Below are 111,669 nucleotides of genomic sequence, written 5' to 3'. Positions count from 1 at the left end.
CAAGGGATGGGCAGTGTAGGCTGCTCTCCAGACCTGCACTATCATTTGCCAAGATTGCTATCAATTGCGAATATTGCATATGTACTGGTTCACGCATGCGTCCTTCAGTTTGCTGCACAATCTGCGCAGATGGCCACGAACATTTTTACTGATCGCTCTTAAAGGCCTACAGAAGTGCAAAACTAATCGTGTCGAGCAGTGTACCAGATACAGGGTTCCCAACTCTAAACAAAGAACCACCTCCAGTTCTAAAAAAAATAAAATAAAAATACAACAAAAAACAAAAAAACCACACACACAATAAAAAAAAAAACAAAAAAAGCCTATGGATATCACAATGCACACAAATCAAAATGAAAGAAAAAAAAACAACAAAAAAACAAGCCGATGGATATCACAATGCACACAAATCAAAATGAAAGAAAAAAAACAAACAACAACAACAACAACAACAACAACAACAAAACAAACAAACATGAATACAAAAATTGAACTGGAAACTCAGCGGGAAATTGGAGGCCAAAGACTTTATTTGTGGACATTCTTGACTTCAGGGTTTGCATGCCAATTATTTTGTGAAAAACATGTTCTGCCTACCAGCAGGCCTTTAAACAGCTACGAAAATAGTTTTCTATCCTGACTTTCCCAGATTCCGGACATGAGCTAATGGCTAACGAGATTGAGATGGATATGGTTCTCGGAAACCGCTCCACACCATCAGATCGTCAGGACTCCTCCATGTTTCCACCCTGCTTCTGACTGGACATGGAAAAAAAGGTGATAAAACACGATATCTGTCAGTCAGTGTTCCTTCATATGCAAATCACTTTCCACTCCCTCACAAAGTCCTGCAGAACCTACTAATACTCAAAAGTCCTTTTTGACAAGGGAGGCAGGTTTTGTCCGCCAGTTTCACGCTGCACCACTCCCAGATGGAGCTCCCCGAACAGCAAATACAAGTCAACACTCTTCAGAGCACGAAGCCAGAAAATTGAGGCGGAAGTGACGTAAGATTAAGCAGCCGAGTCCAGACAGGATACGTGTGCTGTGAATGGAGATTCCTGACTGAAACTGTCTTGATTACAGATTCGGGTGACCCAGTGGTGTTTCTTGAACTTTTGTTATATAATGTTACAGCAGAAGTCTTAATTAGTTTTTTGTTATTAAAAATGTCAACTAATAGTGTATTTCTTTAGTGTGTGTGTTGATGAATACATAATGATGTATTGCAGGCAGGGGTAGGCTGAGCTCTGGCTTTATTTAAAATGGACAAACGTCAGTTCAAAACAAGCTCTTAAAGACCTACCCGACTAGTCCGAGTTATAAACAGATTCTGGTAAGTATATAATATGAATATATTCTGTAAATCTCAACGCCGGAAGCACAGCAGTTTATTTGCTATCTAATTTCAAATTTGACGATTTGCACCTATGGTCAGCAAGTCAACCTTCATTTATCGTGCTCTAGTTCTCAATTCTGTAGACTTGATGGTTTTAAACCTGACATCTTTGAAGGAGGAATTTGAGTGTTCGGAATCCCAGACGCAACATGCTCAAGGAGCAGACAATAGTAAACATCACACTACCACAAGGTAAGCATCGTTTTATGGTCGCCACATTTTGCAGGCTGCAGGAGACCATTACAATTTATGTTTATCCGTTTACTTACAAACTCTCGAAAAAGCCTCAAGTGTGAACATTTACCACTGGGACTGATGTCCACTGTTATATCGGCACAGTTGCTGGTAGGTTGTTGGCGTAGATAACAGTAAGATAAAGGGAAACTTTCACCCGCACACATTTTAAAAAAGGGGAAAGCAGAGATATGGGGATGAGGATGTTACAGATATCATTACTTATGCAAGTTACTAACAATATACTGTGTCTCCGGTCACAGCGATAACACTGTGGCATGAATAATTAAAATGTGAAGTACATTTATCGAGATAACTTCAGGTGTGCGTGCAACTGCTCCATGTTGTTGGATAAGAAAAAACTTCTGTACTCAACAATAAATCCCCTGTGACGATTCCCTGGCGTTCTACAGTTCATTCTGATGCTTCTGATAAGGACAACTTAACCTCAAAAAGGTTAACACGAGTACTCCTTTCAATATACATCTCCCCACGCCCACCCGTAATGGCTGTATTCTACAACACTTATCTTTTTTCTGTTAACATTATTTTCTACTTTTTTGGCCGTAAGCTAATTAACCGCAAGAAAAAAAAAAGAATAAAATGCTGACACTTCGATTCTGTCCAAGCTTCAATTACTGACGACAATCTCGCACTTTGGCGCGTCCGCGAGACTTCTTCTCCGGCAACAGATAATTCAATATACTTATCGCTTAAGTCCTTCCCTATGGTCTTCTCGGCCTTTTGTAGCTCCTCCGAGCTTTCAGCCGGAATCTGGTTGTCCTGGGAGCTTCTGGAGCCATCATCCACGACAAGGTTCCGCCATTAAATTGTGACGTTTCCCCGGGTTACAGCTAAGCAGTTGCTTTCAAGCCATTCACCAACAAAAGACGGTTAGATCGACAGATATTTTCCTTCTTACTATCGATTTGAAAAAAAAAAAAAAAAAAAAAAACGTTAAAAGAGGGAGTAAAGGGGTAGCTGGAAAATTGCCCGTGTGGTTATCTCTCCTTTTTTTTGAATTTTTTTTTCTAGCCCAGGGGAGGACAAATCATGCATGGCGCAAACCATCGAAGACAGCGTTTGTCTATGAAATCTTGTTACAGTCTTGCTGGGAATCCGCAGAGGTGTGTGGAGAGGACATGTTGGTGGAGGAGCAGGCACTTGGCACCTATCATCCGGCAGTCGTCTGCTGAGGATCCCTCGTGTGCCTCGCGCTGTGCGGGATGCCGGGATAGATGGTCAGTGGAGCGTGAATAACTGGCATTCACGTGCCATCGCGTTTCCTTTATGTTTGTGGTGGAATAGCTGTAATTCCTGGCGACACCGAGTCGACATATGAAATTTCGCGCCATGAGATTTCAGAGGTATTTAGAGACAGCTTTTTTTTATTTATTTATTTTTTTTGAAAAAGATCCCCTCCCCACTTTAAAAAAAGGAACGAACTTGGCTCCAATGTCGATCGCGTAAAATCGATGTAATGCAGAAATCAATTTTACAAAACTCAAATGTGGAGGGAAAAGAAGGATCGAGGCAAATGAAAACGAAAACGATCAGGAAGATGAATATAAAGATTTAATAGAGTCAGACACTCTTTTAAGGTAAAAAGGGTGAGGTAAGTAAGGTGTCCCAGATATTAACTGCTGCCAGGGCAGTTAAGTGTGAGTGGTCCACTGTTTCAAGAGAGCTTGCTAGGGCTGAGGATACTGATGAGAGGTAAAACAAACCTAACGATACAGACGCGCCTCTACTTCACAATCACTGTCCCCAAGCTACTGTCTCTACCCCGGTGTTAATGTATTGATAAGAGTTCGAATCCCCAAAAATGTAGAGATAAGCTGGACACGTAAAATACACTTTGATATTTCTGAGAAAGGTGAAAACGAAAATAGAAACAAGCAAATCATGGAATTAAAGGTCTGGAGTAACAATTCTTTATTCTTGATTATTTTGAGAGTTTCTTTAACGAGGGTTTAAAAAAAACTAACCCCACCCCCTTCTCCGAAAAAAAAAAAAAAAAAAAAGCAAACCCAAGAGCCTTAAAATTAAACCGAGATCTCGACACTGTGACCGAGGATTTCCAAACAAACGCTCCTAACTTCAGCATCACGGCTGTCGTCTGGGAGTGCTGGGGGATGTCACGTGACCGCTGGTCCAGCCAGCAAACCCTGTGCTGCTGCCCGAGGCTGTTCTCGACGACGTCTGCAGCTGTTTGGAATGGCGTTTGCAGGTTGTGTTCTAACGGCCGGCCACTGCCGAGACGAACGACGAGCTGCCGGCGTCGTGCTCACCAGGTCTGTGTGGCATAAGACGCCGGCGGCCATGTTGGTAGCCCGCCATGCTCCTGCTGCTGGTCCTGGTCGATGATCCCCACACGAGGAGGGAGGAGAGGGTAGAGGGGTGGAGGGTGGAAGGGTAGGTACGTGACCTACTCCTGGCGAGCTGTGGTTACCCGTAACACGTGATGCCAGCAGACGTCGAGAGATTTAAGACCTGCGGGCGGTTCCAGACCATTCCATACAACACACACCTTTGCATGAATCATGTTTTACGCTGGAAAACATATCTCAGAGGGACACCGACATGGTCATGCAGGTGTCAGTCACAACAAAGCCATCAGCTGAGTTGTATTCACCTCCATCGTAAAAGACTCCACGGGTATCTGTTGTGCTAACGTAATTATCCACGCATAAACGTAAACACGATCGCTAACGGATTATCACCGAGCGGAAGAACAGAAAAGAGGGAGGAAAAGAGCAGCAAAATAAAAACTTGTTTCCTTCCTGGAAGGACAGAACGTGAGACAACAGCACTTTACACTCGGGGATTCAATCCCTGCTGGTGCTAGAAGAGTTCCAACGGTCGATTTATGAACAGATTCACACCGAGCGTCGATTACCTTTACGACGTAGCATCTCATTAAGCAGACGACCAAGCAGCTCGGTGCTGGAGGCTGGCGGTCCAGGCCCTCGCCAGCTTATTGATCCGCACGCTGATGCGTTGGGTTGTGTGGCCGCAAACAAGAAGAAAGGAAGACAGATGGAGAGATGAAAGAAAGGAAGGAATACAGTATGAGATGATTGGTGGGTGGGAGGATTTCCCTTGCTGGCTGGCAGCTGGAAATGGTCACAGAACTGACAACCTGAGAAGAAAGAACAATTAAGGAACAAATCAGCGAAAGACGATCCATTATGGCTTGCTAGCTATTTCTTCTTCATTATCTTCTTCATCTTCATATCCGTCGGAGTCCTCTCTCCCCCCAAGCTCCTGGGAGCCCAATCGAGTTGTCGCGGTAACTCAGCAGTGATGTAATGAGCCAGACCTTCTGATTGGTCAGACATCCCAGACGACCGCTTGCAGAAGTTGTTCAGGATTTTGCTGGTCAGTGGAGGCGGACAGGCGGGTCTCCTCCTCTCTCAGACTGCAATTTGTGTTTGGATGTGATGCCACTCCTTACTGTCACCACACGATGCACAGGGGTGTCCTTAACCGTGTTTAAATAATTTCTTTATATATTTCTGTACTTTCTCGGTTTATGTCTGTTTTATACTTTCCCCACATCTCTCTGGATGATTGGATGCCTTCCTAGCAGAAAACTTTAACATTGACCTTTCATATACTTTTGTCTACAATTTGAACTAACACCCAAAACAGTTTCCAGAATTTCGAGAAGAATAACCTTTGAGCTATGAGCTAGGCAAACTTCAGCTCGTGCCAACCGCTCAGCCATCGAATAACTCATTTCCTTTTCTTCTTGGTGGTATTTTATTTATATTTTTTCTCTAGTTATTAAGTTAAATCTAAATATACCCCAAAAGGTGTGGGAAGCATCGGTGACCACACCCCTGCACAGTGGATCGAAGCTTTTCTTATGCACACGACGAATTGATCCCACCCTTGGTTGCCTGCTGTTGTGTAACTCGATACACAGCCACTAACACCCGACCAACCTTCCAAACTGTTTGCCCAGAGAATCTGCTTACACGACAGACTTGTCCTCACACGACGACTGTCCTCACAAGACGAAGACAAGAGTGCGCGCTCTGTCCTATCGACAGCAGACCCCGGATGGCGCAACCGATTCATGAAAGAAAAGAAGAAGAAGAAAAAAGAAATGCTGACTGCATGGTTTCCACGCAAGCTACTACCAAAACACGGATTGTTTACATTTGGCTCCGGAGGCCAACAAAACCAGGAGAAGGAATCGTTACAGTGACTTCAGTTCGTTCCCGTTCTCTCCTTCTCGTGGCTTGTTTTGGGTGGAGGGGTGGGACAGGTTGGACTTTGAAAAAAAAGTGGTTTCATCTCGTGTTGATTTTGGAGAATGGAGGTAACAAGGAGAGAAACATGGTGTACCGACTAACCCTTACTGTGCTTGGAGATTTCATTGATGGTGCTTTGATTGTGATTTATTTTTGCCAAGCGTCTTCTTTCTCAGTGAGCCTGGCTTTTGTACGGCGCACCACCACCACCACCACCACCGGTGACTTTGTACTCCAGGGGAGAGCGAATTATAAGACATTATATATCCCAAAAGGTAATTTGGGGCATCTCGATATGAAAGGACAAAATAATACCATAATCTATCCATATCCGTCAAACAGACTCACACACTCATTGTTCAGACAAATGCATTCATTCGCACACAGTAACGGTTAGAGACGAGCGGCCGAAACAACGAAGGACAGCATCTTGGTCCTGCATCCAGATACAGAATCTGGGACCCAATGGAAAAAGTCTTCCGACAAGACATGTCTGTCATCTCTAAGGATTTCAGAGACTACAAAACTCCATGACTGTATTGTACTGGGTTCCATAACGAGGTCTCGGTACCAATGGAATGACTGAAAAATGTTGATTCCAAATAAAATAATGAGTAAGAAGGATTGGGTTTAGGTGAGGTTTCCTTGGAAAAACAAATTATGATTTCTGTTTAACATTTGAAGCCGATGTGTCGTACATTGTAATACAACGAATCACATCGTGTTGTCTTAGAGACTTTGACAGTCTGAATTAGTTGTAAATAATTCCGATTGGTCAAAATTTATTGGGACACAAATAAGCAACAAGATGCCTAAAAAATATTGACAAAATAATGCAAAGCTCTGCTGGGTGGCTAGTCCTGCCACACCCCTTACAGAACACATTACAATTATTAACTTCAATAAATTGCACTTGTCATTTCTTGTCTCCAGCCGCATTCTCATCAGGAATTCATAAAAATTCTTCTGGTCGATCCATCACAAAGAAGCTATTAAGGTCCAGGAAACAGGAGCCACGACAAAAGCTAAACATTCCAGTCACAATGCAGGCCCGTCAAACATTTTTATAGAATATTTCTTTCAGAGATTGTCTGCGGATTACACCGATATGTAATCAGCGGATGCAGACGACATCCACGTACCTTCTAGGTCTGAACTCAGTCCGAGCTGGTTACCCCTGCAAAGAATAAAAGAATAAATCATGTTCGCAATAATACACATACAAATAAAACAGCAGGAAGGCAACTTTCAATGTTCCCTTGACTACATTGAATGTTAATAAGAATAAAAAGAAAGATTAAAATTAAGAGGAATAAAGCCATTTCAACAGGGAGTTTCTGGGTAAATGAGATAAGTTCACTCAGTGAGAGTAAGTGGTTCATCGTGAAGAGACACATGACATGCGGAGCCAAACCGTGTCCTTCCGCTAGATTCACCTGTTCTGGTGTCCATATAAATTAATCCCAAAAAGGGCATTTATTTGAAAATAACCAATTATTACCGATCAGCATGTAAACAAATTATCAAATAATGTTTCCATTTGAAGATAAGTAATATTTAAAAAAAATGTGATCATTAAAGACCTGGAAAAATTGAGTGTCATATACCTTGGCTGCTGTCGGACCTTGTCAGGTTTTACAAAAGTGTGAATAAATATAGGTTCTGTAGCCTAAAGAAATCCTTATTTTTTATTGCGTGTTTCTTTGAGAATCTGAAGTTGGAAATTAATTAGAAAGAGAAGCAAAAAAAAAAAAACAACAAAAAACCATACAAACCAAAACAACAAAAACAACAAAACACAAAAGAAAAAAAGAAGAAAAAAACATACAACAAAAACAAAACAAAAAAAGCTAAAAAAAGCAAAAACAGACAAAGAAAAAGAAATACATGCAAACAAACAAAGGAAAATAGAAAAGGAGATGAAATGATTGAAGGAGAGAAAAAGAGAGAAACACTATGAGCTGACTTTGGGAGAAATTTACAACAACAACAAAATTGATTGCTGCAGCAAGGTGTTGGTCAAGTGACTACGCTACCCGATGATGATGAGAAATGAGTCCACTTAGCTGGAGAAGTCTGGCAGACACCCGCCACCCCGTTGTGCAATAACGGGGTGAGTCGAGAAGCGAGCATCTTGAGCAGGCCACGACTCCTCCATCGTCTGAGCTCTCACGTGTGGTCTTGACAATATGGTCCACTCTACTCTGTTACCATTGTCTAATTAACCCTGGGTGTATGAAAATTTATAGTCCATAGCCCTGACACACCCAGAACAGTCCAATGGCGTGCAGGAGCAGGAGCAGGAGCGACAACTGCTCCAGAAGGTAACAGTGACGTCCTCTTGCTTCCGCTGGACGTGGGTTCGGAGTGTACTCATGAGTCCACTCAGCTGAGGGCGCTATAAATAAATAAATAAATAAATAAATAAATAAATAAATAAATAAATAAGTTAATTAATTAATTAATTTCAAAGTGTCTGCTCAAGTCAAAATTTGAAATACGGTCCAGAAGAAAGATGTTGGTACCAACCAAACAAGCATCATAGATGTTAGAGAAAGTATTTGCCTTGTTTCTAAGCAGACATTGACTTCGGGATATTTTGATCAGGTACTTGCTTTCTGTGCGAATGTAGAATATTTTGTAAATATTATGTAGAATGTATGATGTAGGAGTTTTAAGCCTAATCACCTGGTAATGAGTAAATCAATCGGCGTCCAAGACAGAGGTAGGGTGACGAGGTTCTGTTGATTCGTTGTCACGGACACATTGCCAACCTCTGCGTGGCAGACTGATGTCGATCAATCGTAAAACAATCTCAGTTTCGAATTACATTTAAGTACTTTTTAAAAGGGAAATTTTAAAGTAATTAGCAACTGGTTTGTGTGAAAGGAGGAAGAGCAGTATACAGACTCTTCAAGGCAGAGTTTTACACAGAACAAACGAAAACAAATTCTCGATTTCCTTTTGCAAGGTTTGTACCTTTGAAGTTTGGACATTTCGATTGTTTGATATAGGGAGGTAGGTGATCCGCTCTTTGCTGAACCGAATTATATGTAATAAGAAGTCCAATAAGCTATCTGCATTAAAGGATGTGTTTCCGGTTCGTAGAGAGCTAATAATCATTCTCCGACGCTTTTTCTGCTTACTGAAATTGCTCAACCAGTAGTAAAATAATCCACAGCAACACAATGTCGTTGTTGTGTATGAAAGGGGAAAGTGCTTCCACCTTCAGGCGATTTCGCACTGTATGGGACTGCTGGACTGTGTGTTGGAGGGTGGTCCTGATGACCGGAGGTGGCTAGCTCTCGGCATTCGTGGTTTTCTACGATGACCTGTCGGGAGTGTCCTGTCTATTATTTGACCCACACTTCTTTGTCATTGCTGTGAACTTGTCTGTGGCCTTTTGGTGTTCATCTACATCCTTCTATTGTCCCATCGACTGCCTGCCTTCTCTCGCTCCTGCCATTTTCTTTGTGCAATTCGTGGGTGAGATCGCCCAGTCGATGTGTTATCTGTCCTCTCTATTTCGTCATCATGTAAATCCTAACAATCTACGGATGATTTGATAAGTGGACAAAACTGTCTTGTCTCTTGAAATTTTATCACAGATATGAGGTGCAAAACTGTAGTGTAAGTCTTCAACATCTTAACTGTGAAAAAGTGCGATACTACTGCAGTTGCCATTTTGGACCATTGTGATCAGATACATTGATTAGACAGACACTCTTGCAAGAAAAAAATAGAAAATTGTCTTTCGTGATATTATTTTCTGCAGAGCATGACAGAAGTGCTTCGATGATTGACAAAGCACCAGACCAAAACGATGTACGTAAGCAAATGGATCTGCACCCTATGAAGGTGGAGACAAGTTGAGTTTGTGTCGAAATTCTTTATCTGTGGCTTTGTATTGCTTCCCGGCTTATGGTTTGGTGAACTCATTATTTTTTAAGAGGCCTTCCCCAGACTACTTTTGAGCAGTAAACAATACTTTGCATCTATGTGATTTCTTCTGTGACTGTAATAGTGGTGTGACTAGGAGCATTTTCAGCCTTCATTACATTATTATTAGTAGTAGTAGTAGCAGTAGCAGCAGCAGCAGTAGTAGTAGTAGTTCTACTTCCTCCATTTCCCACTATCCTCCTCTGTTTTCGTTTTCTAGTCCCATCTTTTTCTTCCTCCCCCTCTCTCTGTTTTTTCTAGACCCTTCAAACATTGCAGCATTTTCCACAAAAAAAAAAAAAGGAGGACATACAATTCTCAGCTGGTACGAAAACGAAATGTCAGATGAGTTATTGTGACTTGCTTTTTCTTATTTCCGTCTGCAGATAGACAACGTACAAAAAACCCACAGCCAACCTAATACAAAACAAACAAAACTGTTCATAATAATGTCTGTCTTTGGCGGTTAAAATAACAAGAAGGAATTGACAATCCATAAAACAAGCTTGTTCCTTTCTCTTGCAAATTCTAATTATTTCTTTCTTAATTTAATTATTTAATTTAAATGTTTTAGAGACATTAAATAAGCTCTTCTCTCTTTCTCTCTTTAAGAAATACATAGTTTCGAAGTAGAATCTCGAAATGTGAGCAGTGAAAAGGAAGATGTATTGGAGGCAGAGGCTTCTCTGAATAGCATGAATGTAGTCGAAGTGTTGCAGACGAGTGTTTAGCGACTGGCAGTCATCATCGCCTGTCTGTAGTCAGTGTGGTGCCAGTGACGACAGCGCGCGGCAAGGCGAGATTACGACGAGAGGTCAGCGAGAGAGGCGCGCACATGACGATCAATAGTACAGTAGTACAACTGTGCTATAAATAGCCGGGACTAGCAGGGTGTGGAGTTGGCAGTACTGTAGATGGTGGCACAAATAGTCGTGTAATGGTGTGTCAGCAAGTTGGAGTCTGTGTACGATGCGGCAGACGAGTAGGCACACCATCGATTTCTTTACCGTTTCGATCTGTTGGTCTCTTTCTTCTCTCTCTCTCTTACTTTTTTCGGTCCTTAACTTTTTCTTTTTCATTTCGATATGTCACATTTCTTTTCTTTCTTTCCTTTTCAGGTCGCCTGTCCACTACAAAGCGCAATCGGCATGAAAATTCTACGTTTAATTAACAGACGGTCATATCTCTTCCACTGGCATCATTATCGATGCACACATGTCTTGTCGATGTACAAATGTACACGAACATTCTGTATTCCGTGTATTAGGAGGCTTGTATTTCCAGAACTGACGGTTCATCTTCCACCTTTTTTATTTAGGAAACCTCCTCTCCCATACTGTTTTTTTTTTTTCTCAACTATCAGGGATTGCAGTTGATTGTATTGGGCAACAGCAATTGTCGAGAGCTCAAGGGTCATCCCTTTAAAACCCTTCTTAACCTTCTCAGAAAAGGAAATCTTACAAAATTCTCGCCATTTTAAAACGAAGCCCACAAGATTCAAGGTAAAACTTCGCACAGCTGCGGGTCAGGAACGACATTGAATTTTCGATCTCTCTGGTCTGTCATAGACTCCGCTCTATTTATAGACCCACGTTTGGGAAACTGAGGAATAAGGTTAGAAAACATTTATAATTTTATATCATCCTTATCTCAGATCAGTGGAACTAGAAATTTATGTGAAAAGTCTTGAAATACTAATGTTGCGTGCATGGAGGAGGAAGTAGACATTGTAATATATATTGCCCAACTCTTCGCTTTTGGGATTTATTGAATGTTTGTCGCCATGACAGCATCTGACTGACGTCAAGCTTACGTCATCAGCACGGGGAATCCTTCCAAAGTCGTTAGAAAGCCCTAGAAATCTTTAACATCTCCGCTAACAAATAATGAACATAACTGGAATACACGCAGGCTGCACTCACACACAAACCTTTCATTGGCAAGGTTTTTTTTTAATGCGAAAGTTGTCAGGTGCCTCTGCCCCTTCCCCAGATATGCACACACATACCATTTGCGAGAACAGCAGGCTTTGCTAATAACCGTTCTCACCCCCGCTGGTAACGCTGCTCTTCCATTGACTGGTAGCAGGTGACGGAGGGTTATGCCTGTCCGCCGGTGCTGGTCGTAGGGGGTAGATGGGGGACAAGCTACCTACCACGTGCACCTGTCCTGTGAGGAGGACAACTTCATTCCTTCACGTCTGTGGAACAAAATAGTTTGACTGCTTTACAGTCCAGTAACTAAACAGCCAATGACCGTTGGTTGTTCTGGGGTCAAGGGTAGAGGGCTTAGGTCATCAGACGAGGAGCGGAGTAGTCTGGGTGGGATGTAAGGACAGAGAAGTTCAGAGAAATACTCAGGGCATGAGTCTACAACGAAATTACAACACAGCACAGACTGATGATATGAATGAGATCCTGCGGGTGGTGTAGATGTTTTTATATCACAATGCAACAGCTGGCGATCTGTTCAGTCGAGACCTGAAGCCAGCTTGTGCTTTTGTTAGCAGTTCTTAGGGATGTTGATGGGATTTGGATTATATTTCATCATCGCTTTGCTTGTGTAGCTGATTTGTGTCCATGCAAAATTTTTGCGTTCCAGATTCTTTGAAAAAATCTTTGTTGTTTTTTCTCCAACATGCTTGAGCAGCTCAGATGAGACATTGCCTTCCTTCAGACTGAGTATAGTTCTATTCATCTCTTCTCGTGGAACTGGAAGGTCTGCTGGTTGTAGTCTAGCTGCTTGAGAGGATAACTTCAGTTGCTGACAAAACTCCAATTAACTGCTTGAGAGGATGCTGGCATCTGTTCTCAGTTGTCCATGTCATTGCAATATCCAGTCTATTAGTTTAGTGCTTCAGGTCTCCTTAGTTGATATCTCAGTTCACTGCTCTGTACATGAAAGCTTCTTCGGGGATGCTTGTCCTTCTCTTAACACCGGATCTCAAAAAGAGAACTTGTTCACCTTCTTCTCTTCCTCCCACCGTGGTGACCGATATTTCTGTTTGTGGGTCAAGGCTGTTGTGTTAGTGCAGTTCTGTGGACAAAGTGAAACTCCTCCCACCCCTCCACTAACCAGTTCTCGCAAGGTGGATGTGAGGTGGGGTAAGATGTTTGCTGATGGTGGGGGACTAACAAGGCGCTGGCTGCGGTTGACTGGTGGGCGTACAAACACACCGACCTCAGCAAGAAGACAGGATCGAACATCCTGATATTTTGATCGCCTCCTTTTGGAGGTCATGGTCGAGATAAGCTTTACCAACACGGTGATAGTGTGGGCGGGCTGTTTACCCAACTTGTATTTCAATGGCTTAGTGATGTACCTGGACGACAGAACTGTAATCGATCTTCTTTGAAGGTCTGTACGGATGCGCGCGCATTGTGTATATATATATAGATCGTTCGCGAAACTGCGAGAAAGTGTGTATATCTGTGTTTAAATTTGTATGTGCGGGTGTTTGAGGCAGGAAGACCGGGAATCGATACCTCATTGATAGGACTCGGTGCTCCAGTCTTTGAGCATGGATGTGTACAGGTGGACTGCTGTCTGTCTGCCGAGACCAACGCTTAGCCTCTTGCCGCTGTTAGTCTCGGCGAGCATAAACAAAGAATGTGACTAAACCGGAAGCTTTGTACACAACTGCCTCGTCTTAGTAGTTAACTGGAAAAAATCGTCTGCCAGCAGTCCAGTAATACAAGTTCGTGGTTTGAGAGACAAAGAATATGTGTGAAAGAGAGAGAAGAACACATTCGAAAAGTGCTGATCCATTACGTACGGTTGAGACAGTCTGGTGACTGACCGAACTGCATGCCGGAACCAGTCCTTGGAGAAAGCAGTGGTGTGTGTATCGTGCCTTGTCGCAACCACACAACCACACACACGAAAGTCTCACAGGTGTGAAAAGCCAGCATAGCACAGGTGCTTACACAGAAGACGAGCAAATGAAGCAAAGCTCGAGCAGAGACAAGGGACGAGACTTCACGACACTTCACGAGAGCACGTCAGCGATTGAAACTTCACGTCGGCTCGAGTTGTTCTGTGAAGCTGTGTATTTCTGTTTATCCGATGATGCCCTGCTCTTATTTACACGTTGACACCTGTTGAAGTCTGTCCAACACATTTATTTCATTCTCTCTTCCTATTTTTTTGTTCAGTTCCGTGTTCGGTCTGCTGCTTCCCAGCCTGCAGCTGTCCCAGCGTGGCAGCCAACCGCTTATGGCAGCACAGTTATGTTTATCTCTTCCTGCGCAGTTGCCGTGAAATCTTGTGGATTTCCTCTCACGAGGGTTTTGAGACCAGAAAAAAGTATTCTTCAGGGTATACAGAAGGATGTCGGCAGTAGGACGTGACCTTTCCCCCGGATCCTGTGTGGTACCTGCCGGTTATACTGCAGCTGTTAGTCCGGTGCCTCAGGGGCCTACAGGCGCAGGTTTATCCACTGAGGAGTGCTTTGATGCCTGAGTCTTTCTACGAGTGTGCAAGCTGGAATCCAAGATGCTTCAGGTCGTATCTTGGGATGAATAGTGTACTGAGTAAATTTCGATAAGCATCCTGGCGGTTCGCGTTCCTGAAAGAAAGGGGATTAAAAAAGCTGCAAAGGGAGTACAGAATGAGTTCAAGATCTGTAAAGGTGAACAGTTTATTCCTTGTCACTCCTCGAGGAGCATATGTATGGCCGCAATAACACCTCGCCAGCGGACAAGGTTTTCAGCAGCCCTCCCTTCAGTTGGGCCCAGGTGGTTCCGCCGGCTTTTGCTTCGGTCTCCCAACTCTCCTCTTCCCCTGAGGGTTCCAGTCAAGTGCCTGCCTGGCAATGGTGTCAGCTGGTTTGTGCAGGGTGTGTCATTTCCAGCCCTATTTGTGCTTTGTGATGTCTTTGCTACTGGCATTCTGGTTGGTTCTTTTCCACAGGCTGCTGTTGGAGAACTTTTCAGGTCCTCTTATTCCCAGAATATGGCGTAGGCATCAGTTGGTAAAGGTCTGGACCTTGTTGTTGATGGTGTTTGTCACTCTCCAGGTTTCAGAACCATACAGCAGGGCTGACCACATTGGAGTTGAAGATGTGGGTCTTACTGCGGAAGGATAATGCTCGGGACTTCCAGATGGTCCGTAGGCTGTTGAAGGCGTGCCTGGCATTGTTGATGCAGCTTTTGATGTCATTTGTGCCGATGAGATGGGAGACTAATGCTATCTGCAAAGTCCAGGTCGTCTAGCTGTTTGTTGAAGGTCCAATTTGCACATAATCCAGTCTACTACCATGAGGAAGATTGTTGGTGACAATATGCAGCCCTGTCTTAGGCCAGTCTTCGTTACGAAAGGTTTAGTGAGTTTGCTGTTTGTGGATAACTTGGCAGGACGAGTCTTCATACAACCCCTAAAAAATGTGTAAAGGTGAATATCCATAGGATTTCTCTAGCAACATGATACCCCGTCATATCCCGTCGTCCATCAACGTATTACGTCATCGTGACCCCGCCACCGTTAATGACTACGTCGAGGGAGCTAGGCTTGCCAACATATAATGAAGACTGAGGTACAGAAATACCAGGCACAGACGAGGATGAGAGAGTTGGGGGTTGGGGGTAACTAGGGGCGAGGAAGAGAGACTAATTGTGTCGAGATCATCGTCATACAGTAACGCTTGGACCGGTGGACTTGTGAGGGTTGTCTCCCTTGACTCGGGGCCTGTACACGAAGGTGGGTGCAGTCAGGGGAGTTGTTTGCCCACAAAGGTGTCCCCAAATAAAATGTTTCCTCTGAGTTGTGGCATTCCTTTCTTGTTTTCCCTGACGTATCAGTGTAACAGCATCCCCTCCCTCTCAATCATCAGAATGTAACATCCCCAGCCCTCCCCAACCCCTTAGCCCTGGAAAGCCGTTCACAAGGATTAGCACCGAGCTGGACAGCGCCATGAGTCTTTAAACACAATTACAGTAAACAACGCGAGAACACGCGCGAACGACTTTCACGTTCTCAACACACCATCTTGCCATCAAAGTGAACTGTGAAAACGGCCAACTCCTCCGCCAACCACCACCACCACCACCACCACCACCTTGAAAAAAAAATGAAGGCGTCATTGTCGCGGGTATCGATCCCACGACCAACGTTGCTGCTTTGCCTTTTCTCCCTCATCCCCTCATCCCCTCATCCCCTCATCCCAACACACGGACAACATCAAAGCAGTCATCACTCCTTACCTCTGCGTTGTCGTCTGCACAGCCGTCTCATTCACCCCCATTGAACGCACTGAAGCCCTACATGCCTCGCAGACACGGACCAGGGGTCAGGGGCTGTGCAAACAACCTGGGCAAGCAGCAGGAATTACAGCCAAGTGCCAGCAAGATCGAAGAAGACAGGTATAATAGGGCTTCGGGTGGGCGAGAGAGAGAGAATAGAGAGGAAGATATCGCAGTGAGCTGTACACCATTAAGTGACAAACAAACACGGGGAGATAATTAAGCGACGCTTGCATCATGGGAGACTACCGTTGTAGAAATGATAAAAGACTAGTGGACAGTGGGGTAGAAAGGCAGGAACCGCCTGTTGAAACCAAAATACATTTTGCTTTCAGTATATTGACTGGTACGGGTCCTTGTATGCGAAATGACAATGGAATTTCCTGTAGCTTCTAAATCCAGCTTCAGTGTGATGGCGAAATGGCCTCCGGCAATATGGATCCTTGGCCAACCAGGGGAAAAAAAAAGAAAATGGAGCCAAGTTGGATTCTTGGAAAGTGAACATAGGGCTACACATGTCTTTTTGCTGACTTCGTCATCCCCATTGTAGTCTACTTTCCGACCATGGATAGTTTCTTGGCTGAACGACATTGTTATGATTAGTGTTCAAGAACATTCTTGCATCCATGTTCAGATTTAGGGATTTCCAACCCAGACCCTAGAGGTATGATCACATCAAGAGGTTGGCTTGTTGTCTCCTACATCTGCTAGGTGGTCAGCTCTGAGGTGTGGGTTGCCTAAAACTGTGGTCTATATTCACACCTGTGATTGTTGACTGTCATCGATGTTGTCGACACCAGCTCGACGCTGACTTGAGAGCTTTCCCACTTCCTCTGCCCGAAGAAAAGTGTCCTCGGGCCCCGTTTACCTTCTAAAACTTTCGGAAACATTTTATATGGAAAGAAGCTGCAGAGGGCAGTATAACCCATCCATGCGATTTCCTCCGATTTCCCCTCACCTCCATCCAGGCGGCATTAAATCACCGGAGTTGCCGTCATGAATTTTTCAACAGGGTGCATGCTGCAGAGCAGGTTCAAGAAGCCGAGAGTTGTCTGACACTGATGGACTTGATTTGCAAGAAGGGAATCACCAACAATGGATATTGTCGTCGGACAGAGGATAAGAGCTTCTGCAAGCGTGAAACCGTCTGACAGAGGAGGACAAGACAACCTGGTGCTGATGGACAGGTTCTAGAGACCAGAGCTGTGTGACAGACGACAGGTCACAGAAGCCAAATGATACTGGACAGCTTTTGGAAGCAGGGAGCCATCTGTCGTAGTATCAGTAGGTGATGGCGACCAGCAGAGAGACGATTCATCACCAGCCCGTGGGCAATACACGTGTGAATGCATGTCTGGTTGCGTTTGTGATCTTTCTGGTTTCTTCGGGAAATCTAGAAACTGTCCCCGCTTGTCTTCTTCTTTTTCATTGCTTTCTCTCCCACCTTGTCACGAGGTCAGATGGCAAAGTTGCCCTGTCGTCAACAAGCTCTTGGCTGTCATGCCTGGTCCACTGTCTCTTTTCTTCTGTGCCACTGTCAGTCTCTCTGTCTGCTTGTGTCAGATACCAGTCTGTTTGCCCGTGAAAGCACGTGACCAGATGTGTTTTAAAAAACGCAAAGTAAGCCAAAATGATATTTTACAAACTATCGCCGTAAAAAATGTACAAGTAAACCTACTGTCAATCACTGGCCACTATTCCATCCCCAAAGTCCTGAACGAGGGGAAATTACCATCTGAACAGTCTGCGTCCAAAGTCCCCTTCCTCCTGAACTCCCCCGTCAGTCTTGATTTCTTCGCACGGCACACTGATCACCTGCTGGCAATTTTTACACACAAAGAAAAGAAAGAAAGAAAGAAAGAAAGCAAGCAAAGCAACCAACCAACCAACCAAACAAACAAACAACAAACAAACAAACAAACAAACAAACAAACAAACAAACAAACAAATAAACACTATAAAAGCAACAAAACAAATTTGAAATTCTCGCAAAGTCGCCGACTCTGAGAACCTGTCCGGTGAACTCGCCTCACTTCCATCATCCTCTTCGCTTCAATGCCCTCGTGCAGTGCGGGTCAAGGTCATTGACGGCAACGTTGGTGGGGTACCCGCCCATTATTGACCGTTGATCCACCCTGACAGTGTCTGCCTGGCTGCTCCATAGATGCACGCGCTCCGCAAAACCACAAGAAGCTATTTTCATGCCATTTGTGGCCTCATTAGGCGCCGAGACCCGCTTCTCCGAGCCCGAGTTTCTCCGAGAGCAGGTTGACCATCTCCTGTGTACCACACTGATGACGTGGGAGGAGGAGGGGGAGCTCGTTCCTGGCCAGACGGGAGGATGGGAGGTCGAGAGGTGGGTAGGGATGAGGATGGCGGATTTTCGCAGCCGGACCCCTCTCTCCCTCTCTAAGCTCGACGTGAGAAGAAGAAGGACCGAGGGGTGGGGTTGCGGCCGTTGCTGATGGTGACGGATCTGGCCAGAAATAGCGTCTGGCTCGCCTCTTTGTCCCCTGCGAGGTTTGTGATCCGTCTTGCGAATCCAGCAGCATGATCGTGACAGTTGACAAACTTGTCTTTAAATACCTACAGGAGTGGGTGTGGGGAGAGAGAGAGCGAGCGAGAGAAAGAGAGAGAAAAGAGCGAACAAGAGACAGGACAGCCTAGAACAGATTAAATGTCAAAACAAAAGCAAACTTAAAACTATAAAAAAAACCCAACAACAACAACAAAATCCAAACCAAAACAAAAAAGTTTTGGAGAAGAAAAGGTCGGAAACAAGAGCCGTGTACCAGACATTTTTTCTCTCTTTGTATCATCACAGCGATAGCATTAAAGGGCAACAGGAGTGCAACTTTTTTGTTTGTTTATGATTAGGTTAAGTGCATTTTAATTCCCAAAATATTAGTGTATAATCATGCTTAATTTTCAGGATATAATCCTTTGGACATCAGCAATCTCACCTGCTAGTAGAAAGCAGAAAAATTTACTCTCCTACACTGAGGTTCTTTACTCGCCAGTAGTCGTTGTAACAGTGAGTGTCGCTCACTTCAGCAAAGCTCTGCTTGTCTTTGAACAGAGAATAAACATCGTTCAAGGTGTTCAAGAAGCGACTTTTTGCCAAGATAATGAAACAGCTGATTTTGGAATATACTCCTGAAGGTTTGAATTTTATTTAGAAGCTTCGACTGATATTTCCAGCATTGCATTCTTATTTTATGGTTACAGCTGACTGATGATAATGACTTGCTTCGTGAGTGCAGTGTGGGAACGAAGTTGCATGTCACGGTTGAATAAGCAGAGATTTGTATAAACAGATATTTGAACAATGTTAATCCATTGTCAAGGAAATGACAGTGAGTACAAACTTACTCCATCTGAGTGTTGAAGAGAACACCAGCAACATGACATTGTCTCCTGGTCTGTTTTTGTTTACTGAGGATGGACATCCTTTCTTTTCCAATTCAGCTCAAGCAGACGACGCTATTTCTAGAAATACTACCCTTTTGCCACTTCCTGTTTCTCGACAAATCCAGGTGTGGCTAAGAGAAAAACATTGATGTAATATTTCTCGTGCCTCTTCGTCATAAAATACCACCGGATACTCTAAACTCTATTTCTAGGGTGAGTGCTCGTGTTGCCCTTTAAACCCTCGCCAGGCGTTCATCAGTTCTCAAATATTCCCAACGCTGCTTGCATCGATGAGGATAGATAAACGCCAAGCCCTTTGATGGGATGCTTGGAATCTCAGCCGACATTTTCCCTTGGACTTAGAGTGTTTATTCTGTCCGTTGATGTCAAAGCCATGATTAGAGAGCGGGTGGATGGAAGTCTGTGAACCGTTACAATGAAAAATGCTGATGGTATCGTCGTTATGTGCTGTCGTTACACTCTAATTGCATTGCAAGACTGTAACCGGCCTTTGTTTGTGAAGGTTGGTCAGCCGGTGCGCTGGTTTGTCAGTTGTCATGGAAACACCTTACCACCAGAATATCCCGGGAATTGGAATGTAGAGCCGATAATTTGCGTTTAGATTGTTGGGTACAGACGGAGTATATTGTGTGTAGTAGGCAAGGACCCAGCCTCATTACACGAGTAAAGATTATATCAGACTTTGCTATAAAACATTTTTCTGACAATTTTCTCTATTTATTTTGTTTTGAATTTGTAGCGACTGCGGGAGTCGCGAGTAAACTGTCATCATTCACAGTGAGCTATCGCGGCCCACGAACATCATGGTCATCATCTTTCCAGCTTTCAAGAGACTGCAACTTTAAATTCCACAGGATTTTGCAAACGGTGATATTATTTCAGAACTCACTGCGATTCAAATGAAGATATTTTTTAATGAGTTAGAATGCACGGACCTCTTTCTTGAACCTGTTTTTGTTTTCACAAGTCCCATTCTGCGTCACGTGACTCTGTGTCGTCTGTCATCGACTGCGTGTAGCAAACAGACGACAAATGACCATTACGATGTCTAGACAGCCTGTATGTGGCTCCCGACTGTTAACAGAAAAGTTGTGGTGGGCTGGAAAATACATTTTTCTAAATTTGCTTTAATTACAAACCTTCCTGAAATAATGACGGTCACATTGAAAGGCTTAATTGTTAGGCAGCCACATTAAAAGGTTTTTAGCAAAATAATAGTGGAAATTCAAAGAGCAGTCGAAAGGAAAGCAGCATTTAGACTTGCAGTGTATTAACAATTTTCAGCTCTAATTACAACGAAAGCAGAAGAAACATGTTACATCATAGAAAAACAACTTTGTACACAAAAAGCGAATGTTATTGAAGAACAGATTACTTTTGTTTTGTATACACTCGATCCTGCATTGTTTACATGTTCTAGTTAAGTTTTAAAACATTGATAAGTACAACTTTATTATTCCTTCACGATTGTTGTCAAACTTCTCAGACAGACAAACACACGGTATGAAGAGTCACATTCTTGTAGGTAATTAAATGATGAAAGTCTATGTCAGACGGCGGTTGCTTTGTGTAATTTACATCTTACTTTATGACAATAGTTTAACCTTTATATTCCAACATTACATTTTAACCTTTATATTTGAATATTTTCTCTTGAAACTACAGCATCCAAAGGACAGTCACCTGCAACAAAAGCAGGAATCTGGTAATCTGCAAACAAATGGATTCATTGGATGCCAGACTCAGTTGCCGTTGGCCCGTTGCTGCTTCATGATGAAGAATTTTGCTTGCTTATACTTCTTTTATTTTACCCTCCCTCGACCAGAGGGGTTTATTGTGCTTTTATTTTCACGGCAAATTCCTTCCTTCTTGTTTAAGATCTCAAGAGTTCTGCTGGTCGTATCTGATTCTGTTATTGTGTCGAAGATTTTCTTCTTCTTCTACTTCTTCTTTTTTTGATTCATGGTCGTTCTATATTTTTTAATTGAGTCACAGAGTTAGAATAACGGTTTGGCTGCTGCTTGTTGCCGGTCGTTTGGTCCTGTTTACTGCGTCAGAAGAGTTCTTTGCCCTTTCCGCGGCGGTTGTTTCCCCTGTCTTGCTAGGGTCCATTTAGCCAGGCGGCAGGAATCGACAATTAGGGGGAAGAGAACATTAAGCGGGGAGATCTAAAAGGAGAGAAACAGCAATAAAAGCACAATAAGGGGCAAGAGATTCGCACGACATGCAGACGCCATGTTAGTCAGAACTGGTCGATGGATGTACGCGACCAGCCATCCGGCCATGCATCCAATACGCAACCACCCGACTGAACAGGTGCACTTACCCCATCCCTCCCCTCTCTCTCTCTCACAGGGGAAAAAGAACGCAAAGTTAATTAGGCTTTCCTCTATCAAAAAAAAAATGTTAAGATCCAGGATACACAGTAATACTTAATATTATTAATATGTACCACCTACATATACTATTAATTTTTATTACCTGTTATTCAAATTTTCCTTCCTAAGAAGACTTGCTATTAAGTGGACAGTTGGGGGAAAAAAAACCCTCCCTGTTTGCCGGTCGATGGAAGCTCGGCATTGAGGGGAATTAACCCCTCGAGGGAGACAACTGTGCGTGAGGCTGGGACACGGCAGACATGGCGTGCAAGGGGGGATAAACGAGTGGCAGCCAAACAACCTGCACATCAACGGCTTAACTTCTCTTGCTAAGGGCGGGGCCGTCCGTGTGTCCTCCATGTCCAAGTGAGCTCCGCCACATCTCAGATGCTCCACTGCCATGTTGACATTTCGCACGAGCTGCTCCATCGTGGTTAGTGGGCTGGGCAGGGTTACCTGTTCATGTACTTACGCGATTATCTTCCCTTGTCAGTTCACACGTTGTGTGCACACAGACCAGGACGAGGCTAGTTTTCTCAGGGGAAGGTCAAACAAAAGGACAATTCCTGACGGGTTAGGGTGGAGGGCAGTCTGCTGTTGCCCTCGTAATCGGTTGAATGGAATCCAATACCGGAAATCACGAGTTTTGTTTGCTGAGCATGAGAGCATCCTGGAAATAAAACAGAATCTGTGTATGTGTGACTGAGTGTGCGCACGCTGATTTGTGTGGGTATTTGTTTGAAGTTTATACAAAATTAAAGTTTGTCTGATTTTTCCCCGTTAGAAGATGTTACAGCGGCACCAAGAGAAAGAAAATCTAATGAACAAATTGTTGGTGTACCTTTGCTACGCAAGTTTTGACAAGGATCTCATTTTTGAGGGATCTCTAAACCAGAAAAGACGGAGAGAGGTGTGGACTGGGGATGAAGGGACGGGAGGGGAAGAGCAAGTAAGCGAGGGAGAGTTGCAATAGTTATCTTCCCCTTGAGGCGAAACGTCATCGTGGGGCAGCTGCGGAGAATGAGCTGTCAGAAGTCAGAGAAGGGACACCAAGAGTACAACTGCTTTACTCTTTTGGAACACTGACGTCACGCATGTCAATTACTGATTGGAAAGCACGTGACTCAATGAAGTTTGGGATCGAAAATCGATAGTCACTCCCATCATTCGCCAAGGCTCTTATTTCAGTTCCGACCTCGCCCACTGCAATTCCCTTTAGTAAGTTCGAAGCACTGTGTTCTCGCTTGACAGAGCAACAAATGTCGTTTCCACCTTCAGTCATCTATCATGTCGACCTGCTATCGAACACATTTTCTGATTTCTTCCGAACCGCAGTATCGGAGTGTCGTTCATGAAAGTATATCTGGTTGTAAACAAACTCTCTTCCAGTACCACCTCCTCACTGAGTTCACTCTCCACGTAGTGACACGAAGTTCACTCTACACAGTGACACTGAGTTCACTCTCCATAATGACACAGTTCACTTACTTGCTGGATCCTGTTCCCATTCCCTTGTTTGTCGAGTGTATTGACCCACTTTCACCTACTGTCATCAATAATAATCATCTGATATCTGATCCTTAATAACAATCATCAACCTTACTTTCACCACCATTCAAGCTTGCAGTAGTAATCCACTCCTTCAGAAAATGATTCTAGAGCAAAACAACCTAACAATTATCTACCTTTGCGCTCTCCAAAATCTTCAAACAGTTGTTTGTTTACTTGTTTACTTGTCAGTCCTCTCAACAGTCAACATACCGTCCCTCACACAGCATACAAACTGCGCTGCCAACAAGTGACATCTGGTTTGCTCTTGGTTGTGGAGCTCATAATTAATGTACTTAGTGCTCATTCTAATGCAGATTTATTTCCCAATTAGTGAATATTACTTGAGGAGGGAGGGGAGGGGAGATAATAAAGACACTGTGAAGCGCGTGCTGCAGTTTAAAATAATTTTTAAAATTGTTTATTGGGTTGCGTCCGTCACACATCATGATGATGACCTGAACTTAAAATAATGGTGGCCACGATCATTATTCCGCGCTAAACAATTACAAGGCCGCCTTCAGTCCTCCCAACCATCTGCACTGATCCTGCCAGACAGCCTTTGTGAGTTTTCGCCCTCTCACGCCAAATGGCTTCAAAATACAGCTCCCCACCATCCAATCATTTGTTCCATTGCTGAATTCTTGATGGCTTTTGTGCAAGTTTGTACTTGTATCGTTTCATGACTGTCATGGGACATTTTCATTACCAGAGTGTGAGTGTCCGCACTCGTGTGTGTGTGTGTGCCTGCGCCTTGCATCATTGTGATTGTTGCAATGTATGGATATATATATATACACACATATACTCGATAAACAGACGTTGAACAGTTTAAATGCTAAACCCAATGGGTAAATTATTTTCAAACGAAATGTAAACAAAGCTTTATGCTTCACTCACGAAATACAAAAACATATTGCAGCAAAGTTTGAAAAGGGCTAAACTGTGACATCACACATGTTCGTTTACCGATTCGGGCAACGTCTCACCAGAATGCTTTAGAAAGTCTGGTCACTGGATGCCAGAGGTAAGAGGAAGGGTTCGTCTTTAAATGACAATGACCTGAGAGATACACAACCAGACTGGACAATGCTAAGTGGGGAAGAGGGGGAGGAGACAGCAGACAGCATCCCAAACTGTTGTAATGACCCTTATTTTAGGGATTTTCCTTTTCATGAGCGGGTTCCTTCTATCTGAAACACTCTTCTTATGTACTTTACAAAGAAAGGGACGAAACCACTACTTCAAATCCCGCATTTACAGGAAGCTGTGTTTGTGTAAATACGAAATGAGGACCTAAATAATCGGATACAAAATGCTGGGCCTGCCAGCGGACAGACCAGACGACGCAGATTGCAGCTGATTGCTGTGTTAACAAGCGATTTTGTGGAAGGATGGAATCTGGGTGGAGACGAAGTGGTGAGTGTGCAGACATTACATGCGTCTCCCCATCCAGGGCTTGGTGACCTGGAGTGTACTACAGCAGTGTGGCTCTGAGACAAGGTAACTACCTCCAGGGTGTGGGAGCAAATGTCCAGATGGACCGTCAGAAATAAAATATCTCAGTCCAATAGTTGTCCTCCCTTGAATCCACGTTCAAAAAAAAAAATAATGACAAAGCAACTAATAACACGTGTCCTACTGGATGCACATTTAACTTGAAGTAATCCTTGTTCGGACAAAAACAATTGTCCTTTACACCTGAGTATATAAATATATAAAACACTAGTTGTTGCGTTCATGCACATATAACGTATAGTGATTTGACAGATATACGACAGACTTTGTTAATATACTTATTTTCCTATATTTTTGTCTTCCAGTCTACTAGCATGGAGGAGTTTCAGTCCGCATAGTGTGAGCTTACCGAGACACCGCGAGGTCAGCTGATCAAACATGGCGTCTGGTCACGTAACGACCTTTTAAACTACGTGCTGCTGACACCAACTCTTACAGCTGGCAACAATATGAAAGCACCCCGAGTACATCCGAAGACTAATCTCACAGGGTGGACCTCCTCAGAGTCACGCTCTGGCCACCAGACGTCGCCATTCGTGATTTTCGCCTCTGCAATCAGGGCAGGGCGAGCTGTCAAAAAGCAAACTCGCCCTTTATTACAGCATCGCGATAATAGTTCGTGCGCCTAGCAACAGCAGCCGATCACGTGCAATTAATGTGACAGGCACGAGGGCGAGCGCGTTCACCGGATGAGGGTGTGAAGTTTGACGAAAATGCATCAGTGACACAAGTGTGTGTGTGTGCGTGGGTTCGTGCACCGAATAAAATAGGATGACGGATGAGAGATGGAGGGAAGGGACGTAGAGGAAGAGGGAGAGAAGGTGTGATTTTTCATGAGCTCGTGTGAAAGGGAAATAATATGTTTAAAAAAAATTGGGAAATGGCTTTGTGGAGGTAGTGGTGTGTGCAATATTGACAGAGTGACTTTGTTTTCTTTTGTGGCAGGAGTGGTGGTAGAATATTGACTGGATTAAATTTTCGTTGCAGCAGGTAGCGAGGTGGAATATTGACTCAATTTTCCAGCTCGTGGGCTTCGTTTGGCCTTGTTGGCAACTGAACGAGAACACCAACGCACTTTCAGCTCGAGCTGAATGCAAGAGAGTTTGTTTGTATGTTGAAATCTTCCTGCCTTTCTTCCTGTTGTTTTTCTTTTTTTTTTCTTGCTGTTTTGTTAGTCTTTTTGTTGTTGCCGTTAATGTCCCTGTTGTTTATCCTGTTGACTTTGTTCTTTGTTGTTGTTTACGTTGCTGTCCCTCATTGTGTATTATTAATGATTTTATTCATTGTTGTTGCTTTACTTTCTCTTTCTATTCCTGTTGTTTGTTATTGTTGACTTATAAAAATTGGATGATTTAGTTGCTGTTCCTGTTGTTTATTTTGCTGACGTTATTGGTTTTTTTTTTTCTTTTTGAAAAATAAAGCGTTCCTGCCTGAAGCGAGTATTTCCTGTCTAAATGCATTTAAAGTTAATTGATGCTCCGCGTTTCATGGCAGCAAAAATAGCTTCTAGAACATTTCTGTACCACCAGCGCCAGCTGCAGACCAAGAAGCAGATATTTTGTTGTCTGGGCGACCTTCTCGTAGCTTTAGTGTCAAAGAACATGACAATAATCATCACTCAGCTTGAACATTGTACACCACCAAAGCTATTAACAAAGAAAGCCACATCAACAGCACAAACACTCATCTACTCAAACCAACCACTAATCCCACAATAATGATCAGACACAAACAGCAGCAAAACTACTAATGATGATGCTGATGCTGATAATGATGATGATGATATGCAAAGAAAACGAAGCAAGTCAGAAATAATACAGCGGAAATCATAACAGGGAGTAATACAGATACGTCACTAAGGAAGATAAATCTGCTGTGAGCTTGTTCTACTGTACCCCCCTCACCTCCACCCCTCATGAGGAGGGTTAAACAAGCCCTAACCCTTCTTTCTCCCCTCCCCCGCACCTTCTGTTGTACCGTTATCCTGGTGGTGTCAGGTGTGGCGCCATCTGCTGGTTTTATTATCTTCTCACATCGCTATTACCCCCCCCCCCAAAAAAAAAACAACAAAAAACAAAAACAACAAAAAAAAAACAAAAAAAACAACAAACAAAAACAAAAAAAAACCGAAACAAACAAACAAAAAACAAAATCGAATCTTGAGCCTTTTTGTGACGTATATGCTAGTTGTAACGTCTTTTAAGGGCTGATATCAGTTGTAACGTCTCTGTAACGTATATGTTAGTTGTAGAGTGTGTGTGACTAAGTGCCACTTGTAGCGGTTATGTGAAGTCTCCATACCCCTCTTCAGGAGGGTGAGCAAGATGACAGGAGTTAAGGTATTTGTATGCAAAGCTGCTGGATGACAAAAGATCCGGCACAACGCGACAGAAGAGACTTGTGTCGAAAATTTCGCCATTTATTTAACTTTAGTTTTTAGTCTTGGTCTGTTGTCCCTACGAGGCACTGCGTGGAATGTCACTGTGGGTCATACAGTGTGTAAAAAAGAAAAAAAGTCTAGAAAGGAAGCGAAACCCGACACCGAGTTAATTGTTGTTATCCCTTGATTATCATGGCTTCCAGCTCACCCGCGATATGAAGATCGAACTCGATGCACAGCTAACGACCATCAGTTTTTTTGCCTGGGGTGGTGTTCATGAAGCCAGGGTAAATCTTTACCCGAGAGCGAAATGGAGAAATCAAGGAGAAATGCCTTCGTGTCATGAATACGGCTCCGGTACTTGAGTCTGTTACCGTGTGCTGTCTACGTCTCAATTACGTGCGATTCACGTTGTCAGAATGGGCCACGTCCAAGGTACAAGTTACAACGTTGCTCTTTTTGCAAACACACGCTTCGTATGATTTAAGGATGATGATGATGACGATGATGTATAGAATGTCTTTCTTCGCCAGTACATGTTGTTGTTGTTGTTGTTGTTGTTGTTGTTGTTGTCATTGTTGTGATGGTGGTGGTGAGGTTTGTTGACGTAGTAACTGCAAAGGCTGTTTACTGTGACGTCATGGCCGCATGGGTTTTTCTGTTTGTCGTTGAGAAGCTGTAAAGATCAGACCCACGTGTGGAGGAACGAAAGCAGACCTGGCTTTTCTGTCCAATATGCCATGCTGACATTATCCTTTTAGTGATCCTTTTAGCCTCATTCTGCACAAGATGCTCAACTTAATGAGTGTTGATAATAAAACAGGGAATGAAGGAATGAGACATGTTGACAAAACACCTGGCTTCTCTCCCTTTCTTTACTCTTTCGTGTGCGTGTGCGTGTTGGGGGTTGTGTTTATGCGTGTACTCATCAGTCCATGCCCACAATAATGCCAATAATAAATCATTGCAACTGACACTGCTTAACCAGTTACCAAAATTTTCAACCTCAGTGAGCTATCTCTTATTTCCTTAATATAGCAGCCTCAGAAACACCTCTATCATAAAAATGAAATAAAATACCATCGTCCAGCGAATTTTATCATCCAGAACTTTAGGAAGATTTCCTGTTGATGCTAGTTTGATTGTCAACATAAATGTCAGTTAATTTTACCATTCTTCTTCTTGTCTCTTTTCCATCTTCTCTCTCCTTCCTCCACACACACTGTGTGTGTATGTGTCTTTCTCTCCTTCAACATAAGCTTCAACCTGGATGACTGTAAATATATCATAAAACATACAATATGTTGTTATATATCCATAACTAAGACAAGATTATGTGGTCTCTTCTGTTGTTTTCTATTATTTAATTATGGTTACGATCATATTTGGAAGAGCCAAGGCACTGGAGACCATGTTACTGCTTTTGATAAGATGGTTCCAGATTGTTGTCAACAAGAATGTCGATCAGAAATTATGTCCAAAGAATGCTATGAACCCTTTTAAAATCATTTTTCTCTGTCAATGTACATACACAGCCTACCAAATGCTGGTGATCGAATTGGCCTGACTAGGTTTTGATCAGGTGCCTGGCCCATAAACCAAAAGCCTAAAATGTGTAATTAATCCCCTTGCTATGAATCGTAATTACCTACTCCGTCCTGATACGGAAGAATTTGAACTGCATTTTATTATTATGTTTGTCTTTTTATGTTCGGCATACACTAGTATTTGAGAGAAATTCATGCCCATTAAGTTTTCTAGTTGGCCATCTGGTTTTAAGTTAGCTATGCCATTTAGTGCAAAAGCTAAAATCCTCTCTAACCTCCCTGACTGGATTTTAAGGCATTTTAAATTCATATGGATGTTTCTTGAATGGGAGTATTGCTTAATGGATTGTAACATATAGCTATAATTGTTGCCAGCTTGTATATGTATTGTCATTTTGGCTATTTAGGAGTTAAGAGCTTATCTCTTTACATACTCATAACATTACCACTCCTTAAAATGAGCCAATAATAAAAGTTCGTTCTTGTCCATTACAATTCTCTCTCTCTCTTTTTCTAAAGCTTTCCTATTGCAGTAGCTTTATAAAAAAGAACTGGAATAGCAAATAATTGCTGTAAACACATAATTGTAATTCTTATCTCAACAATTGGAATATCTGGCAATCATAAAAATCAACCATCTGCAATCCCAGTTTTCTTTTTTAATATCTCATCATACAACCGATAAGTTCGATGCCAGGCAGGTGTTGATTTTGCTTGAGCTTGCCTTATCTTGAGGTCGTGATATGCACAGTTCTTTTCTTCCCATAGTGCCCGACAAATGTTTAGAGTGCATGTTGCTTCTAAACAACCAGGAGAAATGAATCCCTTGAAGATCAATGGCTCGCCGGTGGATGTACCTCCCCCGGGCGCTGGGTGTTGGTGAATGGTGGTGAAGGTGTCAAGGGTGTAGGGTGCAAGAGAGTCATATATATATATACACACACACACTCGGGTGTAAACGATATCTTCTTGTCCACAGGTCTATCACTCTGCTCACATGCTAACGAGTGTGAACAGTTGGTATCAACACACTGTCCAGAAAATGAAGCAGGATTGTAGACAAGAGATCAGAGGATCAAGTCCACGCTCTTGTAGGTGATGTACATCCAGAATTCAAAGAAGCAGGAAAAATGTCGCGAACAAATTAATTGGACCGTTAGTAGAGCAGAAAAAGTTGAAACATCTCCAGTGAAGGGAGATAATCCCTCAAACAAAAACTAGGAGTCGGGTTGACGCAGATACGGCTTTTGAGACCGTTAGACGACGAAGACAACAATGGGGCACAGACTCAGGAAAACAGTTCAGAACAACAAATGCGACGAAAATTCAAAGGGCACTACAAAAAGAAAAAACACAAACAAAAACAAAAAGAACAAGGAGAACTAACTCTTTCAAGCTGTCAAGCCAAAGGACATCATTCCAGCAGATTTATAATCGGAGAGGAAGAAAATCTTTCCAGAGGTAACACACAATACGTGTGTGTGTGTGCGTGTGTGTGAGGGAGAGAGAGAGAATGTGTGTGAGAGAGAGAGAGAGCGTGTGCAAGAAGAAGAGAGAGAAAGTCAAAGTGAGTTTGAGAAGGGCTGAGAGAAAGAGAGGGATGAAGAGAAGAAGACAGATGGGCGGAAGCTGAGGGACAACGCACTTTAGTTGGCGCATGCGCACGGACGCTCGTGCAGCCGTCTGCTCAAACAACACGCCTCGCAGTCATTTACTCTTCTCAGGAGTCAGGCGAATGTCGGCAAACAACAATCCGCTGCCAATATATTGAGAGTAAGACATGATTAACAATCAGCCACATGCACATGAAGGGGTTAATGGGGGAGGGGAATGGGAGCAAGGAAGGGAAGTAATGCTCGTTTACCTTTTTGAAAGCAACGGACACATGAGACAACCTCCACCCATCCTTGCTGGGACCTGAGAGCGTAATACCGACGCTGCAGTGCGCCACAACTCGTGCTGCCACCTCGTGTCATGAGGTAATAGGATTACTCCTTCGTGCCACCAAAGCTCCTGGGAGGCAACCATCCACCCAGCACCCGGCCCAAACAAATCGCGAGCCTAACTGCAGGCTTCCGAGGGGCGAGTCACTCTCGTCAGGCTAGGCTGCCGCTGCGTCATGTGACGTCGTGACGTCATGCTTTGAGCGCCCTCTATGAGAAGGTTGTGTCCATGACGTCAGCAAGTGTGAGAACTTGAGCTTACACGGCAGCGCCTCTGCTGTCTTCTGGTTAGGCAAAGGGACATCACTTGACTATTGGAGAGGAGGCAACCTTTCTAGAGTCACACGCAGTGTGTGTGTAAGTAAACAAGTCCGTGTTTTGACCAGATGTTGACAAATAAAGCATACCGCTAAGATTGCTTAGATCTCCGTTGCTAGTCCAGATGCTTATTGTAAGGGTCTTTGAGAACAAAGAGTTTTAAATCCTGAGAATCAGACTGGAAAATAAAAAGAATCGAGAATGACACCATGGCCCAGTTGAAGCTGGAGACATTTTTCGACGAAAGTGTCTCAGTTTCGCTCACCGAGGGCAGATAATATTCTAGACAAAGGACCAAGTCTCGCTCTGTAAAGGAGACTATTTATTTTCTTGCTGACGGTGGTCAAGACTTTCAGAGTGTTCACACATTCCCGAAGTCGTGGTGAGCTCGACCATAGGCTCGACGTTCGACTACGAGACTAACCTTGTTTACACCTCCAGGACCGAGATTTCTTCTCGGGAACTTTGCTGTCTGCAGGTCTTCATATTGGAGTCCGCAGCTGTCCTTGCATCAAGACAATTTCTATGCACTGTATCAAATTTCTGTACATCTTTCAATTTCTCTTATATGTAACATTTACAGGTGAAAAATAAATAAGTTGACCAAATAGGCTAATTAGCTGAGACGAATAACTTAAAACCTGTATCTTTGATTATATTTTCCTGTTTACTGTTCCTAGAAGCAGATGGATGGTAGACACACACATACACTTACATAGACAATGCAGGCAGAGTATTACAATGGAGGGCTCCCCCTCCTGCTGAATGACGATTATCGCAGCTTTTAAGAAACTATTTGCTTCCAATAAAACTCACATGAAAATAGTCCAACTGAAATTGATTTTGTTTTTACCGTCTGTCTCACAATACAGGACATAGTGAGCTCAAATTGCACGAGCACTACATCCATAAATAATTTCTTCAAATGGACTCTGCAAGGACGCCATCCTTTCACAAGAGAATGGCTGAGCACTTGGTCAAGGCCGTGTAGACAGCGGAGATCGCCCAGGTTTGTGCCAGGGAAGTAATGCATAATTCATTGTTCCCATTAGCGGTGAAGTTAATATTCCCTTTTATTCGCCGCCAGCCAAGCGAGCATGCTGGCGACCGCCTCACCTGTTGGGAGGAGGCTGTAGTACACTCCCCTCCTCCTGGCCCCCAGCTCCAGGTTCGTCCCCTTACGTTCTGCATCAGTTGATTAAAACACCAAAAACCTGCTGCAGCAATTTGAATCTGATTTTGCGCAAACGCTCATATAGACCTTTGAAAGAAAATCTTTTGATCGGTGAATATCGGTGTGATTTTATTAATGGGGTGTTCAAGGAACAGGGCAAACCACCATCAACAACCACCATCATGCACAGACACCGGGTAGCGAAAGTAAGTCGGGAAAAATCAGGAACGCAACTAAAAGCATCTTATTTTCATTGTTACAGTGCGATGTCCAGATCTCGCGGATATTGCTTCATGTTTCTTTACCCCCAGGAATCTTTGATGCCCCTTTATGACGACGGCTCCAGGGGAGAAACATTTGCGGGGTCTGGACATCTCTTTATTACTTCTAAAACAAGATGATTGTCTTTGAACTCCACACACCGGCCTATGGTAACGACTTACCCTTGCCTCATAACCTCGGCCCCAGTTTTGTACCCAGATACAATGAACAGGAGAGCAGCCTACCCTAGTTAGCGTATCTGTGGACAATGGTGAGATCACGAGTTTGAACCGCTTCTATGTGTAAGCGGTTATACCGCGATAACAGGTGGGAGTGATCGAGGTGGGGGGGGGGGATTCACCCCGATTTGGGGAGATGATACTTGCACTGAGCCTTACCTATTCATTCCCCACTGCAATGTGCATCCTGTTTATTTCTGGGAGGTCAAGGAGAGCATGATATATTATAATGTATAAAACCTTCTTAGGTGACAAGGCGTCTAACACCAACAGCACTCATCGTCCACCAGGGTAGAAACCTAGTCGTATAGGAACTTCTCGCTTCAAACATGAATGAGTTGAATTGTATCGAGTGACGCAGCTTTTTCTTAAAGATAAAGACAAGGACCTGTGCTGACCTTCAACCTTTCCATGGCAAACTGGGGAGGGCGACCTCACTTTTGTAACGGCGCTGTGACATGCCGTGCAAACTGACTTGTGATGTTTCAAAAGCATTTTCTAGGTAACTGGCACACTGCAGTTCTTATCGGCATCCACCTTATGGCCAAGCAAACTTAGTAAAGTTAGAAGCTCGAGGACATAAAAGGGTAAAAACTATGGACCTTCATTTACGTCCATGGTAAAAGCCACGTGACAGGTGAGAGACGGGCCAGGTGAGTCTGCTTTTAGAGGCTTGCAGAGTTGACAGATTTTGTCAACCCCTATATTCAGGGGTAGCTCCGAGAGATTCATAACATCATCGAAGCTTCGGTCTGCATTATCCTGCTCGTTTTTTTAGTTTTTGTTTTTAAGATACAAGGGTAAGCTGTTTGAAACTCTCTATAAGCTGTTTACTAAAGGATTTGTCTTTGCTTATAGTATCAAGTCTCTTAAGTTGCTTCCATTACTTTCGTTTGCTCCCGGTATTCAGAAACGAGGCGCACAATTAACTCAGGGATTTAAGTTAAACATTTTTGTTTCTGTTAGCTAACTTCTGTGCAGCACGTACACTCGTTGATGTGTCTCCCTTGCATGCTAAACAATCTACACAATAATCAATCTCTCCAAAATTTGACTCAAGCAGTCACCCCAGTTGTCGGCCAGGGGTACTTGACGCCAGCAAGAGCGAGAGAAGTTCAACACCATACACACACAAATAAGGTTCAAACACTTCATCTCCCAAAGGCCTAAAAAAGAAGTTAGGAAACGACGTTCACCTCTTACATGATTGCTCATTATCCATAATGTCCATACTGTGAAGGGCAGAGTACTTTCTACCTCCTTTTTCTCCCCCGATAAATCTAGTACCTGTTTGTTATCGAGTGGCCAGACCGGTATGGGGAGCAGGACAAAACAGGCACTATACAGCATGCTGTATTATATTTTGTTTATATATATGAAACATACCTTTATCAGAACGTTAGTAATGACAATTTAGGTGCAGGGTATATAGACTCATACCCAACAAAATCAGTGCACTGCACTGAGAAAGGAAAGCTTGTAATTTCAAGACGCCCTAACCTGTCCAGGATTATAGCCATTCGTAGCTTCGTAGCAAAAAGATAAAAATATGGGAAAAGATTTATTAAAAGTCATCTGATAAACGTGAATTATAAGTGGAAGAGCTGGGAATTTTGAGTTAGTTTCTTCAAAACAAAAACAAAAAACATCGAGGAAACGCCTGTCTCATCAATCTTAAACGTCTGGAGAAAACGTCAAAGCTGCGGTAACGGAGGGCTTTCTAAAGTGATCTTACAGCATCAGCTCTCTCTTACTTTTGTAAAGGATGTCGGTTGCTGTCGATTTAACTCCAGCTCGATTAGCCTGACCAACAAAAAAATGCGTCTTAGTTTTACCTAATTCAACATCAATGACAAAGCTGCCGACCACGTGCAGGTCCATCGGTATAGTTCGTGACATACTTAGCGTGGTTCCTGTTTTCTTGCTACAGGACCAGATTTTATGTTGTAGGAAAACATGCCTGTCTTCATTGGAAATTTTCATGTAATAGAAAAAAAGACACAAAAAATGAAAGGCTATCAGAGCTGACAAGATGTTCAGATTTTTGTAGGGATTGCCATAATTTTTCAAATTCGAAAGAAGGGTTTTTGATGGATCTTTTGCAGGAGTGACAGCTTCATTTTTCACCCGGCCTTTTTTCAATTTCTTCTTCCATCAAATATTTCAGAGATAAGAATGTTAGCGTTCATAGAAACTCTATAAACAGGATATTTGCAACTCTGATTTTTATCGTGAGCTGATTATATTAGCCATTGAAGTAATGCATATGCAAGTGTTCCTTTCCTTTATTTTTTTCTCACTTCGTTTTGAACTCACTGCCTCCATGTACTTCCTTTTTGCCTATTATGGGAAATCTGGCATCAAAATCATATCTCTTTAAAAATATCTTGCACAATCGTACTGTTCCGCCTATTTCTCAATTCTTTATCCGTTCCCCCGCCCCCTATCCCCCGTGGTGTCATCTGTTTGCAGACGCTTAAGTTTCTTGTTTGGTTAGCTGTCGGTTCATAGTCTTTTGTGTGCAGAGGATTGAGTTAATATCCACAGAGGTAAATGGGCTTTACAAATTCATTTATCAAGCTCAATAAAACGGGAGTCTACTTGGAAACAAACCCCACCGCAGATGCTTTTTTTTCAGTTCACAGTATGCAGTCATTATAATAAACCGTGGCACCTCGACTGTATCAATATCCTGACACAGCTGTGTCGTAACAGTTTGTGCTGCGTCCTGCATATCACTACAGGTGTTGTGTGGTCAAAGTATTTCGCAAAAGAACATCGCAACAAAACGCACGAGTTGTATCGTCAAACCGGACATACAGTAGTACAGACATTGTTTCAAAACATACAACGCATACTGTTGGAATTCCACAATGTTCTCTCTGTTCTATCCCAACCAATTCGAACGGGTAGGATAGTAACCTCAGTCTCAGTGGTTCGTCACCACAACTGACCTAGGCCAGTGATCACTACCTCCTGTAGGTACAAAAGAACAGTGAATCCACCCTCAGCTTTCCACCCGTAGCAAACATGGCTGCCATCGACAGTCGAAGGGAAGCTACTCCTAAATGAAATACCAAGTAAAGGGGAGTAATTCCCGTCAGTCGAAAGGTAGGTCCGTGCGAATGTACCCAGCACCCGCTTGGTTGATTAGTGATCGTTTTCTTTTGTGTCGGTCATTCATTTTCAGAGCTTTAGAAAGGAAAACAAACTTTCATGATTAATAATGTCAATGTTATTAAGGCAGGTTTGGGGTGGCGGGTGGAAAGTTTTAAACTTAAGATCGCAGGCGAAGTACATATGATTAATATAAACTGTTACTGTATTATATGTAATAATAGTTGTAGCGGGTGGTTGACTTCGGAATAAAATGTTGGGTACAAAGTTAAGATCGTTCGGATTAAGTGTTGTTGTTATTGTTGGGTGGCGACAAAGTTCTTAACAACCAAAGAACACCTTAAGTACGCATTTATAAAGTGATAAAGGTGAAAATTATATTGCATCAGAAGTTCGAACAGTATCACTACTTAATGAACCTATGATAAAGCATTATGTTAAAGAGACAGGTATCAACGTGAAGAGCTTAAAGTCTTAAGACATTTCTTTTAAATAGAGTATGACGCAGTCGAGATATGAGGTTAAAAAAAATAGTACGCGACACGTGGAAACGACACATCAATTAATATACATGGACTTGCACAAAATAGTTAATTTTTATTAAGATATCAGCAAAATAATTTTATTTCTTAATATGAATACTGTTACCTAGCTGCTATAGCTGACAACTGAGATTTTATCATTTTGAAAAAGGTCTTAATATACATTTTCTACATTTTTTAGTACTTCACCACATCATATCAATCAGATATATATATATAGGGATTACTAGAGGTGACCAGGTGAAGCAGACAACTTGGCACCACATGATTTTCTTGAAGAAGAAAAATTTGTGTTAAAATGAAGTTTATATGTGTAGACTGTTAACTGTTTTTGCATTTAACAATTTTGCAGTGTGATACCAATGCCATGAGGAGTGATGTTTAAGATTTTGTGGTAAATGTAAACATGACATCATCCAACAACACACCTGCCATAAATGGAGAAAAGAGTCACAGTGAAGAGACAGAAAAAGCACAAGAGCCACAAAATTGCTGTCGAAAATGTTTAGATGTATTCAGCTTTGTTCCAAAAAATGCCACACCTCCCAACTGGGGTATTCTATGGCTTGTGTTTATATCTCTGGTGAGCTGTCAATTTTTTTTATAATAGAATGTTTGAATATGAAAATATCATGATGTACTTTGAGGAAGATGGAGCAGTTTCATTTTCATAGTCACTATCTTTATAATTTAAAAATTTAATTGTGTGGCTTAGGTCAAGAGCTCTCTCTCTGTATTTTTTTATGTGCATGTGAAAGTAAGCAACATGTTTCACAAAGATTTAAAGGAAGTAACTGTTAATAAAAGTCTGTAGGCAGTGCTTCATGAAAAGTCATGTTTGTCATGAGTTATCTAATTAAGAAAATCAGATAGTTTATAATAATTATAGTACATCACCACTTTGAAAATATACATAGTGTCTCTTATTTCAAGAGTAACATGTCAAAGTTAATGGTTGACATGTGGCATCTATTTAGGTAACAATACTTGTTAGTACTTCTAATTTCATTATGACTCTCCAGATTCTCACCTGATGTTAATTTTAAAGTAGATTATATAATTGTATCAGATATTTTTTTTACATAATATTAACCAACTGTGTAGTTGTGCCTTTTTTCTCCACAGTTTTCAAGTTCATTCACATTGACATTTTTATTTCCATTTCTACCAGAAATGGTGAAGGTAAGACTTTTCTTTAAATATCTTTTTATTTTCTGTGTGATTTTGTGAATGTGCATGCATGTATGTATATATACATGCATCTGCATGTGAATATATTAAAGAGTTATTATCAAAGAGGAAGAGGATAACTCAACAGTGTCCAAACCACAAGGTATGGACACTAGCACAAGCTCAATACTTGCATGAGACATTCTACTTTCCCCAGTTGACCAGCTGTGGAATGGGCACATAACTCTTTCAAAGGTTGAGGAAAATCAGGCAGTGAGACAGAAAGGTCACCTCACAAAAAGCTCTGAGTTGTGAGGTCTCTAAAGGCTCACTTTCCCAATGACTGAAAGGTCACACCATTATGCTTACTTTTTAAAGATAAATGACGGGTTGAAGAATATGCTGCTACCTGAATGAGTCACACAAACAGTCCTATCGAGAAGCATATATTTCCTACAAATAGTTTGCAAATTACAGAGCTATGTTTATGATCTTGGCAGGTCTGTTGGAAGGTCAATGGACAAAGCTATGTCCTAAACATTTAACTTGCAGCCCCTAGCAAATTCATAAGGCTTGTGACCAACCACACCACACCCGAACTGTACAAGTACACCTTTAGTTCCACTAGAGAGAAATGTTCCTTGCTTGTGTGGACTACATCACACAGCACGTGCTTCTGCTGTGGAGGAACCTTTGTGTTCATGATGCAGACAGCTGTGAGGCAGTCACAGAATTTGTAAGAGACAAGAAACTGTACTTATGCCTAGATACCAGCATGAGTTTACTTATTTGCATTGACGAAAGAGCAGACAAAGCAATCTAACTTCATGCTTTAAAGTTTAAAAATGAGAGCTCTTATTATCTGAGCAGGAGTCAACGAAAAGGGACACAGTTCATATAGTGTAATACAGCAATTGTAGGTTTTTCTATATAGTTTTCATATGCAAATTAATGATAGAAATCAAGATGAAGAAATACTCTTTCTGTTGCAGAGTTTTGGTTATAGTGAAGAAGAAAAGGGCACATATGTTGGTCTGATAGCTTCCTCTGTTTTCGCTGGTCGAGCAGCAGGAAGGTGAGAACTGATGATTTTATATTACTTAAATGAAGCAGCTTGTCATTTATAATGGAAGTAACTTAATTATTGCTTTTTAAAACATTAATGCTTTTTGTGTTGCTTTTTGTGTACTTTTTTGTAGTACATAAAGAGCATGATTGTATGATTCTTATTAAATATTAGTTTTTAATTTATGAGTAAATTAAAAAAGGTAGCTTAACATGCTTTTTTTTTTTTTTTTTTTAACATTTCAGCTTCTTCTGGGGATGGTTGTCAGATCTGAAAGGACGAAGACTGGTCTTACTAATAACAATTGTTGGAAATGGACTTTTCTCATTTTTATTTGGGTTCGTACATTCACTGCCACTGGCTATGGCATTGCGATTCCTTGCAGGATTGGCAAATGGTAATATTGTGTGTTAAAATTGGACAAGCTGGCACACAGAAATTGTATCAATATTCATACTGAACTCCATATAGTAGTTTAACTAGAATACAGAAACCATTTTAAAAGAATTTAACATGTTCCTTGTAATTGTGTGCATTTTAATATATTTTAATCATCCAAAATGTTATTGACTCTTTATAGTTCATCTGTATAGCCTTTTTTATGAAAAAGCATTCAATACTTGTAATATGAATTATAATTTGTTATTTTTTTTAGTACTTCCCTTAGTTTTATCTCCATTGTAAATGATTTGTCACAGAAGGGGATATGGCTCTTATGAAGATGTATCATTTTATTTTATTAACAATAATTTTATCCAATAGTAACAACCTCACAAATATTTACAAAATAATATAAATCTTTGCTTTTATGACAGGAACAGTGGGTGTAACCAAAGCAATCTTGTATGATGTGTCTGACAACACAAACCAGGCATTCAGCATGTCTGTTATTTCCATTTCCTGGGGGGCTGGGCTCATTCTTGGACCTGCAGTTGGAGGTAGATGGGTCTTTCATATTGAAAATTATCTTAAAGTTGACTTTGGGGAAGCACCTTTCCTTTTGAGATTAGGTGTACAGAGTTTGGACCTAGGATCACGCAAGTAATTTTAGTACTGAAGCAAGTTTAGGAACTTAAATAGCATCTTAAAAATAGAAAAAATAAAACGTGATAAATAATTTGGTTAGAGGAAAACCTGTCTTTAATTGTTAGATGACTAAATGTGTACTGTATGTTACTAGGTTCATTAGTGCTTTCAGTGTGTTTACTGAGAGTCTATTTGCAGGCCAAATATTAGTCTAAACCTAGTTTTGGGGTTATGTGGTCTTCGGTTGTATACATGACTGCAACAGCAGGAAAGAAAAACATACACATCAGAAACTAAAGCAATGTGTAGGGTAAAATTGTTGTTACAACATGGCATTACAAATGTGATTTTCAACAGTTTAAAACTATATATAGATATACACACACACATATCTGTGATATAGCCTTAGTTTCTGGCTTGGTGTATTGATAAGTAATGTATTAGGAAAAAAGGATGGACTATATGATTGGAGGTACAATGTAAAACAGAAAGGAATTTTATGAGGTGATGGATTAAATTTTGTTATTATCTGTTCTCTTGTTCATCTAGAGTTAAAATCTAGTTATAAAAATAATATGAGATCAATAGAGTTAAAACTTTTTAAATCTTTGTAAAAGCTGGTGCCATTGGGGCTCCAACTTAGAGATGTTTAGCTGTCTTATTATTATTATTATTGCAACTTTTTGTATGTTAACAGGATATCTTGCCTTGCCAGCAGACAAGTATCCGAGTGTGTTTTCACGTGAAGGATTTTTTGCAAGTTTTCCATTTATTCTACCTAGTTTCTGCTGCCTTGTGGTGTGCTTGGTAGCTTTTATTGCTGTTTTTCTTAAGTTCAAGGATCCTACAGTTCTCAAGTGAGTTCATGTAATAATATAAAATGCCTGATTTCTTTTAATTCATATTTTTATTGTAAAAAAAATGCTGGAATTGGCTCATCCAGTGGGAACATGAACAATAAACTTTAAGTGGTTTACTTGTCTAGGGCATGACATTTGGAAGCAGTTACTCTCCTGCTGGTGTCTTTTAGCTTCTCTGATAAATCAAGTAGCCACATGCTAGTTGGACAGGGAAAGCTGGTCAGAAGTCAACTGCTCTATACTCTTAATGGATGGGTAATAAATGGTATTATAGGAAGTTCTGACTAATTCTTTAAATTATCATCTTTGAAATTGTAGGGTTTTTAGAATATTTTTTCACTAAGTAAACCTGTGTTTGCTTAATCAACAGAAATGAAAAAGAAGTGGAAGTGTTGGCAGTAGAGCTAACAGACGGTGAGAAGGATGAAGCACTGAATGTAATCCGGCCTTTACTGACTCACAAAATATCCTTGTCGACAAGTTCTTTACATTCATCTTCAATCAAAACTGCAATGTCTGTGGAAAATCTGCATTGTGAATCAGATGCTGCATATTTTAATGCTAAACAGGAGAGTGAGAAACTGAGCCCAGAAAGGTGTGTAGTTAATGGAACTTTTCTAGATTGTGAGAGGACTCCTGATAATCAAGAAATGGCTGGCATGGGTGGTTCCTTGCCAAAGAACCAGGTTGCAAAAACTGCCACTGAATCAGAAGCGTCATATGAAAAAAAAGAGGATTTGATTATTGTAGAAATGCTTGAAAGCCGTTCATTATCATCTGAGAAGACTGGAAAGAAATGCACCTATTCACCATCCTCGTGTTGGAAAGCGCTTCGCCACAGTAGCTTAATACAGCTCTTAAGGTGAGCTGTTACTGCTTTTCTTTTGGTATTCTTTTGGTTGACTACTTTTTGATCTTAAAATTGTGGTGCCTCTTAAAGTATTACATCAAGATAAAAATATTCTCTTTAAAGTTATATTAGTTGATTATAAAAACAGGAAAATATAGAGTTATAGTGTGCCTATATTTATCATTGATTTATTGTAGCTTTTTTCTTTTTCTTTTTTTTTTTTTTTTTTTTGTATAGAGGGGATGAATCAGTAAAATAATTTGTGGATATGTGTGAGAGTAAGAGAATGAGAGATGGACTGACATGTTTGTATGCACTGTAATGATGGTGATGTAATATCTATTTACAGATAAAGTTCTAATAAGTTCCTGAGAATAATAATAATGAGGATTTATATATTGCTTTTCCAATGATTTGCTCATAGCGCTTTACATAAATAATATACAGACTGAATCATCAACAACCATGCACTCATGTTCGCATATATCAGACATGCTCACTCATACAAAACACACCCACTCGTACACAAAGTAAATTACAGGCACGCGTTATGCACTCATTCCCAACTCACTTGTTTGAGCTGATATTATCATTTCCAGAGAATAGGATTGAGGTCTCATTCTTACCATGTGAACAGCATGCTATAGAGTTCATCATTATGTATTTCAAAAATAATTTATTATAAATTATTTAGTTTATAAAGAGGACATATATGTCATATCCCTATTTTCTGAACAGCATAAGGGATGTTCGAGACGCTATAGCCCTATATGCTGTCTTCTCATTTTCTGTCATTGGTTATGATGATGTCTTCACTATATTTGCATCAACCTCAACTGATTATGGTAATAACATTTTCTTGATCTTTTCCAAATTAAAGCACTTGACATTTATTAATACTGAATTACTGATGAATGTACATGAAAGGGGCATGTTTGTTAATCAGCCTTAGACTTGTTAGGAAATGTGCCAGTCTCTGGGCAAAACTCACACTCACAGGAGTCTCTTGGCTCAAAGAAAATGTGTAGCTTCTGGATAGTTTTAACAACTCTTATTTCCTTGGCAAAAACATACTTTTTCTTTGACTGCTGCTTATCCACAACAGATCTTCTCTAAATTTGTGCTGGAACAGATGACAATTGTAGTAATTATAGCTGAATCACTGCTCATGCTGTTTTTTTTTCCAGTTATTTTTCATTTAATTCATTATTTTGTGTGTGTGCGTGTGGGCTTGCAGATGGCCTTGGCTTTAGCACTGATGAGATTGGAACAGCACTGGGGGCTGTTTCTATACCTCTGTTGTTTATCCAACTCAAAATCTACCCACAACTGGTGGCTAAGTTTGGAATTAGAAAAGTGAGTCAAACAAAAGCTGCTTTACATGCATGTAAGATCAGTTTTATGCAAAACACTAGAATATGAAGATTCTGAAACGGATAGCTGCATTATTTGATTACCTTCTTGCTGACTTTTAGAGCTGAGAGAGTGTGTATATACCTGTTTGAGCTTGTTAAAATGATAGGAGCACATACATTTTCATGACATTTATGTCAAATGACAAGTGGCAGGGGGAATAGAGGAAGCGGGAATGATCCTAAAAGAGATGGGAAAGGCATATGACTACAGTCATATCAAGGTGATTGTAAATGATGTTATTTCAGAATATTGTTTACAAAAATTGCTTTCAGGACAGAAATCTATCTAATAATTTCCATGCTGGTTGAATATAATTAAAATATTTGTACAAAATTTTCTCAAATGTAAACCTGTCTTTGTGTTTCAGTCTTATCTGATCTGCATGTTTTTCATCTTCATCCCAGTCCAGGTTCTACCTATGCTGCATCTTTTAGCTAACAGGTGGGTGATCAGATTTCACTGACCTTACTTCTATGAAAACTTGATTCATGAGACAAAGAATCTAACACGGCTTCCCTGTTTTATTTTTGTTTGCACTGGCAATGATTTATTCAGCCAACACCCTCCCCTCCTCCCTCCCCGCCAAAAAAAAAAAACCCAAACAAACAACCCAAACAAAAAATAAGCAAAAAAATCACCCTTCAATATGTGGGAAAGGGGACAAGAACTGTTTAATAATAACATCGGTGTTGATTATGAATAGTAAAACTACGACTGTTATTAAAGAATTTTTGAAAGATTCAACAAGTTTTTCAGAACAAAATATGGAGCGCTCATAATTTAAAAACAAAGTAATTATGATTATTGTAGACCTTCTGCCATTTACATTTTTTGTGTTTTAACAGTAAAGTTTGGCTATGGGTTGGACTGGTAGCACTGACACTGCCTATGCGAGTAGCCATGAATTCATGCTTTGCTGGTTCCTCTCTCTTCATCAACAACTCAGTCAAAACGGACATGGCTGGCAAAGCCAATGGCCTTGGTATGACTGCCACTGCCATTGCCAGGTGTGTAATCAGCTTATTGCTGTTTGCTTGGAGTATTTACAATGATCAAAGGTTTATTACACCTTGTTCTAGCTTTATTGTTATTATTATTAGGAAAGAAGCATTAAGCAAGCATAGTGCTCATGAGCAGGGCCGTGTTTAGGGGCAGGCGAATGAGGCATCTGCCTAGGGCCCCGCACTTCAAGGGGCCCCGCGCTTTTGATTGTAACCTATTGACGAACATTACAAATAAATTAATCGTAGGCTTATAATGTGTATGCAGCGTGCTGTCAATGATAAAAGACGAGATATCCCTGAGGAAAAAAGTGACTTTAGATCCCAACTAAAACCGTGTGATCGTGGCGTGAGGGCCCCGCACATGCCCTTTGCCTCGGGCCCCGCGGGGGCTAAGAACGGGCCTGCTCATGAGTAACTAATTTTGGATCATATCTAATGCAGTTGTGGTTTCCATGTTTTTCAAATATAATGTTAATGATGAGGACTCTTAGGGACAGAATTTTGCATGTATTTCAGAACTTTGGCACCAACCATAGGAGGAGCCATGTTTTCTTGGTCACTCACATTGTCTAACAAAGTTGGGCCGCCGCTGGATGTGAACATCACCTTTGTCTTCTTTGGCTTCATCTTATTTATTAACACGTTACAGTGCCTGTTTCTGTCAAATCGTCTTGACCACCAAAAGAAGTGATGCAGTTTCCATACAAAGTATAACTGACTTAACAATTACTTTAAAAATAAGACATATTTTTGCATGTACTATACGTGTAGCAAGATATATTTGTATATGCATATACAGAGAAAGGGGGGGAAAGAGAGTAACAAAAACATCTATACACTTTGATTACTTATTTCTTGAATACAAGTACAGATTAAAATGTAGCTCTTGCAATTTTGAAAGTCACAGATGCTGACAATGTGCACTACCAGCAGTTACATATTTTCTAGAAGTGTTAAACTTCTGCAACCATCCTCAGCACATCTCTTATTTTACCTTTCACTCTGTTCATTATTTCGCTTTACAATCCATTGACATTGTTCCAAGGTGAATTCCATAAATGGGTATAGTTATTTTTGTAAAAGAGCAAATTTATATGCTTATCACTTTAGGTGTGTCACCTGTCTTTATACACATAAAAGAGTGCATTTTAACTTAAAAGCAAATGTGAGAGACAAGGGAATGAAGTGCTTGTAGTTTATGTTTTTATTTGGTTTGTTTTTCTTATGGGGATAACTATGTCAAGGAGACGGGGAAAGACACTTTGAATACATAAAGTCTGGAGTGTAGTTACAAATTTACAAAGTTTTCAGAATTTTAGAAGTCATTAGTCTTAGTTATTTTTAAAACATATATACTATTCCTATGAGCTTGATGTGTGAATGTGTAATAATACAAAGTTATTATTTCGAGGCACATAGTACAAAACTTTTGTTGTTGTTGCTGTTGTGTGTTCAAGAGAAAGATAATGGTTACAAATTTTTTTTCCTTTCCCTCATGACATTATGCAGTTTATTGCAAGGGGTAATTTATTGATATCCTGACATTTGTATACCTTCTGAATTTTGTTCACAGAAAATGTATGACGAATGTCTGATGTGCACCAGTAATGATGACCAGTAACATGACAACTGACTACTGATTATGGCTTTTGCCTTTAGAACTGTTTACCTAGATCATAATAAAACATTTTATTGTACTTATAGATCATAAGACATTTTATATTGTACTTATTATAATTCATTAAAGCTCTTGTTGGGTGAAACAATGTGATAAAATGGAGTCAAACATGTATATTGCATATGCCTGGATTTTTTCAGTTTCTTGTTTAGTCGATGTGATAAAATGATGAAAGATTTGTTTGATGTATTGATCTGACAAAGATCAAGGAGATGGCAATTATTGTGTTCCATTATTAATTCCATTATAATCTTGTAGTTTCGTGAATGTAGATGTAAAGTACTCAAAGACTTTGTTTCATTTTCATTTCTAACCATCTACAGTATCAGGTTTCACACTAGAGGTGTAAATTAAGTGGTGAGGTTCAAGAATTCCATCACCTCTTTGTGACAACTTTTATGACAGCAATCATGATAATTTCTTCCCCCACGTCTAAAGAAGTATTATTTTATTTTGGTTACAATGTCAATTGTCCTTTCATTTAAAAATGTGCTGAAAGCTAACAGCTGAAATGTTGTTTTAGTTATGGAGTGATTGGACACTAATTCTACTGAGTTTAATGTAGTATGCAGATTCTTATATCATCTGCATGTGTAAACATGCATGCACTCATATGTGGTGTACACATGTGTGTGTGATTTACCAAAGAAATCAAACAAGTCACAGAAACATGCCTCATTTCTACTAATGACAAAAACATGAAACTATTTTCCTTGTTTTCTTGTTAAAGTAGGATCTTTAGAAAATGTGCTTTTGCAAAATAAACTAACCTTTCTGTAACTTTCACTTACAAACATGCTGTGGGTGAAAAGTAACACATTACTTTAGCATTAATGAATTATTTCACTCAGGAAGCTTTATTGTTATTGATATAGTATGGGTAATATACTTTTTTGTATAAATTGTGTTCAAAGTCACATAGCAGTAAAATATCCTTCTTTGCATCTTATGGTAATCTTACTGATGGTCGTAAATAAGTTTATGACAATTGACAAGTGACAGCCATGGCCAGTTGAAGAATGCAGCAGAATCTTTAATTAGTCTTATTTTATTTTTAGCAAATGTTTGTCTCATTCCTTTCAGTATTGGCATGTACGTCTGCTGTCACATCTGACAAAAACATGTCACAAAATTTTCATTGTTTTATGTGGGGTGTGTTCAGACATATCCCAAAATTTTATTAAATATAATTTTAATATTGTTCATCTTGGTTATGCAAGGTAGTTTGTGTCTAATGTTTGTTTGCATTGATTTTGGAAAAAAGAACCAAGAACTGCAAAACCAGGAAACGGGTTCAAAAGAAGTTTGATTTATGATGAGTCCAACAAATAAAAAAGTTTCAACTGTAAAAGATTATGTTTTAAAAAAGAAAATTGTTTCAAGTTTTGTTATCTTATTTGTAATAATTGTATTCCAGTGGCTTATTTTGCTTTGTTTCCTGTATCTTTTGTTAGCATGACAAACCAAATATCACAGTTTTAGTTTGCTTTGCTGTGTGTTGATGGATCTTTTTATCTAATATCAGATTTTTGTAATCACATAACAAGTCAGCTTTTGAGTCTATATGGCAGTTTGAAAATCTGAATTGCCACATGTAAGCTGCCATGGTAACACAATATATTCCATGAAAAGTTAACAAGTCTATAGATGTTTTATTTTACTGCATTTCTAGATGGTTAAAACGTACAGAGCAGACAGCAACTTTAAACTATGGCATTTGAGTTTTTGAGAAACTTTTGCAGACCAAGTAACATTTGTTTCAATAAACATGCTTGTCTGAAGACTATTGGAATATACAGTGATAGGGTTTTAAACGATTTTTTTGTGAATGGCATCAGGAATTACAAAGATTTCAAGCATGTTTGTTTTTATGGCTTCTTTTCTGGAAATTAAATAATCTTAAAATTTTTATCAATCCTTGCCTTAGTTATCCTTTTTCTGGGTTGTGCAAGTTAAAGAACTTATGCCCTGTCATTTATTTGTCTGCCTTCTCTTGTTTTATTTCTAATGGTGTCTGGCTTTTTTTCTTTTTCACTTCCTGTAGAAGTTAATGGGGGATTTTTTTTTTTTCTTGGTGTGGATTTGACTTCATAGACTCTCTATTTCAACATGGCAACATCTGTCAATGCCAATTACAGAATTTTTCTTTCTTGCTGATCATCTGTTGTGTCACTATTGTCACAACAAACAATAAATGTGTTTATAAATGCTTTCTAATCTTCCATCACTATAACTCGATCAGAATTCATATATCCTAATTGCTTATTTACAACTTTTTTTGTTAACTAGAATGATGTCCTATTATAATGATCTTGTTGTTTCTTAGTGTTTTATAAATGGTTTTAAAGAAGGATAATATTTTAAAAATTAAATAGCATGATTTAAAGTAAACATAAAAACTCTAAATTAATACAAGTTTAAAGAACTTCTAGCTACAAATACACAGAATTGTTAGCAAAACGATTAAGCTAACACCCTCATCCTCTTTCTCTGCTCTTCAAAATGTTAGAACTGTAACGCTTAGTAACTGCTCCATCCAAGTCTTTAAATCCTATCTCACAACAGAACTCAGAGAGTCGCAGTTAAAGATCAAATGTCAGGTCCCACTGAAGTGAAATTTGTCGTCCCACAAGCCTGAGTCTTAGGTCCTCTTCTATTTTCTTCATCGATGATCTTCCCATTCGTATCTCCGAATCATGGAAAATGTTTGCCGACGACAATGATACATGTCACAAACAAACTGAACCACTAACGGCTCTTCTAAACCAGTTCTGATGAGCTTGAGTCCTGGACTGAAGTAAACCACAAGACACTCAACCCTCACAAAACACAAGTTATTCTTCAACGCATATATTTGTTTTATATACATCCGTGATATTATATATAGATTACATTGATATATACAAAGTAAAGATTGTATATAGCTACGGTGTATGTATATAATACAATACACGCAGTTAATGATCAGACAGAATGGGATCAAGGGTGCAAATGTCCTGCAGGATATACAACCTTGAACAATACAAACAAATATTTTTCCTGCCTTTCCGAGGCACGCGATCGAATCCGGACACAGTTTTTTTTTTTTTTTTTAATCAAGCAAATCATTTACAAACCTATTACAATATCACCACACAGAAGATAACATAGTACATGTTGTCCTGGACTTGTGTACTGAGTGTACCACACTATTTGTTCAACGGGCCTTTCTAATAGTGGGGAATTCCAGGCTTTATTTTTCACTTCTGATTTAGGGCTTCCCTTATTCCCAAAGGGAATAGTTCCGGTATCTTCAAGGGCCATTCAGTTGTGTACTTAGTTGATCTTTACCTCAAAGTGATTAGTGTGTTTGTGTGTGTGTGACTATTTATTCTCTACATCTTTGTTGGTATTCAGCTCCATGTTCGAGCAGTTTCCTCAGTCACGTGGTCTCCAATGCCTGAATTATTTTCATTATCAGCAAGCACAGTCCATGGCTCGCATCCGTACAACAGGATGAGAAATATGGCGAACTTGTACTGTCAGCTCTTGTGCAGCACCTGCTGCTGGTGATGCTGATAATGATGATGGGCCCGATTCTGTTCAGCCTGGTCATTGCTGCTGTCGTAATCCTAATGCGGATTTTTGCTGAGTAGATTTCTTTACACACACAACGAAAACGGAAGTTGCTTAGTGATGATAAGGACCAATCAGAACACGCCATACGTTTGTAAATCAAGTCACGGAACAGTGAAGCTATATAAAACGGTTTTTTATGGCGTGACCAATAATAAAATTATATTAAAAACATTTAAAATAATAGTTTATCGAATCGCATCCTTTTTTAATTAAATAGCTAAGTAATAAATTTTGCTTCCCGCTTTTGGGCACAGCCCCTGATGAAGGGCCACATGACTCAGTTTAATACCTCATTACGGGGAGATAACCTATGGGAACAAGGAAAAAACAAGACAAAGAGGAAGACAAAGGAGAAAAGTAAGAAGAGATTTAAAAAATGATACAGATGATGTAACTCATCACTATACTGTGCTCTTGTTACAGTGCTTTCAAAACACCCCAACAAAATACCCAAAATTAATTTCTTTGTTGTTTACACGTGTCTGCAAAAATGTTTTTCAACATTACTGTACATGTGTGCACGAGAACATCTTCACAACGCCGCACCTTGTGCCCCTTGTCACTTCGCTCTTATCAGAAACAAAAAAAGTTCAGAGTTGTCTCGCTCACACCCTGACAGTCGTTGTTATCAGCAACAGTTATCAGGAACAGGGCAGCAGCAGCAATAGCGGGAAGTCAGTTCCCCATGTTGTTGCTGTTTTCTCGTCTTCTCTACTTCCTACTTCGTTTTGTCTGTCTACTTTCTTCCAGCAACATCAACCACACCAGCCAACATCTACAACTATAATAAGTCAAGGTTGTCAAGAGATGTTTCGTTTCAGCAGCTTAAAAAAATGGCGCCACAGAGCAACCGTTAAGCGGTTACTTCATCAACCGAACGATCTGACGTCAGCGTCTGCTACAGAGTGACGTCAGTGAAGTCTCACGATGGCTTCGTCGGGGCTGACGATGGTGAAAGTGTAACTGCACACAGAGCTTATGTATGCGCGCAAACAAACAAACAAACAAACAAAAACAAACAAACAAACAAACAAACAAACAAACAAACACACGATATTCAAGGACAACGGCCAAGGGTTGGGTTCCAGGATGAAGCTGAAGGCTAAACTTTATCAGACTAGATTTATGACGGCTTTCTTAGCAAAGGGCAGACAACAAGGTGACCACTGCGTCCCTCCTGTCATTCCAAATCCGGTCTCACACACGTCACATTACTGCAATTCTGTGTCTTCTCGCACGCACCCTTAGTCCCACCCGACTCTTGCATCGATACCCCTTACCCGCTGCTGTCAAGAAAACCGTTATTAAGACACCGCCTTAATGTTTGCGAGGAACCAAGAGGAGATAAAAGGCCGCCTATTGTGTGTGCGAGAGGGAAGTACATCTTGTCCATCAAAAGACACCCGTAATTAATTGATCGTTGGAGTTCGGTCCGGTCCCACCTTCTTTCTGATCGCTGATTGGTTGGTGATTTTGAAATCCGTCATCTATCTTTTCCTAACAGGATATACCAAAGTTTTGTCTTTTTTTCTTTAAAGGGGTGGGTGGTGATTTGGGTCACTGATGTACATCCCCTCTATTATATAAGATGCTGAAGTTGGGATTACTTCACTGACAAGCTTAAACACAAGCTGGACTGTGAGAAATCATTGTGAACCAGGCAGAACCGCTCTTTGCTGTTTTACTGAAATATTGCTGGAAACTGCTAACATGGTAAGTAAATTAATATTTAGTTTGATACAGGGATGATAACACAAAAGAAACAGCTACGACACCTTAATGTCTTTTTAAACATAAAAACGCAGGAGAGAGAGAGAGGGTGCTGGGTTAAAGTTCGTATGTTTCATTTAATTACAGTTCATGTATTTATCTACTTTGGTGGTTCGATGATCGGACGTTAATAGGAAGAACTCATTTAATAAACTACTTTTAAAACAATTTATATTGTACTGTAATTATAAGTAAACGTATATTTGTATGAACTGGCTGGATGCAATTAAAAAGATTTTGCTTAAGATCAAAAGTCTTTTTTCAATTTTTTAAAAATATAATCTGTAATTAGCACTAAACCGAATCTTTCCTGTACTGAAATTATTGTCAGGGTATATTTTCTTTATGGAACTAGGTTTAGTCATTTATTAAAAATTAATAATACTTAATGAATGTTGTTTTCAATAAGTAACATTAAAGGTGTAGTGAGATTGTTTACAAAGTATCTAAAATAATGCTATGGTTTAGAGCAGTGATGCCCAACCTTTTTCGGCCTGTGGGCCATATCCATTTCGGACAGCCGTGTCGCGGGCCACTTCACCGCAAAAATACAAAAAGGAAAAAAAATAGAGCAGATACCATTTTTATTAGAAACAAGTTGTACTTACCATTAATTATATAGTAACTAGTGGGATATTTGAAGTTGTTTTCCCGAAACCAACTTCTGAATGTCCGGCCTCTTCGTAGAGACACCAAGTCGGAGAACCGAATCGAAATGTTCGTCCATCGAAAAAAAGATTGAGAGACGCCCCTACGTGGGGATAAATACTTCTTCCTTTTTTTCGTTTTTTTAAGTTCTTCTTTTATTACTAACATGCCGATTTCCTGCACTGTGGGCAGAAGTTTCGCGGGCCGGATATGGCCCGCGGGCCGTAGGTTGTGCATCCCTGGTTTAGAGAGTATCTATTGTAACTGTTTTTAATTAAATTTCTCATACTTCCAACAGAAAATAGAGATAAAAGTTAATTAATTAAAGTAATGCATGAGATATGTATAATACTTTCTGTAGATATGAATAAGATTAAAGATTATTTAATTTTTGAAAGATTTTGTACATAAATGTGATTTTTTTCCTGGAAATTAACAGGATACCAATACTGTATGTATGCTTTCCTCAATTAATATCATTTAAAAATGTTGGTAGAGATGGAGATGCACTGAAAGGGTTTTGGCTTCTATAGATTTCACTTAATTACATCCAGTAACATTGCAGATTAATTTACCATGCTAGTGACAGGCTGTATATTTCCATCAAAACTTAAAATTAAACATTTGCTGCTTTGTCTCTTATTGACGACCCCAAAGGAACTCAAAGAGCACAGATGCAATTTACAGACTTCCTTTTGTAGTTAGTATACCTGTCTTCATGAGCTGTATGATTAATGAAATTTGAATTTTTGTAGTGAAGAAACATCTTTTTGTGCATCTACATCTTTGGCCATAAAAGACAACGTGTAAATTTCTGATTTCAAAATATTGCATGGTAAGAAGTGTTCATAGTCTAAACAATATTGAATAATTATGAATTATAAACTAAAAATAAATAACAGTATAAATAAAACAGCTTAACTATTTTTACTGAAAAGCATTCAGCAATCAGAACGAGCCTAACAGTCACGTACTGGCGATCCTGAAGCTATTATTTCCATTATTATTTTTGGAGCTATTTTTTTCAATCACAATATTTTATTTATCTTTGCAAAAAAATAAATCACTTACGGTAATGCTATTTTTTATTAGACCTTGATATGGCGATTAGTCTATTAATATTATCATTTATCCTTTTACACTTTATACAAGCGTCAGTATGTCTGATATAAAAACAAACAACAACAAAAACAAGGAACTCAACAACACTGGTTTTTGTGACAATGAATATTGCAGGCCTGTCATGGACTCTTCACCACCTTCAAGTCCGTCCCCACGCTGTGGTTGTTGTGCACGTGGGTGCTGTCTCACCTGTGCACGTGCAACCCAGTTCGCTGCACGTTCCCTCCTCCTCCATCCACCCAGAGCTACGCCAGCAGCCAGCGAGGGGACGCAAGCGACGCCGCGTCGCTGTACCACGACATCGCCAGCATTTCCGGCGAGGTGGCGGCGCCCCCTAGCGGCAGGCGCCCGCAGGTTCCGGATGGAGGCAGCGTCAACACCATCTCCACCTGCCCCTGGCACTACGAGCCCCAGGACGACGCCACCCGCTTCCCGCGCCGCATCCTGCGAGCCAACCTGACGTACTCGGAGGGCTCGTACGGCTACTGCTTGAAAAGGGGCCCCAGTGGGTGGGAGTTGTCGGACCTGATGTGCATTCCCATCATCCGTCACGTGCACGTGCTTCGCTGCAGCGTCATCTCCGGTCAGCCTCGTTACGCCAGGGAATGGCTTCCGGTTCCTATAGCCTACACCTGCGCTTTCACTGCTTGATAGATCTCCTTCATTCAGTTTTGTTTCTCTTTTTATTTTCTTCATATTTCCTTTTTTTTTTCTGAGGATGTGGTAGAGGAATTCAAAGTCGTCAAATTCTTTAAAGCACATTTTAGACTGCTGTTTATTTTTTATTATTTGTTTTTTGAAAGGAATTTTTTTTTAGTTTAAAAGTTGTCGTTAACCCTTTAAACTATTCCATAGTGCGCTTGCTGTGAGAAAGAAGAGAGAGATTTTGCTAAACGTCAATATTTATTTGTCGCCGGATTTTTTGTCCATAAGCAGTGTACGAACTCATCAACCACTGACATTTTCTTTTTCAATAAGTGTATTTTTTCACTGACATTTGATTTATATTCATCCACCTCGATGTCTTATATTTAAACAGTTTATTGTACATCAAGTGAGAGGTTCGCCTTTATGAAGGTTTGTGCTCCAACAGGTAGTGAAATATCTCATAAATTATTCTCGTTAACTCAATTAAATATAACCCCACTCTAATTAATACTAAAAACAAGTTTCCTTTCCTACAGAATATATGTCAGCAATCCCAGAAACATAAATTCCTAAAAAGGTCACATGTCATTTTATTTACAAAGGGGTTCTTTTCGTTGAAAATGTACTTGAGCGGAAATGTAGAGCTGAGTGACATGCGTGTAGTAGGATGTCAGCCATGTGGTCTGTGGAAGCTGAGAGGATGTGAAGACATCCGCCATCTACAAGCTGCGAGCACAACTCACCCTGAACTTTCTCATTTGTGCTTGACACTGAGTCGTGTTGACTTGAATTATTATTTGAAGCAAAGTTTTAGCCTCGGCGATCTTTGTGTATGATCTTTATGTATGATCTGACCTGAGAGACTTTATCTCAACATTCCAGTCGTTCCTAGTGTGTCGACTGCAACTCACGCTGGAACCGAAATGCAATACATTTCTGCAAGTCCGAAATAAATATATCTGTCTGTATGAGTGATGATATTGTGTGTGCATTATTGCTATCATTCCAGTATGATAATAAACACAAAACCACACACTTAAAGCTCACGCATACACAGAAAGCGAACACACACAAACACACGCGCACACACACACACCACATACACATAACATACACACAATATACAAAAGTAAAATCGTACCCCTCGCACACACACACACACACACACACGCGCGCGCGCGCGAACGCACTCAGTACCTGTTCTGTCTGGTTGACAAATAACAACAAGACATTTGGTGACTCATCTTTTATTTGTTTGGTCGTATCAAAGGAGGAAAACAATCAAGCAATAAACAGACGCATAGTACACGTATACATCCCTCTACCTACTCTCCACTTGCTCTACACATCAAGGTTCACATCTAAACACACAGTTACCTGTTCTGAGCACATAATATAAACTCTTGGCGTCTACAAGACTGTTTTACATACACAGGGACTCCGTGGTGTAAACTGACCGTCTTGCAACAACTACAGGCCTAGACAGTTACACTAAAAACTATCCTTGATTCATTTTCAACATTGAACTTAGAAACTTAAAATGTGGAAAACACTATGGATCAGTATGCCACTAAATATTTATAATTAGTTTGAAGGGTTGAAAGTGTTTGAAAAAGAGACGGTTTCTCAGTTGTAATTAGATTATTGTATTCCGAGATACCTTCGTATGCACAAACAGTCCATGCAGAGAAGTACAGTTCCTTAGGGATCTCCTCAAATTAGGGAGTAATTTCATAAACAGGAAAGTTCTCGCCATAAAATTTATAAAGAAACAACAAATGACTGTATTTCTATCGGCGGGATGTAGGTTCACAGGGAGAGAATTCGTCTCCAGCACAGGACACGTGACAGGGTGGTGCAGTTGTTTGTCTAAGTAGCTATTGGTTAATCAAACAATGATGAAATATTGTTGACTTCTAGGAACGCCAATAGCAGTTTTTCAATTTGAAAAATTGATAGGAACTAATTGTGGTGGATTCTGATGCAGGAAACAATATCATACGGGGAAATCTCAGAGTCGATCTGCCTAAGCATAGCAAAAATGGTAATTATTGTTCAAAAGCCGTTACTCGCTGTCGGCTCTGTCACGCAAAAGAACAGTAGGCATGGATTCAATTTACATCTTACAATGTGTGTTGCTATATACAAACACTTAACAACAACACGCATTAATAGACACAACAATGAAATGACCCCTCGGGTAGGAAAGGTCATTATCGAGTCAACAATAAACTTGGTATCAAAGTCCGGCTTCATGAAGCATGCATCACACACAAGGGTCGGCTACTGTGGTACGGACGCTATCACAAGGGGAGGCTACGTAGGTAAGGGGTCTGTCATACACGAGTGGTCAACGATAGCATATTTCTTTGAGAAGAGAAAGAACCGGAAGCTTGTCACCACTGTAGTGAGAAACTCAGGGTTCAGATCTCGTCTCGGGACACTTTTTGTATGTGAGGGCGTTGGGAGGTTTTCTCCGGGTACTCTGGTCTAGCTCTCTCTCCCACTTCCCCATAGTGCGAAGTCACCGTTAGGTGGATGCACTTTCCTATTAAACCAACCAACAAACCAAAGACGGTAGAAGCTGTGACCCTAATCTAGCTTTGCACACGGCACACTTCTATGTTGACACTACCTACGTGACACCCATTAAACAACACGGCTCGGGGATTTTTTTTTTTTTGTTTCAGTATAAAAACATAACGTTCACCACTTCTTCTCCGCATTAGGTTCAATACATGACAACAAAAAGGGGCCATGGATGAAAAGATGACAGAAGAGCTTAGTACAAACGACAACAAATTAATTTAAATATAACCTTGCTGGAGATTTTGTTTTAAATCCACAGAATCCAAGCTTTTAAAAAAAATTAATTTCCAAAGATGTTGCATGAAAAATGAATGCGAATAAACAAATAAGTTTATCTTATTTCTGAGGCCAACCATGGTGACAGTGAAAAAGCTGAAGTCAAATCGAGGATGATGTTTCAAGAAGTCGTTAACTGTTGACAAAGAAAATTGATATCACAATGAATATGGGTCACACATGCTAATTAGGTCACACACTAGTCCACTTGCTACTAAGATGACGTGGGCGGCCTGTTGAAAGGGCTTCAGAAGAGTTTTTTTCACAGTGACAACTACAATACTCGCGGTCAAAATGAACCTAAATATCTACAGAGAGCATGGAGAAAGTTTGTAAAAAATGATTGTTTAGATTTTGCTTGTCAAGAACTATACATCTACAACACGTTTCACTGCTAGACAAAAGATTTGACGATTTTGTGGATCTGACAATATCCAGCAAGTACTCTAACAACGGCGTGGTGGAGCCGACACACTTGTTGCAACATACCTGTCCATCACAGCCTCAAGACTCGCCGGTTACAACATGCAAATGGCATCACAGTCACCAGGAATGGGGAGCTCCGACACAACAACTTTATCACTTCTATGATCATCACTTTAACATCTCCATCATCATCACTTGCGCTATAGGAATAATGAACAGCGGGGCAAAAGGAGGACCATAATACTCGAACTATTGACAAACTGCAATGACTGTATGAGAGACATCAGATGATTGCAACTAAAAAAGCATTTTTCGCATGGCACCTATCTTTGGCACTCTCAAAGGTTTATTGTGCCATGAAAAGTTTGCTAGGTCCACACGAAGTATCAAGCAAGTGGCATAAGAAAGGCTAAAGGACATCTGCAAATGCTGTTTCTGTGTGAAGGGTTGGCGAGTTTCTCTACTGAGGGCTAATAACTTTGTTATGACGGACAATAAAAGGCTATTATTCAGGAAAGCCATTAACTGTGGTTGTTTGCAGCTTTTATTTCCCTATGTTATTTGTTTCCCCCTCATAGTCTGAAAGACTGTAAACTTCTGATGTTTCTAAATTATCCGTTTCCTTTCTGTCTTGATTTAGCAAAGCGGAGTAAAACGTTTCCATCACAACATAATATAAACAACACGAAACACACTTATCTGCATGCACTAGCGCATGCTGCTGTGTTCACGGGAAATATTCAAAGCACAAACTATGGCCATCGAAACTTGCATGCGAACCTGATAGCGAAAAAAAAAGTCCATATTTACAAAATACTCGTTATTGCTATGCTGTGTATTGCATCAGGGAATTCAACAACTCATGTCAACAATGTTTAAGTCAAACTTAACTGTCAGCCAACAGACAACAGCAACAACACTACAAAATAACAAGACAAGAAACTGCGATCCAAGACGCTTGGACATACCCAGACGTTTACATTGACTAAAGCCGTCGTCACATTGTTCGACTAAAACCACGCTCACATAAGTCGACTAAAATCTCACATTGTTCGACTGGACTAATGTCTCACTCCCATTACTTGAATAAAGCCGCTTGCTCATTGTCCGACTAAAGCCAACCTTACACTATTCAACTAAAGTCTTCCTCACAATATTCGAATAAAGCCGCCCACACGTTTCGATATGCAATAAAAAAAAGCAGGTGGTCAAGAACTGGTCTGATAATCTGAATAGAACAATTCATCCAGTTTTAGTCAAAATGTTTTCTAGGCAGTACAGACTCCCAGAGGTGTAGAGAGTAGGTGGGGAAAAATCTCAATTAAAAAAAATTAGTGATTTTATTTCTTGATAGTTACCAAACTAGTTCACCGGCCATTTTATCGACTTACTCAAAAACATTCTTGCAGGTATGTAGCTGGGGCATTCAAACTTTAGTGGCCCCTGCACTGTTTAACTAAGTCATTGCAAACTGTTTCTTTGTATTTTTTGACCAAATAATAACGGAGTCACTGTTCAGCCTTTTCCATATCTAGTAATTTAAAAAAAAAAACCAGGTTTTTGTTTTTTCCGAGATATGCAAAACCAGATTCGTCACAAAAGCATTATATAGCAGTATACATCCTAAGTTAGAATCTTTTTCAGACATTACACAGAACTAGTGCCATATGTCCACTCGCCTACATAACACCTAACTATCGTAGCTACTCTAAACTAAGACGAAGTTTACATGAGTGTCTTCCTTAACTTGTAACCATGGCCGCTGTCGTGGAAAACGGAGTAACTCGACAGACATCGACAGTCACGTGATCAGAGCATCTAACTCACTCGCGAGGTTGCACTGCTTTCCAGATTATCCAGTGTCTACTGCTTCAGTGGTCAGGGTCGGAAGAAGGTCCTTGCTGTAGTGTGCACAACGTTCAAAAGAAGCACTTATCTCCCTTAGTACTAACCCCTGCTTTCCCCTCGGTGCTATTTACTTCCGTTCTTCATCCGACCCCTCCCTCGCTTCTCTCTTTTTTTTTTTGTCTGCACCTCATCTGAACACCAGCTACCTGGTACTGTCTCCAGGATTCGTGAGGGAAATTTGTAATATCTTCTCCCTGTGTCGATCGTAATAGTCCTTCACAATGAAAACGCCACTGGACCAGCGGGCAATGCTCATTTGCTCAGTCTCGCACGCAACTTCCGGTCAGCCATGCTCGCTTCGTACAGCGAACAAATCTCAGACATAGGCGCCTTGTCCTCCGCCGTTGAGTCGGACCGTGTTACGAGCGTTGTGGATCTTCAACTCCCGACGGTTTCGCGGCTCCAGCAGGTAATGCAGCCTCTGTCAAGCAAATAAAGACAACAGCGTGTCTGGTGCCATGTTTATCGTTTCTGGACGAATCGTGTTTGTGGTGTATGTCTCCATGAATTAAATGAAAGGAGAAATATAAATGGAAATCGTTAACAATTTCAAGACTAAAGAAAGTTAAGAACATTCGTTCCTGCGAATTTAAAATAATCTTAAGATTTAATAAAAGTGATAAAAATCGGTTGTGAGAATCTGAAACCAGCTCGAGATTAAAAGAAAGTAAGAAAATTGAATGGTTATAGTCTGACCTTTGACAGTGACCCCTTGGCGCGAATGAGGCTGTAGATCGCGAATCCTGGAATACACAGGATTGAGGACAGTGCAATGGACCACCCGATGATGGAGGCTCCCACCGGGTAGACGTAACCGTCGTACGTGAGGGGTGTGTAGTTCACCAGACCAAACACCATGATGAACTGAGAACAGTCGTTGTTATCAAACAGCTTTTCTGCAGCATGTTTGCACCAGTTATGTCAGATAAAGCGTCATAATAACGGAAGATGTCAATAATAATAATAATATATTTAAATTAAATAAAATTAAAATAGAATCATAAAAATATAATTTAAGAATATATAATCTGTGTTGTCGCAATGATTTTCCTTGAACCAAATGCGTTGCTATGATTGTTGCAGAACTGAAGGTAGAAGCAATCAAATAAACAGAAACAAGTTTGGAATACACAATTCCTGTGGCAATTCCTCTTTTGCTCATTGATTTCTTTGCTCTTTTTGACCTTTGAACTCTCTGTGTTGCCCTTGTTTCAACATTCCCGTCAAATCTTATCTCAAGAGTAAAAAGCTTAAAAACGATACGAAGAACTCCGTTGGAGGAAACAGAATAACAAATCGCAGGAGAAAGAAGCAAAAGATAACAGAAAGAAATGAAGGTGGAAAAAGAGAAACTTCGCCGTCTGCGGTGACTTACCAACAGAAACAGGGGCGCCAGAAACTTCCAGCAGATATACCAGTACCACCCAGGCTTGTGGCCAAGCATCGCCTCCAAGTCCTCGGTGAAGCGGTCGAGTCCTGCATGAGGACCATAGTGGAAACTTGTGTATAATGGGTCAGATATGCCTTTGTTTTTGTTGTCAGTGACAAATTACTCTAATTAATAAAAATTTTTTTAAAGTTGGTCAAATCAACTATCACGTGTTTTATGTTGCTTATAGTTTTAAAAAACTTCAAACCTTGTTCTTTATAATTTTTTTATTATTCAAAATTTGTGTTAATCACTCACCGTATGCCCATGAAATGGCGAGAGTTTCAAAGAAGACAGCGAAGAGAATGGAGTAGCCAGCCGCGAACTTGTCCATGAGAGTCACCACGTAGAGGCCACCCTACAACAAAATATTATTGTTATTTCTTTTCTTCCCATACTAAATCATCTGTTTCATATCTTCACCATCACCAAACTTTCACTTTCCACCATCACCAGCAGAACCGTTGTCGCCATCATCTTAAAAACATTAAAGCATTTATCGTTACGCTTCTAGAAAGAAAAAAAAAGGGACTAGAATTTTTTTTTTTTTTTACAGAGAAGCAAATTACCTCTGCGCAGCTTGCCAAACCGACGATGAAGTAGAGGCTAAAGAGGACAGCTACGAAGATCTCACGATGACTCCGCAACCATGGAAACTCGTCGGCCATGGCTGTGATGATGGCCTCTGACCCTCCAAACTGTGCCAAGACAGAGGTCATGTCATCAACATATCTTGTCAGCGGCTTCACAACAACATAGTCACCGTACATGAATGGAAGTAAAATAATTTGGCCCAGTCCCTGCAAAATCACTTTAGAGGGACGCCGTCTGTCCGAAGTAAAGGCTCTTTGTCACCTCACGAGAAATGGATGGGTCAGGTGACACTCGGTACCTAGTCTGGTTCAAATCCGTGATCTGACTCTTCACTGGCCGTGCGATTTTTCCAACTTCAGATTAATCTGAAAGCAGTCTACTTGTGGATTTCGAGTAATACAAACTCGAGTTCCTACGTAGATGTGTTTCTCGAAGAGTACATATACCGTAAATGAAGTGTTATATATATATTTGAGTGTTTTGAAGGCACTCATTTTCGTGTTGTCTTAATCTAATCGTACAAAAACATTATGATATAAGGTCTCTCTGATCATCCAGTTAATACAGTATAAAATTTTTCTCGCTAAGTCGAAGCTAGTATTATTTCGATATTTTCCGATCTCCTTTGCTAAATAGATACCCACCTTTTGCCGGTAATTTGAATACTTGTTACCAAAATTCGATAGTGTGGGGGAAAAGCGTCATTAAAAGGGAGTTCATAATCCTTTCACATCAGCCATTCGCCTTGTGACAACATCTGGAAACACTAATCAAGCAAATGTCGATCAAGAACAAAATTAAAGAGAGGGGAAACGTTTGCACTACGTGGAGAGTCATGTCTGGTGAGGATTTTCATCTGCGTGCCATGCCGTGCGCACTGGAAAAGATTCCTATCACAATATGGCAGGAGATATTCAAGGGGAGTAACTTGCAGAGAGGAAAAAAAAGTTTGTTTGTTCCTTCCTCCTGGACCCGGAGAGCTCGCGACTGTGTTATGACAGCGATAACTTGATACTCAAGTGGCCAGTCGCAATAAACGAATTAATAGCGTTCTCCGTTACATTTTTTACCAGGCAGAAATGAAGACTATTTGTCCAGCTGATTGGTAGAGCAGGCAGGCTGAGACATAGTCTCCCTTCTAGTCGTAATCCTTCCAAGAAACAAGTCAACATATTAAATGGGTTCTCATTGTCAAAGGGATAGTTTGACGTACGGACAGCTCAGCATTACGTCCTTGTCATCGATCTTCCAAAAGAAGAACCCACCCTCACTCACCCTTACTCACCCACCTTCACTCACCCTCCCCACCCCTAACAGATCGATGTTTTCCACTAACACCAACGTCGCCCCTCTTTGCGACTGTGTCTCGCAGCCATGTTTGGGCTCCCCAACCCCAACGTCCATGTCGCCATTGTCCGGTACCGGAAGTCGGCCGAGACCAGGGAATCGATTGGAGCGGCCCGCGAAAGCGCCATCTATGTGTAAATAGCAAACGAGAAAGCGCTTGTTCAGAACGTGTGGCTGGCAGTTGCTAAAAAAAAAAAAATAAATAAAAATAAATATCCTGAAAACTTTAGCGACGCAGACACCAGTTCCTGATAAGTGGGTACCAGGCAAAAACGAGGCTGACATTTGACCTGCTGATGCAAGAGCTGAACTCAGAACAATCATCGTCCTCATCTACCAATCAGTCCTTCATCCGATCGCTAACCGATAAGTGCAAAGTGCCTCTAGCAAATTTCAGAATTGAGAATACCTTTTCCTCATCATTTTTCCGGCCATTGATCTGAAACTAAAGGACTGGCTGGCTCTGCTTGATTCATTCATAAGACAGTCTCAGAAATCACTTTCCACTGTATTTTCGTAAATTTTTCAAAACATTCAAGCGTTGCATTCTTTTTGTTTTCTTGAACTGCAACAGATTTTTTTATTTCAGAACTAAGGAGTAAGTTTCAAGCTGTTCATGTTTCATTAAGGTTTACATGTGGTAAGATGGCTGCGTGGTGACCAGATCTAGACAGAAGGTTTGCACAGAGATACAATGGCGGCAATGAGTGATCCAGGTAACAGGCCTATCCAGTAATGTGAAAACTGAAAGAAGTTGTGCGGAAATAATCTCATCAGGGTTTGAGTTCAAGGGTAATATTTGGTTTTAGACATTAGAGTTAGGTTACATGGCTTTACTTGGGATGTTGGGTTCGGTTAGAAGGACAATATTTAACTCTAGTTTGATTTAGAAAGCTTTGGTTTTAGACATTAAGTTTAGGTTAATATTTGGCTTGAGATGTTTGTTTTGTTTGTATTGGTTTACAGACGAGTTTGATGACAGTTTATATTTACTGTTAGAAGAATTTTACAGACATTTGATTTCATAAACTTTCGTGCGTGCGTGCGTATTTTTATGTGTCTCTATTACAAATAAGTAATTTTTCCACTATTGTTATTTCTATTAATCTCTAATTCAGTCACTCAAGGTATGATATGAAATGATAAAAAATGGACAAAGTAGAAAAACCTGATAGCTTTTGAATTGTTTAACTATTGGCTTTCAATGAAAACCATTGAACAAAAGAAGACCTTGTTTATTCTAGCAATTGGGTATTGTTTGGCGTAAGTGTGTGTGTAAGGTCCTCCATTTCCTCCGTGACCCCTTCCCACCCCCGTGGTCTGTCACGGGCAGTCAGGTGCAGATATTATATACAGACGCCAATGAGGAAAATCAAAACAACTTACATCGGCCTCGGGCCAACAAAGTCGATGGCAAGCTTTACTGCTGCGGAAATGTCTCTAATGGAGTCCCAAGTGCCTTTCTGAGTCAGAATCCAAAAGCCGATCCATATTTTCCATTTTATCGTCTTCCCAACCAACTCCCTTCCCCCCCCCTACCCCACCTTCCTGGATCAGTAAGACTTGCTGAATTCTTCATTTCTTTCCGACAGTTCTCGACATCTTGCGTCGGCTGTCTGTTGGCAGGACCTGACATTAGCCGAGGAACAACCAGCCAGCGAGAGAAGATTTTCGTAGAAGTGACAGGACGGGCGGTTGATATGGGGATGAAGAGAACTAATGAACCGAAAGTAAGGAACGAGACAGAGACTTCTTTAAAAAAGAATGAAAAAAAGAAAGAAGGAAAAAAAAAATAACGGAATGAACGAACGAACGAACAAACGAACGAACGAGCATAGGTGAGACGTGGAAGAAGAGAGGGGTTAAGTAGGAGAAAAAAGGGACCAGAAATAGGATGTCCGAGGAATAATATATACATCAATGCAAAGGTAAACCAAAGAACGCTCAGCTTCATGTGTCCCATTTTAGTCCTTGTGTTCACGTTTTATATTATATTCTAATGTTACCTTTTTGCAGACACAAATTTCCTAAAATGGAAAGAAGTTTTGTATTTGTATCGTGTTAATACATAAGCATTTACCTACCGAGCTGTCGAGACCTAACGTTAGTAACATTAGGAAGAAGATGATTGCCCAGAACGTCGCCCCTGGAAGAGTGGAGATGGCTTCTGGGTAGACAACGAAGACTAGTCCCGGACCTGCGGACACAAATCTTGACAGTCAATCTTTGCAGTCCTACCTGGTCGGCCAACACTGACAGACATTTGGACAGTCGTTTCCCCCCTTTCCTCCCCAACTCTGCAATAAGGTTTTATTATTTATTGACAGACAGGATAGAATATCTGGGGGCGTCTGTTGGCTGCTTGTTTTGAAGACAACTTAATATCCTCTAGAATCTGTTTCAACACCCTAGCGGCCTCCTCCATGAGAATTTCGTCGGTACGGAGGTTTTGTCGAAAAGAGGTTGAGGAAAGATGAGTCTGATGAAGGTTTAGGTAGAGGAGGGTTGAGACATTTGTAAGGGGTCAGACAGAAGGCGTATTTGAAGATAACAGAATGTTGACCTGTTAAAATCATTTGTACAGAACTCCCCTTCATTCCTCAAGTTACTGGAGTTTCACTATCAAAAGGAGGAGTTTGCAAAATAACAGACTATTGTCAGCAGATTACTATCAATTTGAAGACAGAAAAGAGAGGAAGGCGGGACATACAAGAGAATACCACACACGTTCCCTCCCTCTTTACAAAGAAACAAAAGCAAAACCAACCTTCAGTGGCTACTTTTGAAATGTCTTTGTTTGCGCGATGTGCCATGTACCCCAGGATCATGAAGATGATGAAACCAGAGAAGAAGCTTGTGAGGCAGTTGATGGCACTTGTTATCAAAGCGTCTCTGAAACAGTTGTCAAAATAGAGGCTTGTACTTTACTGGAAAATAAGGTTTATTCTAAAGAAATTGTTACATCGGTTATTAAGGAATATTATGACAAATAAAATCTATGCCTTGAAATTAAACCCTACATTCAATTAGTAAATAAAGTCAATGCTTCATTTGTAAGATCTTTAGACTTTTGGTAGATAATGTGTACATTTCCGCCATTCTTAGTGTTTAAGAGATAACTAAGACCTATGTTTCATTAATAAATGGCCTACGATCCATTGATTAACACGGTATGTACCCCGCTGGTAAATAAAGTATATACCTTATTTGTAAATAGTGTAGATTTCATCAGTAAACAAGGTATCTATAGGTAAATAAGGTTCATTCTTTAGCAGTAAATCCGGAGAACCAGCGATGTTTCAAAGAGTATTTCTTCTTTTGTCTTCCATTAGTTTTTCACTCATCAACTTGAATGTCGTCACGGTCATCTTCTCCATTGTCTTTCTCCTTTCCTGAATTGTGAGTGTGTGTTTTACTTCTGAGTAAAATGCACTTTTATTTTACAATATTGGTGTTGATATTAACGAAGATAACTACCAACTCCTGTAAACAGGACATAAAGTTCACCCAAACAGAACGCACTTCAATGAATATCATCGACACATTTCTCACCCGCTTCCCCATAAATATTACCAGTGATCAGTAGTCGACATGTGGGATAAGAACCTCCGCAGTTCCAATGGGAAGCTTTCTCTTCTCCATTTGATTGTTCTGCATTATCGTTTGAAATCCGTCTCCGAGACGGGTCTAGAGTCTTGGACGGTTATAAACATAAGACTGCAACTCGTCTTTTTTGAGACACCATTTCAGCCAGTGACTGAAAGACCTCTCGGACATTCCAGAGCACGCGCCTGCTCGAAGGCTGATTTAGTCCCTCCATCCGACAGGCAATGGCTCCGCCATCTGAAAATTTGCTCCTTCTTCGACGAACATTCGTCACTTTTCTGTGCTCCATTAATCACAGGCGGGAGCACAGTGTGCGCTCACTCCGCTCTAGGCTGGAGAAAACATTCAACAATTTTCACCTTCTTCATGTCGTCTTGGACTTTTGGGATGACAAAAAGTTTATGCTCTCAGTTTGTCACAATGCAAAACCATGTGACGGGATGTTTCTTCTATATACATAAAAAGTTGCCTATTTCATGTGCAGAATTGTTAAAGAGCTAATTAAAGTTTTCTCAACAGGTGGTGGGAGAATGATGGCAAAAGGAAATAAACAACATTAAACAAACATACAAACACCACACACACACACATATTTGAACCAGCGTCCACCTACAAACAAGAAATAAAATCTCTTGACTCTGGCTGTGATCGCTGCCTGGGTCAGATTAAAAACACAGTAATTCCAGAAGTTCTAACTCTGAATTGTTTAAATTTTTTTAGTTTACACGACCCCTTTTCGATTCGCAAACAGGACAACCATTCCCTTTTCTAAACCACCTCTAAAATTTATTCACCCATCCGTTTCCACAGACATGCGACCATTTATTCATTCGTCCTTTCTAACCCACATTCACTATTAAATGGAAAACGAAAAACTAGGCAGAGAGCTAAACTAGCCTCAGAAGTTCCACAGTCATGGAGACCGTTAACAAAACCCTTAAAAAACAAATAAAAATCCAAGCTGAAATATCCTCTAGTCCCATCTCTAACCCCTCGGCACGTCGGGGGTAATAACTCTCGGACTATAGATGATCCTTACCTCCCCACGCTTACCTGTAAACATTATTATGGAAAGGATTGTAGCTGGAGAAAGCGAGCAGAACGCCGAAGCCAGGGCCCAACGAGAAGAACACCTGATGGGCAGCGTCAATCCAGACCTGTGCACAGAAAGCAATGACGTCAGGGCGGAAATTGAAATCATTCCCTACTATTAGTTGTCCCTTTCTCCTCACAGTGCAACACTGTCACCCATTCTTAGTTTTATTTTACGGCCAAAGTGAACACCATCGATCCATAATTAAGCCCTCGGGACCGCCATTTTGTTGGTGGGGTTGCTGAGCCCAGGAAGTTGTACGCCGCTCATTAAATGACGGTTATGGGCGCGTTAACCTGCGCCGTCATCTATACGATGTTCACGGTAACTGCACTTGACAGCAGACAGCGGTTCCGTCGTGAGGAGATGATACTTTCTCCATTATTTATGATGACAAGCGGCTGGAAATGCCAGAATGGTTTTTCGACCTTTGACTTCTTGATGGCATGCAGCATCGATTCTTTAATGATTCTTGTGAATATACCTGGCAAGCGAATACCAAACGCTGCCTTCTTACCTGTTTACGTCCACGGGAGATATTTATTTAGGTGTTCCTACAGGACTTATTTGTGAGTATAGAAGGAAGTAAGACCGGAAAAATAGAAGAGTTGAAAAGGGATTTTACCAAAGGATTTGGGCACTCTCTCTGTGTGTCTCTCTCTCACACACATACACTCCTAACAAACATACACACACACAAACCGAATACACACTCCCCTCCAGAAATAATCCCTACCCTATATATTTTTGTTGCTTGGCGCTGTCACCAGACCCTCCCTTGTGTTGGAATTGCCATCAAGTCTCCTAACGACCATAAGGGAGATAATGAGGCTATATTGTGGCGAATTACCAGCCACTTAAGCGGTGAATTTTCTCGAAACAACCTATTAACTTTGAAACAGATCATCAAGAAAGCAAAGGTCAGGACAGGGAGGATGATACGTGTAGCTGGCAACTGTCAACGTAGGTAGTGGCGATGATGATCTACTTCCACAGCAGACAACAGACTGCAAGTGACAGTTACACCAGGTAAACATCTCTCGAGACTACACTTAGATACTGTGACTGCAAAGCTGGTCTCGCGGTAAATACTGTGTTTGAAAGGTCCAACGGAGTCAAATATAAAAGCTCAAAGTTTCTGGTAGCTTCATACGAAATACAACTAGTTTCGTTTAGTCATAAACATGTTTAATAACTTTTTAAAATTATTTGTATTTACAAGATGCAACTAAATTCTAACAACTGACGTCACCAAAGACTTGAGCCAATCCGAGAATTTCGAGGATATGCAAATAGATAATTACTCAATTAGCCAGCTGACTTTTGAATGTTGCAGAAAATCTCGATTTCCCTCCCCCCCCCCCCCAAAAAAAAAAAAAAAAAAACAAAAAAAAAACCCCAAAAAACACCAAAAACTCCAGGTAAGAACTGTAATATTCAAAATCATTTATTTATTGGACAGATTTTGTCGCTCAGATTAACGGAATTTTTATAATGTAATAAATTAATTCATTTATTTAGTCCACTACGAGTCCTTCTCAGACGGATAGATTACCGAACTGGGTGGCGAGAGTTTACCAATGCTACACTTCATCGATTAGCTCCTCTACGACCGGAAGGTAGGTCAGTTAAGACAACCAGAACGGTAACCGACTGACCGTGCAAGTAATAGTTGACGACCTATTTGTCTCTATATGTCGACATATCACACATGTAATGGCAGGTGACTCATATCAACACAGATCGGTTTTTATAAAGGTGACATAAGTCAAAGGATGTGTGAAACTTGATGTACTACTCCTAGTATAATCGTTCGTCGTCGATTGGCTGAATGGCGTTGTACCGTGATGAACTGTGAAAAATCTAAGCCGACTTCGATTTCGGTGAGCAGGTGAAAAGTCTCGATAGAGATTTGACACCAAACCCACCTTCACTTCCCTCCGCCTCCATCCCGCTCAACCACACTCCCTGGCTACCTCCGGCCTTCGCTGTTATGTCGATTCTCCCACCCCACCCTACTCAACCCCACCCCCGCCCAGCGACACTTCTGTGGTCAATGAAGCGGTGCAACGATTGTGGTTTTTCATCAGCCGTAGTAACCTGCTTAGTCACGCTTCACTTGCGCTTGTCATTCTCTCTGTCTTCGACTGCAAGCACCCTCCGCGCCCTCCCTGCCTCCCTAACGAACATGCGCACACCTCGTCTGGCGCTTCATCCCACCCTGTCATTACAGGGGAAGGGCAGAGGTCCCACACACCACGACGGGTGTTGGTTGCCGCTTACAGCTAAATAGGACTCTAGGGATGATGATGATGGATGATGATGATGATGAGGAGGAGGAGGAGGAGGAGGAGGAGGAGGAGGAGGATTGTCGTAGTTGTCTTTGCATTAGTGTTGTCATGGTTAGACTGACGCTTGCCTTATCGCGTTATCGTGTTTTTTTAAATTAAACACAGACAAAAAACTGCACACCTGCACGCGGACACACACACAAACAGTGAATAATGGAAGATTTCGATACATCGCATACATATTTATAGCATCGTGATCAAGCGTGACCGTGTCTGTCCACAAGGCTAAACCTTTTTTTGAAGAAAGGAGATATGTTTACGGTTTTCGCAGCTTTTAAGGCCCCTTTAAAATGTCAAGCAGACTTTATTACGTAGCCTTGAAACCCTTTTCTAGAGATGGATTAGAGTGTCATCGCTCGGCCTGGCGAGAACACTTGCAGCCCTAGCTCTGTTATGAGAAACCATCAAGCTCCATTGTAATCTCCCATGAATGAATTCCTTTCTAACAAGATGAAAACGTCGATGTGTTGAAGTCATTAGTAACCGATATGAACAATGCACTGTTCTCATGAATCCAGTTACCTAAAGCAAGAATTTAAAAAGGATTTTAATCAAAATGAACAAAACGAGAACCATAGTCGTGCATAGGAAATGAAATACACTCACCGCAGGAGGATCTCTTCAAGATGAAGATGAATTAAATGTTAAAAATAGCTTGTTCGCGAGTTTGTGATACCTAAGGAAGTAGACTGTGATTATTTTTGGATAAAGTTCTCACCTCTGAGTTCTGAAGACGAGCGAATGACGGAAGCAGGTAATATTTTACGCCCTCGGCAGCACCAGGGAGGGTTGCCCCCCGGAAGAGCAGGATGAGGAGGACGACGTAGGGGAAGAGGGCGGTGAACCACACGACCTGGCGACACAGTTCAGGTACATGTGCACGTATAAGGCAGCAGATGGATGATAAAAATAGGAGGCCGATGGAAGTAGTAAGGTGAGGGAAGATGGAAGAAGGAAGTAGAAGTAGAAAGTAGAGGGAAGCATGGAAGTAAGAAGCAGATGAATGCAAGATGGAAGAAGGAAGTAGAAGTAGAAAGTAGAGGGAAGCATGTAAGTAAGAAGCAGATGAATGTAAGATGTAGACGGAAATAAGAATAGACAAAAGTCGACGAAAGTACTGGTAGAAGTCAAAACAAAGGGACGGTGAATGGGGGAAGGGGACGTAATAGCTCAAAAGAGAGAGAGAAAGAGAGAGCTATGAAAATATAAGAGGCAGGACTGTGAAAAGAGAGGAGTATGCAGACAACGATGAGAAACAAACCCTTGACTGACAGACATGTACGCAAGAGAAGATACAAACTGTCAAAGAGACGAAGAAAGGACAGAAAGAGAGATGTAGGAATAACAAGGACAGGAATGGGGAAGAGGACCGAGTGCAGAAAGAGCGAGAGCAAGAACGATATGGCAGATAATAATGTAGGAGGATGGACAGAGGAGAGAAGAGGAAAAGATAGAAAGGAGGGACCCGTCAAGAAAAAGAGAGAGGGGGAAGATAGAGTGAGAAGGAAATAGAGGACGGGGAGGAGAAAAGGAGAATAAACTAGAGGAGGCGTGTATCGAGGGGATGAAATGGGAGAGAACCTTTCCTGATGTGTGAATTCCTTTCCAGAGGCTGAAGTAGCAGATGAGATAAACGCCCAGCAGACAAAGGACGAGTTGCCACTTGATTTTGCCCACTTCAAATATACCATCACTTTTATGCAAGGACAACATTCCGCGCCTGTAAGACATACAGCCATGACGTCACTTCCTCTTACTACTGCTCGGCCGCTTGATTTTATTTATATAAATAAACATTTTGATGAAACATATACATACACCTTGAAAAAAAATACACACTTTATACATATATACGTGTATGATATATATAAATATATATAATTTCGTGTAGTTTTATGTAGAAAAATAAGAAAATGTAAGCAAATACATTAAAAATCTAAAGGTATGCCATTTGATGTAACTGTATTTAAATAAATATATTTCCAAAATTCTCTTACTCACCGTTACTTTATTTTCAAGTTATATTTCATCAACTTCCTGAACTAACCCCTGACTCACCACTCTTTGTGTCCCTCAAATGAATAAAGCATGTACTAGCTTCTTCAAACACTTCCGCAGAAACGCAGTTAAAAGACAAATAAAGAAAAAAAAACATAACAACAAGTCAGTTCTAGTAATTTAAAAGCCCTGTAGACTACTTGTCAATAAAGGCAAACCCTTGTAAACCATTGTTTCTAAATATAATGCTTCTGAGAGCCAGGTCAAGGGGGCAGTAAGCCTCGTAATCAAGTAAACAGACTCAAACACAAGCCCTCGGACCCTGCCAGCCACTGGAAACAATAGAGAAACACTTCAGCCACCCACCACCAAGATTCGAAGGCCGCAGTCTCACATTCTCACATTGTTCTCATCCCTCCAGCAGACTTTACAGTTGGATTCCCTGGTGCCTACCAGTGGGTGAGCGTTGTTAGGAGACTATCGTCGTTAATAGCCTGATAGTCCGAATTAACACGTGCGTGAAATATAATGAAGCGAGGGAACTAGAAATGCTAATAAGTCTGTTTTCCTTCAAGCAAGCGGAAAATTTGACATCAGAACATTTACTTCAGGTTTTTCTCCATGTGGAAAATAGCGTTGTTATTATTGTTATTGTTATCATCCTCATCCTCATCATCATCATCGATGATGTAGGCATTGTATGCCGATTGTTGTCTTCAAAATGAAGCAGCGTTGAGCGGTGCAAACTTTGTCACAAAAGCCGTTAAAATTTTGCAGAAATATTTATTTTATTTCTTGCATGTTTGTTACAACTGATAGTCACATTTTCGACTTATAATGCGTCTTTTTTTTTTTTTTTTTTTTTTGAGGGTTAACAGGTATTAAGCGTCGACATTAATAAGATGTCTTAAAGTGGAACCTTATTTAAGTTGAGAAGGAGGAATTGGTATTTTATACTCAGGCTATATCACGGCAAAGCAGCCAGCCCTGTAAACAAATGCCACACTCAGAGAAAGAACAGCGTGTCCGAGACAAGATGTGAACCCAGGACAGCAAATCCTCACTATATTGATAACAGGCGCTAGCCGATGAGCCAGCGGACCGTCCCTAAAACTTTTGGGTATTCTCATCCACTTTAAAAAAAACTATTATCTCAGCATTCACACAAATATTAGTGCCCCACATGTTGAAAGCAACTAGCTTGCACGTGCATGACGTCAGACTAGTGCAGATGTCCGCTGTACGCCATACATTTGTACTTTTAACCAATTTCAAAATGAAAAAAATCATTGATTTTAGCACGCGCACGTAGTTTTTTCCAGCGGAAAAACAACTCAAGTGCAGGTTTGTTGAAGGAACAATGCTTACAGACGGCAAAATGCCTCATTACACGTGTGCCACAAAAATCTTTTCCCGACCGAATGTGGAATGATCCGAAATCGGACCTGGATCCCCATTCAAACCCTTTAGCACATCAATGTGCCAATCAACAAAAAGATTTGAATTACATAGTCTGCTCGTTGCTGACTCCGTTTTTTTTTTTTTTTTTTCTTTTTGGGGGGATGGAGAGACTAAAAGCTGGCCGGTGAAATATGAAACACGATGCATTGAAACCTGCCTTCGCAGCACGTGGGCTCGTGCCGGCCCGGTGGTCGGGTGCGGGGACGGGTATAGTAAATACCTTCCGACCAATTAAACAGCGGCGCGTCGTGCCAAGCTTCACTGACGCCTGCTGTAGGCCCCTCTTAATGATCAATGAAGCCTTGGCGGGCACTTCCCAATTTATTATTTCTTTTTTCATTTCATCGCCATGGTTCCTCGAGTGCGTGAAAAATGAGTTCCTGCGTTATTCACAGTTCCAGAAGCCATGCCTGTCATCTTGGAAGCAGCTGCTAATACACTCGTCAAAGTTCGACAGGCTGTGGTCGAGCAGACGACTCGTGCACTGGGTTTGGGCAAACTCCATTAGGCTGCTTACGACGGTAATAAATACTCAGCCTGAGTACTTCTCTGTCCTGGGCTTGTAGTTATGAAAGCCTGTTTCACGCAGCCTTTAACCCTACCCTGAAGTTCTGATGGGCTAACCGGTGTTCGCTTACTCGGGTGGGTCTCCCTAAATCATTTTTTCCAGCCGGTAAGTTATCGGAGGTGACCCTTTCTGGTGATCTTTCTCTCATCTATGGTAAATATGGCAGAGATTGTAACTGATTTCGTTCAACCGAAGCCAACACTGAATTATTCGAACTAACAAATATAATGGTACTGAACTGTTCGATAATTTTTTTTTCATTGAGTTCATAATCTGAGAGTAGCAGGTGCTAAATAAAAGTAAAGGTAAACTTTGTTGTTTTCTCCGCTGGTCGTTGTTTTCGAATGAAATTTTGATTTTTGTCATCTAACGCGTGCACGAGGAACAATGTTTGGTCAGACTGAATAAATTTTACTTTCCGTAGCTTCTTGCTTTTTTTCTATTTTCTTTTTCTTTTTAATGTTTCTCTTTTCAGCTGTTTCATGCCACACCCTCTAACCCTTTTCAAGAATTCCCGCTATAACGGTCGGTTAGGTAAGGTAACCTTCCTAGTGGCTCATGAATCGGGATTTAGTCTGTCTGTCGGGATAACTTAACCAGGTAGTTTCTTACCCAGGTTGGAGCACTTTCACCCAAAGGTAAATCACCCGTGTTCACGAATACGAGTCTTGCGGAATGTATCAGAAACCTGGTCTAAACTCAGCGGAGGCAACTCTAAGCCGCTGAACTGAATTCTTATATTACCAGATTGTCCTTAGTTAAATTAAGATGACAAGGACTTAGTAAGCTCGATTGTACAGCAGTAGGTAGCTGGTGTGAACTCTCCTCAGGCCTCGATAAAAAGAAAACTTCTCCCCTACAGCCCACCAACAGCTGTCCAGATCCCATAGATAGAGAGATTGAAACAGCAATAAATAAAAAATACGTTTCTTTAAAGTTTTGACGAAAACACACACATACACACATACACGTACGCGCATGCACGCGAAAGAAAGGAGAATTTTCACGCATGAAGCAGACTGTCGCATCGGTTTCATCGGTTTGCTTTGTTTTCTCTACTAATTACCTAAAATTACTCTTTCAGCAAGAGCAGGAAACCGTGAAAGTGGCGAAGAACTTCTCTTTGAATTAAATGGCTCTGTCTCCATGTTAATAAAGATGAAATCGTGAATCTCCTACAGACGCCCACAGTCACACACAAACTAAGCCACGAATATCACCTGATTCCCCGATTTTCAACTTTCAACAAGCGCTCCGCTGTAAGAAACCTGCTAAAAGCTGATTGGATGTTGCCGTAGGTCACCGACTTTGATGACATACCCTTATTGCTGGCAGATTTACTACAAACCACACTGTGTGTTCATGTTTACTAGTAAAGATAAACTTTACTTGGAACCTCCAAACCCTCCACCTCACCCTTAAACGAAAAGTCCTAGAAGCACACTCACTCAAAGTATTCCTGCGCCGAGGACCGGAAGCTGTCCACCTCACTGAAGTTAGCTTTGGTGATGTTGTACGTCACATCCGCTACTCCCACCACCGTGACGTTCACCTGCGTGACGTTTGTGACGTTGGCGTCGATCCTGCCGTCGTGGCACAAGTGTGTGTTCCAGTCGTTGTCGCAGGAGGTCCAGGGCAGGTCGGTGGTAAAGGAAGCGAAGAAGAAGTGGAGGCACCAGGCGATGACAACGTTGTAGAAGAAGTCTGTGTAGAAGGCGATCAGCACCACGGCCCACCCGATACCTGTTAGAGGACACAAAGCTACGTCACCAACCGGAAGTTCAGTCTGTAGGTAGCGATTTGTCTATCATCCCTTGCTCTGTGAGATTCTAGGAGCATCCGAATTATCACCAAAGGTAATCAACTTCCTGAAAGACGTGTTAGTCAACCACCACTACTGTGTGCGTCAAGAAGGGCGGCAGAGCAAGTGGTTGCATGTAAGGACATGGGTCAAACAAGGAAGTGTAATGTCATCCTTCCTCTTATGGTCATCGACTGTCTAGTGAGAGCGACTGGAGACAAATCAAGAGAAATCCTATAGGGACTGACAACCTGAGTGAAGATTGCGACTTTATGGACGACATTGCTCATTTTCGCAAACTTGAAGGAATATCCCGGAAACGACAGACAGGGTCAACCAGGCCACAAAACGTAGGATCGGGGGGGGGGGGGCTATTACAAATCTGAAAATATACAAATCAAATATATGAGTTCAACTGAACCCAGGACCGAAATGAATGGAAGAGATTCGTTGGTACTTTTATGTTTCAGTCCGATGGTAGGGTAATTTCTGTAGTGTGTGTGTGAGAGAAAAGAGAGAAAACGAAAAGTATGAGAGTGAAAGCCAGAGTCCAAGACAGCATCCAACTAAATGGAGAAGAGATTGAGGAAGTTGACAGTTTCTCCTATCTTGGGTCCAAAATGTCAAACACCGGGGATGCGGAGGTGGAGATTCGAGCCCGACTGGCGAAAGCCAGCCAGGCCTTCGCCTCACTCAGGAGCACATGGAAGTCAAAAAACATCAGCCAGAAGATCAAGCTGAGAATCTTCAAGTCAAATGTGATCAGCACCCTCCTTTACGGATCAGAATCTTGGAAGATGACCAAAACCATCAGTAACAAGCTTGACGTCTTCCAAAACAGATGCCTCAGGCGCATACTTAACATCTTTTGGCCAAACACCATCACCAACGAAGAACTCCACCGAAGAACTGAAACCGAGTCCATCACCACGCAGGTTCAACGAAGGCGTTGGCGATGGATTGGACATGTGCTCCGCCAGCAGACAGCAGACCTTTCCAGAGTCGCCCTACGATGGACTCCAGACGGCCGAAGCAAAAGAGGCCGCCCAAAGGAAACTTGAAGAAGAACAGTGGAAAGGGAGATGAAGGGAAAGGGCTGGACATGGGGTCACCTAGAGCGGGTTTCAGCCGATCGACATCGGTGGCGGACTCTGGTTGAGGCCTTATGTGCAACCTGATGCACGAAGAGGAATAGATAGATAGATAGTGTGTGAGAGAGAGACAGAGAGAGAGAGAATATCGTAGTATGATTTCATTTTTGACAAACAGATGAGACTTCCAGATTCATCTTTCAAATAACTAGACAGAACGCAAGAACAACATTCAGAAACTGATTACAACTGGTCAGGTTTGGTTTAAACAGAAAACAGAAAAAAACCAAATGCTGGCGTCTGCACGCGGCTTTCACATGTTTCGCAACCTTAGAAATCCCTAACCCTGAACTCCTCGAGAACATTTCGGTCGCAATGACGTCTGGGTAGGGTGTTAAAGCATTTTCATCCTTTTTACATTCATGAATGTACTCGTCAGTGTTAGACAGTCAGTTTGTAAGTCTTTTTATGAAAAAATATGGTGATACAATCGCTGATGCAATCCCAGACCCTGACCTGTTACAGCGTTCAGCAGTGCAGAGTGCGCACTTTACGATGGGAGGAGGAATTGGACCGCTTTCACTTGAAAAGTTTTTTTTTAAATCACTCAAAAAAAAAAAAAACGGTTTCCCGTCTACTTTAAGCGGACGTTTTTCACAGACCCTCCCTTAGAGTTCATTGGGCGTGTGACGCGGCATTGACACATTTTCTTACTCAAGGTGCATTCTGCAGCCGTTTCCCCCCTTTCATCTTTCTCTCATTTATCACGTGACTTAAGGGTGGCCTCCCCTGCTGGGGAGCGGCTTCACTGCCGAGACTGACTTACGGTGTGGGGAGACAAACGTGGCTCAGAAGAAACCGCGCGTTTTGAAAGCGACATATTGGTCCGAAAAAGGGGCGAGTAATTCCCAGGAAATGAGGAGTGACGAGCGACCCCTACGGAATTGCGGGCCTTGGCGCGGGTCATTCATTAAGGCAATTCTGGTGACTGTCGCGGAGGAAGATGGCCTACGGTGCCCCGGTCCTCTCCGGCCACTTCACTTTTTACTCCTCCGCCGGAAGTCAGTGCGCGAGGAAAGAAAGAGAGAATAAAAGAGAAAGTGAGAGAAGGAGAAGGCCAATCGATGGAGGCGCTTTCCTTGCTCGACAGAAGCCGGGGGTCGTTACCGTGTATCGCGGTCCCCGTGAAAAGGTGATGTAACGATTTTATGGCGTGGCCGAGCGTCCTCACCGATGGAGGACAAGTGTGAGGTAGACTCGGGACCACGAGTGAAGACCTCAGGATGCGATAGAGGGCGCTGCCAGTGAAAGGCTCTAGATAATGTCCAGATCTATGATCACAAAGAGGCTTAAGGAGAGACAACTCGCTGTGGGAAGGGGGAACGAGTAGTCTCCGCAGGCTCACATCTCGCTTTACCTCGTGCCTGGGATCACGTGCACGTTAACAAAGCGTGGCGTCTACACACTAACTGATGACGTCAACACATCAACTCATGTCGTCGATATACAGCCTGGTGATGTCTATGCACATATATTTAATAATGGATTTATAACAACAACAACAACAACAACAACAACAACAACAAAACAAACAAAACAAACAGGTCTATAAGCAAACTGATGAGATGGGAACAAACGCGCTGCTGATGTCTACTCACAAGTGAACCTGAGTAGGTTGGTGCGTATGTCACTGTGCAAGTCCTCGTCAAGTCAAACCTGACCTTATTAATGTTGTAATAATATAAATAATTTAAAGAGATTATTACGAAAAAGATTGCCGATTTGATAAGCATCAAGACATCACAATAATCAACATTTGTTTTGTCAAATAAAGGAAACACATTCAAAGCCTTTGTACGTTTTATCGAACTGATAAATAAATAAAACAAGCAAGTCTAACGAGTTAGGTTTAAGCGCTGAGAGACAGACACCACCATCTCACCCTTAAAGAGAGGACAGATGTTGGCCCAGCAAGTTATGGCCCCTGTGCGATTGAACTGCCCCAAGGCCAGCTCCATGTAGAAGAGAGGAATGCCTCCCAGCAGCAGCATCATCAGGTAAGGAATCAGGAAAGCGCCTGCAAGTCGCAAACAAAATGTCTTGGCATACCTTGGCTTCTCTAGCTAGTTGTGTTTCTTTTGGACCAGAACAATGTCAGTTGATTATCAAATCTGTATTTACACACAGGAAGGACAATGTCAAAGATAAACACAAATGAAGCATAGGTACCTCCTCCATTTTTATAGCACAGGTAAGGAAATCGCCACACGTTGGCCAGGTCTACGGCAAAGCCAATCACAGAGAGAAGAAAGTCGATCTTCTTGGCCCAAGTCTCTCGGCCATCACCTTCACTTTCTGATGTCCCTCCTGTGTGGGGGAGCATGGTGATCTCCATCTTCTGCCCGTCCTTCAGCATGAGTGTTCTCTCCATGGCCCCATCCAGTTGCTTCTCTGGAACAAACAATAATGAAAAGTAAAATAAGATTTTTAACACCGACACGACAGAGAAGTCACAGACAAACAATGGAGGATGTTCTGACGAGAGAGAGAGAAAGTACGACAATCAAATCGAACATTCAATAGGATTTTCTTCCTGTTGTTGACAGTCTCTTTACACCTGCCTTTTCTAGACCTAATTTTTATGTAACAACATGGTAAGCAGTTAAGTTAATTTAATCCCTTTGCAACGACAGTTACATCAGTCACGTGACTTTGTCTCACCGTCATCACCATCAGAGATATTCGCTGTCACCTTCATGTCATCAGTTCTTTTAAAGGTGTGAGAAACTCGTTTTTCCTAAGTTGGTTGGTGGAAGCAGCGACATCAACCACACATTCGTTGGTGGAAGCAGCGACATCAACCACACAGCTGACAAAGGCGGAGACGACGACAGTTTCCCCGGCACTGACAGCCCGGGTATGTACCCGAGAACCTCCCCGGCAAAGACATGACGCAGACGGCAGAAATCACACACGTATGCGCGCTACATACAGCTTTCAACTCGATAAACAAAGTTCACGAATCCATAAAACAACAAGCACAGAACAAAACCGTTTAGTGCAGCCGGCTTGGGGGGGGGGAGAGGTGAGGGGTTGGGGTGGAGGATGGTAGGAAGAGAGAAGAGCGGATAATGAGGGAGAAGAGTGTTGCTTGAATGACATTTGCCGACAAACGGCAAGGCGACAATAAAGTAAAAACCATCCTCCAGGGCACGCTCTCTTCATCGAAGAAATCGTTGTCAGAGTAACATACGACCAGCGCCACATTGATTGAGTCCGAGCTACCTGCAGCTCCACAGTCACAAGAGCTGTTTGTCTGTTGGAGATGAGAACCTCCACAGGTGAAAGGTGTACCACAAGCAAACACCCCCTCTTCTTCTTTTTCTTCAAAAATAAAAAATAAAAAACTTACGAGGGCTTTTGGGGGGAAAAAATGTAGCAATAATCTCCTTTTTCAAACTCCCCCAGCGTCCAGGAGATATTTCGTTATAAACCTGTGGAGTGGATTTATCCTTTAAAATGTTTAGTTTAGTAAAGGATAATCTATCACAGTTACTCAGCCAACAACTTTTCAATTTTTCATTTTGAAAAAACAGACAAGGAACAGTTAAAGGGGGGTTAATGAGGTTAGGTTACAAGATGGAGCGATGACATCATCCAAGAGCAAAGCTACAGCCGATGCCAGACCTGGGAACAGCGGTTTATTCACGACTCGCCCTTGACCTCTTTCCGTGGACAGGTGAGAATGTCCGGAGAGCTTGTTGAGGTTGAAGGGGTGTGAGGGTGTTATTAAATTATATCTGGGGAGTCGGTAGCTTGTCGTGAACTTAGCACTGATGTCAGCCAAAAAAACTGTGCATAGCTGACAGGTTTCGTACACCATTAATACATTCTTTGTCAACATAGTTTTACGAATATATTTTTATTTTTTTGACCTAGCAAACCCATCTTTTAGAGAGAACGTATGAAAAATTCTCGAAGAAACTGATGCTGACTTGAGCAGAACAATTTATTTCTAAAGTGTGGTTGATTCTTTCAGCACACACAATATTCTAGTTTGGTGATTACACAGCGAATCATTGAGATATAATGACTGAGTGTAAAAGACAACAACAACAGCAACAACAAAAACCCCACCGAAAAAACCAATCTGCTATTCCGTGATAAGCAACTGTCATCCCCGGTGGCCGTAGTAATGAAGTAGGGAAGATTCTTCCTCGAGTTAATCACTAGAGATTGACAAAAGAGTGGTTAATCTGCTAGACCAAAATATTTAACCAGCATTGAAGTTCATAACAAGGGAAGGTCACCTGACCGATTAGGATTACAATGCGAAGCAATATAAGCGGAAACAGTCACGTGACATAAAGGTAGCTTGTAACAATGTCCTGGTCTCTAGCCATGAGTTCCAGGGACTGCCTATGTCTGTAGCTGGCTACCTGTCCCTCCATCCACCTGCAGAAACTGGTACCTGATTTATTGGGGGAGGTAAAGGCGGCGGAAGGAGGGGGCTGGTCTCTGCATTTGATAGTCCTAGACACGGTGAACCACTTGCGTGCACACTTCATCCACGCTCTCTCGAGTATGGAAACCGTTACCTATTCCAGAATTAAGTACACCTTTTGTTGCATGGAACTTTCTATAAAAGCCATTCAAGTTGAAAGAAAAGGATAAAATTCGGACAACTTCGGGTAGATTAGACATAAGCCAGTGAAAATGATGGGGCTCTCTCTTTTTCTCTCTTTTACACCGGAACTTCTTGGATCACGTGACCTGGGTCACAGAAGTCCATTAGTGACCTGAGCTCGCGTTTGAGCAAAACCTCGGAGGTAGTCGCGTGCGTCATGGCCACAGTCCTCGATGTCAAACATCCTCGGTCCTCATGGCCACGGTCCTCGATGTCAAACAAAACCGTCTCTGCTTCATTGTTCACGTGACGTGTGAAAGAGCGCGTGCACAAACAAGCCGGGTTGCTTCGACCAGAAGTGCACTGAAGCAAGACAGGTGGCTGGCAGGAGATATCACGTGACCACAACTCCTTTCCAGGCTGATGTGCAGCACGCAGAAAAAAAAAAGAACAAGGAAGCAATAGTTTCAGATGATGTTTGCTTGATTGGGACAACTGAAGCATTTTTACGTTTTCGCTTGTTCCCACCCTCCTTGTTCTTTTGGGTAATGCTGTTAATAGAACAAGTATTTATAAAAAATAGAATAATTGCTTTCTCTGTGAAAATGTGGTTCAATGAATATTACTTCAAGGGCGTGCACCTTGCCGGTCAATCAGACGTTTTACCTGAAGGATGCGGCGATGCAGTGGCTTTGCATTTGTTACCAGAGAGGGATTGGGTTCGGATCTCGTCTTTGGCAATGCATTTCTCTCTAGACCTGGCACCATTTTACTGAGGCAAGACTTGCTCTTAATGTAGCTGTAGTTGCTCACTCTTCGGGGGGTGGCGGGGGGAACCCTCGATAATCAACCGGCTATAAGACTGGCAAAGGAGGACAAACAAACAGACAGAAATGTAGACTCCTTGCATAGGATTTTTGTTGATTTTTTTTTTTTTTTTTTGGCAAGCCTGTCGTGGACTTGTAAAATGTCTCGTGCTCAGATTTCTGAGTAAAACGCTAACTCTTTTTCAAGTGTTATCGCCTTTAAATAACTGCACGGCCAGTCCTGTGCTAACAACATTTTCTGATTGGTCCCAGGGTGAGAGCTGACCTTCATTACTTACTATCACAAGACTAAAGTGTGTTTGTTCCACAAAAGGCAACATGCATAGTGTACATCACCATTGAAAAGCAGTCCTCTCTTTTTTTGTAAAAACTCATCTTTCATTAAAGTCTATGTTTATCTAGACGCGGCGAAACGTGTGATGAGGGAATCGGGGAGGAAGGAGGTAGGGGATCTGCCATGAAAATGACTTCGAAGCAAAAGAGTTCCCATGTGCCGGAAATAAGTGTCACCATTATGTCGACGGTCATGCCCCATTAACCCTTTTGAGAACAGGTTTAGTGTTGAAAATAAGGTACATAAACGGAGGGTTTGGAGGAATAAATCGTTCAGTTTCGCGGAAAAGGGTTTTTCTCTTATCAGAATGTTTATCCAAGAAGTAAATATCACGTGATCGCTGGGAAATTTGATTCCCCTGCAAACCTGACCAACTATGAAGCACTTATTTCACTAAGTAAAGCCGGAGGCCCACTTCCCACTAGGTGGTAGAATACTTGGACTAAAGCGTGACGCACACAGTGCGAATTTTGTTTTTCTTGTTTTGTTTCATGCCAGAAATGAAGACCATATCATGGAGATTGTAGCTCCGCGTGGTCATCAGCGTGGACTATGTCTGACGAATCCTACTCTTCTTTTCGTCCTGCATGAGTACCCAATGCACGTAGAAGTGAATTCTGAAGAACATCTCATAGCGATGATGTTTTGCTACTGGAAATACTGCAGACCCTTGTGGATCATGTCGGCAAAACAAGTTTTCTACCCACGTGATCGCGAGTTCGCTAGCATCCCGTCTGTTATTTCCTACTTAGGTGGAAGACTCCGGTCGACCAATAAAATAACTGTTGAAGTCGAAGTAGCTTCGCGCTTCAGTGGTCCAGACATCTTCTGTTGCAGCAGCTTCTGGTGGTGCTGAAACTGTTCAGGTATTGAAATGAAAGAGAACCAGATTGATTTTCCACGTGCCGACCCCGTGGATTTTTTCTGAACTTCATTGTATTCGAACCGCTGGCGGCTATCTGTTGAGGGCAGGTCCTCATGTTCGTAAGCATTTCTATCAGACAATTTACGATTTTTTGTCCATTTTTTCCGCTTTCTCATTCCTGGAGTATTGTCTTCTCTTTCTGTCGCTAATGCAATCATCTTTGATTCCCGGGTCCAACGTCTCTCATACTAAGAACGAGAATCTTCTTTGTATTTAACTGAGTCGTTCACATAGTACAAATGACAGGGTCAGTGTCTTTCAACGTTGCACTTTAATTTCAGAGCGAAATGAGTTTAAATTATCGTGTTAAATCATGTTAAAATCCCGACGAGGGCATTATTGTCTCCTGCTAATAATGTGGTGGTTGGTCTTTCATTAGTTTTTTTCTTTCTTTCTCCATGAACTTCATCATACACTAAAGGTCTAAATATCAGCTGTCGTATAAAGTGTTCGACAGGTTTGTAACTTCGAGATCTCAGATGCTGTCGTCTGAAACATTCCTCATTGGAAACATTGTTAGAGATAACTGGCGTCAATGACCTCCCGCCTTCCTCGAAATGAACAGATGGACACAGCACTGTATGATACCATGGCGACGAGTTTATAAACTTTGGCAATTCTAATGTAAAGACGGTCTCTTGGAGTGAACAAAACACTTTTTTAGCTGGAAGAAGGGAAAAAAAGAGATTAATGGCGCCTGTTGTTTTTGTGGCAAGGCCGTGGACATTCTGCTGGCCATGTTTACTGCTCGCAAATGTAGTAAAATAATTCCAAGTTTCTTGGAGAATATTTTCCTAAGTGACAGACATTTGCGCATGTGATGTGCTCATCTTGGGTAATTCGCCATAGCTATTTTAGGACAAGTTGTCGGGGACAACATGGTCTGAGAATACAGACATTATTCTACTCACGTTTTCAGGAACATAGGCTTAATATCTCGTGCACACACGCAGGCTAACACACACTCACACACACATGCACGCAGTCAGTCACACGGACTCACAAAAAAATCTCACTCACGCACATATGCAACAAGATGCCAAGAAAAACTCATTCACCCACTCACCACTCACTCACCCACTCACTCACTGACTCCCTCACTGACTCCCTCACTAGGCCAAGAGAAACAGAAGCAAGACCTTCAGAAAAAAGTCTGGGTGGTGCACAGGCCCTGTCTTCTGGGCTCCGGCAGTGAGATCATTAACAGACTGTTAACAGTCTCGAAGAAACTGCATGACACGGTTTGCCCATCTGTGGGTTACCCTGATCAATGGAGCAATGATGAAATAATTTACGCTAAGTACCCCTTTAGCCGGCGCCTCTCTGCTTGACAGCCTCAGTCGCTACCCTTTCACCAGCTGCCCCTTTGCGCGTTTCCTCTGGAAATACCCGTCCCCACGAGCTAACCCTTCTTCCCACCCCACCCGCAACCCCCTCGCCTGAATCCCGACATGCTCCTGTCTTGCGAGTCATGAAACTTTTTTTTCTCGCCTTTTCTCCCCCAGTCAGCAGCCCCATCCTCCTCCCCCTTTCTTTTACTGCTATACAAAGTCATTTTCGTCTCGGGGGAGAAGCGAGTGATTGGGTTATCCACCTTTTGCAGGTCCTCAGTCTCAGTTCTCTTATGTGGACCAACTACCTCCTGCAGTTCTGTCCCCTGTTTGCGCTGGGTATTTCCCCCTGGCGCACAGAGCTTCACGCAGCTCCAGTCAGCAATGATCGCGTATTAACATGACAAACACAGAATAATAAGGGTTCGTGAACGAGCACAAAATGTTCAAAAGCTTCTACCGAAATTTTTGTAAAGCTGGAGAGAAAAAAAAAAGGCAGGGGGTGGGGGAGGCTGGGCTGGGGGTGTGCCGGAGTAGGCAAGAAAACCAGAGGACTGCTACACCTGCTCGACAGGTAACGGCTTCATTTAAAATTCAAAGATGCGCGTTAGGTTCACGGTCGTCACCGTTGGATCTCAGGTGAGCATTCGCAAGGTGAGCTAAGATAAGAGCAGGGAGATAAAGTATGCATGGCATGCAAACCCCACACCCCTCCACCCCCAGCAAGCAACAAGCACCCACACATACACACACACAGACAGACATAAATACACACAAACCTCACGAGTAGCTAGCTAAAGGCACACGTGTTCTTTTTCTTTCTCTCTCTCTCTCAGAGCACGCATTCTTGTTATTATGCACACTTTTTCCTTTTTCTTCCTTCACTCTCTTTCTTTCTTTTGATCATGAGCACCTTAAACACAAGTATGCAGAAGTACGCTCAGATGAAACGATAAAGAAATAGAACGTCCACTGTTTCCTAAATTTCTAAGAACTATTTGTCCTTTTTTCAGAAGACAATTTAATATGCTACCAGCATCTACTGAATCTTACTTTGATTTCAGAACTAAATCGTTTTAATCGGTAGTGATTCGTTGCTTATCGTCAGTCAACAGCCAAGAAAGAAACTTCGACAAACATTTTACAGCTGACGATAGCGAAAGTATTTAACGGCTGACAAAGTTGTACTGAGATGTTACCCACGGAGAGGAAACTAGAGAAGACAAAGAACGGCCCAGTAAACACGTCGCCCTGTGATACTCCAAGTCTGAACACAATGTCATTTTACATCTTCTTTTCCTGAGCAATGCGTCTGGGATTACAAGAGATCGTTCGGTCATGGAATGGTCCTTTCGTCGATTGACCTTTCTCTTGTCGATTTTAAGGTTTGTAAATAATGTTTCTTGGTTTTATTATCATGTCGTTTTTTCCTTCTGTCAATTCCTTGAGCCGTGAAAATGCCAAATCCCCGTGCAAAGCGAAAATCTATAAGGTGGGTTTTTTCCTCTCTAGTTCCAATGTCTTCTAAAGCTTGAACGCCAATGATTAGCGCTCACTCTCATAGTCAGACGACATTTTGTGGAAATAGTCGTTTCATCAGACAGTCGGAGAAGTACTTGCGCTAAAGGGGTATCGATAGAGACATAGACCTGGGTGAATAGCAGCCAGAGTTTCTCGTCGTTTCCTCGAGACTTTTTCCAACAGCTATTAAAACCCGGATGAAGCTTTAAACGTGCTTGCTTACGTCACTACTCCTTGTCTCGTGGCGTCTCGTCCTCGCGTCACAAGCATGCGGGCGCCATCTGGCGACTTTATTTCTAATTGAAAGGAGTAAGTGTAGTCAGATTTTCTCTACGCCTTGCTTTTACAAAAATAAAATAAGTGTTGTCGAGGAAACAAAACATAAACAGGAAGTGTAGCTGACTTCCCTTGACCCTTAAACATTCACTGCGAGTTTCCCCCCTTTGAAGCCGGTTTTTGTCTTTGTCATAAAACGCGAACACACTAAAGTACACTTTCAGTGCAAGTCTCATACTCGGTTTAAGGTCAAAATATACGCTGTGTTCTTTCCAGATACTTTACACTTGTAAATTTCCCAGGTTCCCATCCCTCACTCCTCTTTTGGGATATGAAACTTCTTCCCTTGGTCTTCTTGATCGCAGCAACTAAGCTTCATGCAAATGAGATGACACAAGAGTTGTCTCAAGTTGGAAAAAAATTATAATAGTCAGCTACGATGAAAAAAAATAGTCGTCTCAAGCTACAAAAGCAGTCAGCTTCAGTTGAGAAAAAGGAAGTTTGAAGCTACAAGAGCATTTAGCTAAGATGAGAAAAAAGTCATCTGAGATTACAGAACAGTCAGCTAAGATAGAAAAAACTGTTTTACGTTTTGAGTGCTGTAAGCTAAGATGATTAGAGCTGTTTCACATTCGTATACCAGTCAGTTAAGATGAGAAAATAATTGTCCCTAGCTATTAGAGAAGTCAACTAAGATGAGAAAAGGGATCAAGTTATCGTACCGGTCAATTGATATGAAAAAAAAAAAAACTTCAAAATTACAAAAGCAGTCAGCTAAGATGTCGATCGGCTGCTTGATTTCAGACCTGATTCTATCAACTGCTCTCTCGATATCTACACAAGGTGGACATAGTTTTGCTGCTTCATGGCCATGTTTGCTAAGATGTACTGACCCCATACCGAGATATAAATGTTCTCGATGTTTCGAAAAATGACATGAGATTTGAAAATGAGACACCTGATGCTGTGGGATATTTATATACCTCTGGATAAAACTAGTTCACATTTTTGGCTACACGATAGAGGCAATACTTTCTTCAGATGACAACCGTTAGTTTGTGAATGTTGAATTTCAGACAAATTACAATGAAAATAAGATGTCAATATGAATGACCATAACGATCATACAAGAATACAGTGTTCCCTCGTTTATCGCGGGGGATCGGTGCTATGATCAGCCGCGATAAACGAATTTCCGCGAAGTAGGGACATACATGCAATAATAATATATACATGTAAAACAATATCATGTGAGTGTAAAGTAATATAGTAATCATGGTATTGATACAGTACAATAACAAATTAGTGAAAAAAAATATAACTGTACTCAGAGAAACACAAAAAAACTGATGCAAACTGGCTGCGAGATGGGAGATAACAATCATGGCTCGTCGCTTACGCATAGCAATGGATTTCTCATACACAATTCTTTCTTTCTTTCTACAAAATAACCATGGTATTTTAATAGAAATACAAATATAGCTACATTTTTCGTCTTTTTCCTGTTGAAATATCTATGGTATTTTGTAAAATGATAATTCGCAGCGCGGAAGTATCCATCGATACTTCACTGAAAAAAAAACCGCGAAGTAGTGAATCCGCGATATATGAACCGCGAAGTAGCGAGGGAACACTGTATTTTGTCCTGGTTTCAGCAAGAGACAGACGTGCAAACTCAGACACTCTCTAATTTCTTGTCCTCACCTTGCAACTGAATCTCTGTCGTCGGGGCATTGAATTGTCCGTCTCGATGCTCTCCCTTACTTCCCATCGTGCTCTGGCAGTTGTCTGTCCACATACAAAACATAAGCAGGTGAGAATGAATAATTCTGACACAATTACTCGCAAACATATGATATGATGTTCGTTTTATTGTCTGATATGAAATGGAATATAATCATACTTTGCTAGGTTCACTATGTAGTAGTCAGAGTTTCTATTCCTGAGACCCATTATCCCAAGGTGGGTAGAAATGGTGACTTACACCCTGTATTCCTGGGGTAGGTGTACCAACCAGTTTCCTATCATATATAATCCCCTTCCGATAACTTTATCCAACCTCCGGTAAATATTCGGAGATCAGGGTTTATTTCATCCTATGAACACTTTTTTTTCTGTTCCTAACAAATAAACTGATATAATACATATTTCATATATATATATATATATTATATTTTATATTTCAAAATGAACTACAGAACTTTTCAGAAAAAACTGTTTTCATTGAATTCATATTTTGAAAGTTGCAGACGTAATAAGAAAATAACAGAAACTTTTCGATCGACACTGTGCACTCGGTTTTTCTTCGTTTTCATTTGTTTCAGAATAAAAATAAAACAATATTTTTATCATCTCATGTTTGAAGATAGAGAAGAAGATAAAGGTAGGGAGAGAGAGAGAGGGGGGGAGATAGAAAGACATGTAGAAACAGTGAAAAGAGATCCGTGTAAATGTCTAAAGACAAAAAAAGTGGCAGCGGACCATCTCTATGTGACAGTAAACAAGCCAGGAAACTACGGCTGTTTGAAAACCCTCAATAATAGATCAAAGCAAATGTGCGAGCACCTTCGCTGCACAAGGCTACAAATAATTAACGCCAACCGTTCCCCCCTTCTCTTAATCAGAGCTATTTAATTAGCGCCAGGTTGACAAAAATAAAAACTCGGGCTGTCTGGGAGGTGCACGCGATGCTGTCAGGCCACGTGGTCTGCACGCACCACGGAGTCACGTGCTGACAGATTGTTTACAAAAAAATGTTGTCTGTCCCTCTTTTCATTCCCAGACAGGTGTGCCTGCGAGTCCCAACTATTCCGATGTTAGAATAAAACGCACATCAGTGCATGTTAGTCCGCTCTTTATATATATTTGAATATATATTATATATACGAGAAATACGGGATCACCGTGGAAGTCTCGGAATGAAGAAAGAAATTTTGTAGGAGAGAGGGAGGAGGCAGGAAGGGAGGAGAGAAATCGTTCTCTCAAAGCGGCCACCCAGTAGAAAGACTGTAGGGAACAGAATGTGAACAGAAGCGAAGTACAGACAGATGGACGGACGGAAAGACAGACACACACATACACATACTTACACGGCTTCTTTCCTAATGCTTCCACATTGCTTTTTAGAAAATTCTAATTCTGGTGTACACATACGAGAAGGGAGAAGTGTGTGTGTGAGTGAGAGAGAGAGAGAGGTAAAGAGAAGAAAGGGAAGGTCAGGGCATGAGTATGAGGCTTGTATATAAAAGTTTGTTTACACATACCACATCCACCTCTATAAACACTGTATTAATACTAATGTCAGCAGTCAATGACATTATTTGCAGTCTCTCGAGTTTCACTTTACTTCCGCTTTAGCACCAGCCTCTTACCTTACACCTCTCTACCAGTCAGGTAACTTTACCTGTGATGATTTGCAAACAGAAATCTTCGGTTCAGACAAATAAGTTTTTATGAAAGACTCTGACTGTTGACCCCGTTAGCGACCTTCACAACCTGTTTCAGACTTTCTCTTAGATGTTGCAGGTATTCAGCCCTCAGAGCTGAAGCACTTGAAGCATGTAGTCACCTGCAACAAAATGTCGGTACTTGCTGGCCTGGCGCCATTGCTGGCCACCACAACGACCGCTTCAATGGAGTGAAAGAAGCCGTTGACATCTTCAAAGGACAGCGGGCGAAATCGAGCAGCAATTTGCAAAAAACTTCCAACCAGCTTAATGGGGAGCATACAAGGCTAGTAGCGGAGGATGCCCATGTCCTTCCAAAATATCGGAAAGAGACGGAACTTTATCCAAAGCGAACAACAACAACAACAACAACAAACAACAACAGAGAAAACTTCTTACTTCTTTTTTAAAAAAACATTTATAGAGGGACTTCATTTTATGTTTCCTTATGTCTGAGAGGCTAATTAATTAACTGATTAATTAATTAATCGTAAAGCTAGTACAATAACTTGAACCCATAGATGCCAAGTATTTTTTGGGCTGTGAGTGCGCATTTCATTGCTACTCATCTAGTTGTTATATCTAATGAAAATACAAAAGTTGACAAACACGTGCACCTTTTCAGACAGCCAATAACCTTTTACACCAAAGATAAATATTTTTATTTCGGGAACACTTTCACCTTTTTAATGGAAGACGCAGTCTGGCAGATTATCATTTAACGGGATATTAAAAAATATATCGAAGACAAGGAAAGACTGAAGTGTGATAATAATATCGTTGTTACAGAACATCATCCTCACGTCACGTGACCTAAAGACGAGGGGCTTCTCTCACTCGCTGTGGACAGAAACAACCATATCTACCCAGCTTACACAGGGTAGAGCTAAGAGCTGCCAAACACCCAAGAGTTTTGGTACAAAAAAGTTCTAATCGTTCGTTTCTATGTTACATTTGCGAAATGAACAATGTTCGCTTTTCTAACACAACATTTCTGAAAACAAGCAATTTTATTCCAAGTAAGAATTCACCGAAAAACACTTCAGTTTTGTATTATTGCAGCTATTCCGAAGTAATTATCACCAGAAGCTTCAGCTGTGATAAAGAGTTGTTCGAATGATTCATAATTTACACCTCTCTAGACTTCTTCGAATTTACAAGAACAAATTTGTATAAAGACAAATTCTTTCTTGATAACAATGTAAATGACTGCCAGTTCATTTTTTGGATTTTTGGCTCTAGATTTTCTATAAATAAACAAATTGCTAGATAACTAATAGGAAGCAGTTATGTGCGAGAGAAAGAAATGTGGAAGGGAAGGTTGGATTGCAGATCATGGGTTGAGGAATTCATAAAAAAGGAAAGCCAGAAAAATGTAAGGTTAGAACTAAAGACGGACAGAAAGGCCTTTGTACCCTTCCAAATATGTTTATAGAATTGAGAAATCCTCTTTGGGAAAATAAAATTGGCCTTCTGTTACAACCGACAACGCTTACCATTTTGAAACATCCCAACAAAGAGGGACTGCCTGATGTCACGTGACGTATATCGACGAACTTTTACCTGCAAGGTGCGCTATCGAGGAAGGGTGGCTGATTCTCTCCTTCCCCACTACCACAACCAACCCACCTGCGCCCCAAATGTCAAATGGGCCAATCGAAAACTTCAGACGTGCTGAAGACACAACACGTGACGTCATGGCCTCAACAACTCGTAAACTGTCCATCATCTCTTAAACAACTTAAAAAAACTGTTTCTATTCTTGAAACAAAGGCCAAACTATCATCTTCCGCCTGTGTACAAATGTACTGCCTGAGGTTGTCACACAACGAAACTGCTCGTGCGAGACGGTCTTACAGACCTCTAGAATGTCCTGGAACTCTGCCCTCCACTGGGACAGACAAACACTACACGGAACTGTGGGCTCATGGACCATGGAAGAGTTGAGAGTTTGAACCAGCAATGAGTCATTATGTTACTGCCAAGCAGCCGGCCCTCTACCTCTACCTAACCAGATACCACATTCAGAGAAAGCGCCCCCAAGACGAGGAGTGAACCCAGGACAACTAACCCTCACTGTATTGGTGACAAGCGCTAACCGGTGCGCATGGAAAAGGAAAACAAAGAAACTCTGGAATACCATAAAAGACAGATAAAACACCTAGTGTCCTTATCTCAGGAAATCTGACAAGCACAAATCTCTATAAAGCGAAAAAAAAAACCAAAACACAACACACACACACACACACACACACACACACACACACACACACACACACACACACAACACACACAACAAAAACAAATAATTAGGGAAGCAAATGAATTTTGCACTATTTTGGTGCTTAAGTAAAGGTCTGCTTTATTAAGGTATTAAGAAGTTGAGCAAACACCTATTCAATATAGCCTCGAATTTAATGTAGACAAAGACTAGTTAAATGGATTTTTCCTTCTGCAATCATTTTCCGCATTTTATTAATAAATTAATTCATTTAATTTTTTTTTCAAATGCGTCCAAACCTGTATTTGAAGCAGCGAACTGTTTATCTAGTACTACGACTGTAAGCTCATTATCAGCAAAATCAAGATGAACACTTCCAGATAGCCAATCGAGTCCTTTGTAACTAATCTAAAAATCATTTGTCAGAACAGGGTTTCCAGTGTTTAACATCGATCTCTCCTGTCATTCCGCGTTCATACGCACATCAGAGCAATTTCCATCGGCAGACGTCTCCTGGGATCGGTTCCGAGCGCCACAGAAAAAACGAAAAAAGAAAAGGGACAAAGCCATGTTTTCAAAGGAAGTGCTCGTGACGTAAGAGCCTCGTGCTTGCGCATAAAATGCTGCGCACACAGCTGCTTCCTGCATGCAGAAGGACATGGACAAATCCGCTGTTAAGCAGGCAAACAGTGTATGACATGGAGAGAGAACTGGGTGAGAAGTGGAGAAAAAGTGGGGAACAGAAGCAGGTGGCTTGCTGGCTGGATGCAATCAAAAGGAAGTGTTGATAATAGGAAATAAAATTATTCTATTTTTGATTTATCACAATTCTAGCATATTCTAGACATTTCTACGACCGGTCAAACATAAGGAAAACGTTTTTTGGCTGTAAAAAATACATCATTCTTTAAAACGATCTTTTACAAGACAATCTCTAATTCGACTTTATTTTGAACATTTTAGAATTTAGCTAAACTCCATACTGGAGGGCAGTTAACCTTTTTATCAAATATCTGTCCCTATATGAAGTTTTGATTGAGAATATGGTGTTCTGATTGCTTGACATTTCCCACAAACATTAACCTAAACCAGTTGACAGCAGGTGGTCAAGGTGCTGAGCGCTGGGTAACGCAGACACCCACGGCCATTCGGGGTATACTCATACACAATGTCTCAAGTTAATGTCATTGTAAAGGGAAATTACACTTTTTAAAATTCCATAGAATGTTTAAGGAAACAGTGTGCATGTTTACATTTTGAGTTGATGTTGGACAGATCAACAATGAGCTTGTTCAAACGAAAATGGATTCTTTGGAGCAAGATGCAACACATTCATTACAGAATATTAATTCGTCGTTCATTACAAGACAATACTGGAAATACTGAATTTAATAAAGAATATAAATTAAATCAAGGTATAAATATATATGATTTTTTAATTTGTTTATTCTAACCTAATCAGATTTAATTTTGAATAGAGAAACAAATGGATAGTTTGACCATCCACTCTGATGGCGACACAGATGTCTGTGGCTGTCATAGCTCTACGTTTATCCTATCTATTCATGATCATTTTTTTCAACCAGAGACCGATTTTTATAAATATTTTGCGTGTCCATTTTTTGTCATAATTATTATGAGATGTTAATGTAGTTGCCCGAACATTCAACAGCTTTCGGCATGAATGCGCACACACTTGAAAAAAGAAAAAAAGCCTGGTTGTTGCGAGACTTTTCCTTCGATCTCTCCACACTTTCCTGACTTCCTTGTGCCAGCAGAGGGTCGTCACGGTTCAAGTACCGCAGCTGCTTTTCACTGGTCATTTATTGATTACGTCACTGGCGCCGCGAAAAATACGACAGCGATAAGAACTGAGATTTTTGTTGTTTGTTTGCTTGTTTGTTTGCTCGTTTGTTTGCTTGTTTACTTGTTTGTTTGCTCGTTTGTTTTTGTTTTTTTGCTTGTTTACTTGTTTGCTTGCTTGTTTGTTTGCTCGTTTGTTTGTTTGCTTGTTTGTTTGTTCAAGAGGACTTAACGATTCTCAGAAATGGTCGGCAAAACTGGAGAAATGAAAATTTTCCCATAAGTCACTACTTGCAAAAAACAAAGTTTAAATTTTAAGAACCTTAAAATAATTGGCTAAGAAGAACGATAATTGAGTCAGTATCATTGAGTGAGTAAGTGCGTCAGTGAGTGAGTCAGTCGGTCGGTCAGTCAGGTGGTGCTGTAACATGTTGAGGATGTACATTTCGAAGACTTTATTCTAACTAACCGTTTGGAGACAGACAGGACTAAAGTGCAACTTGCAGACTGCGCGGCCTGAAAAGGACAGGTAGGGACCGAAATAGGAAAGAATAAGAGGAAAATCGAAGGGAAATAATAACATCACGCGATCTGCTTCAAGAGTGACTGCACTTCATTCTGAGGTAACGGCGGCTGTAATGATTCAGATGGTGCTCAGGTTTGGCAGTCACTTCGACAGTTCGACAGAAGTCGACCTGAGTCACGAGCAGTGTCAGCTTGTCATTTCGGCACAGAAATAAATCGTTTTGGCCACCCTGTTATTTTCTTGTAGTGAAGAAATTAATTTGTATAACTTGAGTAAGCTAATCATAGTACTTAAAGTGCTTCAGTGACACAGCACTAGACCAAGAATTGAATATCAATTACATGTGCTTTAGTTTTCAGTAGAAATCGAAGGTTGAAAATTTTTCATAAGAAGGACTACAGGTTCCTTCGATATTTGAAAACAAAATTTGATAGTGTAAAGTGATGGAAACAACAACAATAATAACGACGACGACGACGACAACAACAACAACAATAATAATAATAATAATAATAATAATAATAATAATAATAATAATAATATACCAAAGAACCGACAAAGATACCGAAGAGCCGACAGAAATAGCAAAAAACTTCTAAAGATAAAAGCTGTAATTCTAAGAGAATGTGAAGAAACATAAAAGGAGAGGATAGTCTGTAAATCATAAATATAAAATTCGGAACCTTGGGTTTTCTCTGTTTCTAAAATGTCCACCTACGAAAGATTACTTTTATTGGTGAATTGTCCTAACCCTCTACTTACAGAAGGTAACAAAGTGTTCTCTGTTATCCTTATTGTAGCCACTGGCAGCGCAAACAACACAGTTGCCTAGCAAAGAGGACAGACGTAAACAACATGGTAACATAACGAACATGGCGATGTAAAGCCTCCGTAAAGTACATATCAGCCTAAATAAAAAGGAAAAAAAGGACATAGGGCAACAGCAGACAAACAGGAAAACAATTAGAAACAAAAAACAACACAAAAAGAAATGTGAGAAATTTGTGTCACAGACAAAACCGGTTATAAGGTAATGACTTCGAGAAAAAACCTCTTTCGTTATGCTCAGGAAGTCTCGACAGAGGGTCAAATATCAACATCAGCCCTCGCCTAAAATAGCATCAGTCAGGTACACAAAATGTCGAGCGTCACCAGGTGTGACAAACCTTTTCTTTATTTTGGAAACCAATTCTTGTCCCACAACAGTGACTCTGCAGATTTCAAACTTTCATCATACGGAGCCAGACAGCAACAATGACACGACGATCGACTGTCATCCTCCATGACGATGACCAGCTTGAGGACGACGTCGATAGTTGCATCCGAGCAAGCACTTAGTTCTCTGGCCCGCTAGAGGGCGCGGCGGGTATATGAGATTTTGGTCGAGAGATGAGAGTTCGGCAGCGACATCTCAGTCACCAATCGTTGAGACGCTAAGAGTGGGATGGTAATGTTGTTGTTGCTGTTTTGTTGTGGGGAAGCCAAACTTACAAAACAGACGGTGAAAGGTTATAGGGCCACCGCACACACACAGTGATTTGAGAGGTCGCTGAACATCCGTGACGTCACTCTAAGTGGGATTGGTTGGGTGAAATGTGTGTGCGCATATATGTGTGTGTGTTTGGGATTACAGAAAAGGGCAAGAAAGAAAATCTTACAGAAATATTTAGAACATCAAAGGAAATTTACAGATGTTGCGCGGCAATAAGTAGGTGGGGGTGGTGATAAGAGTCCACTCTTGCTACAGCATGCACGCATCCACACACACACACACATTGAAATCTGACAATATTGTCTTTGATATACATTTGCTCCCATCCAATGTCTTCCCAGAAGGTATCCAGCGATATTGACTATCGCGAGCATCAGTGGTGTGACCCTTGACACACGAGGCCTGACTGCGCATGCGTGAACACTAATTCTCCTTTCGGACTATTGTGAGCTGCTGTTAAGTGAGGATGTTCACTGTGAGACCGTTCACAGTGATCCAGTGAGTAAATCAGCGAATCTGCTTTAAGATTTTCTTCAGTCTCTGACATTCGTCCATGAATGCTACCTGAATAATTACGAGTACCTTCCAAGATGGTTCAACGTGCCAAATCCACATAAAATTGTGGTACCGATGCTTCAAAGATGGCCGCGAATTAATTCACAGTGGTTCAAGTTCTTTAAGGCCTTCAGGCAGCAGATCACTGGAAAATGTTCAGCAAGTATGTCCTGCGTCCACGACCATCGATGGTGGACAGTACGAGAGTTAGAGGATCTGTGAAGTTCACGGACTAGAGACTCACAGGTGTTGACGGAGAATCTTGGTGTTGATTGCAACCAGCATTCCGACATCAGCATTTTCCGGTGTCATGTCCACGTGACCTGTTCTCAAGATATTCTTGGAAATTTTCTTTGGCTGTGACTGTGAGTCTGCGACTGTGTCTGGGTCTGTGATACCTCATTTATTTGTTGCTTTCTTCATCATCGAAACCTACATCATAAGTCTATGACATTCGTCTCAAAATATCAGCACAATATGCGAGGAAAAATGTCAATAAATATCTGTCAGCTCATTCTGCATGTCATGTAGCTCTGAGCACACAAAAGCCTTGTAATCACACTTTGTATGAATCTTCACATTCAACTCACTGTATATACATCAACTTCGGGTGTCAAAATAAATGTGTCCACTGGTTGAGGACATTGCACTTCGCTGCCATTTGTTTTCTGAAAATCGACATTTCCAAATCCACATCATAATAATAGTCCCCAAAGATAGCGTGGAAAATATTCGTCTGCAGGCAGTCCGTAAATATATATATACCACCCCACCATGTCTCTACCAGCAGCATTCAGTCACAGATACTTTTCGTGATTTTCATAGCAAGCAGCATCCCATGCATCTCTCTCTCTCTTGTCCATTTTCCCTAGTTTCAGTAATGATGCAGACAGCATGTTCCCTGCCTTGCATCCCCTTGTTCCTCTGTTCACACATCGCGACTGTTGGTCGATCCTCCTGACGATCCACTTAACCGCGCCTCCCGAAAACCAGGGAGACACCGAGGACTCTCGGAGGGGTGTAGTACATTCAAAACAAACAAACATGAACAAGTCTGAACAAGTGTGAACAAGCTTGGTCACTTTCCTGCCTCCAGGAGAGGCTTTTCGAGGGCTCACCGACGTTTTGCCTTTGTTCCAGACGCAGTGACGTTGCTGCCTCCATTGTTCTCGACAACGAGGTCGCGCGCCGCTGGGTGATCGTTTTGGTTTGTTTGTTTGTTCTCCCTGGAAAGTGAATCTTCCCTTCTGTTGCAGACCTACTTGCAACCCACGACAAACACGAGGCTGGTGTCCAGCCTCACTGTAAATGACGGGTTTCTTGCCACCACTTCCACTACCACCCCTTCTACAGTCAAACCTCCACAGCTTGCACCAATGATTGTATCTTGTTGCTGCCAGGAAAACCTATTGTCAGGATGGAGGCGTGCTCACAAAATGCCCGAGGAAGATACTCACTGCTGAGTCAATTTAATAAGCTGCCAGACAATAAACAGGTGTGTGTGTTCGTGTCTACGAATGTGTGCATACAATTTGTACGTGCGCTAGTACGAGTGTCGAAACTTTGTAAGTCCTTTCACTGAAGGAATTCCATATTTGTATTAAATAATATGTTAAATTATTATATTATTAAATACTTATTATTATTGCTGGATAGGTGCGTTTGTATGAAAGTATGTGGACTGGTGCGAGTATTGTGTGTGTGTGGATAAGAGAGAGAGAAATATTGTGCAAACATTTCACTGTGGCCCAGAAGATTTCAACAAAAGTTTCATCCAATAAACTGTAAAAGCAGTAAGAAACGTGGCGAGTTGGGTAACAAGACGTGTAGCCAGTAACTGACCTTTGACACAGGAAGCGAGGAAGATGGGGTTAACGGCGCCTGGAGCTCTTTGCCCTCGTCAGTGTACCCGTATTGTGTCCGATGGATGAGTCTCACAGTTACTTATCCAGCACTTCGTCCCAGCACTTGCATGCTGCCTCTGCCATATGTACTCCCCTTCCGTCAAAACCTTTAGTCAGATCGTTTTCCCCCTAAGGGTCAGAGGTCACGGCTGTGCTGGACCAGAAATGTCTGCGGGCTTTCTTCCACAGTTGGAGGCGAGATTCTCGTTATCCTCACGTGCATAGCTGAATGTGAGGCTCTGTTCTTGCTCTGGAAAAAACATGTCAGTAACAATTAGCCTTGAATAATTGGAGACAGTTTACACACACATACTCAACGCCAGATCGTATCTACTCTAAATGCCAGCTACCGTTGCAAAAATCGGTTATTTCACCAGATGATTTCTATTTTACATGTCAGAGAAAATACGACATCGCCAGCTGACATTTAGCGAGTGTGTCTTTGTCCCATCGCCATACCTTCCATGAAAGTGATATTCTCCACTAACGCGAGACTTTCCACTAACGCGATGTTTTCCACTAACGCGAGACTTTCCACTGACGCGATACAAGCAGCTTCTCTTATTGCTCTTCTAACCTCCGATATCTTAAATCATACGGACATTGCGACTCGTCACCAGTGAGTCACAATACTTTCACAATTTATAAAAGAAAAAAATATCAAATATCATTTAATAAAAAAATTCTTCAGTTCTTCAGACGGGAAGTAGTTAAAAGTGAGGTCATCTTACATGACAATGCCACTTCCTGTCCTGCGTGTGACGTCGTAAAGGTGTGACTGGAGGACAGAGGGCTCTGGATGTAGCTGTCACTCAGCACGAGGTTGGCCCGCGGACACAGCTCGTTCAATTTTTCTTTCTACCTGTGGACCACACACATCAAACACGAACACCTGTCAAACGCTGCGTAGCGTGAGGGGATTAAAAACTATCACAGGTGACAGTCACTCGGCTTCTCCCTACCTGGCGGCTCACCTCCCAGTTCCTCTTTGATCATTGCAACTGCACGGTGTACTTGAAGGCGGTTCTTTGAAAGCAGATTGTAACAACCATTACTCGGGTAGAGTTTAGGGGGGAATCAACCCAGACACGAAGAGCTATTAAAAGGCTGGGCTAAATGAGCAACAGAGTTGAGAATGATGAGTACTGTTCGCTGTTCACATTTCTATTCATAGTAACTTCTTGTGACCATTATTTCCACCATCTTCATCTGTTTTCTTTGTCATTTTCTTCTTCTGTTAGTTCTTCTGTCTTCACTGATATCTGCTGCAGGGTTTACTTATCCTTTTAAATTTCTCTCTTTCCTAGTCTGTCAATTTTATTTATTCCACTTTCTTTCTTTCTTATACTGAAGGCTTCTTTAAAGTTGATCAGATGTACTTTAGGTATGACATGGCGTTTGTGAAGATGACCAGTGTCCGGCCAAGTGAGTCGCCCTGTACACCGCCCGTGTTCACATCAGAAAAATACTCCGATCGACTCATGGGTGAGAAAAGGGGATGACAAAAAAAAAAAAAAGAAAAAGGCTGGTGATGATGTAGCCCTCATGCTAACGACCCTCTCTGTAACATATCCTTGTCATTTGTGACTATCCTAGTAACCCTTGACATTATCTTTGTTATCTATCAGTTGTTCACGGGAAGATATTTGGGACTGGCATCCAGAGGACACGCAGGATCCAATTTTTGGCACACGTTCCACGAGTAAGTTTTTCTACTGGGAGGTGAGCAGCTTTGACAGTTGCAGGACTTGACTACGATGTCGGTCCCACTGATACATTGCGTCTACTTCTCTGTCAAAGTCTTTGCTTCTTCTGTTGGTGTTCTTACTAAGTAGTTATCGCTGTTATTGTTTGTCTTTCGACTTCGATAACATGGCATCTCAGCCATTATCTTGTTCTGCTCCCGCTTTCTGCGCTTCCGAAGAATAGGGATGGACAGACAGACAAACAGATAAATACACATATAGCCAGACAATAAAACAGGTAGAAAGGCTGGTAGACAAGGTTTGAGTGTACATAAGTAAGATGGATCTCATGGAAAAAGAAACTGTTACCTTTTGTTCGATTATTTGACGGAACTTAGCATGTAACATACAAAGTTCATATGTTGAAGTATGTCTCTCATACATGGAAGATCAAAAGTCTTTCTCTCTCTCTCTCTCTAACCCTGTCTTTTTAACCTTTGTCTGTCTCTTTAAAGTAGCTCAAGATGACAATTGTCCTTTTAACAGGCTAAGAATTTTATTTTCTCTTAAATAAAATATTACTTATAATAGTTAAAATATAAGCTGTAATGAAAAAGAAGTAGCCAGTAGGTGAACTGATAATTGGTAACAAATAATAATGATGGTAAATAAACAATAGAACGAGAAGCAGAAAAGGGAGTAGAGAGAGAAAAAAAATACTATTTGGAATATTCGTAAATGCGATTTAACTCACGGAAAACGACTTTCAGAAATGACCTTCCTTCGAGAATTAAAAAAAAAAAAACTTCCCCTCGGCAATAAGTTACACAAGAGGAACGGCAAACACTGCTGGACAAAGCCTCCAATGAGGGTAGGTCCGCGCACCACTCACCCGACACTCCGCTGTCTCCACAGCCATTTAGTCTCCAGTTTCATGGACCGCCATCCACCTTCTGCATCCCCGCCAGCGGCCAGTCCATGCCCCGCTTGCTCGCGCCCCGCCGCGATTGGTCCATCGCCCGCGGATCAATTGCCTTCGCGTTTCTGATTGGTCCAGGCACCCCGGGGCTCGTTCTGGTCGAATTAAGAGTTCGAACCTTGCCCCCGAAAGCATTCCCTGGAGGCCTGTCGACTGGGACCGAGCGTACACACCGTGGGTTGACCCTGCGAGCCAGGACAAAGTGAGTGGAATGGGATTTTAAGATTCAAACAAATAAAGGCGCAATCGATCAAGAGAAGCTGTGACCGGGCGCCAGGCTACGGCACACGGTGATCAGTGGTCACTAGCTCGGCGTCTGGCTTACAGACACGTCTGGGGGCCGCCATGGCTCATTACAATGGCCCTGGCGGTAGGTACACTCGTTAGGCCATGCCAGCACCCGCCCTTCCCCAGCTCCTCCTCCCTTCCATTTCCACCACCTGTAAGAGACACTGGATGAAAAAAGCACCTTTATTGACTGAATTTTGATATATTTAATTTTCAAGAGCTTTACATATTTCTTTGTACCTAATATTGTTTAGAAACCGTAGCGTTCCTTAACATCCACTTATCGAGAGGAGTAATAAATTCGTATTTGCTATTTCTAAACTTTTTTTGTCATTGAAGCTGCTGAAAATATATCCAACACTATATAAATTTTTGGATTTTTTTATTTTATCTTGACGGCATTAGCTAACACTCACATGATGCACACTGTAAACAGTTTCATCATCGCAGCTAAATTTATTCTTTCCTTTTTCAGAAATTATATATATTCCTGCATCGCAAAGCTTTCGTACTCTACAATAAATGACTGCAAATATCTCGCAAATAAATGATGTTCATTTACATCAGATACTAGTATAATACTTGTTTATACTTGTTATTCTTATTGTATTCACTGGTCCTCTTCACTTAGAATCGACCAATCGTGGACTGGACTTATTAACAATATGCTAATAAGTGACCTTTAGGTTTGATGGGAAAAGGACAGTCAATTTATCTCATTTGCGACTTGGTGTTGAAAGGCCTGGGTTTTATTAATGAGATGTCATGTAATTATCCCGAACTATGAGGAGCGGACTCGAATTACATGAGAGTTTTTCATAAATGTTGAGGATTTACGCAGTGTATGCCAGCATTCATCTCGTATGCATGCTCTTACACACACACATGCAGACATACACACACATGCAGATACACACACACATGCAGACATACACACACAAGCAGACATACACACACATGTAGACATACACACACATGTAGACATACACATGCATGCCCTCACGCGCACGCACACACACACAAGCACACGTTCGTTCGGCATCAATTCCAGTACTCTTAATTGTTTATTATTCGAGATAATGTTTGTATGCAGGGAGGAGCTAGACAAATACTAAACAAGTGGAAAAAATAAAACATTGTCAACAAGTTGGTTTGAGTGGACCTCTGAGGTTAGTGGAGAAAGTGATGATCACATGTTTGTACACTCAATACATTTGCCAAAACAATGGGACTTTGGGAAACTTCGGGGCTTTGACTCTTCGGCACTTTGCCCTGTTAAGAATGGCCGGCTGTACACGTTCAGGCATGCAGGGGTATGTGTGCGTAATGGAGTTAAAAACAAATATGAAGAATAAAATACTCTGAAATCTTTATAATATTGTCATTATATTGCTTTCGAAGTTCTAATTTTACGTGTTTCTAGATTTTCTAAAAGCAGGAATCAAGCCTGGACAATACATTACCTCACCAAACTAGACTTCAGCCTGATTTTCCATTAATTTTCTTAATTATATTTTCTTCAGAAACCCGTACCCCGCTAGTCTCTAGTAGGAGCCGATTCCATTAAAGCTAGAATTAAGTGCAGGGCTATTAAATATAAGCCGATTTACCGACGATCTGATCAGGTTTACCCTGAAAATTGTCTCACTTGGAGACAAGGGTTTTAAAATTCTGCTGCATCGAGAAAAACATCGATTCCTGACAAAGTGTTGCACCTGGAATCGTAGTTAGGTCCTGGTGGCGCAGAGGATTTGCTTTACCTGCGCTCGATATCTACCGGCCAGGTAAGCTGTCTGTAGTATAGTCGAGGTTGGACACCAGACAGAGGACTCAGATCATCGGCCGAAGTCCTACCTCTTTGTCTGTTTCCAGTTATAGGACCCACCGACTCTTCCAGTCACCTTGGGGGTAGCCTATCCTTTGCTTCTATTACTACTCACCTGGGGTTAGCCTCACCAAACTACACTATTTTTCTCTCCCCTACTGTATGATTGTATCCCCTTTACTGCATACAGATAGGAGTTAAATTAGGAAGGTTGGGCCAAATCTCTAAAAGTGCCAGGACATTTTCTGGTCAGGTGACTCGAGTCTTGAATGTTTCTCTATTATCGCCTTCTTGTATTACGAGATGTAGTGGCATTTTTCTGTCTTTTTGCTGGTCGTTGGATAAAATGTTTTAGTGGTGCTTTTAGATCAGTCGATTACCGCCCACGCATCGAACTAGTGATTTTAATTGTATTCTTTAACAGGAAAATATGGACGAATTTTTTTTTTTTTTTTGTTTACCACTTGTAGGCAAATTTCTCAAACTCACGAGTTCTAAGTAGAACGTCCTCTGCGCATGTCACTTCAGGTGCGGGTTAATCGTCAACAAACACTGGGCCAAGTGTTTGTCCAGAGACCATAGTTTGCGACAAGCTTTGCTGCATAGAATTTGAAAGAAATGATCAAGTCCGAAAGCAAAATGATTTTTTTTACAGCAAAAATTAAGGGACATATGAGACTATGACTGAAAGGGTTTTCTTTGATGTAATATTTAGCCCAAGAGAACAGTTATTTTTTTATTTGAGTTTTTTTGTCTGCGTCGCCATTTTTAGCCGTTGGTGCTCGTGTAAACCTTGAAGACTTCGGCGGGAAGCATAACGGAGGTACACTGGCAGATTTGAGACTAAGGCAGACAGTTTGTAGGTCTGTAAGTAGCTTCAAACTTTGTTTAGGAAAGAAGATGTAATGTTCTTTTAACAAGGATAGTCCACAGTTACTCTTGACTGCGAGCGAAAGGTCACCAGTACACCATTGTAATTAAATACAGTAGAAAGTGTAAATAACTCGGGTGGGAAGTCAGAATCACAGTGTAGAAGTTTTCTCATTGTCGACAAATTTTTATCGATATTTTTGTTTGGGATGTAAAAATAAACCCGTAGCTGGTAAATGGAGAAAGTGTGAAAGATAGGAAAAATATGATAAAAAATCTGCATAATGTCTTCATATGTGTATGGGAAAAATGTTTTCATCCATCACTCTCGGATCGAAGTCGTGAGGTGTGTCACGTCCTTTACTGACATGCTGACTTCTCCCTATCAGTAACCACAGCATGGCCCTCGTTAATCAACAATCTCATTATATTTTCATTGCTTCAGAATTTAATCTCTCGAACCTCGTTTGTCATTTGTGGAAAGGGGAAGTTCTGTTTAAAAATATAATTAAAAATAAGAACACAAATCACCAGTTAAAACATAAATATAAAATGTAGAAAAGAGGTGTTAGACTTCGGCTCAAAGGAGGGAATAAAAAATAAATAAAAACTAAATTGTGAGATACGAGTTCCAAATTGTATGGCAACCACAGCACATGACGGAGACCAATGATCGTACAGCATGCGGAGTTCACTGAAAGAAGTAAACTTAATTTAATAATTTTGGAGAAAATCAGACACTGATTGGATCTCCGTCCAATAAATGAGCTTGACTGGCTGGACAGCGAGTTCTCTGTTCTACACCTCCACCAGCAACATTCACGACCGCAATCAGGGACAGAGAAGAAATAAAGAAACAACTATTGATTTGGCTTTAGTGAGTCATTTAAGCTAATGAAACAAATTGATAAAAGGGAGTGAGAAAGAAATATTGACAAGTACTCCTGCTACTTGGCAGGTAGGAGATGTTGTGGTTGGGGGAAGGGTCGGGTAGGATGGTGGGCAACCCAAGAAACAAAGTGACGGCCTAACCGGGTTGGCGATCATCAAACGCTATTAGCGGGGCTATCGAAACCAATCTCACCCGGAAGCTATCACCGACTGGTGAAAAGGCTAGCACACACCCGAGCAACGGCCACGCAAACAATCCACCCTGTGCAAGCCGGCACCCTTTCTGCACTATAGTCGGGTGGATCGAACAAGGAATCTCACTTCCCAGGTAGAAATACCACTCGACATGAAGGAAACTCAATTTCACGTAGAAAAAAGATTGGGGTTCACCAGACGCAGTTGTGAAATGCCAGTGTGAATTACTTACCCCTGTTTTGAAGAATTTGCTGGAAGAAAACTGAGCTGTCCTTCTCAATGCTTAGCTAAACTTTATAATGTACATGTATCTATTTTTCTACGTAGTTTTCATCAGAAACACTTTTCTTTTGCGGTTATTAAACCTAGTTATAAGAAGACTACAGTATGTGTGTGCATTATCATGTCAGTTGAAAGGTCCAAACAAACTCTAAATTAAGACTTTTGTGTACAAACACCTAAACAAACCTGTGGTAGAAGTTGGCAAAGAAGAAGGTTGATATTGTCCTTCAGGGATTGATGATGTCTATGCTTCTCTCCCTCATTTCCTCTTTTCTCTGCCTGTGTGCGTCTGTGTGTGCGCATGCACTGGCTCACGGTTACTCTAAAAACTTGCCTGTTGATCCTTTTTTTAAATTTCTAGCCTTGGCTCGTAAGAGTTACACAATCAATCTTTTCAAAGGCCGAACTTACTACCAAGAGAAAACCGGAAGTGAGGCCAACCGACTTCTTCCAGATATCGTCCAGTTTCGATGCAGCAGAGTAGGGTCGTCAGGCAATCAGTCTCTCGGTCACCTGTTTGATTCCGTTTCTGAGGCCGGCCTGTACAAGTCCAGGGTGGTCAGAGGAAGAACTGGCTTACGAACGTGAAGGGGTGGACTGGTCGTCCCGTGGATCTGATCGCCATCGCCCAGAACAGGCGCAAGTAGCTGCGGCGTCTGTCCATGTGCTCACACAAACGACCGGTACCAGACAAGAGACGACTGACTGACTGATTGTACAAATCCCTAGGTAACTGTATGGCTAAGCCCTGTCAGCCAGCTAAACATTTCTAAACTATTCCCAGTCTAGCTGACTGCCATCCCCTCTTTTGCGCATGCCAGTAGAAGACTTGAGAAGGAAACCCAACGTAAAGACGTTTTGTCCAAAACATGATTCTGCTTCATAGGTGAGTTCACCGCTTTTAATAATCTGGTGCCAGTTAATAATAATTACTACTATTATTACCAAATAAATGAAATAATCTCCAGATTTTTTTTATAGAAATTGTCACATTTCACATCCAAGTCATGTATCTTAATAATCTGTGTTTTGTCTCAGGGATGTGAACTAGCTGCAAACAATCCACCTCTGACCTTTACTATATACATTAATAATAACTTTACCAACGCATCGCAATCATCTTATACTCGAAAAACTTTCAGCTGTCTCGGTATCACAAACCATTTCATTATTTGCTGCTACCTGCACCGAGCAAATGCAGATTAACACAGTTACCTACCTTCTAAGGTCCTGCGCTTGTCACAGATCCGGGAGTTGCTGTCGACTTCCAGTACACATATATCCAAACGCTTCTGTAATTAGTTGCTTTTTGTACAAACTGGGCAAATTTCCAGAAGGTAGGGTTGGACTAGTCGCACATGTAAACTTTGAAATAAAGTGTAAGGCTGTTACCCTCTGAGGACAGTTTGAATAATGGGTCTCCGGCAGACGGCGTTTCGTCTGCAGCCATGACGACTGGTGGACCCAGCAGCTCCAGAATGTTGACAGTGAATGTATGTATGGCTGTGCACAAACAAATAATGGATTAGGACTCCACTTATTTCAATGTCAGTACATTCAGGAGTTTGTCTGAGCACCTAATTATATTTCAAGAGATTAAATAAAACAAAACCACTGTAACCATGAAGTGCCTGGGGTTTATTTTTTCTCAGTATGTAAATCATGTGACATGGGGACAGACGTTAAAGAGAGCTCTTATACAGCATCACAGGTTTTTTTTTATTTTCTGAAGCAGGTTGGACGTTCATCGTTTGCAACACCACTTTTTTTAATTTCCAACTGTAAATAAACACAGCAAAGCAAACATGTAGTGTGTTTGCATGCAGCTCAGCAAAGGGGACAAATTTTGCATCTCTATCAATAGCTTCTGCAGGGTTAGGAGCCTTTCGAGAGTCCTGAAAAGCTCACTTTTTTAAAGCAGTGAGAAGCTCTTTAAGGAATATTTTTCTTCCCACAGGGTGTAGGGTCATCCCTGTGCACGAATTCTCATGGGCTTCTCTGTAAAATTAAACATCGCCTTCATGCAGACCTCACACCATTCGACTCGATCACGTGAGTCTGGTCTCGAGGAAAGATTTCATTTTATTTTATATAAAAGATTATTCCCTCATTCCGTGAAAGCTTCTTGAATAAAAGTAAAAGTTATGGCAGCCAATTTGCAACCTGATCCTAGTCTAGCCAGAGTTAAAGCGAATTAGACTTCTTCATTTAAATCGTCGACTTAATCGCACCGTATGAGGCGAACTTAAACCAAAATGCTCACCTGTCATTATAAGAAAAACTGGCAGGTGACCCCAGGCAGGCAAGAACGACTCAGTCCGTGTTTGCTTTGCACACTTCTCGTGATAATAAAATGTCTGCGTGAAAAGACGAGCTTCGTGCCTCCATTTCCACGAAGTCGTGCACGCGCTTGTTGCACAACCTGGGCACTCGTAAGACAGCGCACTCATTAACCTTCCTCGTTTATTTTGCCAGTAGGAAGGCTTGAGCAAAGTTTACTTAATTACTGTGTAGTCTGGAGCTCAAGCTCAAGATAAATTAACTTCTGGGCGTGGGAAGTCTGACAGATCGCTCTCCATTGTCAGGTCGATGATTCAGAATTTCTGTCACATCGCCCTTGGCTCGGGAATATTTCACCTGCTGAAGGGATTTTTGTTAAGTGATGTCATCAGTAATATAAAATGTGCTTTACATATCTCTTAGGTAAAGTAACCTTTTTTTTTTTCTCTCTCTCTCTCTCTTTCTCTCTGCGGACGAACAGTCATTATCTCCAAAGTAGAAACATGGAGCACAGCAGTCTTTCATTGCGCATGCGCTTAACTTCGGCTGAAGGGTAACTGCTTCAGTGATTCCGCAGTATAACGAGGCCGCTACACTACTACACTGGTGGACTACAAGAGGTGGTGTGCTGACCCCCGACCAGTACACAAAGCTCTGTCTGTCTACTGCAGATGCAGCCAAGTTCTATGGCCTCCCAGACAAAGAAAGCGTGCTCCTCCCGTTGTTGAGGTCAGAGAGTTCGTCAGTTAGAAGACTGGGGGTTTCTAACCAACAGACAGACAGCCGTCCACCTACACAAATCCGTGGTCAGAAATAAGCTCCATCGCCCAAAACACTGCTACGAGGCTAATTAAATCAAGCAGGTGCAAGGACAAGAGATGTTGGCTATGTCGGCATGGCAGTATATCGACGATAAACAAAAATATTGTGACAATGAGAAAGCTAACTGTGTGTGCTCACCTACCTGCTGAGTTGGTAAGTACTTTCCCTGACCCTAAGCGGCCAGACCTGCAGTGGATTTGTCACCTGTGTCAGGATGACACAGAGGCACAATGTCACAATGGCCAACACTGCTGTTCAGCCCTTGATTCTCGTCTACAGAAAATAAAATGTGTCTGATGATTGTAGATAAATAACCAACAACAACAAAAATGCTAGACAGAATTAAGTTAAAGAAAGTGATGGAATAATGAAAGAGGAGAAAGAAAGAAAAATCTTATTATGGGTTAGCAATTTGATGCTGCAAATGACCATGACTGAACACTTGTCAGTGATGGTCTCCTTTTGAAGATGTTGACTTCGTCATCATTCAAGCAGTTAAATTGTATAAGGCAAAAGTTGTTTCCTTCTTAGTAAAAATATTTTAATACCCTGTTTCAGGCCGTCTTTTTCTTTCAGAATGGTGTAGAAGGGTGTAAATCTTCTGTTTCACCTTTCCATAAGAAGGGCAACCCTACGATCCGTCTAATTATCGTGGTCTTAGTGTACTCAGTAAGTTGTTTACCTATATACTCACTAAAAGATTGATTTGTTGGATAAAAGAAAGGGGCACAATCATCGATGTCCCAAAGAATTTTAGAAAAGTAGGTTTATGAAGTAGTAATAGAAAAGCAGATTACAATTAATCATATATTTGCATAAATACTACCATTATTATTGTCATCAGCATCAGCATCATCAGCAGAATCGTTGCTTGTTATGTAAAGCACTTTGAAACAGACTTTTATTAAATGCACAATTGGGAAAAACTACTAAACTTAATGCAGAATATATTAACATTCAAAAGGCCTTCGACTTTACGGATCGGAAAATATTGTGAAGAGTTAAGGATGAGAAGACAAGAAAAAATATTCTGCGTTTGTGCATATAAAGAGAGAATTATGATCTGAATGATGGCGAATGAATTTGTAAGACCTACTTGATACCTATTGGGAGGTTAGTACTTCCTGTGATTTTATGTATGAACAGCGCCTTGAGCTTCGTAAACATTTGAAAGTATCGCAATGTCCATGTCAAAACCACAAAATGTTTAGAATGACTTCAAGCTTAATGCGAGGGTTCTCAGCACAGTTCTACTTTTAAATCTTTTAACTATCACCTGATAATTTGTAATGACAAACCTTAGTTCGCTAACCAAGTGTTTAGGTGTATTTTTTCTTTGCAAGGTACCGTCCATTCTCTTCCAATTCTCTGCGCAGTTCTTGACAAAGCTGCAGCTCAAAATACCCGTATGTGTGCACAGGATCTTAAAATCTCCTTATTAAAAATAAAGAAATAAATAATATAATCTAGTTGTGCACTTCCTGTTTGGTAGCATTAGCCGCTCTTCGACCATCTGCTGTGAGGCGCAAAAAGGTCAGTAGGTCAGGCGCCAAGGGTGACAGGTCAGGAAAGAGCTGAGAGTGGGGCAAAGACACGGGTATGATCCTGGTTCTCAGAGACGATGGTTTTAACAGTGCAAACGGCATCCATTGCACATATTGACTTCACAAACTTTGTGACCTCGCATCGTGTGTGAGAAACGATTAAAATATCTGCTGGCCTGCATGCACCGCCACGAAACGACTGTTTGAAATGGATCGTTATGTTTTGAAAGAGTTAATTTAGACAGGAAGTCCTGTGAAATACGGATTTTTAACATTAATGCCTTTTAGTTTACATGTTCTCTCAAACAAGCAGAAAAATTACATGACAAACACAAAACGATATTTTTCAATATTATTATCTCTGGTATTATCTCTGAAGTTGTACTGTCTGTGTGTGTGTGTGTTTTCTCTCACAAAAGAAATGTCATACTATTGTAGATGTCTTGCATTGTTTTTTGGGGTATGGCAATTCAGTTTCATACAAAATGCACGTTTCCACGTGAAAGTCAATAAACATTCAGGCAGAAATCATTATCATCAACCTGCAGCAATGACTGAAACAAAATTGTTTATAACTACATCAAGAAAGTCAGCTACAATTAACAAAACATTTTTTTAATATTAAAATTTTTGTCCTCTCATTTTTGGGTTTTTGTTTGGAGTCTCATATTTTCAATTAGTCTTATTCAATAAGTCATGCTTGCTACGAGAATTGTCCTTTCTGTTAGATCTGTACTGTCGTCTGCATCTAAAGCCATCGTGGGGACAAAATCAAATTTCTTCAACATCCTCTCTATCTTAAAAATGACTTTACAAAGAATTTGCTTAATAAAAATAATAAAAGTACTGAGACAGTAACACATAACTGTTTCATTATTACTTCGTATACAATCACTAGTCAACTTACATAATGTAACAATAACGATCTCCAAAATGGCAGCTTGTCAGCTTCAAGCAGAGCCAACCAGTCTACCATTAGTTTCACATCAGTGCAAAAAAAAAAAAAAATAAATAAATAAAATAAAAATAATAATAAATAAAATAATAAAAAAATAAAAATAAATTGCGAGGGTTGTTGGTGATATTCAAACAGGAATACGGCGATGCTGATGCTGATTTTTCGGTGGCGCTTATGTCTAAAAATAAACTTCTCTCTCTCTCGCTTTCTGTCTCTCTCTCACACACACACACACGGACATTTGTGTTATTTTTACGTGTGCGTCTTACAACATTTGTCGTTATCGAGGCCTTGGTTACTGTAAGCTTTGATATGCCATTTAAATAATAACAACATTAATACACGCAAATGTTGCGAGCGAACGCCCGCTTATTGACCGCTGACACTGGCGCTAAAAGCCTCAGACAAATGTCCAGCACTTGTCCAACTTTGGCAAAGTTGTGGGTGAAGGTCAAAGAAACCAGAGGTTCAGGGGTCAAGAGTTCGGAACTTTGTAACTTTGGCCAACTTGCTAACTTCAGGCTTGTTTGCTAATCTGTTTGCAACTAGAATTTTACTGTTTTGTTACTGTTTGTGGAATAAACTGAACTGCATTTTTTGGTGAACATGTAAAGGGTGTCTTCCTGTCGTTGAGGGATCTCTTGGGGTGTGAGATCCCTTCATCCAGGCTTTATGTGAGGAAAATAATGCTTATCTCTTCTCCCTCGCCCCCTTACCTTTTTCAGCCCTCTCAATAAAAAAGTCAGGTGCCCATTCTATTCACCTGCATCTCACGGGTATTAAACCATTGTCTCCGGATTAACACACCATCACATTTCTTTCCAATTTACCTGAGGCATCAGTAGGCAAAGTCCTCGACATTCGTGAGGTCGACAAGACATCAACTGCTGTTTGTGTTCCACTCCAACCTTAATGAAGTAGATTGTAGTTCTACTTTGCGAGTAAAAGCTGTGCAGAATATTTACCATGGCACTTAATTTGAGAATTATCAAAAAGTGCGTCCTCGGAGCTAGACTTATTTCTCGATTTAAACAGATGATGCTTCCTGTGTAAATGGGAGAGGCGGCAACTACAGGAGGCACAAGCCAAGCGCATCACCGTCCGTTTGGCCTGCACGTGCGACTCGTATCCAGAAAACACACACACACACAGAGGGGTGTGGATACAAAAAGAGAGATATTTGACATATAACACCTTAGAAGCAAAGTCTGATCATTTACTAATATTGCACAAAAGATCCATTAATCGCTTGGGTGAGGGTAGAAAAACACTTTGATCCATCCACTCATTTAAAGTGTGCACAAGGGTATCGCATAATTCATCGAATAAAGACATTGTTCTGTGGATAAATGGTCTTGTCACTGAACTCTGTGGATAA

General features: G+C 41.2%; 3 protein-coding genes across 8 annotated transcripts; 2 read left to right on the top strand and 1 right to left on the bottom strand.

Moving 5' to 3' along the window:
• The first annotated feature begins 34,381 nt into the window (after nt 1-34,381).
• LOC112562680 (probable peptide/nitrate transporter At3g43790) lies at nt 34,382-46,891 on the top strand. Of its 2 annotated transcripts, none has more exons than XM_025236080.1 (13): nt 34,382-35,922; nt 36,823-37,053; nt 37,596-37,652; nt 38,633-38,715; nt 38,952-39,103; nt 39,522-39,644; nt 40,430-40,589; nt 40,963-41,454; nt 42,181-42,287; nt 42,680-42,798; nt 43,226-43,299; nt 43,704-43,865; nt 44,379-46,891. In XM_025236080.1, exons 2-13 carry the CDS (start codon nt 36,877-36,879, stop codon nt 44,551-44,553), a joined length of 1,881 nt encoding a protein of 626 aa, XP_025091865.1. In that variant the 5' UTR covers nt 34,382-35,922; nt 36,823-36,876; the 3' UTR covers nt 44,554-46,891. The 2 variants fall into 2 exon arrangements, with proteins under 2 accessions (XP_025091865.1, XP_025091864.1); XM_025236079.1 differs by lacking the exon at nt 34,382-35,922 and adding an exon at nt 35,929-36,296.
• Nucleotides 46,892-50,749: 3,858 nt separating this feature from the next.
• Nucleotides 50,750-53,886, top strand: LOC112562869. The gene is made up of 2 exons (XM_025236441.1): nt 50,750-50,871; nt 52,813-53,886. The coding sequence occupies exons 1-2, from the start codon at nt 50,869-50,871 to the stop codon at nt 53,347-53,349; spliced, it is 540 nt and encodes a 179-aa protein (XP_025092226.1). The 5' UTR covers nt 50,750-50,868; the 3' UTR covers nt 53,350-53,886.
• Nucleotides 53,887-54,577: 691 nt separating this feature from the next.
• LOC112561268 (sodium-dependent dopamine transporter-like) lies at nt 54,578-111,045 on the bottom strand. Of its 5 annotated transcripts, none has more exons than XM_025233642.1 (21): nt 110,241-111,045; nt 107,928-108,062; nt 106,951-107,324; nt 105,907-106,190; nt 100,250-100,521; nt 98,404-98,534; nt 97,611-97,922; nt 87,430-87,513; nt 78,114-78,335; nt 77,827-77,961; nt 74,441-74,735; nt 70,547-70,685; nt 69,684-69,818; nt 66,575-66,678; nt 64,683-64,807; nt 64,000-64,112; nt 60,544-60,672; nt 60,233-60,332; nt 59,921-60,021; nt 59,242-59,409; nt 54,578-58,966 (listed from the first exon to the last, which is right to left on the bottom strand). In XM_025233642.1, the coding sequence occupies exons 8-21, from the start codon at nt 87,494-87,496 to the stop codon at nt 58,862-58,864; spliced, it is 1,938 nt and encodes a 645-aa protein (XP_025089427.1). In that variant the 5' UTR covers nt 87,497-87,513; nt 97,611-97,922; nt 98,404-98,534; nt 100,250-100,521; nt 105,907-106,190; nt 106,951-107,324; nt 107,928-108,062; nt 110,241-111,045; the 3' UTR covers nt 54,578-58,861. The 5 variants fall into 5 exon arrangements, with proteins under 5 accessions (XP_025089427.1, XP_025089426.1, XP_025089425.1 ...); XM_025233641.1 differs by having other exon boundaries at nt 106,951-107,327; nt 107,932-108,062; XM_025233640.1 differs by having other exon boundaries at nt 107,932-108,062.
• Nucleotides 111,046-111,669: the final 624 nt, after the last annotated feature.

Source organism: Pomacea canaliculata, linkage group LG4 (genome assembly GCF_003073045.1).
Source record: "Pomacea canaliculata isolate SZHN2017 linkage group LG4, ASM307304v1, whole genome shotgun sequence".
Taxonomy (NCBI): Eukaryota; Metazoa; Mollusca; class Gastropoda; order Architaenioglossa; family Ampullariidae; genus Pomacea; species Pomacea canaliculata.
This window is presented reverse-complemented; position numbering and strand designations above follow the sequence as displayed.

Bases quoted from the DNA above. Each gene is read 5' to 3' on its own strand.
- LOC112561268 (XM_025233642.1), bottom strand. From the start codon at position 87,496: ATGGGAAGTAAGGGAGAGCATCGAGACGGACAATTCAATGCCCCGACG. The intron at 60,022-60,232 runs GTGAGTGATTAA...GTCCTCATGCAG, and splicing joins CGCCATTTCATGGGCATACG to GACTCGACCGCTTCACCGAG. The intron at 59,410-59,920 runs GTAAGTCACCGC...GACTGTTCTCAG, and splicing joins TGGCGCCCCTGTTTCTGTTG to TTCATCATGGTGTTTGGTCT.
- LOC112562680 (XM_025236080.1), top strand. From the start codon at position 36,877: ATGACATCATCCAACAACACACCTGCCATAAATGGAGAAAAGAGTCAC. The intron at 37,653-38,632 runs GTAAGACTTTTC...TTTCTGTTGCAG, and splicing joins TTCTACCAGAAATGGTGAAG to AGTTTTGGTTATAGTGAAGA. The intron at 43,866-44,378 runs GTGTGTAATCAG...CATGTATTTCAG, and splicing joins ACTGCCACTGCCATTGCCAG to AACTTTGGCACCAACCATAG.